At 37.5% G+C, this 144,179-nt stretch overlaps 1 protein-coding gene across 1 annotated transcript; it reads left to right on the forward strand.

Moving 5' to 3' along the window:
* Window positions 1-4,701: 4,701 nt before the first annotated feature.
* On the forward strand, window positions 4,702-115,337 carry CALY (calcyon neuron specific vesicular protein). Its single transcript, XM_003754943.2, has 5 exons — window positions 4,702-4,919; window positions 79,613-79,773; window positions 80,604-80,723; window positions 98,888-99,001; window positions 113,943-115,337. The coding sequence occupies exons 2-5, from the start codon at window positions 79,630-79,632 to the stop codon at window positions 114,144-114,146; spliced, it is 582 nt and encodes a 193-aa protein (XP_003754991.1). The 5' UTR covers window positions 4,702-4,919; window positions 79,613-79,629; the 3' UTR covers window positions 114,147-115,337.
* The last annotated feature ends 28,842 nt before the right edge of the window (window positions 115,338-144,179 follow it).

The raw sequence follows: 144,179 nt of genomic DNA on the forward strand, positions 1-144,179 counted from the left end.
CAAAGCAGGGGTTGAGCTCAGGTCCCCCAAGTCTTACTTTTAACACTTGTTTGCTTTATGATGTTCTCTAATTTTTTACTCACCAACAAATTCCTAAAGGCATTATTTTTTTTAGTCACTGATGAGTATTTGAAGAAAATCAATATGTGTTTCAGATGATCCAGGCAGGTTAGACAGCAGCAATTCCTCCAAGGAAAGGTGTCTTCTATGGGAAGAGTGGTAGAGGAAGTCACCCTCAAGCCAAGGACAGGGGAATTGGAAATCTCACTTCATTTATTTTCTGTAAGGGTTCAAAATGCCTTCTTCTATGAGGTTCTCTGGCAACAAGCTTCTATTTTTGCATGTCATTCACAAAACAGATGAGATGTTCAACATAATTTGTAGTTAATGGGGGCCTTGAAGGGCTCAGGAAGCTATGATCAATGGGCACTGTTTCCCCAGAGAGGGACTAGTGATTTGAGCCTTCTTTTCACTCAGCAACTTGCTTTTAATTCTTGCTTGCTGCCTGTTATAAACACCCCATGTGCCAATCACTTTCAAACACCACAATGTTCAACAGTACAAGCTGGAAATGGAGCACAACATGGATGACTCACTTCCCTCAGCCAGGGGGTGAGGGGGTGGATATGCTGAAGCTGAGGGGGAAATGATTACAGGAAAAAGAGGGCGGGTGAGAGGGTGCAGAGGAAAAGGTAGAGATTGGTCTAGTTGTTACTGTGTATGTGTGTTTGGAAGGACCTTTGTGTCTGTACTTGTATTTAACTTTGTGGGGATTGCTTCATATGGAATCTCTTTAATCATGCAAGTTAGAATTTCATCTGCCATTTACATTGTTAGAGAATTGCCAGAGGGTTTTGAGAGTTTAAGTAACTTACACATGGTCACTAATATGTACCAGAGGCTCAAGTGAACCTATTTCATATAAGACTGCACTGTGATAAGTGATAGGTAGACCTATGCTATGTCATAAGGCCGCTTGTGTGTGGACATGTGCATTTTCTTGGATATACAAAAGAGAAACCTTGAAAGAAAGTTCATGAATGGAGATTGGATATTATGACCTTTCATACATATATTTAAAACATTCAAATTCATGACAAAGTAACCCATAATGAGAATTCACTGTATAATAAATGTAATGTATAGTGGCAATGAGTCTTTGTCTCAGAGATTTAACGTCTCATTAGTCTCAAAGCTTTTGAGCAGTCAGAACCTTGGACAGAGACTGTTGACAATCTACCAACATCCTGACCTGCATTGTTACTCCCGACTCTATCTCTACTCTCCTTCTTACCTAGGAGGGTGATTCATTCTGTTCTTTCCTGCTCACAACTATTTATTAGTATTTCCTCAGAAAGTGCTTAGTATTTATTTTTAATATCTTTTGCTAGCACCTTTATCCCCATACCTAGTACATAGTAAGCTTAATAAATACATGGGTTAACTTTAATTTGACAGTTTATTCTACTAGCTACTCCTCATATACTCATCCCTAGGTTCTAGGTCTGAACATGAATCATTCTCAGTAAGCAGTTTGAAAATAAATGTGAGCAATAGATACATGCCTTTGATGATCAGAACTAGCATTACATGTAGTGTTTTAAGGTTCACAAATAATTTTACAAGTATTATCACATTTAATTCTCACTATATCTCTGAGATTTAGATACCATTATTCCCATTTTACAGATGAGGAAGCTGAGGCAGGTTGAAGTTAAGTGACTCACCCAGAGTCACATACCTAGTAATTATCTGAAGCCATATTTGACTTTAAATCTTCCTGATTCTGAGTCCAATACTCTAGGCTACTATTTAGGTGAATTCCCCATAGTCAATCTCTTAATAAACAGAGAGCCTTGTCCTCAAGGAACTCATAATCTAATGTATCCCTACAGAATAGAAAATGACTCTTGCTGGAAAAATGAAACAGAAAATTTAAGAGTTTGATACAAACCTCTTGGCTCACACTGGATATGTTGAGTAGTTCAGTCAATCACAATAGCCAACATTAGTTAAGAATTATAAGCCTTCTCCCTGGATCAAACAGCTAACTCCAAACCTTGTTGACTCTCTGTGCTATATACTCATTGGGTTAAATGGATATAACTTGCTTAATAGATCAGAATCACCACTGCTCACTTCAATCAGAATCTGCCTTCACTCAGCACTGTTGGTTTAGGACAGGGAATTTGTAGTTCATTCCAGACTCTAGGATAGAAATCATGACTCTCCCTCTCCATCATGCTTAGTCTCTGATCTTTACTTTCAAAGTTCCCCCAGTGATTCCCTAACTCCTTTGTAGATTCCTGGGAAATCACTTTCATAACTCACATACTTTTTTGCCTCAGTATCTTCTGGGAGATATGGTCTCTGGGGGAAAGCATGCAAGTCCCTAGACACAATTCTTTGCAAAAGTAAACTGTGAGTTGAAGGTTGACAGATTCTTGAATCTTAATTCTTTGTAAGCTGACTATCTCATCAATTTGTACCAGCAAACTTTTATATCTGACTAGTTCTAAATACATTCCTGTCACCCTATTTTTTCCTGTCTATTCACTTTTGATTGTTAGTCCTTTAAGACCCTTACCTTCTTCTTTCCTACAGTATTTAGAGAAGTGGGCTACACATAATGGTAATATCAACAAATATGAGACCATTGATAGGATTCAGCTTCTGTGTTTCATATCTCTGACTAGTCACTCAGCTTCCCATCTACAAAATGCAGAAACTACCACCTATGTCCCAGCATGAGAGATAGTGGTCCAGCTGCATCAGGCTCGGGTCCTTCTATCCAGAGAGATGTCCCTCAGAAAGACACAGACGAGCCAGACTTTGAGTTCTAACATTCGGAATTCATTAACAATGACCCAGAAGTGGAATCTGTTTGCCAAGAGAAGTAAATTCTTGCTTAAGCATAAAGTTAAAAGGGTAAAAAAAGAAATCTTGGAATGATAGATTTAGAGCTGAAGGAGACCCGAGAGGCCATCTGGCACAATCCCCTCATTTTATAGATAAGGAAATTACAGCAAGGTTCAGCGGGATTAAAAAAGTTCTCCCAGTCACCAGTATAGTAAATCACAGAGCTGGGGTTTGAACTCAGATTTTTTGCCTTCAAATCCCATGCTTTCCATTTGACCATGTTACCCTTCTTTGTTTCCTCTCACCTTCATAGACAAGGAGAAGAATATTCTGAGACAACAGCTTTTGACCCAAATGAACACAAATGGGTCATGAAAATGCAGTTGCTGCCAGAGAAGAGAGAAACCTGGAAAGCCATCTGCACAGTGAGATGCAAGGGGCCTGGGCTGGACAAGTATTGTCTGTTGAATTCAGAGAGATGAGGGAGCAAATCTCTGAGGGAAAGAAATAGCAGACAGCTATCTGATAGACTCCAAGAGGACAATGGCCAAGTCTCAGGAAGTAGAACTCATGGGAATTAGAGCAAATGTTGGGATACTGAATTTCTGAAGAACTGGGGCTGAGGAATGGCTTTTATTTTCTAAAGAAAGAAAAAGCATCTAATTTAACATTCATATAAATGGTCTTGTGAGAAAAAAAAAACCAAGAGTGATAAGGAAGATCAGGCAACAAAGACCCCATGCTTTGACACTTGAAGGATGAAAGTCAAGCTGCTATTGTGTCAGTTCTCTAAAATATATTTGGTCCCATTCATGTATTCATTTATAAAATATTTATTGGTAGCTGTGTACTTGTGAAGGTCTATGTTAAACATTGTAGGTGATGTGAATGTGGATTAGGCATGGTTCTTGCCTTCGAGGAAGCTCTCTTTTTGGTTCCAATCCACCTATTTAGATGTGCCTTAAAATTCATCCTATTCTCCATTCTGTGAGTGAATCTGAAACTCACAGTCTATAGTGAAGTAGCCCATTCTCCCCCTTTCTTTCTTTTTTCTTCCTTTTCTTTCTTTTTTTTTTCTTTCTTCCCATTTTCAAACTGTGTCAGGTAATCTGATGTCTAAGGATTCCCTATGAGGTGTCCACCTGGTTTTGGGGAGGGAAAGCTCATAGAATTCTAGATTGGCAACCACAGTGATCCTTATACTGAGCCAAGGAGACCAGAGGGAGTTGTGGTACTTTACCTTTCACTTGAGGTTTTTTCTGCCAGTTCCCTTTTGGGAGCCAAATGGAAATCCACAGGCTCTTTGTGGATAAGTGGAACTGAACCACAAGGATGTAACTAGATCTAAAGTTGGGGGAGATGCAAGACATTTGTCACCCCCAAAGACTTGAGGGGGGAGGAGAAGAAAAAGTCAGTGACACATGCAAAGACAGAGAAATACAAACGAGATAGACAAAAAGATGGTGACAGAATACCATCGAGATAGGGGGAAAAAAAGATGCCCAAACAGTTTTAGCCGGGGAGCACCAATTGAGATCTGACTCAGATTGTGACTGGGTGTGAGATAGTAGATAGCAGGGAGCTTTCTCTCAAATTAACTTTTGTTGCTGTTTGGTTTTTCCTATTCTTTCGAATTCTCTCAGGGAATTCAGAATTCCAGCCTGGAATGAGGGTTGGAGAAAAGCATTATTAAGGGATGTTTTCAGTTACTTTGAAACTAGGACCTGGGACTACACCACAGGGAGCATAAGCTTGGCAAAAAAGGGCAGTACCTTCACTGATGAACTAGGCGGGGAAACAAAACAAGCCCACTCTACTAAAAAATGCTTGTTGGTAAAGGCTTCAAATGCTCATGCATTGGATAAGGGAGCTGGCCAGCAGCCAGAGAGTGAGGAGCTGATATTTAAAGGGACAGGCCCTCCCTTTCGGTGAAGCTCTCTAATTCTTCACGCAGCGCTGGGAGCCATCACCTAGGTAACCAGTCTCAGCCTGGCCGCTCCTCCTCACACAGACACAGCATCTCCAGCCAGCATCTTTTCGAGAGCTGCCTTGGCGAGAGTGTAAGTGATTTCCACATTTCTCCTTCACAGAAATGTGGGATAGAGAGTGAATGTGGAAGATGGATAGAGAGGGCTGACTGGTTGGGTGAGGCATGAGGTTCCCTAGCCATTCTCCTATTTAGGAAACAGTAATGAATGGAAAAGGGGGGGCTTCTTGCAGCCTACCCTTTTGAGATCTTGGGTTCCCATCTGATTTTCCTGCAAATTCAGCGTCCTCTTTGCTCTCCATAGTGATATAGTGAGGGACGCCGAGAAGGTTAGGCAGGTCTGGAGCTTTGGAGTTTCTCTGGTGTGGTTTTCTTTGTCACTTGGCTCAGACTGTATCCTTGCAAGTCGGTTATAAGCAGTCAGTCACAGCTCCAGTGCATTGTGAAGAAAAGGCAATGCTCTTTCAGATTCTACAGCGCTTCTCCTTAGTGAGGCAAAGAGGAGGCAAGGGCTTGGGCAAAGAGTTTCAAATAATCCTAGGGAAAGAAAAATGTGCTTTTTAGGCAGCTCTCTTTCCCCATAGCAACTTTCAGATATATCGACTTAAGAAGAGAAGTAGCTAACTTCACTTGAGCGTGTGTGTGTGTGTATGTGTGTGCCTGAGCCTCCACCCATGCAGATCTCAGAGACAAAGAGTGGGGAAAATTCCAAGCTGGAAAAATGTTTTTGAATCAAAGTGGTATTTGTTGAAATGTTAGGTTTATGGTTATTCTGCCTGGTGGAAATTCATTTGGCTCTTTGATACTATACCAGTGATAAAAGGTTTTATTTTTCTATTGTAACTGTAGGCTGGAACATTCTCTTATCCCCTGACCTCTTCATTTAGAAATTTGGAATATATAAAAGCAGTGAGAAATGAAATGAGGTGTTGATTGTTCCTTCAGCGCATCTGGATGGACAACTGATTTGATTATTCATGCAATATTCAGAAATGCTTTAGGATTGTAATGTTAATGTATTTGTGAGCAAGAATTTGTTCTTTCTTTATTATTACTTGAAAGAAAATGAGACATATATAATGATTATGAAGATTTCAGTTATTTTCAATGATTAATGTTTTGCTCCTCCACCCATTGCCTACCCCTCTAACCTTTATATATTGTTATATATGTGAGAGGAAGTTCTAAATCAAAATGTTTAGTCTCAGGCCTTGAAGATGAGCAGCAGTGGTAAAGGTGGGGTGAGGGGAGGAAGAAGGAAATGAGCTCTTCTATAGGACTTGTACCTTGGGTACTGCTCATGTTCAAAGTTTGCTTAGGTCTAAAAAAAAAGTGGCTTCTTGGACAAATAGAAGGAAATACCCCCTTGCATCTTTGGTTGTTCTTTTCTATCAAAGAAGGAGAAATAAAGGTGATAGCAAGCTCCAGCAAACTCTTTCCTACAGTCACTCATCCAGTCAAGCACAAAATAGTGTTTTTGAAATATAATTTGTGTCCGGTTAAAAACTCCCAGTGGATTTTTTTTAAATGTAAGATGCTTTTTGTCAGTGATTCTTCCTATTGGTAATTCTGCTAATGTGTTAAGAGAAAGAGAAAGGTTTATTTTGTCCTGTTTGCTATAGAAGCCATCACAGAGAAACATATATACACATACACAAAAGCACTTTTCTGAGGACAGTTTTAATTAAACTGGATCTAAAATGCTTAGTGATATGCTCAATCTTTCCCAACTCTCTTCCATGACTCCATTATGTCTTCTGTCCTTGGGATCACAGTGTAATCATTTCTTACTTGTACTCACTTCCCCATAAATTTGACCACAGCTGATTTATGTTTTTACCATTACTTTTCATTACTGAGGTCTACATCCAAGCCCAAGGTGCTTTCATTTTAGAATCTTCATTTCAACCTGTGTTATCTACCTGAGTCAGTTTTTTTTAATGTACCATATAGAATCACCTAAATAGACATGGATAAGGAATTTTTAAAAATAAAAAATTTATTTTTTTTCTACACTGAGAAAGCTAAAATTCTTTATTTTTGAGCAATGGGGATGAACCTGGGGAGTTACATCAGACTGAGACCAGTGAGTAGGAAGATACCTTAAATTCCATATCTACTCCCAGTCATTCTTTATGCTTTACAAACTACCCCAATTCAGTTTCCTCCATCTCACTGATAGAAGAGCAGTATTAGAAAGCGCTTCCTAAAGTGGGAGGAGTTCATGGCAGAGCTCTAATCAGGCACTAGCCTTTGAAAGGCTTGAGGTTTAAAGCAGCTGACCTCTCCAAACATGTTCTACTAGAACAGGGAAAACTGCAATCTCAGGTGGAGAGACTATGAATAAAGATGCCTTTACAGAGCTGAAGTCATCCAACCACAGCCTAATCCAGGATACACTTCTCAGTGCCTAGGAAGTTGCTCCACTCCCAATGTGGACTCCCAAAGTGGATAGAAAGTAGATTTTCCATCCTGGAGTTAGTTAGTCAGTTTATTTCTGACCTACTGTCCTGCAGCAGCACAATAATTGATTTTAAAAAATGAACAGTGTCATGAATTGACATCTTCTGCTTGACTGACTATGTGCTTTTGAAGATCCTTGATCTCCAATGCAAATTTACTGCCTCTTGAATCTTCCTTAAAATCCATCAAGGATGAGGTCTGACCACTCAGAGCTTCTGCTGCATCTCAGACAATGATCTTTTATACATTAATAAAGGAGGGAAAGACTAGGGAAAGCATCCCTAATTTCCATGGAAAGGAAAAAAATGGGTCTTTATTTGTTATTATAGAAAATCTCACTTTATTAGAAGGTTTCTAAAACTGAATGAATGAATGAAAGCATGTCTATGATTTTCTTCTGATACATATGCCTGCCTCTGAAGTCCCAGAGATGGATTTTGTTCGGCAAGAAGTCAGACTTTATGTTTGCTTTCAAGAATGCTGGTTTAGCTCTCAGTTCTTTGTCTTTGGTTGTCTAGTTTGCAAAACCCAGAGTTCATCTCAGTAACACAATGCGGTTGAGATTTGAGTAATGAAATGTGTTCTGAGATATTGGAATGAAGTTTACAGAGATTTTCAAAGAATTGTACAGTCTTTCAATCTTAAGGCTCTGTCAAGCACTTTCTTTACAACAATCCTATGAGATTTACAGGTGGGTAAACTGAGGCATGAATCTAGGGTCATTATTGTACCAATTGTTAATCTTAACTTAATACTTGAAGAAGCTGAAACACAGAGTGTTGGAGTGGTTTGTCCATGAGTATGCAGATAGAGAAAGATTTGGGGCAGCTAGATGGTATAGTAGTTAAAGTACCAGCCCTGAAGTGAAGAGGACCTGAGTTCAAATCTGGCCTCAGACACTTAATACTTCCTAACTGTGTGACCCTGGGCAAGTCACTTAACCCCAATTGTTTCAGCAAAAAAGAAAAAAAAAAGATTCGAAGCAATAAATCCTAACTTCAAGTCTATTTTTCTTTTCTTCTCATCTAAATAATCCAAGTATATAAATCTGTATGAATGGGTATATATAACAGAAAATACAAGTTGGTGTGTGTGTGTGTGTGTGTGTCGTGTGTGTGTGTATGTGTGTGTGTATGTGTGTGTGTGTGTGAAGGGCATGGTGACCTACAGTACTCCAAACAGTAGGTATCTTCATTCACTTGGTTTATGGCTATCACTCTATCTTCTGATATGACACTGAAAAATGTCCTCTGATCTAGTGCATCCAAATTGGAGAACATTTCGGATTAGGTCACTTAAATCTAAGAGGCAAGGTGATTTAAGAAGCTTACATGGAATCATAGGCTCATAGAACACAGCTAGAAGAAACTTTAGAGTTCATTTAGTTCAGTTACAGATAAGGAAACTGAGGCTCAGAGAAGTTAATAATGTGTCCAGGATCATGCAGGTAGTAAGTGACAGAGCCAGCTTCTGAATCTAGCTCCTTTAAATTGCCCTTTGCATTATAACACATGACTCTTTCCATTAGAGTCAGGCATAAGATCATAGAGCAAGAAATCAACCTCAGAAGTCTTCTCAGCCTTCTTCTTCAAAAGCAAGAATCCTCTAAGCCACATGAGCAGGAAGCCTGGATATTATGGAAGAGAACTTTTATGACTCAGTCTGGTACCAGCCTTCATTACTCTGGGAAAGAGCCTTTATTCCTCTATTGGGAAGAGAATTTACTTCCCAATGTGAGAAAAAAAGTTGGTTAGTGGGAGAGATTTTTTAATACAGTTTTTTTACGGTATAAATTTACAGTTTTTTTAACTGCTCTATGGAAAAGAGCTTTTCTTGTTTTTCAGGAAGGCCTGTAAATCTGACCTGAGACATTTGCTAGTTCTGTGACCCTGGGAAAGTGTCAATCTCTGTCTGTTTTCTCAGCTATAAAATGGGGATAATAATAGCATCTACCTCCCAGAATCATTGTGGCCATCAAATGAGATATTTGCAAAGTGCTTAGCACAGTACTTGGCATATAAAATATGCTTAATACTTTCTTCCTCTTCCCTCGGTCCCTCCTTCTTTCCTCCCTTCCTTCCTTCCCTTCCTCCCTTCCTTCCTTCCTTCCTCCTTCCCTACCTTCCTTTCTCCTTTGTCTTTCTTTTACACTATAAGAACAATGGGAAAGAACATTTACTGCCAGTTGAGAAGACCTTTATTTTCCTGTGATGTGAGTGTGGGGTGGAGGAGATTATGTGCCTGTGCATGAACAGGCTGATTCTGCTGCTTGGAATATAATCCAAGTTGTAAAGTCTCCAGTCAGGAACCTGCAAATATTTCCTGATCATCTATCTTCTATACCTTTTTTTTTCCTAAACTTCTATAATTATATTATTATATGATAGCTTCAATTATTTTCTTTTATTTCTCATGTTTGCATCTTCCTTATTTATAGACTCCTTGGAAAAATTAACATTTTCCCTTTTATATTCACACTTCTACTCCCATCCCTGTGATATCTCCATAATGTTAAATATATGATTAGTCCTCAGACAATACTTGTACACTGATTGTATAGTAAGGGTTTTTCTTTGTCTGACCTTCTGCGGCTCTCGGATTCATGCAGAGGTGTTACCATTTCATAGAAATAGCCCCTACCATTAACTGATGAGCCCCATCACTGACAGGGAGATGAGCAGTGGTAAAGAGGATTAGACTCAATTGATAAAACATGTATGGCTGAATTTACCAAAGCATAAGAAGCCACCATGAATTTTTTTTTTCTTCTGCTTCTTCCAGCTTCATGAACTGTGATTCTTGACCCCATATGGAAGCTTAAAACTGAAGATGGGGGTAACAGAATTACAATTTATTGTTAATAAATGTTTGATTTGTGTAATTATTTTATATACTATATACCCAGGGTCATGTTGAAATTTCTCAGGCAAAAGGGCTGTGAATGGAAAAAGTTTAAAAACTCCTGCTCTAGCTAATATCTCCACACCCTTTCATTCCTTCATATCCAGAGACTCTGAGTGTATTTCCTAGGAAAGCATGCTTTAAAATTCACAAAGCGTTTTTACTCATAACCCCATGAGATTGGCAGAACAAGAATTATGATCTCCATTTCATAGTTAAAAAAACTAATATTCAATGAGATGAATTAATTTTAGCATGTATGAGTACTGCCCCCAGAAAACTGGATCTCCTTCTCCTGCCTAGAGATATCTTGCACAGAGCAGAGACAGTGGTCACTGTTGTTGCTGATCAAGTTTTCTTGAGAGTATTATTGTTCATAAAACAAGGCTATCTCCCATTTTAGTTCCATCTCAGAAAAGACTTCTGAAGCCTGCCTCTTATTCTTGACAAAACAAATTAAATTAATATTTCAAAATTCACCCTCTGATCTTAGTTCTTCACTCTAAGGACAAAAGGTAGCTGGGAACTATTCTACTTGTCTCCATTAAGTGCAATCAGAATGAGGGGAATAAAAGTATCAGAGAGATAGATTTTAGCTTAAAGTAATGGGAAGCTTCCTACAAGTGTTTGGTGTCCAAGAGTGGAATGGGCTTTTTTGAGAAGTATTAGATATTCCTCCACACTCTCAGCCCCCACTGCCCCACCCGTAGCAGAGCATTTTCTAGCAGAACCCAGATAACCAATTCCTAAAAATGTTATAGAGAGGATTTTATTCTAGCTTAAATTAAACTCAGTGGTTTCTTCTGCCCACTCCAACTAAGTTTCTATGATTCTGTGACTTGCCCAGGACCTCTCAGTCAGCTAGAAACAGGATTATAATTCAGTTCTTCTAACCCAATATCCAGTGATCTTTCTACTATACCTTACTTCCTGTGTGTTGAATATTAAGAGTTGGAAGAATCCTTGGAGATTGCTTAGCTCAACCACAGACCTTTATAAAACTGAGACCAATGGGAAAATCAAAACAGCAAAGAAGATAGAGTACTTCTCCATATTTTTTTGTGTACGTGTAATGGCCTAGAGTCAGAATGAATCTGTAGATAGAAAGTTTGGAGTCAGGCTTCAAATCCAGCTTCTTATTCTAGCTTCCTGAATGACCCTGAGCAAGACATTTAACCTTTGTCATAGCCCCAAGAAATTCTCTCTAAAACTATAAGTAGCAGAAAACTGCTAATCACCTTGGTATGCCTTTGACACTTAATAGTTATATGTCTTATATTTAATAAATGTTATTTGACTGATTGGTTGCTAGAGGGAGTTTTTTAAATGGAAGTTCCCTGCACTGAAAAAATTCCAAGTCCTGTTTTTTTTAAAACTTCTTATTGTTTGTTCTTTGTTCTCAGAGGGCCAATAACATCACAGAGTGATAGCTTGATTCCTGCATGAATTGGATTTAAGTGAGTCAGAGTTGCATAAAGTTGTCCAGTTCCTTCTCTTCTAGAGTCATCAAAGTCCAATGACAAGACAAAAGGAGTCTTGAGGGAGAAATTAGGAGAGATTCCCAGCTAGTCTTCTTGGATATTCTTTGGAAGACTGAGCAAGCCACTTTTCTCTGGAGCCTCAGTTTCCTATTCTGTAAAATGAGAGGATTAAAATAGCTGGACTTTAAACGCCCTATCCATTCTAATATTCTTTGATATTCATCCTTATTAGGTTGCCCTTATTATCATTATCAGTACCATTTTTACATGAATGTATATAAAAGAGGAAACTTGTTATAAATAATGGAATTTTGGATTTGTGAATGAGAGAAATCTGGACTCAAACTCCATATCAGACACGGTGTAAGCTAGGCAAATATTTAATCTTTCTCACACTCAGCATAGTCAACTTTCAAGTACGGATTCTAATGTCTTTCAAAGTTTTTTTATGAGTTTATTATGATAATAAAATGAAATAGTCTCTTGAAAGCTCTTTGCAAAATTTGGACTATGCAAATATTAGCTATTGTTGTTGTCACTATTGCTGTTATTACTAGACCCTCTGTACCAGCCAGTGACCCCATTACCCTTCTTGCTACTCTGAATAGACTGACCTCCTTAGCTAACGCTGAAATAAATGGTTTGCTTGATGACCTTGAACAGAATCAGCTAATCATATGTCTCCACCTGGAGGTGTGAAATCAGTCTGACACCAATCATGGATCCAGACTCCAGCTTCCACAGTGTACCAAATTGCTCCCCTTTCCCTAATGCTATAAAGAAAGGCATGGAGAGTGGGAATATAATCCTCTCTGAATAAGTGAAATATGTTAGTCATTCAATGAGCATTTGTTAAGTGCCTACAATGTGATAGGCATTGTGATAAAACACTGGAGATACCAAAAAAAAAAAAAGACAAAACCAGTTCTTGCTCTTAAGAAACTCACAGTCTAATGAGAGAGACAGAATGCAAATAGCTGTGTACAAACAAGCTAAAGACATGACAAATGAGAAGCAATCAAGAGAGGGAAGGCACTAGCCTGATTTTTAGCCTTCCTATAGAAGATGCTTCATTGTTAAATATATTATTTCATATCCTTTAGAGGTCAACATAAAACAAATTTCTTTGCAAATTTTACTGAAGAGTGATTTAAGACACTCAACAATCAAAGGTTTGATATATATAATGGCATAAGATGCATGATGTTGAGGAAAGATCCTTGGTTTGGGGATCAGAGGACTTGGGTTGGAATCCTTGTTCTATTTCTGATTCAATCCATTTTAATATAATCAAACGAATAAGAATTTTATTAATTATCTGATGTGCTAGATGGAAGAAACACAAAGGAAGAATAAAAGCAGTTCCTGCCCTAACAGGACTTACATTCAACTAGGGAGATTGTACATATAAATAGTGCAGGAATAAATGAGGAGAAAGCACTGACAAATAAGGGACCAGATATGTTTCCCATAGGAGATGACACATGAGCAGAAGAAAGAGATTTGCTATGTTCTAGGAACTCTGTGTTCTAAGACATGGCTCTGCTGCAGTAGCATCCCCTCAGGTTAAGAAGAAAAAGCTGATACTTATTATACCATTGGAGGTGAAGAGAAATAGGCATAAAATTTAACCATGTTAGAGAATATGTTTCAAGATAGAGGTAATCCAAAAATTCAAAGAATGGAGAGTTAATATTGAACTTTCAAAGGACATAATTCCTCAACCCAGAGCCAAACCAAGGCAGGTATGTGTGTTTGTTTGTGTGTGTGTGTGTGTGTGTGTGTGTGTGTATCTGTGCCCAAAGGGCACCAGCTCTAGGTTCAGAGGTCCTAGGTTCAAATCCTACTTCTGACATCACTCATTGGAATTAGGGTATACCTTCATTTCTCAGAGCTTCAGTTTCCTCCTCTACAAGAGAAAGAAGTTGGATTAAATGACTTCTGAGCTTTTTTCTAGCTCTATTCCCTATGTAATTCATTAAATTTCTGTTTGCCTCAGTTTCCTCATCAGTAGGATGAGATAATAATAGCACCTACCTTCCAGAGGGTTATTACAAGGACATTTGTAAAGTGCTTTGCAAATCTTAATGTATTACATAAATTTTAACTGCTACTGCTAATACTACTCTTCCTCCTCCTTTCCCCACTATCCTATCATCCCATTTTTTAAAAAATGAACTCCCTGTGTTTCCCTCCACACAAGGGAGGGTAAGAATATAATCTTCACTGTATGAGAGGAATAGAAGAAAAGAAAAGACAAAAGACAGTCCCCTGCCTCAACGAGCTCACAGTCTAATGGAGGAGGCAACTTGCAAATAACTATGTGTGAACAAGCCACAATCAGAACAAATTGGAAATAAACAACAGAGCGAAGACACTAGAATTAAAAAGATTTTAAAAAGCTTTTTGTAGGTGCTGAGACTGTATTGTAACATGTGACTTGATATGATACAATAGAAATACAACCAGGTCATGGACAATGGAGTCTTTTGGTCTGAAAAATATAAGTATTTTAAAAAATCCTCTCAAAGGTTTTTGTTTTTTTTCTCCCTTGGGCCTCACACTGGACTGCATACTTTGACCACTCTTAATGCTTATTCTGCTTTAAATCTTTGCCAGTACTATTCACTATGAGACATCAGAGTCATTTTAGTAAGCTATTGCATAATCATTATTTATATTGTGCTTTAAAGTTAAGCTTGCAAAGCAGTTTACAAATGATAACTCATTTGATCCTCACAGTAATCCTGGAAGGTAGGGACAGTTATTATCCCCCTTTTACAGATGAGAAAATTGAGACACAGAGAGGTTAAGTGACTTGTCCAGATAATAAAGCTAGTAAATGTCTGAGTAGGACTCAAACTCAGGTCTTCGTGACTCCATGTTTATACCCTCTCCACCACGTGACCTAGCTGCTCCCATGATGATCATGGAGTGGGAATGAGGGCTAGGATGGACAACCTCCCTGGAACCATGATTATAAAAGCTAATGTTGATGATGTGTTTTGGGATTTACAAAGCATTTTCTTTCCTCACAAGAATCCTGTGACATAAATAGTGGAAGTATTATTGTGAACCACAGAATTAATAATTGTTGGACTTCAGATTCAAACTAAATCTCTCTGGATTTTAAGTCCAATGCCCTTACTAATATATAACATTGTGTCTCCTGCTGACATTAATAGATTGCCTCCAAATTTAGCGTGTGATTTTGAATGAGCTTTGAGGTTTGGGTAGGTGAACAAAGTTGTCTTACCAAATAAGGGAAGAAAGAACTTAGTGAGATGGAAATAGAGATAGAGGCAGGATTCTGGTTCAAATTCCAATGTTTTCCCTGGATTTTTCTTCCAAACTTCTGTGAAATTGACACAGCACTTAGCTTCCTAAGCAAGTTAATCATAGGGTACCAATCAAAGTTCAAAGTCTTTTCCTTCTAGGTGAAGGTCATTGCTTTGAAACTTTTAGGATATGTCTAATACTTCTTTTTATATCCCATCCTAAAGATAAATGGCAAAGGTTGTTACTCCAGAGAAGAGCATTCTGGTCCAAGGTTTCAAGCTATTGACATTTGTTATTCTTAGAAGGCTGATGGCTGATTCTACAATTTCTGTCTCTCAGAAAAGCAAAAGTTCTTTGCCCTAAGCCTTATCTCCTTCTCCCAAACCTCAAAGAAAATCCCCTTTAACCAGATAACTCTCCATCCCTTTCACGGTCCAGTAATTAAGTATTGGATACTACCAAGACCGGTGGAGAAAGAGATTTGTTGTCTTTCAATTACAGGAAATTAAACACAAGACTAATTAGGTTGTCCGCAGCCTTCAGTATCATGGGGATAGATAAAGTATGCCTATTTATTCTGAGAAAGGTGTAAGTCTGCTTCAGGATCCGGACCAGCACAAAAACCCCATTCTATCAAACAGACAGAAGATAAATCACTTTCTGGCTTTGATGATGGCCTTGATGGCAGGATCAGGATACAGACACCCTGACAATAATGCTGTTGTTTTCGATTTTCCATCAGGCCTGTCATATTATTTCTGTCACTCTGTTATGGCTGGTGGGTTATTTATGTTTTTCTTGTCTAAAACAACTAGGTCAGAATCTTAGCTCTCAGAAATCTTGGCTCCAAATATTTTATTTCCTGATTTATCTGACTCTTCTAGAAAAGAACATTTCCCTTGGAGTTAGAAGAAAGCAAATTTTTTTTGGATAGAGACCTACCCAAATACAAGTCCTTAGGCTTTAGCTATGCAACAACACTGCATACCTAGATCCTTGTGTTTTAGCCATAAATTTATTTTTGTTTGTGACCCTGATTTCTTTTTTTAAGTTTTATCGATGCTTTTTTCCATTTAGATCATTATCACTTCCCAGTGACTCACCAGTAAAAGCATCATTTACAAAAAACATAATCAAGCAAAATAAATTAACCTAATGACCATGTCAGCTAAAAATGTTAGCTCCATTCTTCACCTGTTGTCTATCACCTATTTTCTAATAGGTAAAAAATATATTTTACCACCAAATCCTTAAAAGATCAAGTATGTCCAATTTTCCAGAAAGGTTTAGGGGAGCATAAAAGGGCACCACTATAAAGCAAGAGAAGGTTGTAAGGCTAGTGGGTAGATAATTCACTGACTTGATCTCAAGTCTTCCCCATCTTCCCCAGATGTCTGGGAGAAATGGCAAAGCCACGTTTTTATTTTCCATCCTCAGGTACAATAGCAAAGCTGAGATAAAACATAAGCTCTTTCAAGTATCTCTCAAAGAGGGAACCAAGGTGAGACAAGCTTAGCCAGAACAAAAGCAGGATTTTCAGTGTGATTAAGTGATCATAAGACCATAGATATAGAGCTGGAAAAAAATTTAAAGGCCATCTAGTCCAACACCTTTCATTTTATAGATGAGGAAACTAAAGTCAAGAAAGGTGAAGTCACTTGTACAAAATCACACAGGTAAGGAAAAAAGTGATATTTAAACACAGAGCCTCTGACTCCAAATCTGTGCTCTTTCCATCTTTTTGGTTTATGTTGGGCTGAAGGCAGAGGACTATTGATGAGTTAAGAAAAATAAGAGATCTTGGATTAGAAACCCTAGTTTCAATTCTGGTTCTGCTTGCCCTCTTTGAGACTCAGCCTTTTTTTTTTTTTAACCCAGAAGAGCTGGTAAACTAGATCTACTCTTTGGTCCCCTCTGGCTCTAAATGCTACAAATTATGAACAGGTTTTAAAATACCAACAGCACCTAGGACAGCACCCTTCACATAATAGATGCTCAATGGATGAGTGAGTAAATAATGAAAATCTCTCCATTATGTATGGTCATCCTGGATATTTAGTAAACAAGATGTCAACCCTGATATTTTTTATGTAAAGGGAAGTATTGGCATTTGTATTTGTAAGGGATCTTTGATTTATTTGTGCAACTGAACAAAAAGATAAAGAACAGCTTTGAGGGTAAGGCAGTGGTCATGGTGCTTTTTGTAGAAATTTAGATAAGTGGGAAAATGGAATAGATCCAAGGAGGAAATTCAGATTCAAAGAGCCATAGGTAAGAGATTTAGGGCTGAGAAAGGATTTGGACTTCATTGAGAGCATCCGGGACTCAGAAAGTCTTTTTTTTTTTTTAATTTAATAGCCTTTTATTTATAGGATATATACATGGGTAACTTTACAGCATTAACAATTGCCAAACCTCTTGTTCCAATTTTTCACCTCTTACCCCCCCCACCCCCTCCCCTAGAAGGCAGGATGACCAGTAGATGTTAAATATATTAAAATATAAATTAGATACACAATAAGTATACATGACCAAAACGTTATTTTGCTGTACAAAAAGAATCAGACTCTGAAATATTGTACAATTAGCTTGTGAAGGAAATCAAAAATGCAGGTGTGCATAAATATAGGGATTGGGAATTCAATGTAATGGTTTTTAGTCATCTCCCAGAGTTCTTTTTCTAGGCATAGCTGGTTCAGTTCATTACTGCTCCATTGGAAATGATTTGGTTGATCTTGTTGCTGAGGATGGCCTGGTCCATCAGAACTGGTCATCATATAGTATTGTTGTTGAAGTATATAATGATCTCCTGGTCCTGCTCGTTTCACTCAGCATCAGTTCGTGTAAGTCTCTCCAGGCCTTACTCAGAAAGTCTTAAAATACAATTTTTCTCCTAACCTAAATGCTCTGATAGTGTAACTTGCATGCCTGTATGGAATTTGTATGAGCTAGGTAGCATAGTGGATAGAGTACCAGGTTTGCAATCAAGAAGACTTTTCTTCCCAAGTTCAAATCCAACCTCAGATACTTGCTGGCTCTGTGACCATGGGCAAGTTCCTTAACCCTGCTTGCCTCAGTTTCCTCATCTGTAAAATGATTTGGAGAAGAAAATAACAAACCTTTTCAGTATCTTTGCCAAGAAAACCTCAAACAGGGTCACGAAGAATAGGACACACCTGAAGATGAGTAAATAAGGACTGAATTGGAATTAGTGTTGAAAATCTTGCCACCTATGAGTCTTTTTAAAAATCTTTTTAGTAATTGTTCTAGGATTTACTGAGCCTAATAAGAATCTTGAACTAAGTGATTTATAACATATTCATCTTTTTGTGGTTTCCTACACTACAACTCTCTTCTCTGGCTACAACTCCCCTAAAAGCATTGTTTTCTCTATTAGAATGTAAGCCTTTTTTATATGTAAGCTTCTCATTTTTATATTTGTAACTCCATCACTTAGCATGGTATTTAGGACACAATGAGTGCTAACTAAATACTCTTATATTCATTAGTTTATTCATTCATTCATTGAAAAGCCTTGCACTGTTAGCTTTTAACTGTAATCTATTCAGTGGAAAGTATTGCTTACTGCTGCTACTGAGATCTACTGAGGAAATTAGGGGAAAGGCCTGGCTACTGGCATGAGGTTGTGGTTTCTAATGGTAGCAAGAGACATGATGATGAAAGCCTTTCACATGACACTCTTACAAATTAGGAATCCTGTACCACTTGTAAAGAGACACAGGTGATCTCTGGAGACTCCTCATTCCAGAGAAGAATGGGAGAAATCCAGTTTTGTGCAGAAATAGATAGGATGTCTCGAAAGTCTTAATGAAGTTCCAAACTGTCACAGTTTAAAACTGCCCCAAGACTTCTGGGACACTCTATATCAGTCATAGGCTAAGCTAGAATTTTAGCATATGGGTTGCTTCCTTACTTCCAGCTTTAAACTGAATTAGTGAATTCTCTCTGGGTTTCAGTTTCTTGGGTCTCTGATGCCCCCTTTCCCGGAATACTTACTTGTCACAGATTAGAGAATGAGTCAGAGAAGGCAGGCTAACTTTTGTTGTTGTTTGAGAAAAGAGACCATGAAAAATCAGGGGCAATGTCATCACTATGAAGCATTATTAAAACAATGGGACTTTAAATGTCTTAATTCCAATTGGGCTGTTCTGCATATTTCTCAGATTAGAAACAACATTTCTCTGATAAGAATCCTGAAATGCTTGAGTATATAAATCCCTCCCAAGAAGTTTTATTGATGACATTACTGATTCTAATTGTACAAGGCAGTTTTCTTGGCTTTCATTCTATTAAAAGATACCATTGGTGATCCTGCTGCTGCCTTCTCACTAAAAACAATGGCTCCGGAAAGACTTCTCCCTAAGAAATATAACATATACTGGGGCTAAAGGGCCCAGTTCTTGATACTAAGTTAAGTGAGTAGAACCAAGAGAACATTGTGGACATCAACAACAAAATTATGTGACGATCAACTGTGATGGACTTGACCCTTTTCAATAATGAAGTAATTCAAGGTGATTCTAATAGACTTATGATGGAAAGAGTCATCTACATCCAGAGAGGGAACTATGGATACTGAATGTGGATAAAGCATAGTATTTTCAGCTTTTCTGTTGCTGTTATTGTTTTCTTGATTTTTTTCTTTCTTGTGTTTTTTTCTCCTTTTTGCTTTGATTTTTTTCATGCAGCATGACAAATGTGGAAATATGGTTAGAAGAACTGCCCACATTTAAACTATATTGGATTTTTTGTTTTCCAGGGGAGGGGGGAAAGAGAGCAGGAGAAAAGTTTGGAACACAAGATTCTGCAAGGGTGAATGTTGAAAACTATCTTTGCATGTATTTTGAGAAAAAAAAGCTATAATATTTTTGAAAAGGGTCCAGTTTTTTAAAAATTCATGAATTCTGAGGTATTTCAAAGAATAAAGGAGAATTTCACTTATTTATTTACTCTAAGCAAAAGCCTGGGCTTTGATGAAAATTATCTTTATCCTAAATAGTGACTGAACTTGAACCTGTCTGATCTAGCCTGGCCTCCTTTGGGTATAACAAGAATACTCCATTGTGTTGCTGATGATCAGCAAATGAGGCTGGGTACCAGCTGGTGGACTGAGGGGAAAAGTAGGAGTTGGGCTTACTTATAATGAAGAAATAGGAAGTAGGTCACCCCAAAAAATCCCAGAAGGTCAAATAGAAAATGAGCAGAATCAAGAGGACATTCTATGCAGTAACAGTAATATTGTTTTTAGAATAACTTTAAACAAATAATCATTTTGACTATTATAAGTATACCCAAATTAACAACAAAGGGCATCTGTATTCAGAGATAGAACTGATAAATATAAATATATATAAAATGATTTTACTCACACACATACACACAGACTTGTATCTGATTATAGTCATCTCTAGGTAGGTAGGGGGGAAAGGAAAAAATTATTTACATGAGAACATTATTATATATTTTTAAAAATAGCAAGTATATACAGTAGATTTGAAGTTTCATGTGCAATCATCTTTTTTATTGTATTATATTGAGGAAGTGTGTTCCATAAATTTAAATTTAAATAACTAATTTTTTAAAAAATTTAAATTATCTTAAATACATTTGCAAGATAGGAAGTGAAGCTAATAGAAAGAAGGGATCAAGAGGCAGCTAGATAGCACAATAAATAGAGCAGTGGTTAGGGGGATTTGAGTTCATATCCAGCATCAGTTTAACACTTACTAGCTATGTGACCCTGGAGAAGTCGCTTAACCTCAGTTTCCTTGGACACACACACACACACACAGAGAGAGAGAGAGAGAGAGAGAGAAAGAGAGAGAGAGAGAGAGACAGACAGACAGACAGACAGACACACAGACAGAGACAGACACACAGAGACTGAGAGACAGACTGAGAAAGAGAGAGACCGACAGACAGAGAGTGAGAGAGAGAGGAGAGAGGGGGGAGAGAGAGAAAGAGAGAAAAAGGGAGAGGGAGAGAAAGAGAAGAAGAAAGAGAGGGAGAAGGAGAGAGAGAAAATGAGAGAATGAGAGGGGTGGGGAAGAGAGGAACAGAGAAACAGAAAGAGACGAGACAAAGAGATAGCTAGAGAAAGAAAAACTGACATAAAAGAGACAGAGAGAGGGAAAAGAAGGAGACAAGAAACAGACAAAGATAGAGAGACACAGAGAGAGACAGGGAGGGAAGGAGGGAATGAGATGCAAATAAAATATACACATAATGAATAAGTGAATGTGATTCCCAATTACTTCTAGGGCAAAACATAATTATTTTGCTAGAAGAGTTTAGGAGATGAGTATCAAAATATTATTGCTTTCCGCTTAGACTTAAAGTCAGGGTTGTCTTTTCAAGATTCAAGAAAAGTCCCAGCAGAAGATTAAATGGTTATTGGAAAAGGGAAAGATTATTCACCCAAAAACACATCAGCTAGTGGATGGGATTCAATTAACACCCCTTTCAGTATTGCCTTGGAGCTATTTAGTCCTTGTTTATTTAGGCATTTTGTGTTGTAAATAATAGCTCAAGTCTTTCGCTGCCAATGGCTGTATGTTGTTGAGTTATCACCCTGGGGGCATGCCAGCATCCCTGGCTCCTGGCATCTAACTTTGCTAGAAGCTGAACTTTTGTGAGAATCATGGCGGTAGCCTGAGTCTGCAGCCATGATCCTCACACCAAGTCTCTCTGGAAGCTTTTTATACTGATCTCCCAACATTGCTCAGGCTACTTTATGTCACAAAATAGAGGTAAAAAAGCAACACCTAAATTCCAATTAACTGAGGTATGTCCTAAGTTAGTGGTAGTTTCCTTTTAAATTTCTTGAATCCAAGGATATTTCTTAACTTTAAAAAAAAATCATGGACCCCTATGGCAACCTGGTAAAGTCTTTGTGTTCCTCAGAATAATGTTTTTAAATATATAAAATGAAATACACAGGATAACAAAGAAAATCAATTATATTGCATTTATCTGACATCTACCTATTTAACCAAGTTGATGGATTCTAGTAATGAAGCCCTGTTCTGATCCAATCCAATTTAAAGCAATCCTAGTAAGCCTTGAGTCACTACCTCCTAGGTATAAGGCACTATGCTAAAAAGAAATTCTGCCTTCAGTGAAGTTACATTCTCTTGGAAGACACGATGCATAAAAAGAAAAATATATACACAATCACTTTGAAGAAAGAATCTAAGAGTAAAAAGGACAAGGAATGCTTTTCTATCAAGAGGCACAAAGGAACCGATATATAAAAAGTTCCTGGGATGCCCGATGTCTTCTAGACATTTTTTTTTTTGATCCAAAGTAGGAGGGTTTTCAAAGTCACAGTATTATTTTCTATACATTCAATGATTGGAATAATTCCTCAGACTCACTTCAGAGTTACGAGAGTAATGTCTCTTCTGAGTCCTTATCCCAAAAAGATCATGAAAAAGAAAAAAGGACCCACATTGCAAAATGATTTATAGCAGTCCTTTTTGTAGTGGCAAGGAACTGGAAACTGAGTGGATGCCCATCAGTTGGAGAATGGCTGAATAGGTTATGGTACATGAATGTAATGTCATATTATTATTCTGATTGTAATATTAATTGTTACTGATCAGCATTAATATTAATGATCAGCAGGATGGTTTCAGAAAGGCTTGGAGAGACACTTACATGAACTGATGCTAAGTGAAGTGAGGAGAACCAAAGAAAACATTGTACACAGCAACAACAAGATTATGCAGTGATCAATTCTGATGGATGTGATTCTTTTCAACAGCAAGGTGATTCAGGCCTATTCCAATGGTCATGTGATGGACAGAGCCATCTGCACCCAGAGAGAGGACTATGGGTACTGAGTGTGGATCACAACATAGTATTTTCTATTTTTGTTGTTATTTGTCTGCATTTTGTTTTCTTTCTCATTTTTTCCTTTTTGGCCTGATTTTTCTTGTGCAGCATGGTATTTGTGGAAATATGTATAGAAGAATTGCACATGTTTAACATAAAATGTTGGGAAAATGTATCTAAAATGTTTTTCAAATTAAAAAGAGTTATGTGACTAGCAGACTAGGGAACAGTGTAGATGTAGCATATAAATTTTAGCAAAATTTTTCACAGTCTCCTACTATACTTTCATAGTTTCAAGTAAATACTAAATGATCACTTGTCAGGTATCTTATAGAGAGGATTCAGATATAAACTCTTCTAGGGAGCTACTGATGTACCTTCTATGGCTAAAGTTTTGTAATTATGTGATTCTGGATAAAGGAGAAGATGGTGTCCTTGATAATAGATTATGAACTTGGAATTAATGGATGACTGGATACAGAAAAGCCATTAATTGATTGATGCTATCTTGAGGGAGGACTATATTGGAAGATGCCAAAAATCTGTCTTTGACCTCACACTATATTTTTATCATTTTTGTCACAGACTTGGAGAAATGAGTAAGTGGCATATTGATGATGAAAATGTCAAGTGACACAAAGCTGGGGGAAATGGCCAACTCTTTGTGACTTTGGAAAGCTCTCCATCTCATATAACCTCCTTAAAATCCTAGAATCCTTTCATAGTCAGATCAGTCATAACCTCTTATAGGATATCTTGCCTAATTTCTTTCAATTGTTATATCTTTCTCCAGAAGATTATTATTTTATTATCCAGATAATTATTTGATATCACTTGGGTATTTTGTATAGACTTGTTTATGAGCATATTGTTTTCCTTCTCCCCATCAATGGAATGCAAGCTTTTAGATGGCAGGGATTGTATGGTTTTTTATTTTGTAATTCTATCCCCTGTATTTAGAACAGTACATTGTATGCATTTCCATCCATGCATATTGAATGAATGGATGATAGAACCAGGACCCAAAAAATATTTTAATGAGGCTAGAATAATGGTATCAATTTAAGATAAAATTGATGATATTAAGAAAAACCAACTTCACAGGTACAAGATGGAGGAAGTAAGACTAGACAACTATTCATCTGAAAATGATTTGGGAATCTTAGTCCTTTGTAAGTCCAATACATGTGTATGCACATGGCTGGTAAGCAAAACTTTAATGCAGTCTTGGGCTTGAATCCATAGGTGTCCAGTGTATAGAATGAGCAAAGTTCTAATCTCTCTATTCCATACCTTGGTAATATCTCAGTTGGGTAGCTAGGTGGCATAGTGCACAGAGTGTCAAGCTGGAAGTCAGGAAAACTCATCTTTCTGAGTTCAAATATGGTCCCAGATACTTAATAGTTGTGTCACTCTGGACAAGTCCCTTAATCCCGTTTGCCTTAGTTTCCTCATCTGTAAAATGAAGGAAATGACAAATTATTCCAGTATCTCTGCCAAGAAAACCCCAAATGGGGGTCACAAAATCATTATTGAAAATGACTGAATCACCACCATCTCTACCACAATAAGGCTTTTCTGTTGGAATATAGCACTGAGTTCTGGGTCTTTTGTTTTAGGAAGCTCTTTTATAAATTTTGAAGTATCTAGAAAATGATGATCAGAATGACAAGAGTACTACAAACTATGTAAGAATCAGTTGGGGGAGAATAGAGATTTTTATGAAGAACAGACTTCAGGTAGACATAACATTTATTTTTGAATTTTGAAGAAGTGTATTTGAAAAAATAATGTTCTGCTTTACCCCAGAAGACAAAAATTGGATGTGTTGGGGGAAAGCTGTATAGGCTGATAGAATCACAAACTAAGGACAGATTTCCATATAGTTATATTACATCACTCTCAAATTGGAAAATTCTATGGCAGGAGGTAGAGAATCAGCAATGTTGCCGATATTGATACTAGATAAGTATGTTGCAAAAGGTTTCTTGGTCAGTTGTGAATTCTATAGATAATGTCTGAGATTTCACCCAACTCTCAGATTCTGTGGGATTGGGCACCAAAGAAAGAAGAATTCTGAGTCCTTGAGGTAACTATATCATCTTTGTTCTGGAAAAAATAACTCCGAAGATGAAATGCTGATCCTCAGCCAAGAACACAGTGCACTTCTTAAGGCTCCTGTCCCGCCAAGTATTATTGATTTGACCATTTTGATGATGAATGAGGAAAAGCAGGGGAAATCTCAAACACCACCAGCAGCAATAGCAACACTAACTGCCTGTGTTATGGTACCTCTAATCTGGCCTGATGGAAGTTTCATAAGTCTAGAGAATGGGAAAAGACTGCTAGACTGGCCAGAAGATCCCAGAGACAATGATATGCTCCCCCAGAACTATCTGCATCCCTCTGCTCTGTTCATTCCTACCCAGAGTTCACTCTTCCCAATATTAGCAATACCTTCCTTATTCATGCAAAGACTGAGCTAGGGACTGTAGGAAGAGTGGTACAGAGGCTAATAAAATATGGTCCCTTTCTAGAGGAATTTGGTTGGATAATTAATAATTAATAATCTGGAGATATTCATAATCACTGATTTACAGTATGTGAAAGTGTTTTATATACATTATCTCATTTGGTGATTATAACACTGACCCTTATAGGAAAGATAAGACAAGCACAGAAATAAGTATAATGTAAGACTGTATGTAATCAGTGCAAATAAGAGAACTCATGGATGTCCTCTGCTCAAATATCTTCAATGACTCCCTAGTTCCTTGTAAAGAAACCTTAAGTTATTGTGCCTATCATTTAACACCCTTCACAATTTGGTCCTATTCTATCTTTCCAGCCTTATCTCATACTCTTCTCTTCTTTACATTCCAAGTTCTTTCCAATCTGTTCTACTCTGTGTCCCTTGAACATTTATTGATATTCAATCTCTTTCTGTCAATGCCTTTGCTCAAGCAGTGTTTTATATCTCTTCATTCGCCTGAATTTCTATTGATTCTTTAAAACACAACTAAAATGTTCTCTCTTCCAGGAAGCCTTCCCTGATCCCTCTCTTAGGTAATAATCCCTCCCCTCCCCACCACAGATGCCATCTAGACCTTTGTTTTTGTACTTTGTAAGTGTGGATTGAATCAGATGGTCATTGAGGTCCCTTCCACTCTGAAGTTCTGATATTTGAGGTAAAATGAGGGATATGAACTTGTATCTTCAGGTGAATATGAATTTTTTAATGACTATACCTAAACATGTCATTGATTACCTATATTGTAATAATGTGAATGGTAGCTCTTTGTGCCTGGGTTTTCTTCCTCTGCTATACAGGACACTATACAGGAATAATATGTCATATGAACTTTGTTCTTCTCCAAGACTAGTGTAGTGCTCTGTACACAGTAGGCTCTTATTAAGTGCCTATTCATTTGATGATTTATATATAAAGAGTCACAGGATTTCAGAGGAGGGAAGAGATCATGAAATGAAAAATCAAGTGATATATGAGTATGGGATGAGGAGGATGGTATTCTATGCAGAATTAAAAATCAGGCCCAAGGTTAAAAAGACAAGGGAGAAGCCTTTGAGGCCATCAGATCCAAATCTCTCACTTTGCAGATGAGGAAACCAAGTCCCAAAGAGGCTGATTTATCCAAGGTCATGGAGATAGTAAGTGACAGAGACAAGATTTAAGCTCCGGTCCATTGATTCTTCTTGGGAAACAGAGAGGCTGCCATTTTGTCTGAAATAAAGGATGATCTAGTAAATGTAGGAGGGTACAAGTGGACAGGTGAGAGAGCAAAAGGAAAAGCAGATTGGAAAGATAGACAGGGGTTGTTAATGAGGCATCTCTTCCCACTCACACACACATATCCATCAGACCCCCATTGAGGAAGACAATTAAAATAAAGTGTCATTTTCCCTGGTCAATATGTGTTTTTATTGTCAGTCATATCATACAAGGGCCCTCTCCAGCTGGAGGAGTTGGGGGTGCTATTTCTCCCTTATTAAGTTCCTGGCTTGATGTGGTAGACAAATGGAAATTTGTCAGCTGGAGTAACTGTCTAGGTAAGAACTATGAATCACTCCATGTCTCCTGTTAGAAAAGAGACCTATTCCTAAATGGATTACTTTATAGAGAAGATAGAAATCTTGTTCCACTCCCCTCCCCTCCCAACGGCACTCCCTTCCCCCACTGCCCAGTATATCCAAAATGGAAAAATTGAAATCTAAACAGAAACTTGGCCCTTCTGGGAATGAAAGGGTCAGGCTCCCTGGCTTTGTCTTATGCCTGACTTTTCTCTAGGATTATTAGGACAGGACACTATTGGACTGATGTGCCTTTCTTCCCAATAGAAGCCATTGACAGAGGGGCAGGATTGTTGGCTGGGAGCCTCCAGTTATTGAGCCTGAGAGACAGCTTTGTGCTTTCTAGATGCCAACAGAGTCTCAAGTTCAAATCCTGAGGGTCTCCTGTTCTTCCAAGATAAATAGGTTATCTGTCTCAACTGACACTCCAAGCAATAGGTTTCATTTGTTATTTCTCAAATTCATCCTGTTTGTTCTTTTTCTTCATGGCCCATTCACTTCCTCTGCCTAATATGCTTCCTCAGCCCTTAGATCTGTCAAATTACTGACCATCTTTCAAGCTTCAGCTATTATTTATTTTCTTGTCTGTAAAATGATGATAATAATAACACTCCTTCCAGGATTATGCTAAGGCAAAAGAGATAATATTTCTTTTCATTTTTATTATTTTATTAAAGCTTTTTGATTTTCTTTTTTTATTATAGCTTTTTATTAACAAAACATATGCATGGGTAATTATTCAACATTGACTCTTGTAAAAAACTTCTGTTCCAACTTTTTCCCTCCTTCCCTCCACCCCCTCCCCTAGATGGCAGGCAGTCCCATACATGTTAAAAAATGTTAAAGTATATATTAAATACAATATATGTATGCATATTTATACAGTTGTCTTGCTACATAAAAAAAATTGGATTTAGAAAGTAGGTAAAAATAACTTGGGAAGAAAAATAAAACTGCAAGCAAACAATAACAGAAAGAGTATAAATGTTATGTTGTGGTCCACATTCATTTCCCAGTGTTCTTTCACTGGATATAAAGCTTTTTAATTTTCAAAAGATATGCATGGCCAATTTTCAACATTAATCCTTGTAAAATCTTGTGTTCCAATTTCTCCCTCTTCTTCCTACCCTCTCCCCTAGATAACAAATAATCCAATATAGGTTGAACATGGTAAAATATATGCTAAATCCAATATATGCATACATACATATATATATATATATATTATATAGATACACAATTATCTTGCTGCACAAGAAAAATCAAATCAAAATACAATACATTCTGGAAAGCAATTTGTAGTGGCAAAAAGGGCTGCCATAAACATTTTTGTATATATGGGTTCTTTCCCCTTTTTATGATATCTTTGCAATATAGAGCCAGTAGAAAGGTTATGTACAGTTTGATAGCCTTTTGCATATAGTTCCAAATTGCTCTCCAGAATGGTTGGATCACTTCATAACTCCACCAAAAATGTATTAGTGTCCCAGTTTTCCTACATCCCCTCCAACATTCATCCTTGTCTTTTCCTGTATCTCAGAGTTGTCTTAATTTGAATTTTTCTGATCAATAGTGATTTAGAACACTGTTTCATATAACTAGAAATAGTTTTAATTTCTTTATCTGTTAATTGTCTGTTCATATCCTTTGATCATTTATCAATTGGGGAATGGCTTGGATTTTTATAAATTTGAGTCAATTCTCTACCTATTTTAGAAATGAGGCCTTTATCAGAACCTTTGAATGTAAAAATGTTTCCTTAGTTTATTGCTTCCCTTCTAATTTTGTCTGCATTAGTTTTGTTTGTACAAAAACTTTTTAACTTAATATAATCAAAATTACCTAATTTTTTTGTTTAATAAGGATTTCCAGTTTTTCTTTGGCCATATATTCCTTCCTTCTCCACAGATCTGAGAGGTAAACTATCCTAGATTCCTCTAATTTGTTTATAATATCACACTTTATGGCTAAATCATGAACTCATTTCGACCTTATCTTGGTATAGGGTGTTAGGTATGGGTCAGTGCCTAGTGTTTGCCATACTAGTTTTCAATTTTCCCAGCATTTTTGGTCAAATAGGGAGCTTTTATCCCCAAAGCTGGAGTTTGGGAGTTTGTCAAACACTAGATTACTATAATCATTGACTATTTTGTCTTATGAATTTAACCTATTCCATTGATTGATTAATTCTATTTCTTAGTCAGTACCAGATGGTACTCATGACCTCAGTCAGAATTAGGAAGAGCCTTGGATTTGGAGACATTCAGCATTTTATCCTCATTCTATGGCTTCTGGACTTAAACTAGAAAATTAAATCACTCTAGAACTTGGCTTCCTCATGTTTGTTTTTTGAAGCAATCAGAGTTATTTGTCCAGATTCACAGAGCAACTAAGTACCTCAGACCGGATTTGAACTCAGGTCCTCCTGGGTTCTATCCAATGCTCCATCTAGCTGCCTCTATTGTTTTTAGTGTATATGTATATGTATGTTCCAAGGACCCTTCTAGTTTAGATATATAAAAATCTATGAAGTACCTCCTCTCATGTATACTGGGTATTATTAGATTATTAGGCTTTGTCAGACATATTTAGATTCAAATCCCCCTTTAGACACTAGCTGTGTGAATTACTCATTTGTATTTATTGTTCACTAAGGTCTCTCCCAGTCCTAAATTGATGACCCTATAGGTGATCTATATATCTTCGTAGCAATTTGTTTTTTAAATACTGGATCTAGGAAAAAAGAGGCAGAGGCAAGGGAAGGCACTGATCTCATTCAGCTTCATTTATTGGACTCAATCTGAAAGATAGTTTTATGCACTCAAAACAGAGAATGAAACTGATGCTAATAGGGATGGAATGGCTTGGTCCCCAAGGTTGCAGTCAGTGGTAGCTAAAGCAAACTCAACTCTCCAGTCTTGAGGCTATGCTGAGGGGTCTTTGCTGACACTTTCCTCCCACAGGAGATCATCCAGAAGGAAGAATACAAGGTCAAGATTGCAAGTACTTTTGAAAGACTGAAATAATTGGGCTGTGATGCAGGAAATTTAGTCATCTGGTTATTTTGTTTAGTTATTTTTCAGCCCTGTCTGACTTTTTGTGACCCAATTTGGGATTTTCCTGGCACAGATACCAGAGTGGTTTTCCATTTCCTTCTCCAGCACATGTAAAGCTAAGGAAACTGAGGCAAATTGCTTTTTTTCTCACAACAGATTGGAATGTAGGAGAGGATTCTTCCTGACTCCAAGAGCTGGCACTCTAACCACGGCACCACCTCGTTGCCCCATCTAGTTATTCAAGTCATCTTAGTCTAAGTCATCTAAGTCATCTCTCCAGACTTGACAATACTGACTAACTCCATCACTTACTTATTGGAATATGACTTAGGGCAAATTATTGACCCCTCTGGACTGTAGTTTCTTTCTTTAAAATATATATAGTCATTCTTTTTCTATCTATTTCACAAGACTGACGTGAGGAAATGTCTTAACCTCAAAATGTTTTAGAAATCATGAATCATTATTCTTTTTCTTTCTCAATTAAGTCTTTGTATTAAAGGCTGTAGTCAGCCCCTGAGTTTTAAAATCCTGAGTACCTGTGGCCCAGTCACCTTTCTAACTTCGTTTTCATCACCTGTGAAATGGAGTTGGCCCAGAGAGACGTCCAGCCTCTAAATCTGTGACTCTAAGATCCCAAAGTAATTTCTCCATCTCTATTCATCAGCTGTCCTGAATGCCCAGGTTCCTAATGGAGAGAACACTTCTCTCCCTAGGTGAACTCTGGTCAGCAAGGGTAATGGAAGAGCCCAAAGAAACCATGCTGCTCCAGAGTCAGTTGTGAGAAGCATCTTGGCTTGGTTAGCTCCAGTTAATTGAAAGTCATTTTCACGGAGGGCTTCCTCCCTCTCTCAGCTGTTTCTCACTAGTCCATTTCCTAACTAGACGGTGTATTTAGAACAGACCTGGCTCCTTCTGCCTTTTGATGGGAAGGAGCCCCAGGAGGTCAAGGGAGAGAGGCAATGTGCAGACTATTACTCGGGCCAAGATCCTGATTAGGCTCCAGGCTGTTCCTACCTGGGGAAGTGCATGGAAGAAAAACCTGCCAGCCCTCGTTCCCCTTTATTGCTTTACTTCTTGTAATTCAATTTCACCCTTAAACCAATTCCTTTCCCTTATCGGCTACCTCCTCCTGGGGCCAGGAATAAGCAAACTCTCCATCCATGGCTGCTGCTTGCCCACCCCTCGGTGTGACCCTCTCACACAGAGCTAAGTTTAACTTACAGTGATTCAGCTGAATTAAATTTATAACAGAGCCCAGAGGGAGGCATACCAAGCAAGATGGGAGCAGCCAAATACCAGCCTTGGACGGAGACGGATTTTTCTAGGCTAGACTGCATGGGGTGGAAGGCTACAGAAGGCAGACCCCTAGCCCTCGGGGGGTTGAAAACTGGACCCATTCAAATAAACAGATATTTATTAAGAGCCTTCAAAGCCTTTTACTAAAGCTTCCTCCTATCGTTCTTCTGAGCATGGAGGTAACACAGGCCTCTGGAAAAATAAACTCTGGTAAACCCCAGAAAGCTGTCAAGGATTTGAGAATAGTCTATGTCTGTGGCCTGTGGACCAACTAACCTCAAGTAGATTCAATTCAATATGCATTTATTACGTATTTACGGTATAAAATGTGTAAGGTATTGTGTTGAACTCTGGGGGCACAAAATCAAAAAGAAAACTGAGGTCTCTAGTGATCCTGCATACTACTTAGGGCAGGGGCTCTTAATTTAGGGAACTAATAAACACATATGCGTGTGTGTGTGTGTGTATAGATAGATAGATAGATATATGTACACATACATATGTATGGATATGCTAGCTAGATAGATAACTATATTGCAGAATCATTGGGGTTTTTTGTAATCTTTCATATTTTATTTAATGTATTTGAAAACATGATTCCAAGAAGGGGCCCTGGGCTTTACCATAACTGCTCAAGATCTCTGAAACCAAAAAGGCTAAGGACCCTTGTACCAAGTAAGTCAATACAAATCATCCTTGGATATATGACACAGTGGGAAGTACTTCAGGCCTGGATTCAGGAAAACCTGATACCCAATTATCTGGCCTCAGATATTTATTATCCATATTACTCTGATCAGATCACTTAACCCTGTTTGCTTTAGTTTTCTCATCTATAAAATGGGCTACAGAGGAAAACCACTCCACCAGTATCTGCCAAGAAAACCCCAAATGGAGCCACAAAGAGTTGGATATTGTTGAACAATTGGAATACTCCCCCTTATTAAATGTGGTATTGAATTAGATGATCTCTAAGGTTCTAGTTCTACAATCCTGTGGCCCTTACTCCAAACCTTCTGCCTAATATACTAACTCCTTTCATAAATAAAATGTAAATTAATATAATCAGCATAGTAAAAATTTTGACCACAGCAACTTTCAAAGACTACCCATCTCATTTGAAAGAGCCTATAATAGGCATGGTGCAGGTTGTATCTATACCAAGGATGGTCTTGAAGCACTGAAGGCACTATGCTAGAAGCTTGGTGGTGAAACAAAGATGAAATTGAGCTCCCATCCCTCAGTGAACATTTCTTAAGGGTGCACTGTATGTGAGAGGCATTGTTCTAAATTCTACAATTGCTTACTGTGTGCTGCTCACTATGCTAAGCTTTAGGGATGCAAAAAAAAAGGAAAAATGTACAAAATACTTGGGTGTCTATCTTTCAAGATGCACAAAAGAATTATATACATTTAACTACAGAGTACTTTTTATAGAAATAAATACGAGTAGAAAAAGTCTATAAAAATAAAAAATATCTTAATTAATTTTCTTATTTAATGCCATGTTAATCAAAATATTACTTTATAGAACTAGAATTTTTTTTAAAAAATTCATATGATTTTCTATTTGTTTTAAATTTTAAAATTTTAATTAAAAAATTCATATGAAGAAAAAATATAAAGAATAGCAAAAGAAATAATGAAAACAAATGGGAACAAAGGAGCCATAATAGTAGCAGATCTCAAACTATACAAAGTAGGCCTTAAATAAATTGTTTAAAATAATTTGATATTGTATATTTAAAAAAAGATCCATCACATATCCAGTTATGACTTGTATTGACTTACTATATACAATTTCCCATAAGTTAGGGGTTCTTAACTTTTTTTTTTATTTCATGGACCCCTTAGGCAGTGTGCCAGAATCTAGGGGCCCTTTTTGGAATTATATTTCTAAATACATAAAATAAAATGAGAAAGTTTACAAAGAAAGCCAATGATTCTGCACTATAGTCATATAAACATATACATACACATTAATGATACAATACATAGAAGCCAATAAATCTAATACTGTCCCAGTATTCAATAAACTCAAAGACCCCAGGTATTGGAAAAATTTGGTATCTGACAAAAAGTGCTAGGAAAATTGAACAGCTATATTGTAAGAAATCAGATTTAGATAATGCTTCACACCTCATATAAGATAAGCTCCAAAAGTGTATGTGACCTAAATACAAAGGGTCACACCATAAATAAATTAGACAAACACAAAAAAAATTCCTATCAGATCTATGGATAGAAGCAAAGTTCATCACCAAACAATAGAGATCACAGAACAAAAAAAATCATTTTTATTGCATAAAACTAAAAATGTTTTGCATAAGCAAATTCAATAAAGTTAAGATTAAAAAGGAAATTAACTAGACACAAAGTCTTCATAGCAAGTGTTTCTGATAAAAGTTTCATTTATTATATCTTTAAGGAAATGATTCTGTTGTTCTCAACAGAACCAAATGACATCACTATGTTAGAGTCAAATTACACTGTGTGGGACTGAGACTGTGCAGACCAACATGAGCTCGGATGCTCAGACATAGGTTGGGCACAAATAATCCATATGAACATTTGGGGTTGATCCTCTAAATTTGCACATTTTGCATTTTTTTAAGGTAATTCAATTCTCCTTTGATCATACAGCATACCTTCTCTGATAGGGCACTCCATGCTGGTGGTCTGTGCCAGTGTTTCGCATCTTGCAAATCAATTCCATATATTAAGAGGAAATGATTCACATTTGTAAGAATAAGTCATCCCCAATTGATAAATGGCCCAAAGATATGAACAGACAGTTCTCAAAGGAAGAAACTTAGGCTATCTATAGCCATGTGAAGAAATGCTCCAAATCACTACTAATTAGAGAAATGTAAATTTGAGCAATTCTGAGAGTCTACTTCTCACCTATCAGAGTGGCAAAGATGACCAAAAAAAAGAAAATGATGAATGTTGGAAAGTCTGTAGAAAAACCGGTTCATGATATACTAGTGATGAACCTATGAATGGTTTCAACTATTCTGAAAAGCGATTTGGAAATTAAAAAAATAAACATTTATTAAGTGACTATTGTGTTCCTGGCCTTGTGCCAATTATATTCATATTTTACACAAAAAATTCATAAGCAGTACAAGCCTTTTGATGCAGATATGCCTCTATGAGACCTTACCCAAAAGTGATCAAAGAGAAAAAGATCTTTTACATACAAACATATTTATAACAGCCCTTTCTTTGTAGTGACAAAAAAACTAGAAACTAAATAAAGAGATGTCCATCATGTGAGAACGGCTGAATAAGTTGTGACATAAGAATATGGGGGAGTATTCCTGATGTTGAAAAAAGGGGAAATGATTTCAAAGGAACTTAGGCATGTGAACACATGCACAATAAATTCAGTCAGTCAATAAGCATTTATTAGGTAAACAGAACTGGGGGAAGATCTTATACTACATCAGTATCCTAAAAAGTAACAATTTGAGGAATTTTGCAAAATGATAAAGAAGGAAATTGATTGAATCCAGAGAACAATTTATATAATAACAACATTGGAAAACTACCTCTGAAAGTTCTAAGACCTATGGTCAATACTCATTCCTGACTCCAGGAGGATGAATGATACCCAGAAGACTGATGATAAAACATGGTCTCCAGACAGAGAGGTGAAGGATCTAAATTGCAGAATAAAGTATATTTTTGTATACAACCCCATGAGTGTATTTGTTTTGCTGGAGTAAATATATTTGTTACAAAGAATTTGTTTTCTTTTTGTCTTTTTCCCAAATGGTTTGTGGATTGTGAGGAAGAAAAAATTGATTTCTGTTAATTAAAAAAATTAAAAATAGAGAGGTGGGGACATGCTACAGTGATGAAATATTGTATAAACTTTCAGATTAGGTCACCATATTATTCAGTTGTTTCAAACTCTTTGTGATACCATTTGGGTTTTTCTTGGCAAAGATACTGGAATGGTTTGTTTCCCCGCCCCCCCTCCGGCTCATTTTACAGATGAGGAAACTGAATCAGCACAAGGATTAAGTGATTTTCCCAAGATCACACAGCTAGTGTCTGAGATCTGATTTGAACTCAGGTCCTCCTCATTCCAAATTGTCCATGATGTCATCCAATTGAGTTGCAGCAATTTGATGGAGTACATTGAACTTGAAGGCAGAGGTCTTGATGTCAAATACTAACTTTGCTACTTATGCTGCTTTTTTGAACAAGTCACAATCTCCTCTGATCTCAGTGTCCTCACCTGTAACATGAGGGCTCTGGACTAGGTGAGGTTACTCTGAATCAACGACACACATGATTTATAATCTTGGTGTGTGTGGGTTAGTGGGAAGGAGGTTGAGCAGGGAGGGAGCAATCAGAATTGGAAGTGGGTGACAGTGAGAGTAACTCAGGTCAGGTTACTCAGGGTGAATCCATAACAAAATCATGTGTTTATTCCCGGTAGCAGGGACTAGCTTGAAACCTTGTGCCTTGTGCAGTGCTGGAGGGGAATTGAGGCAAAAGCAAGCCAGGTGGCAAAGCCCTATGGCACAGGGGAAATTTAGGAACACAGTTAGGATTCGAATCCTCAATCCCTCAATCTCTCATTTTGCTGAATCACAGAATTTCTTAGTTGAAAGAAACCTGGGTACCCATCTTTCACAATCTAACACCCCCCAAAAAAAATCCTCACTACAAAATACCTGACAAATGGTCATTCAGTGTTTTTCTGAAGACCTCCAGGGAGGAAGAACTGAATATCTCTGAAGGAAGTTTATTCTACCTTGGGACAGCTCCAATGGTTAGGAAGTTTTGTTTTATATAAAGTTTAACTTTGTCTCTTTGTAACTTCCACCAATGGCTCCTGTTCTGCCCTCAGAGGCCAAGCAGAACAATGCTCATGCTTCTTCAGAAAAAACTACCGCCTTTCTGCATTCTGGAGCCAAGGAGAGTTCCCCCCACACGGCCTCCAATCACCACCCATGGTTTTGTTTCCAATGCTGATGTGAGATCTATTTGGTTTTCAGATTGGAGAAATTGGATTGTTCCACAGGGAGGGTCCCCAGCTGTGCCCAAGTCTTTTTGTATTGTAATTATCCAATTAGATCAATGTTCTGCCATATTGACAGAACCATCTTTCATAGCAAAAGAAACCGCATTGGAGCATAGGGCTAGTCTGGCAAGCCAGACCCCTAAAAAAGGACCAAACTCTAGCAGATTATATGACTCTCCTTGCCAACTTCAAGTGCACTACATTAGCCATGGAGAGCCAGAATGCAAACAGGCTGAATTAGTTCATTTTTTCCTTCATAGCCTGCGGGTCTAGACCTGCAAGGTCAAGGTAATATGTTTGCTATGATTCGGCTGCATTCCCTTGTGGTATATTTGATGAAGTTCTGGTCTTCATTTCCATAAAATATAAAAGGCTAAAATTGTATTGAAGTAATTGACTAATGAGATCAATATCTCTTCCCCCCTCCCCTTGATATATCACTGCTGTTTAGTAAAGGGTTTCACTTAAAGAACATCTGGAATTTACTTTGGAATGGAGGAGATGGGGAGCAGAGTGTACCAGTGGAGGGAGATCCAGAATTTCTCCAGTGAGAAAATCTTTGTACATTGATTTTATAGGAATGCTCTGATTTATTTTAAACTTGTCTTTCCCCATAGATTATAGTGCTGTAAATAGGGGAGGGTGTGTGTGTGTGTGTGCATTTAGTTATAAATAATCTTGCTCTCCACTAAGAACAATCTATATCAAAAGTCTTGTAGGGGATTACTAATGAGGTAATGCCGGGAGCAATTAAAACACAGCCCATGTTTCTTCAATCTCTGCTTAATTATTTAAAATTCAGCTTTTTAAACTGAATGCCAGAGTGTTATATTTTCAAATGGTTCTCATTTTATAATGCCTTTCAGTTATTCTTTAGAAGATTGGCCTATTTATCCTCATTTCCGAGAGGCTTGTCAAGTCCTTCTGATGGAGGAAGCAGGAAGTAAGCAGCAAATAGACCAGCTGCTTTGGCCCAGGGGCCTTAGGGGAGACAAAGCTCCCTTTGGGGAGGGATCAGAACCATTGGACTATCTCCAGGGAGTCTTATATCTGGGGTAGAAGAAGCCAGTGAAGTATCTTTCCTGCTACTTTATCTGTTTTTTGTTTTGTTTTGTTTTTTGGTGCTTTCTGATTAAAGAAAAAACTTTGTTCTCATGCATAGTTGGTTAAGACAAAAATGTAGAAAGCCCAAGGTGCACTGGGTCATTGCCAGTCATGTTGGTTTCCTTCTTGCCACAGACTTTCACAGATTATAGAAGAGAGAATGAGGCTGATTGCAGGTCTGCTTCTCTTAAATCCAATGTATGAGCATCCCCCTGATGCCATTGGTGTTCTTTAAAAACAAAGCATGAGCAACAACAAAGGATTTTAAATAGTATTTATTTTTTTTCCAATTTCATGTAAAAAACAATCTTTTTGTTCTGCTGAGCCAACTGGGGGTGTGATTTACCCAGGATCATACAGCTCCAAAGTGTTAGGTGTCGGAAGCCATATTTGAACTCAGGTCCTCCTGACTGCAGGACTATCCACTGTGCCAACTGGTTGCCTCTAACGACAATCTTTAACGTTCATTTTAAAAATAAGATTTTGAGTTCCAAATTTACTCTCCCATTTTCCTAAGATGGCAAGTGATTTGATATAGGCTATATATGTGCAATCATGTAAAACATTTCTATATTAGTCATGTTATGAAAGAAAAAGGAGTAAAAGAAAAAACACACAAAAATAAAGTGAAAATTAGATGCTTTGATCTGTATTCAGACTCCATCAACTCTTTCTCTGGATGTGGATAGTGTTTTTCAACATGAGTCTTGAAATTGTCTTGGATCATTGTATTGCTAAGAACTAAGTCAATCATAATGATCTTTGTATAATGTTGCTGTTACTATGTATAATGTTCTGGTTCTGATCATTTCACTTTGTAGCCGTTCATATAAGTCTTTCCAGGTTTCTCTGAAATTCAGCCATTCATCATTTCTTAAAACACAATAATAGTTCGTTACAATAACATACCACAACTTGTCCAGTCATTTTTCCACCTAATGGATATCCACTCAATTTCCCACCACTAAAAGAGCTCCTATAAATATTTTTGTACATAGAGTTCCTTTCCTCTTTTTTATGATCTCTTTGGGTTATAGATCTAGTAGTGATACTGCAGGATCAAAGGGTATATATACTTTGCCCTTTGGACATAGTTTCAAATTCTCTCAAGAATGGTTGGATCAATTCACAATTCCACCAACAGTGCATTAGTGTCCTTACATCTTCTCCAACATTTATCATCTTCCTTTTTTGTCATATTAACCAATTTGATACATATAAGGTGGTACCTTTTAATTTGCATTTTTTAATTAACAGTGATTTAGAGCATTCTTCCCTGTGACTATAGATAGCTTTGGTTTCATTTGAAAACTGTCTGGTTATATCATTTATTTATTAATTGGGAAATGACTTGTATTCTCATAAATTTTACTCAGATATATATATATATATATATATATATATATATATGAAATGAGACCTTTATTAGCGATACTTACCATGAAAATTCTTTCCCAATTTTCCTTCTAATTTTGGTTACATTGGTTTGGTTTATGCAAACAGTTTTTAATTTAATATAATTAAAACCATCCATTTTATATCTTTTAAATCTTTCTCTCTCCTCTTTGGTCATAAATTCTTCCTTTCTCCATAGATTTGACAGGTGAACTATTTCTTACTCTTCTCATTTGCTTATGGTATCATTTTTTATGCCTAAATCATGTAACCATTTTGACCATACCTTGGTATATTATGCAAAATGTTGCTCTATACCTATTTTCTGCCATACTGTTTTCTAGTTTTCCTAGAAGTTTTGATCAAATAGAGAATTCTTATCCCAGATACTGAAGTCTTTGGGTTTATCAAACACTAAGTATACTATGGTCATTTACTATTGTTTCTTGTGTACCTAATCTATTCCACTTTCTTAGCTGTTATCACACAATTTTGATGGTTGCTACTTTATAATATAATATTCTTTGAATTAAGTTATATACATTGTTTTTTAGACAATACTATTGCACACTTAATAGATGGCTACTGTACAATGTAAACACAAATTTTATATGCATTAGGAAACCAAGAAATTCAGGGACTCACTCTATTAAGATATTGATTTTATTGTGGTGATTTAGAACTGACCTCATAATACAAACAAATCAAGCAATAGGACATCAGCGATTGTAAATCTCCATTCTCCTGTGTGTCTGGAGAATATCCGTATAAATTCAAATCAATAAGTCTTTATCAGGTTTTCATTAGGTATCAGGCACTATACAAAGTGTTGGTTTAGTAATGATCTGCACCTTCCATGGACAGCTACAAAATTCTCTCCCATCTCATTCTCAAGTTCTTTTATCCAGTGATCTGGATATATTTGTACCTTTCTGGGAACAAACAAAGGGGATTATCAGATAACTAAAAGAAAAAAATACATATACTCCAGGAAATCTTGTACAGGAAACTGATGCTCATGAAGTGAAAGGGTTCCTCAGCCCATTCGAGGCATATGGATTTTTCAGCAGCAAAAATACTGTGATTTAGCTTGCCTTTATTTGCTGCTGATTTTGAATTCTTTCCAGAAAATTTTCCCTTGTCTATTCATATCCTTATAGATATCCTCTCTAAAAACATACCTCCCTCCCCCAAATTTCATTCTCTCCTTCTAGTACATCTTCTCTCAGTCCTGAAGAGGTCAGAGAGGTTCCCTTGGAGTTTTCCATTTGACTTCCCTACCATAGAGAGATTCTATGAGTCTCTTGCAATAAAGCTTGTAATGAAGCCCTTAGATGAAAACAAACATCTTTTGAGGGGCATTTGTGTCCTATTCAATGAACCCTCCTTAATATAAGAAGTTACCTATAAGAAGTTACCAGATTCTGCTTTTAGTTATTCAGGTTGCCTTCAAATGTTTTAACAAGCCCACACTCCTACTCTCCAAATGTATAGTTATAGCATCCTGAGTGGAGATGCCATTACATTTGTTGGAAGTGATGTATGAGCTAGATAAACTCTCCCTCTCTATACAAAGCTCTATATCTTTTTCTACATCCACACTGTTAAAGGCATGGGATCATAAATTTAGAGCTGGACAAAACCTTGAAAGTTGTACATATTTGTTCTCACTCTTTGTCTTCTCACACTGGCCCAGTTAAGATCACGCAATCACAGGATCATAGATTTGGAAATGGATAGTGTCTAAGAGATCAATCAATCCCCTTACTCTATAGATGAAGGAAACTAAGGCATGGGAATGTTAAGAAACTTTTTAAAAGTTACACAAGAAGCAATAGAGTCAAAGTCAAAGCTCAGTTCCCCTAACTTTAAATCCATGATAAATCCAATGTTTTTCCTCACCCAATCTTTAGACTTTTCCCAGGAGAAGAATCTGTAACCCTCTATCCTTTTCACCCTTTCCTGTCCTCCACTAATACTTCATTCCCTCCAGTCAAGCATGAACTCCTTGCCCCCTCCAATCTCTTTCAGCTCTCACTGAGTCTCAAATCCTAGACAAGTGTTGCCACAGCTCATGTATGAAATTTCTTTTCCCTTATTCTCCAAACTGAATCCTTCCTACACTCCAGTCTGTCTTTGTTATTCCAGGATCCTCAGGGCAAATGTGTATAATGTCCCACCTCCACTTCCCCATATCTATGTACAGAGATTCTTTGGGGGGTTTGCTTATTTTGTCATTTGTATCATTAACTGCCTCAGCAGGAGACCTGGCTTTCTTCCTGTTATAGTTCTACCTTGTACCAGATTCAGGATTGACCACCTATTGGGGATCAGTGCATAATAATCCACAATGACACAGGTACTTCCTTCTCTTCACAAACTGTATCTTTTCTTTTTCCCTCCTTCCACACTCCTTCCATCTCTTTTCAGTCCATCAATAGATATTCAGCACTTACGAGGCACATGAATTAGGGGGAATACTTTACCCAAATGCATTGGCAATCCCATCAGTAGTTCCTCCAAGAAACAGGAAACACTCTATCCAAGGCTACCCATCCTGTATGATTCTTGTTCATGTCCTCTCATGAGTTTGCCATGGGTTGAGTGCAATCAAAGATGCTGGCAACCTTCTCCAATTTCTCCTACCATCATTAGTATTCCATTGAAGCATTTGGGATGTCCATTGATTATTTCCCATTCTTACTTCTTCTCACTGTTCATCTTTTCCCATCATACTTTAAAAAATAATTAACAGCATCCTCTACCTGAGTTTGTAGATCCTTATTTTTCTTAATTTTGTACCTTAAGGTATTGTATCTGCTTACATTCACCAAATACTTTTTCACTGATATTTGGACAACATTCATTTTTAGTTTTTTAGATTCTGTATTAAGCATCTATTATATATGTCCAGCATTATACTGAGCAGTGGAAGCAAAAAGATTAAAAAACCAATTAAATAGTCTCTGCCCTAAAGATGCTTACATTGTACTGTTTGGTTTTAAGGAGAAAAATCTTTTTAACATTAGAGTTATATAGAAGTGAAATGAACTGCCTCTGGAGGGAATGAGCTTCCCATTTCTGGATGATTGTCAAGGCAACCACAGAGGGAAATTCCTGACTGAATATGACCTGAGATATATTCTGGGTATGTCCTGGAATCATCCAAGATGATTTTTTAGAATCTCACAGTGGTAAGGGAGCTATGATTTCTTAGATCTGTCAACCTCTTAACAACAGCTGTTGTTAAGGACAGCAGTTGGAGCTATCCATCTAAAGACAGTATAGAAGGGACTAGAGAGCAGGTCATTTTATTCCTGTATAATGGGGCACATCTTGTAGTACATAGCCACAAAAAGATGAGGACAGCTCATTGAGGAAATAAGATAATTGCTGTTATCTTAATGCTATATCATTGAGATCTCAGATCCCTCTGAATTCTGTTCTTCCTCCTGGGACTGACTTCATTTTCTTCTGGGGGCATTGCCTCTTTCCTCTTGACTCACTGTGAATCTCAGTTACTGATTATATCCCCTAACCTTTTTGGAGCTTGAAATTCTTGTCCCTCGATGGAGAGACTTCTTTCTGGGCCATGTGATTTGCTCAGGCTCTCCCCCTCCATGACAGATTCTGCTTCCTCCAGGTAAATTGTGCCTTTTTGGATTAATGGAAAACTGAGGGAATAGGACAAGAAGGAAACACTGAATATATTTGGGCATTGAGAATACCCATGATCAGGTGGTGGAAAGACCTCTCACATTCCCTCATCTGGGGACCATCTTAGACTCCATCTAATGTGACTGGGGTGCCAGACACCTGGGGGTGACTTTGTGCCTTCTCTTCCCTCCTTCACTTGGGTTACTTAATTGCTCATATAACTTGGATGAGATGGGAAACCAAAACTCTATTTCTTCATTCACATGGAGTACCACCAGATCTTTATTCTTTGCCTTCTTTATGCTTCTTTTTCTTGCCACCCTAGGACTGTCATCTTACTTATTTATGTAACCTAACAAACTCTGGGTCTTGCCATCCACTCTCCTACAGCAATTCTAGGAATTGTAGGTCTTTCTATCTGACCTGCACCTGAACTATTAAAATTGTGTTTTCCTCCCCAGGTAAAGCATGAGCATCTTGAGAGCAAGGTCTATCTCCCTCATTTCTTTTGGATTGCCTCTTAGTACATTGCTTGATACATCCTAAGTGCTTAATAAATGCTCTCATTTATTCTTTTTTTCTGGGCACTTTTTTAACTTCTCTAAGCAGGAAGGAAGTATGTCATAGTGGCAAAGCTGCAATTTGAACCTGGCTCATTTTACACCAAACCTGGGGCTCTTTCCACTAAGGACCCATGTGCCCCAGATGCTATTTCACTAGTTAGGACCTCACTTTCCTTCTCCAGAATGAGGACACTTGACTAGAAGATTTCTAATTAGTCTTCTAGCTCCAAATGGGGTGGTTTCTGAACTCGAGCTAATTCCCAGGAAAGCCCTCATCATCCTCCACTTTGTCTTCTTCAAGTCAGTAAATGGGATCAGGAATGCCTCCTCTCCAAAAGGTACCTGAATGACTGCTAATTGGCAGTGGGGATGCTGATTTATGCAGTCCTGCAGATAGATGCTACAAACTGTGCCAGCCAGGAAGGAAGAGGAGGGAGAGAGATCCCTTCCCCCAGAGAGCTTCTCTGCATCGAGCTCATCACTGTCAGGGCTTAAAATAAGACAATGCCAATAGGCAGGGAGGATTAAAATAAAGGGAGAGTGACTGAGAGGTGTGATTAACTTGGCATGCAAATGATTCCATTTCGAGGTGCAAAATCTCTTTCTCCACCCCCTCCCTTCCTTTCTCCCTCTCTCCCTCCTTCTTTCCTTCCCTCTCTTCCTTTCTCTCTCTGTCTCTCTGTGTTTCTGTCTGTCTGTCTCCTTTCTCTCTGTCTCTCTCTCTTTGTCTCTCTCTCTCTCTTTCTTTCTCTCTCTCTCTCTCTCTCTCTCTCTCTCTCTCTCTCTCTCTCTCTCATCTTTAATACACTAAAGAAGAGAAAGAACATTGTTTTTAAAAATCTCACAGCTAGTCTCAGTAGTGTCGCACTGGCTGCTGCCAAGCCTGGATCTACCTCCAGGCACAAAAAAACTGTGAGCACACACTCACACACACATATTCTCTCTCTCTTCTTTTTCCTTTCCTCTCCCTCTCTCCCTTTCTTTCTCTCTCTTTCTTCTTCTTTTTCTTCTTTTCTTTGTCTCTGTCTGTCTGTCTCTCTCTGTGTCTCTCTCTTTCTCTAACACACACACACACACACACACACACACACACACACACTTTTGCCTAGTCTCCTCTCTCATTTGATGAGCTTCACTGCTGATTGCTTCATCCAGATGTGGCATGCCATCTTGTGTCTGCCTCCAGCATAAAGGAGACTGCTTGATCTTGGGGAAAATACAAGAGGTTATATAAGCCAAAAGGAATGGATTTGGCATTAAATGGCCAGTCCCTTGAGAGGCCTTGGGCAGATAGGTGGTACCATGCATAAAGCACCAGTCCTGAAGTAAGGGGGAACTCATCTTCCTGAGTCCCTGAACTTCAATCTGGTCTCAGACACTTGCTGTGTGATTTTAGGCAAGTGTCTTAATCCTGCTGCCTCAGTGTCCTTAACTGTAAAATGAGCTGAAGAAAGAAAAGGCAATCTATTCCAGCTTCTTTGCTAAGAAAACCCCAAATGGAGTTGTGAACAGTCAGACTGAAAGGATTCAACGATAAAATTTGACATTTCAGGTTAGCCTTTGACTAATTGCAGGATATTTAGATGAGCCTCAGTTCTCCTGTCTGGAAGAATGGAAAAATAGTCTGTGTTTCTAACTCTGCTGACAGATCTAACAATTTCTTTGTGCTTAATGGTTGATTTAGTAATGAGCTAAATCCTCCTGTGTGAGGAGGCCATAACCATGAGTGGGTTTGCTAACAGCCCATGGTGTAGTCAGAAATGAACTTGGTATTGAGGGCAACACAGAGGAAGCCTCCTTATGAACTTCAGTGAGATTTCATTTGTTATTTGGAGAAATGCCACATCAATCAGCTATCAAGCATTTATTAAATGTCTACTGTATGCCACAAAGTATGCTAGCTGATAGGAAGGTGATGACTGAAATAAGATAGTGCCTGCCCTCAAGGAGCTACATAATGTAGTCATTGTTGGTGGCCCAACAGATAGAGTTCAAATTTGTCCTCAGACACTTACTTTGTACAGTAAATCATTTAACCTTTGTGTACCTCAGTTTCTTCTATTGTAAAATGGGAATAACAGCACCCAGCTCCTAGGTTGTTGTGAGGCTTATTTGTTGTTCACTTAGCACAGTATGTGATATATAATTGAAGTTATATAAATGCTTATTCTCTTTCCTTGAGAGGGGATGTAAATTTTGCTATGGACAAATGAGAGCTGAGATCATAGAGACTAGAAAGCTAGACTTTTAATTCATCAAATACCTGGATTCAAATCTTAACTTCAGAAACTTAAGAGCTGTATGACCCTCAGGAAGTCACTTAATTACTCTCTGCCTCTATTTCATCTTTTCTAAAATATAGATAATAATAGAAGCTCCATCACAGAGTTTTTGAGGATCAAATGAGACAATGTATAAGTGATTTGCAAAAATAAATATTCTAGATAAATGTTCACCATTATTGTAAAAAAAAACTGTATGTTTTGGTGATTTCAATTCATCAAATCATTGTTGGAGCTTAGATATCCTACAAAAATATTAACTACAATGAATGGTTTGAATTAAGTAAATTCAGATTCCACAAGCATTTATTGACCACCTTCTGTATGCAAGTCCCTGTGGTACCATGCTGGTCATATAGCAGAGGGTGTATATAAAGGGGAAGGGAATAAACTAAATTATAATGTACAAAAAGGGGGTGGGGTGATAGAGCAAGAGTGAAATTCAAGTTACATACTTTGAGAATATATGTTCAATTGGGAAGATGAGGGGAGGATTCACAGAAGATGCAGTGCCTGAGAGGAGCATTGAGAAAAGTAAAGGAAGAAAAGGGAGTATATCCAGTAAGGACCAACAATCTACACAAATGCATGAAAGGGAGAAATGATAAGGGAACAGCTAGAAGTCTGGTTTGACTGGATTGTAGAGGATAGAAGGTAATAATGTGTGACAAATCTGGGAAAATAATTGGGGGGGGTGGGTCAGGGGATGCTGATTATGAAGGGTTTTAAGTATCAGGAGAATTTGCCTTTGATCTTAAAGGTAAAAGAGAGTCACTGGGGTTTATTGAGCAGGAGTGTGACAGGGTAAAATTGTTGCTTCAAGGATATCACTTTGACAGGTATGTGGAGATTAGATTAGGATTAGAGAGGACAGATGACAGGGAGTCATTGAGAGACTCTTGTAATATGAGACAAGCAAGAGATAATAAAAGTCTGAATGAGAATGGTGGGGTCATATGTATGTGTACATATATATATGTGCACATGTCTGTATGTTGTATGTGGGGGTAGAAAGACAGAGACATGGAGACAGAGAGTCTCAGAGAAACAGAGACAAAGACAAAAACAGAGAGAGAGACATAGAAAGAGGCAGAAAAAGACACACACAGAGACATCTACACAGGGACATAGAGAGTTATACGCAGAGAGACATTTTGAGATATTTAGGATTGAACACCTCAGTGACTGCAGAGTGTGATGATACCTTCAACAGAAACAGAGAAGCTTGAATGACAGATAGATTTAGAAAGGAAGATGATTTCTGTTTTGGACATTTTAGGTTTGATAAAGTATTGTGATAGCTACATGAAAATGTCCATTAAGCAGTTGGCAATGTAGAGCTGGAGCTCAGAAGAAAGATTAGGTCTAGACATAATGTCATCCGTGAAGGAGCAATACTAATCGAACTTCTGGGAGCTGATGAGATCATTAAGGGAAAGAACATGGAGAGATAAGACAAAGGGAACCAGGACACGGTCTTAGAGGCATCCCCTGCTTACAGATTGTGAAATGATGATAATTCAGCTATGGGGATGGAGAAGGTTGGTCAGATGAGTAGAAAGAAAACTCTCAGAGGCATAACACTCCATAGAGCTAACACCTCCTTTGAGAACCCTTCCCTGACCTTCCCATTCATCATGTATGTTCTCAGAGAACACTGTTTAGGTTTCTCTTTATCACTTTGTTTTGTAAGATAACAACTGCGTATCTACCTTACTCCCCTTCCCTTCATACACACCCCATCAGAAACTAAGAGTGGAGGGACTATGTGAGCGTAGGAGGCAGTGAACAGTGTCGAAAGCTGCAGAAAGAGCAAGAAAGAGGAGAAATGAGAAAAAACCATGAGTTAGTAATTTAGCAAGCTTGCAGGTTATTCACAAAAAGCCTAGGGTGTAACACATGCAGATGGCATGAAAAGAACAATAAATTTGTAATCTGGAAGCTAAGTTGAAATCCTGCTTCTGAAACCCTGCTGCTCTCGGGATGTCACTTCACATCCCTGAATTTCATTTTCCTCAATGTAAAAGCAAAGGGTTGGACTAGATGGTCTCTAAAATTATTTTCATTTCTAAATCTACAGTCTCATGAGCCTCTAACGCACCTCAGTTTTCTTATTTGTAAAATAATCAAGGTCTGTGTGTGTGTGTGTGTGTTTTCCTTTTGTTGTTACTGTTTGTTTTTGTGAGAAAATTTGTTTACACAACCAGTAAATGTCAAGTATCTGAAGTTGGATTTGAACACAGTCTCCTAACTCCAGAGCTCATTATCTATCCACAGCAACACCTACCTTCCCGGAGTGAATAGTTTCCCAAGACTTCTATGGCGCTGCTTCCAGCATACAAATTGGATATCTTGGAAGCGTTCTACTCCAAGCAGAAGGTGCCCCATACCCCGACTACTTAACATTTTTGTTTTGCTTGTAATTACTTTCTGGTCCTTTTTATTACCAAATTCCACCAGAAAGTCCTTTTCTATATACACAATTATTCATTTATAACTGAAACTCAATCCCCTTTCCCCCTTTCCCCTGCCCCAGGATAAATGGATTGAAGGAATCTTTCTCTATCTTTAATTACACACAGAAAATTATTCTTTGACTAAGGCTTCAATAAAACATTTAACAATGGAGGAGTTGGTCAGATTGATTATTAATTCAGTTCCTTAAAAATTCTATTCACTGTAGTAATTAAGGTCTTAGTTTTCCTCCCAGCTCCCACTTCTTTTCAGTATTCTAGTTCTTAATGACAGGCCAAGGTCTCTTGGGGATATCCTAGACTTTCCCACTATTTCTCACTCCCACTCTATGTTTAACCATGACATGTATGGTACTAAGATTTAAACTCTTAAAATGTCAGCTATGGAAAGACTTTAAATGGTCAAGTTCAATGATCTCATTTTATAGAAAAGAAAATCGAGGCTTGAAGTGATTGTAATTTATTCAAGGTCACCAAGTTGGTGAATGGCAAAGATAGGACTAAGCCCCAAGTCTCCAGACTTAACACATAATTTTTCCCCTCCATTCACCCTGCATGACTTTCACAGAATCACAGAATACAGCTGGAATGGATAGAAAAACTATCCACAAGGAGGTTTTTAATCTGGCATATATGAACCCAATTTTTAATATATCAATGTGATTAATATACTTTATTTGATGACCTTTCAGATGACCACAAAATTACTCTGCCATAAAGTTTTTATTTATTTATATTAAACTTAAATTCTAAAACTGGGAAAAGAAAAAATATTTCAATGTACATAGCAAAATATAAGGGAGGATTCAAAATGTAAAGAATTATAAAGGGCTGAAACTCTTGAGTTAATCCACTGAGGTCAGACAACCAAGCACTTAAGGCGAATTACCAATTGGACAATACTCTAGAAGCATATACTTGGAAAATGGCCCTTCCCACCATCCTGTGCTGGCTCGATAATTGGTGTTTACAGTGAATTGTAGGAGGGACTAGGGGGTAGAGTAAGATTAGCCAGGGTTACTTCTGGGTGGGAGATGAAAAGGAGAGGTCCTGGAGATTCTGCATCCATCCAATTCACTCCTACCTCTAAAGACCAAGAATAAAGACCAAGGACTTTTGCTTATCCTGACTCCGGCTGATTCTGGGTATCCAGGGTGCTAACTCAGTCTTCACAAAGAATAAATTTCCATTTTTAAAAAGCCTATATAATAAATGACACATTGTATTCAGTGCTGACATGAATCCATTTAAAAAAAATTTTTTTCAATTCTGTTTTATTTTTCCAAATACACAAAAAGATAATTTTCAACATTCATCTTTGTAAGATTTTGTGTTCTGAATTATTCTCCCTCCTTCCCTCAGCTCCCCCTTCTCCAAGGCAGCAAGCAAAGAAAATCGATATAGGTTAATATGCTATTCTTTCCATACTTGTTATGTTGTACAAGAGAAAAAGAGACAAAAAGAGAAAAAACACAAGAAAGAAAAACGTAAACAAATGATAACAGCAAAAGGTGAAAATACTATCCTTTGATCCACATTCAGTCTCCATGATTCTGTCCCTGGATGTGGATGGTATTTTCTATCCAAGTCTTTTGGAATTGCTTTGAATCACCACATTGTTGAGAAGAGCCAATTCCACCACAGTTGATCAGCACATAATCCTGTTGTTACTTGGTACAATGTTCCCTTGCATGAAATCATTTTAAAAAAAAAACATTTTTATAACTATTTCAATATAATTGATTCATTTGTACTCCTGTGTGTTTGCTTTTATGCATTTAAAAACATTATTCTGAAGCGTCCCTTTGCTTTACTAGACTGCTATGATATACAAAAGGTTAAGAATCCTAAATCAGTGCCATCTCTTATATTCACAGAGGAATTAGATACCATTGGAGTTCAGAAGGGCTGAGAAAGAGATCCTCCAGTTGAAGTAATCAAGGAAAACTTTATAAAGCATGGGTAAGCAGATAAAGGGCAAAGGAAGAAGGAATTTCAAAGATCCATCTGTCAATCAAGGAATATTTTTAGCACCTACTATGTGCCAGGTGCTGTACTAGGTGAAGCTACAAAGACAAAAAAGAAACAGTCCCTGTCCTCAAAGAGCTTACAGGAGATGATACAATTAACATAAAAATATATAATAAATGGAAGAGATAAGTCTGGGGGTATTTGAATATATACAGGGACTGAGATACGACTGGAAGTTCAGGGACAGTGAGGAGATCAGCCTGATTGGGACAGAGCATCCTGATAGGGCTGTACTGGGTGAAAAGAATAGAGGTTATCGCCTTGAGATAGTGGGGACTAATGGCAAGAGTGGGAAACTTGGAAAGTCATCAGAGACCCTTTTGAAGGATCCTACTTCTGACACTACTTATATGATCATAAGAAAACACTTCATCTCATTATCCTCTATTTCTTATTTGTACAATGAAGAGCTGACCTCTGAGCATCCTTCCCACTTTAAATCTATGATTATATTATGTGTGCATTCATCTACATATATTTGGAGCAAATGTGCTCTAGTTCATTAATCTTAGAGAGAGGACTGCCATATCTCTCTCAGAAATCTAGGAGTATCCTGGGGAGCATGGGGGGAGCAGGAAGAGGTTGAATTTTCTTTAAGGTCATCAGCTTGTGGCAATATTGGTCTCTTCAGTTCCATGTCCAATTCAGCGACAATTGCTGAATGATTCTTGTCTCAGCTACTGCTGAGCTAAGGTCCTGAAGGTCATTTCCAAAGGTCTCTTTTTGTTCCTTGGGACACTGGGGCTGGCTACAAACATGCCATTATCCTGGTCTTTGGAAACTGGACTCTGTAACCCTGCCACCTAAAACATAAAGGAACAAATTCCAAGGCAGGAAAAGAGCACAGACTTCTATTCCCAGCCCAAATGTTGGCTTTGGTGGGGAAAACGCAAGGCCTTTCTTCTCACCTCTCACTGAGTGCCATCAGTCATATATATATATGACAGAAAAAGAGTTTGTGTTGATAATTAACCTTGTAATCAGGAAGTCCCGAATTCCAATCCTACATAACTTATTAATATAGGATTTGTTACTAGAATCCAATTCTCCTGATTCTCAGTCAGATACACCATACCAAACTTTTATACCCTAACCTCTCTTACTTCAGCACTTTCAGAGTCTGTGAATTATATCCATGTGTCATTCATTCCATCCTCATATACCCATAACCTTCTAAGACTTGACAGATGATCTTCAAGAATTGTCATTATAGTAAGGGCAATCATCACCTCACTGCCTATCTGGAGATGGGTTTCTTCAAATTTAACTAGTCTGGTTCTCAATCAAAAGTATACATCTTATCATTGGACTTTAACAGAATCTTTTTTTTATCTTGGTAGGATTTCCAGAGAAATCCTAGAAATCCAGAGAAAAGAATTCTAAGGACATAACCTCTGAGAACCCAAGCTCATCTTCAAGCCATGATGACAGAGAAGGACTCTGACTAAAGTCTTAATCTTAGATCTGGGAATTTACAGAGCAACAACTCACACTTCATAGTTTGTTTACAGAGAAATATCAGGAGCTACCATGGAAAGCAAATTTCCTCTTCACTTGACATTGGAAACCACACATGTCTCAGTCAGTTTGGGGTATCTCATCACCTTCTCTTAGTCCAATGCCTGATATATCATCAGTGCTTAATAAACGTGTTTTGCTAACTGACTGACCCTGTCTTATGACCCCATCCTAGAAGACCATTAACAATAGCAAGTGGCAACATTATGACATCAGAAATATTATTTTCTCGTCTTGGGTATTGTTCTCAATTTACCTCCTACAAACCAAGTGAAATTGCTTATTGATCACAATACTGTCAGAGCAGAAAGCCTTACCAGAGCTAGGTGGACACAGATGAGGTGGCTGACACCCACAGGCTTACTTTCAGCCTTTCACTAGCTTTTATAATCAATACTTTCAAGTTAGTTCCAAGGAAAACACTCTCTTATATTCATAGAAAATGAGAAGCGGTAGAGATCTCAATGATCCAGCTCCTTCATCTCTTTTATTTATTTTTTATTGATGACTTGTCTTTATCATGTTTACTTCCAAATATACTCCATCTTACCTACCACATAATGAGCCTTCTCTTGTACCATTTATCAAAAATCAGTTCAATATTCACTACAACTAAAGCATATGGAACCTTCAAAGGATATAGTCTCCCACAATGCCAGAGAAAGGAAGGAAATATTGCTCATTAATTACTTCTTTGGTCTGTTCAACTTTCAACTTTCAAATAAGCAAATTGAAGTGAAAAGAGGGGAAATGATGAGCTCTATGACATATGTTCAGTCATGTCTGACTTCTTGAGATCCTATATGGGGTCTTGATGCAGAGAGTGATGTACTTTGTCATTTTTTTCTCCAGTGGATTAAAGTAAACAAAGGTTAAATGACTTATTCAGGATCATAAAGCTAGAGAATATCTGAATCCTAATTGGAACTCAGGTCTTCCCGACTCTATCTACTAAGTCAATTAACTGCTTCCAATGATTCCACATTACAAAAGCAAAATGTGATTGATTTGTTACATGAAAGAATTGGCATTAGTGTCTCACTTGAAGATTTGTGTGTCCCTTCTTTTTTTTCTATGTGGGTTTTTGTTTCGTAAATATATTCTGTAATATTTGAATAATTTAAAAAATATGTATTTTAAAATGCATTTAACAAATGAATTTAAAATTTAGATAAAGGTATGGATGTCATAATTTTCAAATTTAGATTACAGAAGGATGGGGGCATCTTAGAGAAAATGACCAGGTTTAATAAAATAAATTTTAGTAGGCATAAATGAAAAGCCTTTGAGTTGGGTTCAAAAAATCAACTTCAAAGTTGCCAGATGGGAGAAATGTGGCTAGACAAAAGTTTCTGAAATGGAGTTCACTCCACTATCCTAGTTTCCTATTAGACTGTCAGTGCATACATAACATGACCTGTCTCATTTTCTATTGAAAAGAATGTTCCTCGCCAAGGAGTCAGAAATGGAAAGAGTTGTTGTTTCTGTCTGATTACAGAAGAATATTAAAGATGGCAACAAACTTGTCAGAAGGAAGAAGGGACTGGATCCTCTGTAGGGCAGTTTCTAACTATAACACTCCGTAAGAAGGAAACTTTGGGGGCATAAGAAAGGAAATAACAAGCAAAGCCTGCAATTTCATCTGGGTGGGAACTCCCTTTACAACACAAATTACTTTAGTTGGAAAGTGCTAAGTGGTTGCCCAAGGCATATCAAGGTTAAGTGATACGACCCAGTCATACAATAAATATCAGAAATGAAGTTTAAATGGAGGCCCTTCTGGTCCTAATCCCCAGTATTCAATCTAGTAGGCCACAGGAAGAAGAAGTTCCTCTCTATATCTCAGTTTGCACATCTGTCAAATGAGGGGTTAACAGAGTAGTCACCTAGATCTAAATCTGTGATCCTTTGAACTACTAGGGCAGCTAAATGACATGGGACCTAGAGAACCTTGCCTGGCTCTTCAGAAAGACTCATCCCCCTAAGTCCAAATCTAATAGCTATGTGAGCCTTTGCAAATCACTTAATTCTATTTGCCTCAGTTTCCTCATCTGTAAAATGAGCTGGAGAAGGAAACAGCAAACTGCTCCAGTATCTCTGCTAAGAAAACCCCAAGTGGAGTCTTGGAGAGTCAGACAAGACTAAACAACAAAATGAATGACTGATCCTAGGAGGAGTGGGAAGATGACACCTGAAATCAATATAAAGCTTTAAAGTTTACAAAGACATGTTTTCTATGGCTCACAATAACTCTGTGAAATAGGTATTGCAATTATCCCTTTTTTATCGTGTTTGTGGAATGGTTTCCCTGGGTTAAACTCACCCAGATAGCTCCTGCTGACATTCACATGTGTGCGCCTGTGGGTAGAGATAAGGGTAGCAGCACAATATGGTGAGGTGGTTGAAAGTTTGAATTCCTTTTCAAAGGGATTGTCTTCCCTTTCTTGAATCAGATGAATAGAAAAGATGTGGCTGTCAAAAATTATTATAACACAATTCCAAGCCTCCCCCTTACCCATTTTACTAACATCATTTCTGAAATGTGTAATTGAAATGGAATCTGGGAGCAGATTGGTACCAAATTACTGTTTTAGTTCATGCAAATGTATTTCCATATTTCTTTTTCGTTGTCATGGAGACACAAAGGATGTGTAAGAGACAAAGTCAACAGCAGCATTCAGGGATGGGCATCCGATTTGAAAGTTTAAACCCTGGAAATGCATTAAACTGAAAATAGGGAATCCAGGTGTTATCCTTTAAGGGGAGAGATGTTCATCAATAATAAAGATGTCATTAATGGTATGGTACAGGAAGAAGTCATTAGAATCTGGTTCATAGTCAAATTCTTCCTAACTGTTTTGGTAGCTGGTGGATGGGAGCTAGTAATTTAACTTCTCTGAATTGGGAGCCTGCTGGGGAAAGGAAAAATTGGGGAATTACTTTCTTATAAGCAATGGTGATGATGAGTCTTTAGGTAAAGACTTTTGTGGCCCAAAAGAAATTGAGAGCAAGAAAGGAAAAATACAAGTTATTTCATGAGTAGCTTCCTCTGTAAAATAAGAGGATTGGGTTAGATAATCTCTAGGTCCCTTTTGAACCCTGCTGTGATCATTGTAATTAATAATAATAAAATGATCATGATAAAAATAATAGTTGCCAATTATAAAGCTGCTTTAAGGGGCATCTGGTCCAACTCTCTCATTCTACAGATGATGCTCCACTATGTTAATTAACTCACTTGCCCAGGGTCTCACTGATAGAAAGTGTTAGCAACTGCATGAAAACATTGGGTTTTTGAATGTAAATCAAGGGCATTATATACTATGCCAAACTGCCTCTCAGATTTATTGGATTTTAGAACTGGAAGGGACCTTACATATCATCCAAGTAATGGAAAGTGTACAAGTCTGAAGTCAGCACATCTTGGTTCAAGACACATTTCCACTATTTCCACTTTTTAAACAATGATTAGCAATTCCTATGTACAGTGGTCGGCAGGAGAATTGTCATCAATAGAGAGTCAAGGAATTTTTTTGTTGTTCGGTTATTTCATTCATGCCTGACTCTTTGTGATCTTATTTGAGGTTTTATTGTCAAAGATACTGGAGAGGTTTGCCGTTTTCTTCTCCAGCTCAGTGGGAAAATTGAGACAAAGAGGATGAAGTAATTTGTCCAGGATCACACAACTAGTATCTGAAGCTAGATTTGAACTCAGGAAGATGAGACTTCCTGAGTTAGAGTCTGACACTCTAGCCACTGTGTCACCTAGCTGCTCCTGGAGCCAGGGAGACCTGAATTCAAATCCTGCCTCTGACAAATATGACTCTCAACAAGTCATTTAATCTCTTAATTACCTAGAGACTAATTTGTAGAGAAGTTCTTTTTGCATTAGTAAAAGGAGTTTCCTTCTCTGGGAGTTCCCAATATAGTAAAGTCACCAGTCTAGTTCTAATCTCTATTCTTACTAGCTACAAACTTCAATCTTAGAATTTAGGGCTGTGAGGATGAAAGATAATTACAAGCACTACCCTGAAGAATACAGATTAAGGGAAGGGGGAGAGGAACATAGGATTAAGAACCAGACACCCAAAAGGAGGCTCCAAAATATAATATAATATAGAAGGACAAAAAGACAACTTTCAGAGGGGAAAGATCCTCTCCTGCTTTCGTGATTCACAAAGGCATCTGGGAAGAGTTGGACTTTGGAGGGAGAAAGAAATTTCAAAAAGAGATTATATTCTAAGGTTAGAATATAATTGTCATCAATGCATGGAGATAGGACTGTCTCTGAACCAGCTTTTTAGAGAGTGTAGAGATAGATTCAGGCAGGATTTGAAAGATGGATGTTTTGGACTGGAATAAAAGGCATATTTAAAGAGCTGAAGGAGTGATAAAATGTTTAACACTGCACTAATACCTGGGGATAGAAATACAAGAAAGCATAATAGTTCTTAACCTCAAGGACCTTACATTCTAATCAGGAATATAATACACAAAGATTAGCCAAGAAGTCAACAGATGTCCATTAGAGGCAGCATGGTTTAGAATCAGTGGTCCAGAAGTCACCTAGAGGTCTTGTTCTGGGCAAAATGCATAACTAGTAAAAAGAGAGCTGAACCAATGGTCAAGAGGTTCGATTTCCAGTTCTACTTATGTTGCCAACCAAAGGCATACCACAACCTCTCTGAGCCTTCCTTGTTCATTTGCAAAATGCATGTAACATTAATGCTTCCTTTCTCATAGAATAATTGTGCACCACTAATAATGTGATAAGTCTAGCATCTTTCTGGTCCTCAGTTTACTTACCTGCAGAATGAAGCTGGGGCTCATGATAAATGAACTTCAAATTCCATGATCTTGTCCTCCTTTCCAGCATCATCTCTCAATAATAATTTCACTTATCATATACCCAGGAAAACTATTGTTATTGTTCTCTGAATTCAACTTGCCCTCTCTGTGCTTTTATTTAGCTTATTCCCAATATTTGAAATAAACTACTTTTTTCTATCTATCGAATCCTTTTCATCCTTCAGGAGACCAGATCAAGGACCACCTCCTCCATCAAGTCTTCCTGACTCTCTAAATAATACTCACCACATTCAAACTCCACCCCCATCTCTCCATAAAAATAATCTCTCTCTCTCTTATGATATTTACAGTGATGACTATCTAGACCCTTCCCTTTCATTTATCATATTCTAAGTTGTGGTAGGGTTATTTTTATGGATGCCTTATCTGCCCCACTAGACTACCTGCTACTCAGTGGCAGACACCGTATCTCATTCATCCTTGTAACTGTCACAGAACTAGAATAGGAGGTTGCACAAAGAAAACTCATTTTTTAAAAATGATCAAGTTTGTTGGGCCAGAAAATCTCTTTAAAGCATGCTAGATAAATCTCCATCCTCCTAAACTGGGATTTTATATTTCCTGGGGGAATGAGGGACAGGATATTGGGAAGATACAAAAATGCAAGTTAGGTCCCAAGCATTAGGCAAGTGCCTGATTGCCTCAGGTAAGAAGGTGGGGAGGGAGGGAGGCAGGCGCTCAATCCAGGAGATATGTGCCAGGACTGTCTCCAAGGCATTGATTTCTGTTCCATGTCGCACTTGATGGAGGCATCAACCTAAGTGAATAAGAAGCTTATCTGACAATATAATGAAATAATTTCTTTGGACATTTGGACATTTGACTTAATTATATCCTCAACCAAAGGTCACAAGATTAAAATGAAGGAGGCTCAGGGACACTCTGTCTTAACAGTTTAATTGCACCCAGGTTGGAGTAATTAATATCTATTTTAAGGCATGGCCTGATAGAAACACTGAAAGGCAAGGACCAGGTCACTTAGACCAGAAGATGCTGAACTGTAAGAAGCCAGAGGCAGCTTATTCTCTGCTTGCTTCTTCCTGTCACTTTTAATGACATAGAGTCACATTGAGAACCAGAAGGAACTTTATGGGCCATCAAGTTTAATCCTTAATTTTACAGAAGAGGAAATTAAGGTTCTGAGAAGATAAATGGTTTGCCCCAAGTCACACACACACACACACACACACACACACGTGTGTGTGTGTGTGTAGGTATATATTCATAGAGAGAGACAGAGACACAGATAGAGAGAAAAAGAGAAAGAGAGAGAGACAAAGAGAAGGGAGAGAGAGAGAGAGAGAGAGAGAGAGAGAGAGAGAGAGAGAGAGAGAAAGAGAGAGAGAAATGGGGAGAGAGAGAGAGAAAGACAGAAATAGAGACAGAGACAGAGAGACAGAGAGAGAAGGAGGGAGAGAGAAAGAAACAGAGACAGAGACAGAGAGACAGAGAGAGACAGAGGGGGAGAAAGAGAGAGAAAGAAAGAGGTAAGTATTTGAATCCTGGTCCTCAGATACCAAGCCCAGAGCCCTTCACTTGCAAAGACTTAGTTTCTGTATTTAAAGGTTAGCCAAGGATAGTTCCCATATAGTCGACTTCTAACTCAGTTTCCCCTTTTCTGGCAGGATATGTCTCTCTCCTTTATGAAGTTTTTACTTATTTCCATAGACTGAGAACTTCAGAATCTCATTCTCCAACATGAGACCAATCCTAGACTTTAAGCTACTCTCAGTGCCCAGACCAGCTTTAACCAATTCTCTGAACAACAGAAAGAAACTGTTTATTGGGAGTCTCACCAATGGTTCCCACACTCCTCTCAGTTTGATTCCTATGGCATTGATAGAGGGAGACACCCGACTTCTGCCAGGAGAACCAGATTCACAGAGCATCTGGGGCTACAGGCAGTGGGGATCACTGAGGTACCAGCAGAGAACGCCTCTCCCTTGGGCTCATTATATCTCAGGAGGCTTTGATGTCTCAGAAGATTGTGGAAGGGAGGATCACATCTCTAGCATCCTCATCAGCCTGGCCATGATCAAGACCTCACTGGACTGTTTTGGGATAGGACTCATAGCTAAGTCCTGTCATGTCTCAGGTAGGAAATTCTGATCTGAGGGTAGCTGCTCTTTGGGGGTCTAGCTAAAGCCAAATCCTGCCCTGACTGGGCTCTTCTATCCCAGGGCCCCCATTATCATTCCAGCCAGCCCAGCCTTCTCCCTGTTCCTTACATATGACATCATTATGTTTTGAGCAAGCTCTCAGGTACAGAAGGCTCTCTGGGTAACTTTCCACCCTCAGTGCTCCAGAAATCAGGATTCTCTTCACCAAATTAGCATCCCTTCTCTTTTGATATTCTTTCTCTTCTGTGTTTGCTGCAGAAGAGGTAGGCTTGCGAAGGTTTAACAACCAACTCCAGTTTTGTCCTGCATACAAGGCTTCCAAGTGGCTCACACTTTAATTAAAGTGTAGAAAAATCACAAAAGCATAATAAGTTCAGAACTTTACAGTGATTTCTAGTTTCTCTTTCCAAGTTCCCTTCTACTTCTGTCAACTGACCAAGGAATAACAGAACTCCAGACCTTAGAACTGTTGCTTCTGGAGCTCAAATCCCTTAGTGGTTCTTGGGGCAAGTATTGCCCTTCATTCCAGGTTCCTGGATCCTCCCTTTAGATGACACCCAAGATGACACTGCTTCTACTGAAGTTGCACAACCTTTCCCTCTATGTTTGTCTTGAATTCTACTTACAAATTTTTCTTGAATGGAATTTTCCCTTTTGGGTGACAGAGTTCCCAAGTCAGTTCCAGTCTCAGAGCTTTCTCAACTGATGTCTCCATGATCAGCATTAACCATAAAAATTCCATAGTTCTCCCATCTTTCCAAGACCCCTAAATCCCTGTTGGATACAGAGTTCAGGCCACTATTTCTAGCTTTCATTGTCATCTCAATCAAACATGAACACATCTAGAATCCAATGATATTGTTCAGTTATTCTGGCTTTAAGTGAGTGCTTTTCAATCAATGCAAGCCTTCTTTTGTTTGCTCTCCAAAAGGAACAAACTTTTAAATTTAATCTGAATTTTTAACGTTTTTCACTTTCTGAACTCTAGACAAAGAGCAAAACAATATATCAAACCCTGATTTGTAGCATTTGTCCAATTCTGAGATGTCAACACTCTCACAGAATGTTTAAAAATCAGTTCTAGTGAGTAGGTTTGAGTTGGCTCTAGAACACCATGATCTGTCATAGGTTTTCCTTTCTTATTACCTTAATCTCTACTGCTCTCTCTTCATCTCCTCTTTCTCCTTCCTTCTTCTTCTCTGCTTCTGACTATTTTCTGCCTTTTCCTCCTCCTCATATTTCTATATGAGCTGAATTCCCATCATCCTCTTCACTTCTTCCTGGAATCCTTCCAACCTGTCCAAAATATTAATAATAACGATTATAGTAATTAACTCTTTAAGGTTTACTTCATAGCAAACCTACAAGGTAGGTGCTATTATTTTAATTTTTACTAATGAGGAAACTGAGTTCTAGAAAAGGTAATCAATTTATCAAAATTTATATACTGTTTTGAGGCAGGAACTTAGGTCTTCCTGATTCTATGTATATGATCACTTTTCATGCACCTAATAGTCCATCATATTGGCTTTCCTACTTTTCCCCCTTCATGACCCTGCCTTTACTCATCCATGTGCCCCCACCTAGAATGCATTCCCTTCTTATCTCTACTTTTAATCTCCTAGTTTCAGCTCAAGCATAACCTGCTGCAAATTCTTCCCCCAACTACTGGGACACATTGTTTTCCCCAATAGAATTGTAAACTCTTTGAGGGCAGGGACAGTTTTGTCTTGTATTTTCAGCAGCTAGTGTGTGCCTTTCACTTAGTAGGTGCTTAGTAAACATTTGTTGATTGATTGGTTATGGATATTTAAGTTACAAGGGCACTTAGGACCATCTAAGCTAATCACTTCTTCTACAAATAAGAAAACTGAGGCTCATGGAGATAGTCACTGATTCAAGGTCATACTAAGGATTTAGAGGCAGAAAACAGTCCAGAATTCCTTTGACTCACTTCCCAATCTAATGCTCTTTTCCCAAAACCGTACTTTTCTAGAATCTAACTTATTCCTCAATTCTCCTTTCCTTTCTTCTTCATCATCACCATTATCACCACATTTTCTCATTTTCCTCTTTCCCTAAAAAGGGACACAAGGTTTGTGGAATTAAGCTTATTATAGTGGATCTACAGAACACCACATGTTGTTTCAGCAAAAATAGAGAATGACAATCCAGGGATTCCTGCAAAAGGCAGTAACATATGGCAGATACTTAAAGCTTAATGTTTAAAACTCACAGGCAGATATGGTGCCAGGTGATCTGGGTGGTATAATGACACAAATGAGATTGATCAGTTGAAATGGAGTTACAGCTCTTAAAAGACACACACACACACACAAACTTGTACAGAGAGAAGAAATGGAAAGAAGGGTGTTCAGAAATTACCCTAAATAGTACATTCATCAATCAAATGAGAAGGCCAGATTGACTGGTCTCTCAGGATCTTTCCCACTCTGATACTTGATGACAACATGATCATTAGAATATGCCATATTCATAAGCCACAATTTTTGCTTCAATGCAGAGAGATTCCTCTATGTTTCATGAAATGGTACTCATCGGCAGAAAGCTAAACACATCTGTTCACCGGATGAATTAGATAAAATAATGTTACTTCTCTGGGGTGATTTTAACCTAGAAAATAAGATAGTTGAAGTATCTGATCTCTAAAGCCCATTGCAATTTTAATAATTTAAGATTCTAAGAAAATATGAAGAGGCCACTGGATAGTGCAGGTAAATTCAATCAACCAATCAACAAAAGCCTACTATGTGTCAGGCACTATGTTAGGTGTTGGTCAGAAAGCAAAAGAGCCCAAATCTTGCTCTCTCCCTAGTGAAAGCTTCTATTCTGAGGTGACACAAGAAAGGTTTTCTTTAGAAGTCCCTTTTGTTCACCTTCTTGGCAAGGCTGACTTTCCCAACAAACTTCTCTCAAAGTCATCTATCTACTTCATCTCCCATTACTTTTCTCTCTCCATCAACCCTCCTACTCCACCCTTTTCTTGACCCTTAGTAATGACATGCTATGTTCTTAAACTGTCAGTCCTTTGTGGCAAGTAGGAAACCTATTCAACTTACGTATTTCCTCCTAAGGCAGTTAAAGTTATTGTTGTTGTTGTAGTCATTTCAGTCAATATGATTCTTCTTGATCCCATTGGGGGTTTTCTTATCAAAGACAATGGAATCATTTGCCATTTCTTCCTAAATCCCATTTTATAGATGAGGAAACTAAGGCAAACAGGGTAAAGTGGATTGCCAAGGGTCACCTAGATAGTAACTATCTGAGATCAGATTTGAATTTAGCTGGCCACCAAAAGCCCAATCTTTATGAACACAAGCAGCATATTATGTCTGAGGTGATTCTTTCTTCATGAGAACTTTGGAGTACCCACAGGTAGTCTATGATTGTTTCCTGTATACAATGTAAAAATATCAGCGTGATGTAGACTTAATTACTCTGGATGAATGTTACATTTCAGGGGATGCTGCCTCTGAGGATGTCGGTAGGAAATCTGTGATTGTTTAGCCTTCCTAAGGCCTCCCTGAGGCAGGTAGCCTTTCCCATTTATGTATTTATTTATTTTGGGCAATCAGCCCTCTGTCTCTAAAACAGCCTCCATGAGTTTATTGCTTAGGGTCAAAGACACGCTCATAGCTTTCCCAAGTTACTCAGCGTGGCTGTCAGCTGCAGAGCCAGGTTCTGCTTGGATGTGGATGATGTGTTATGTTCTCATCACTATCTGGTCCAGAGAGGCCATAAGCTCCTCATTAGTGATCATTTTGCTGATTATGGAGAGAATGATGGGCAGACTCAGCTGGAACATATCAGACAATGCTTCCATATTAATGGAGTCATAAACATTAATGTAGGCAAAAAAAAAAATAGGTGCACAATGACTCTTCCTGGATCTTTCTAACTAGACTAGTACAAAAAAATATTGGGGTTTGCAAACAAGAGGTCCATCGATTCATTGATTCAATCTAAGCACATCTGCCACTCTGATTATTCTGATTATAAATTTCTCGAGGGGAGGGATCATCTTATTTTTGTCTTTGGGATTATAGCGTGGGATGCAGAAGGCCTTTGATAAATTACTTTTGAATTAAATTCAGCAGAGTTCTTTGAGTCTTTGAGGTCTATCATCATTCTTTGCCATACAAGTGACATCATTCCTTTCACTCTCACCCCAACACGCGCAGAACACCAACCTCAATGTCAGCAGTGGAGTTCCAGCGGTCTTTCTGTCATTCAAAGGCCTGTTTCTTAGCATTTGACCTCTGGATGGAAATTAATTAGCTGGGTGTCATTGTGCGTGATGGGAACCAGAGAGCAAATGGTTTTATTTCTAGCTAAGGAAATGGCTCTGGATGTTTAGCTGTTCACTGTAGTTGACTGAAGGAAAATATCTTCTAGGATATCAGTGATATCTTTCTTTTTTGTAAAGGTTCCAGTGCATTTTATGTTTGATCAGCGAATATCAGCATTATCTTGCAAAGTAAATTAGGGGAAAGGAATAATCATTTATTTGATGAACAGTATTGCATAGGAATTGGGTACCCAAAATCCAATCCCAAAGAGACCTAATGTCTGGCTTGCCCTAAACTTTAATGGGCCAAGTATTGCCATGTTGCTTAAGAATGATAACACTGGGCACTGGGTCAAAGAGGAAAACAAATATTTCCAGAGTAGGTGGGATGGCCAGTGCAGGTCAAGTAAGATCTCCATGAAACTGGATGGACTTGTTCCAATACTTCCAGTGGGTTCTGAAATACAGGGTAGCACATTAGACAGAGAACTACCTAGACTTGGAATCAGGAAGACCTGGTTCAAATCCATTTCTCTTTAGTCTCTTGCTTTACATTGTTAGCTATACTCCTCTCACCTCTCTTCACTCCATCTAAGCCCTCCTCCTGTGATCCATTCTGAAGACTTGTATTTTTAGACATAGCCTATGCAGAAATTTGTCTTGCTTGACTGTGCATATTTATTGCAAGGGATGTGTTTTTCTTTTTCCAAAAGAAAGGGAGAGAAAATAGATTTTTGTTAATTGAAAAAATTGAAAAGATAATCAATTAAGATGACTCTTGAAACAAAATAAAGGTGAAAAAAAGCCAAATTTCAGTAAGACCTTTCAGCATCTTCAATTTGGAACCTCAGAATCCTTCAAGATTGAAGAATACATAGCTAATGGTGAGATTCCCAGCTCATTGTGAAAGGTGGTTAGATACTTATCTACTTGTTGCTGACTTGCTAGGTCAGCATTGGATTTCCCCTTTAATTTCACAGGAACTAAGAAAAGAAGTCATTGTCATTTTAGAATGTGTGGTTCCATTGCTTCTTTCTGTCTTGATTTGATTATAAAATATCTCAGTTCTTTGTCTAATACTATCCTCAATTCCAGAAACCTTCAAAAATGATTTGCATTGGATGATTTTTTCCCTCTTCACCCTCTTGCTTCTAACTATAAAACAAGAAAGAAATATTGCTCTTTTTTTCAGATCAAAGACAGAATTGGGCTGCCAGCATGTTTAAAATCACTTTTGCATGAACCCATGGAAAAGCCATTTGTGCAAAGTGCTAGAGGATCAGGATTTTCATAAAGATTTACAAAATGACAGCTTTTTCTGGGATAAATCACATCTCATCCTCTCCTGGTTCCCAGAGGAGCGAGATTGATACCACTTCTCTCTCCTGTTCCCATCAATTGTGTCAGATCACTCCTTAAAAGCTTCCTGGCTTCTTTTAAGTTTATAATGCTCACAATATCACAGAATTGCCAAATTGAAAAGAATCTCAGAAGTCATCAGAATCTATCCCTACCTATATCAAGAATTCCTTATGACATCTCTGTAAGTGATCATGAAGGGATCATCCAACATTTGTTTAAAGACATCTCGTGACAAGAGAATGTATGTGTGTGTGTTTGTGTACATACATGGATAGATATAGTTGTATCTATCTATCAATATATCTATCTATATAGATATCTATCTATAGATAGATATCTATCTATATAGATATATCAATATATCTATCTATCAATATATATTGAGAGATATAGATATCTACACATACATTTATATACCTTATATATGTTTATATATAAATAAATGCATGTATATATACATATATATGTGCGTACATATACATGTACATATGTATGATAATTCAGTTGATAGAGTGCTAGACCTAAAGTCAGGAATTCTTGCATCAAACACTAATTAGCTCTGGATACTTCTGGGCAAGTTACTGAACCTTTCTCTCAGTCTTGATTTTTTCATCTGAAAAATGGAGATAGCATGTCACATGTGAGAAAAAAATGAATTAACATTTGTAAAGAGCTTTAAAAACCCTAAAATCCTATATAAATGTTGGCTATTATATATCTGTGTGTTGTATGTAATATACATGTGTGTTTAAATGTATATATTTGGAGTGCAGTAATTCTAAGAATGTTTTTCCTTTTGCCAAGGCAAAATTTGTATCCTCTTAATTTCTACTCATTAATCCTAAATCTGCTAATCTGGGATTTGCAGAACAAATCAAATTTTTTAGGCAGCGTAGCCAGAAAAAACATTGGTTTTGAAATCATTACACTCAAATCCTAATTTTGCCATATAGTAGTAGTTTAAATTAAGCAAGTCACTTTAACCTCTTTGGGCCTCAGTTTCCTTGTCTATACAACTAAAAGGCTAGAATAGATGATCAACAAAATATCTGGAAACTCTAAATCTATGCCCCTTGGATCTCTCCTCACCTTCAACCTTGTTTCCATTTCCTATTCCCTCTACCCCATGAGGGAATCTTGAGTCAGATTATCTCCTTTGCAATTCCCTCCCTGAAGAAAATAATGCATTTCCATTATTTATCTATTAGATATCTAGTGTTTTATCTATTAGAATGAAAACTTCTTCATGGCAGGGTTTATTTTTGATTCTTTGTAAACTTAATGCTTTACTGAGTGCACATAGTAAGTGCTTAATAAATAATAATAAATGTTTATTGATTGGATGGGACTTTCAAAGTAAACCTGCATATTTTCTTGAAAGTCCTACAAAAATCACACTCTTTAGCTTCAAGGTGTATAGATATTAATATCAATATGGAAACCCAGAGGCCAACCAACCCTTCATGTAATAATAGAGGAAACTGAGAACTGGGGAAGCTACGTGACTTGCCCTAGATAGTGCAGGTCTGAGGTAGCCTTTTTACCCAGGTCTTTTTAGAGCCAGAGTTTTTCCTAAGGACTGCAGGCTCCAGGACTCAGGCTGACATAAAGGGCCAAACTTTCTGAGAGAAACTTAGTTCCAGAACAGCCTTGGATTTTTTCTGTCTGATTGTTTTCATACAGTTTTGGTTTTGAGTATACAAAATCCCAAGAGTCTCAGTGTCTGCATTTAACTTCTTTGTATGAGGAGAACCTGCCTAATTTTGTCTGCCACTGATACTGAGAAGGGTAACAAAAGTTACCCTTCAGCAGGGTCTTCATCTTGGCATCATTAGCCAGCTAATCCTAGCTAAGGTGTTAACTGATAAGGGTTTAATACTTCCCCAAGGTTTTTGCATTTTAATAGCCTACTAACAGGCCCAGTTGGTCCCCACTTCAATCCATTCTCCATCCCTAGTGCCAGATTAATCTTTCTAATGTGATTTGTCTGATCACATCCTCCCACAGCTTAAATCTCTTCAATTGTTCCCTATTGCCTACTAGAGACCAAACTTCTAACTCTTTCAGGCCCCACGGTCTGCCATCCCCTGTCCTCCCACCTTTACACCCAATCTGATAATGTCCCCCCCTCTCTGTCTCTCTTGTCTCTCTGTGTATATGTCTCTCTGTGTTTCTGTCTCTGTCTCTCTCTCTATCTGTCTCTATCTTTCTCTCTCTGTCTCTGTGTCTGTCTCTCTCTTTCCATTCATCATATATCTCAACTATAAAACCATTTCTGCATTTAGTCATGAATTTATTCAGCACCTCTCTTACACTTAAAATTACAAATCAGTTGCCAGTTGGTCCAAGATTAATGTTTTATTGATTTTTTTTGTTTTTACACCTCTATGATTTCCTCCCAAAATAATCTTTCCTTGTAATAAAATACAGATGAGCAAAACAAATAGACATATTGAGTAGTTAGACAATGTTATCCCTCATTCTCTTCCCATAGTCCAGCACCTTACTTTCAAGAGGCTTTGATATCAGTTATATAAGTCAATATTGATCAGTGTGTTCAATTGATTCCTGATGTTTCATAGTGATGCCTTCCTTTATAATTATTATGTTCATTAAATTTACTGTCCCCGTAGTTCTTCTTCCTTCACTCTGAAACAGTTCAAATAAGTCTTACTAAGCTTTCTGTTAGGCTTCCTGACTCCAGTTCCATTAGTACCACCTTTGTTTCTATAGTATCCCTCCAAAGAAGATACAAGAGATCTTTAAATGAGAAGGAATTAGCAGCTGAAGAGACCAGGAAAAGCTTCCTGGAAACTGTGGGATTTCAGCTGAGTCTTGAAGGAAACTAGAGACCCCAAAGGATGGAGGTGAGGAGGGGAAACATTCTAGACATGTGAGACAGACAGGGCAAAGGCACAGATATAGAAAGTGAGATATTGTGTGTGAAAACCAGCAAGTAGATCAAAATGAGAGTCATTTGTAAGAAGATTGAAGAAGTAGGGAAGAGGGCAGTTTGCAAAGAAATTAAAATGCTAATCATTAATAATTAATGCTAATTAATTAATGGGATTTATTGATTTGGGAAGCGAGAAGATCAGGTCTACCTTTTGAAAAAACTCCTCTTGGTGGCTATGGAGATGGATTAGAAAAGGGAGAGAAGCAGCAAAACTACTTAAGAGGGCATTATAATAGTCCAGATGAGTGGAGAAAAGGACATGTCTGGCTGAGATATGGAGATAAACCCCTCAAGAGCGAACAACTCAGTGGGTGAATTGAGGTGAGGATGATTATGGTATTAAGACTTATAGGAAGGTTGTGAATGGTTGATAAGGAAAAGCTTGGACATAGGATTGTAGCTTCCTAGATTTAGAGCTGAAGGAGTTCATCTAGTCCAATCCCTCATCTTGTAGATGAAAAATAAAGAGAAATAAAATAATTTCCCCAGAGTCACATAGCTAATAAGTGAAAGGATCTGGATATGAATCCAGTTCAAATCCTCTGACTCTAATCCTTTGGGATTTTCCTCCCACTGTACCATGCAACCTCTTGATATAAAAGAGAAGATTTTGTGGAGAAAGACAATGAGTTTTGCTTGAGATTTGACGAGTTTTAGATACTTCATTATATCCAGTCTGAAATATTCAATAGGTAGTTAGTTGGCTATGGAGGACTGGAGCTCAGATGAGAAACTAGAATTGGATATTTAAATCTGGGAAGCAGCTGTACAGAGTTAGTTATTAAACTCCTAAGAGCAAATGAGCTCACCTTCTACAATATCCCCCTTCCACAATTTGTTCAGCTGCTCCCCAAATCATGTTTACCCACATTCTCTGTTTGTTCCCACCACAAAAAGTGTTGCTGTGACTCTGTAGGCACATGTAGGACCTTCATTTCTGCCTTGGCTTCTTATGCTCATCAGAAGGATGGCTGAGTGACAGATAACAGCTCAATGACTTACTTCCCATAATTTCAGATTGTTTTCCAGATCAGTTGGGACCCATTCATAGCACAGTATGTCAGTGTGCATATCTTCCCACAGGTCTATTAACAGCAACTGCTTCCAATTTTTATTATCTTTGTCGATTTGAAACCCCATTATACCTTTCCTTTTATGTCATTTTTTATTGATTTGTTTTTTTAAATCCTCTTCATTTCAAATATATCCCTCCTTGTTCCCTACTGAGCTATCTAACCTTATAATAAAGATTGAAAAAAGTGAGGGAGGGAAGTCTAGCAAAGCCAACCAGTGTCATCAAACTATATCTTATAGCACGTCATATTTTACACCCTTAGTCCTTCACCTCTGAAAAGGGAAGAGAAAACATCTCTACATTTTCTACCTTATCCCTTCTTACTTCCTCTTAAATCCACTCACCTGGGATGGAATTGACCATCCCTCACCCTCACCCCCAAGCTAAAAGTGATTTCTCCTCCATTTGATCTCACTCCCTTTATTTTATTTTATTTTCTAATTTGTCTTGTATTTATTTTTAATGTATCTTCTTTTCTTCTCACTCTTCATAGATTTAGAGACTTATATATTGCTAGAGATGGGGGGCTTTTTAATGATCATATGCCAGAGGTTCTTAATCTGGGCTCCATGGAAAGATTTCAGGGGTCAGTGAATTTCCATAGAGGAAAAATTATCTTTATTTTCTTTGTAATTTGTTTCCTTCATAATCTCATGAATGTAGTTTATTTTATACCTTTAAAAACATCAGAGATCCATCTCACATATGTCAAGAGCCATCATCTGGACTATTTCAATCCCCCTTGATGATAAATTCTTTGAGGGCAAGAACAGTATCATATTTTTAGTGTTTTGTCTTAGGCTTGCACAAAGTAGATAATTGATAAATTCTTGTTCAATGAAGGAATGATCTTTGTCAGTTGGATGTAATTTATTAACCCTCTCTCCACATTTTCTTTTTGAGCCCAGGTTCCACAATATCCCAGAACAAAAACAAATGAGATCATCATCCTCTATCACTTGCCTGACATCCATTATTACCCATGCTGGGCAAGCTGATGAGTGGTGATAGAATTTGAATTCCCAGGAAGTTTATCCCAGGATAACTTCCCCCTCTCCACCTCTGCCTCATAATGCATATGTGGACATAGTTCTTAGATGAAAGAGAGAGGAAGAAAAAGAAAGAGAGAGACAGGAAGAGAAAGAGAAAGAGAAAGAAAGGAAGAGAGGCACAGAGAACAAGTGAAAAAGAAAGAGAAAAAAAGAAAGAGACAGAGAGAATATGATTGGAATAGGTGATATCTAAATAACTTTGGACCAAATTTTCACAAACTTTATACCATATATCCAGCAGGGCTGACAAAATGTTAAAACACAACTCATATAATTTTTTTAACTTCAAATCAAACCCAGATTTAAACTTCCAATAGACTTCAGTATTACCAGAATAAACAAGTTCACAATTGCAGCATGCACTAGTTAGTAGTAATTATCTCATAAAATTTCAGGATCAGAATTCCAATTTAAACACACACAGCCCCAAAATTCAAAGTGGCAAAAAACTACTCTTTCAAGTACATTTACAAGGGAGGGAAATATGCAGCAAGGGCTGTAAGAAACTGGTGGATTTTAGGACCCTAGGAGAGGGTTGGGGAAAATTGGATGCAGGTATCCAGCTGCAGGTTTGTGGCCCAGTGATTAGCTCTACCTGCTATTCCAGAAATGAAGGGAGGACCAGGTCAAAGATGCTGGGTTACCAGCCCAAACCACAGAAAAAGCCAGGCCATCGAGGGACGGAAGCCTAGTCAGCACATATTCTATAAGCCTCTCCAAAGGAGAAAAGCTTAGAAGATCCCAGAGAGGGCAAATTAATCCTCTATTTTTCACTAGCCTACTTCCATTTTTATTTTCTCTGAGTATCTCTCTTTGGGAATTTACCCGATCAAAGTGGTAATTCTGGAGCCAAGTCCAAGGACCACCAGAGAATTCTCCAGAGGGTGTCTGCCCAAGGATTCAGTATGGGATAGATCCTTCATGAACAGGAAATATCCTGGACGAGCCCCCAAAACCGTGTGAGACAATAATCCTTACTTAAATTAAAATCAGAGACTTAAAGGTAAAAGGCAAAAAATGATTTATTACAATCTCATGATAAAGGGCAACTCCCAACAGACAAGATATCATTAAAGCAGTGCAAAGTGCAATATTATATAGACACATTATTATATAATATTATATAAACACAATATTATATAGGCCTTATCCAGAATCCCTCCTACTCCTTTCTGGCCTTTTCTCCCATAGACTGGGAAATTCTAATTTACCCAGAGCCAAGAAACAAAGATTATTAGTTAATGACACACTCTTTACTGTATTACTGTATACTGTATATAAATGCTAATGAAAAGGTGTGTGTGAGGGAGAACAGGAGGGAAATGTTGGTTTATCTAAAATAATCACTTGCAGCTCTTAGCTATAGCTCAACTTGTTATTACAAAATCTCAAATCACATTTAGGGAACAGGTCAAGGTCACATTCTCATGAGAGTTCTTCACTCAGTTTATCCCATTCAATGCTAAATCTAATCTGTTTTCTATAGGCAATCCTTCAAATAACTGAAGGCATCTATCATGTCCTCCCTAAGTTTTTCTTTTCTAGGCTAAAAGTATCCAAGTTAACTGACATAATCTTAATAATAATAATTGCCAATAATATTTCAATAACAATTTGAAGTTTACAAACACTTTATTAATCTGTCCTCTGATCAGAGCGTTATACTTTTTGGCCCCAGCTGATTGGTCCAAAATGTTTTGCTGCCATCTTCCTCTCCTACTAGTCCATAATGAATTTTCCCAGCAATTGCCCTGTGTAACTATCTGGGTGACTTCATACCAATCATTTGATTTAACATCATCTGTAAAATGAAGTTATTGAATGACCACCTATGATTCCACATAACCATTGATAATGCTTATTATCTACTTCCTGATAGGCTATCGATTCAGGATAAAGGATGAGACAAATATTTTTTGACATAACCAGTACAGGAATTTGTTTTGACTCTGTACGTTTGTTTCAAGAGTTTTCTTTTTGTTTTCATTTTTTCCCAATGGGAAAGTGGACAGGAAAGAAAGAAAACAGATTTTTGTTCAATTAAAATTTTTAAATTAATTTTACAAATAAAATTAAATTGTTGGACGAGACTATAATATGATCATATATGAAGAACTGGAAGTAACCTGAAGGGTCATTCCTTCCAACCTGCTCGTTTTACAGATGTATAAGTATATAATAGTTCACATCTATATAGTTTTTTAAGGTTTATAATGATGGTCTGTTGAGATCTCTTAGTACTAAAATCCTATGTCCCATTTACAGTCAGGGTCATCACTGAGCAGGAACTTGATACTAAACTGGGGAGAGATGGAGCATAAGGAGGAGAGCAATGAATTGTGAGAGCTTGAACTGACTATCTTTTGGCTTTGCTGGGGCAATTCATTTTTTTCAAGGGCAAGGATGTTCTTTATTTCTTGTATGTGTCCTAACCATAATGTTCAGTAGATTTCCCCACAAGCTGCTGAGCCTTGATTATCACTGTGGACTGACTTGATGCTTGGTCATTTTTAGCTGGTATACAAGGTTTAGTTGAGAGAATTATTTTTCCCCAGCTTCATTCTGTACATTTGGGCAATTATACCCTATAACCTTGAGCAGAGATAACCTTAAAACTGCTTCCAATTTTGAAGACCTCATGATGTATCAGGATTCAAAACACTGAATTGGGATGAATATTGGGGTTCTGGATGGGCAGCTGTGGCCAGAAATTTGCCCCAAGGAAAGAGGATGATAATCCATTTGGGAATTCCATCACAAACAGGCTCCTGCCTGAACATAGGGTCACCCAAATATTAACCTCATCTTCCTTCGAAAGTCACTTACCTTTCAGTTAGTCTTTTATTTCCTTAACTATAAAATGAGGGAGTTGGATTGAAGGCTGCTGTGATGTTTTCAAGTTAAATATTTGGGATTTTAAGGACACAGAAGCACCTATCCACACATATACTAAATTTTGAAACCTTTCATCAGAAAGGAGTGCTTCTGATAAGAAGCCCATGAAATACCTACCTACTTTAAGAAATGAACCTTTGAGCTCATTATGTTTCCTCTTCTTCCAGACCTAACAAAGAATGCAACATCCTGCCCTCACACTCTCACAGCAGGGCTGTCTTGTTGAAAAGCAGATTATAGCAGAGATTACTAGGGTTCCTGCCTCTCCTAGAGCTCCAATTACTTATCTCTCATTTCTCAGGCAATCCCTGAAATATCAAAAGCATGCATTTTCCCCCTCTCTCTGCTTTAAGTCAACAAGGACCATGATGGTGAAAACTAGGAACAATGAAACACCCATCTTTCTAAAAACTAATCACCACAAAGACTAATGAACATTACTATGCTTGAAGTTGTCGCAAAAAATTAATCTGAATGGGGAAAACTCACGGGATTTCTGGCCAAAACAGAAACAATTGCTAGTTATAATCACTCAGCCATCAGTGTCCAAATCATGACCAAATAAGACTTGGGCTGGGACTTATCGTTGACTGATCAATGAGAGCCAGAATGATTTGAGTTTGAGGCCTGGTCCTTAAGAAAGAAATCTAGCCCCCAAACTTTAACACATCATGCAGGGTTTCAGGATTGAAATTTTACATTCTTTTGCATGGATCAGTCACAAGTAAGGGTATGATTTACTATGTGGACAAAGAGAGGAGGGAGGGAGAAATAAAAAGAGGGAAGAAAGGAAGGAAGGAAGCGATGAAGGAAGGAAGGAAGCAAGGAAGGAAGGAAGGGAAGGAGGGATGGGGGGAAGGAGGAGGGAAAGATGTGTTGTCCAGTTTAAGCTAAACAGAATAATGTTAATCTGTCTTTCATATAGCAGCCCTTCAGTTAGGAGAAGACAAGGACTATGTACTTCTTAAGACTTCTTTCTAGGGATGCAATACTTTCTTTAAGTAAGCCAGCAATTTATTTTCTAAAAAGAAATCCTTCTGGAGGAAGAATGTATCTTTGTACTCTTACTAACTGTGAGGTTCTCCTTTTAGGATGACTTTAGCCAGGATCAATCCTGAAAATAGTTCACATCATAGATCATATGTTATGAAATCTTAGAGCAAAGATCTCAGAAGTCACAGAGTTAAATTCTTCCCCTTGCCTATGTCTCAGACAAGTGGCTATCATTTCTTTTTTCAAGTTTTCTAGTGATAGAGAGGTTATCTGAGGGTTGGAAGAGATGGCCATCTGATCCAAGTTATACCTGAATGGGTATTTCTTCTATGACACAATTGGCAAATAGTCAGCTGTCTTCCTGCTTGAGAAGACAGAACAGCCCTCTCTCCATTTTATTCCACCTCCAGTGGGGTCCAGACTGGCTTGTCTGGAAGAGTTAGCCTCCTGGCACTTAAGTTTTCTTAGGATAAAGATATGGATCAGTCAAGTAAAACCAATCCTGTTTTTCCTCCAGTTAAAAGGGGTAAAATGGCCAGAAGATGACTGAAGTGATTTTTGAAAGGAAAAGTAGGAGTTGATTTTTACAGATCATATATTTGGAGGTGAAAGGAGCCTTAAATATCTGCCAGTCTAGGGGTCCTTTTTTCAGTATCTCTTTTAAATTCATTCATACATTTTCTAATTTTTAAAATTTATTTTGAAAGTATTTTATTTTTTCCAAAAAACATGCAAAGATAGTTTTCAACATCCACTTTTACAAAACCTTGTGTTGCAAATTTTTCTTCCTCTAAGACATCAAGCAATCTGATATAGGTTAAATATGTGGAATTCTAAACATATTTCTATATTTTCAAGAATATACACAAGAAAAATCAGATAAAAAGTGAAAAAAAAATAAGCAAATGAGTATCAACAACCACAAAAAGGTGAAAATACAATGATTTTATCCACATTCAGACTCGATAATTCTGTCTGGATGCAGATGGCACTTTCTATCACAAGTCTATTGCAATTGCCTGGAATCATTTCATTGTTGAAAAGAGCCAAATCTATCACATGGATCATCACATAATCTTGTTGTTGCTGTGTTCAATGTTCTCTTAGTTCTGTTTACTTCACTCAGCATCTGTTCATGGTAAAGTCTTTCCAGGCTTTTCTGAAATCAGCCTGCTTATCATTTCTTATAGAACAATAATATTTTATTCCATTCATATACCATAATTTATTCAGCCATTTCCCAACTGCTGAGCATCCATTCATTTTTTAGTCTCTTGCCACTACAAAAACAAGTGTGAAACAAACATTTTTTTGAACATGTGGATTCTTTTCCTGCTTTTATGATCTCTTTGGGATACAGGCCCAGTAGAGATGCTGCTGGATCAAAGGATATGCACAGTTTTATAACCCTTTGGGCATAGTTCCAAAGTTGGATTATTTCACAACTCCACCAACAATGCTTTTGTTTTACAATCCATTGTAATCCAACATTTATCATTATCTTTTCCTCTCATTTTAGATAATCTGAGAGGTGTGAAGTCAGTCTAGAAATCTATAAACTGAAGTTTAAGGAGTCAGCCCTCTCACAAAGAGATATAAGGGTGGGAGCCAAGGGAAACGAAGATAAAACTAAGAGAGGGAGAGTCATTGCCTTCCCAGTTAAAGGAGAGTGTGTTACTTAGGAGTGACATGGTGTCCCTGGCTACATATTTAGCAACTTCTGTCTGATAATATCTTTTGAAAATGAAGAAAAAAGGAATGGGATTTATTTCTTTTTTATAAACTATAAGCTACTTCTCTTAAAAAAAATAGTTTGTGTGGAGAACAAGGAAAGTAATGGATATCAAGGGGAATGTTACTAGTAAGGGAAAAGAAAGATATCTTTTCTCAAGAAAGATGTAAACTTTCATATTTTTCTCTGCGTATTCAAAGGACCTAACCATGGATATGGGTAAAACCATGGATTGGAGATGCTGGTTGGGAAAGAACTGTAAATTTTGATTAGAAAAAAAAAGTTGGCTGGGAGAATAAATAAATCTAGTTTTATACGAATAGGTTGTGATGGATTTAATGGGGGAAAAGAATTAGGCTATGAACCAGATGTCCTGAGTTCTCAATTTATTTTGTTGAGATCTTTCTGTGCACCTTTCTGTGATGGTCACTGAATTTCTTTGGGACTAAGTTGCCCCAATTATTAAATGGGAGAGGCTAGGCTGGATTATCTCACAAGCCTTCTCAAATCTTGTTCCTAAGATTCTAAGGCCATCACTTAAATGATTTTATGATTGACTCCTCTCTATCTCAGTTTCTTCATCTGTGAAATGGGGTGATTAAACCAGTTGATCTCTAAGGTTCATTTCAGATTCTTTGAGGAGATTTCGGGAAGCCTGGCTAGCAAGGCCCATTCCACTAACATCTCTCCCACTACTTTAATGATGTTTACAATCCTGCCTCTTTAGACTTTTTCCTTTCAGCTTAAGGCTTTCTCTCTCTTTTTCAAATACAAATGCTATTGGGAAAATGTTTTAAGATAAATTTCAGCTTCATTCTATTCCAAGGGCCTTTCTCTGTCTCTAAAGTTCTGCACATTCCCCAGAGCAAGTTTTGAAAAAAATAAGAGTTGCTAAATTTTTAAAATATGCCATTAAGAAGTAGGGAAAAGATATTAAAGGGGAGGGGGAACTTCAAAATAAAGCTAGTCTTCTTTATTATTTTGTAACAGACCTGCCTTGGACAAAGACAAGATGGCTGCAGTAGCAGAGTTATAAACGTGAGCCTAAGAGCCTCTGAAGCTTACAGTCTGTGTATCTACGGGCAAATAATTGGCCTCCCTAGGTCATGGTTTATTAAACTATAAGAAAAAGAGATGGAACTAGAGGGCCTCTGATATGTTTACAACTCTGTCTCTATGACCATAGGATTTCTGGATGACTGAGATCATTGTTATCAATAATCAAACAATAAGCATCTATTCATTATCAACTATGGGAATACAAAGACAAATAAGGAAGAATCTTTGACCTCAAGGACCTAATAATCTATCTGGGAAATCAACATGGGTGTGTAAAATGTATACAAAAGATTATAAACCAAATATAAATTAATTCTCATTGGGATGAGGCATTAATGACTGATGGAAGCCAAAAAGGTCTCATGGAAGAGATAATATAATCTTTGGAGGAAACTATTTCTAGAGATCTAGGGAAGGCCAAGGATAATTCTATGGGAGCCAGAAGCTTTGAGAGAGAAGAGATTCCTGTTGAATGAATGGTGATAAAATTAATGAATAGTGTCTTAAACATTTTCAAACACTTCTCTGTGGGCAAAGTTCTTCAATCCTGGCCTACAGTCTCACCAAGCAGGTAGGGAAGGTATGTCCATTTACAAGGATTGTGATTTCTTACTTTCCTCACCTGGAAAACTGGGGGGTGAGCTAAGTGATCACTCAAAGCCCTCACAGCTATGACATACTAGGAATCCTCTTCTTCCCCTGTCCCCACCATATTTTGTACTTTTAGTCATTCCTCCCTGTCTTTATATCCTTTGAACCCTGAATTCTGATGAGAGAGATATGAACATTTATAATTACACAGTTAATCAAGGATAATTTTGGGAAGGAGTGTTGTAATGGTTGAGATGGGATTTGAACCCAGGACTTTGGCCCAAGTACTGAATATTATTCCTTCAACTATGCTGCCTCTTAGGTTTCTTGAATTGTTTTTTGGCTGGGATGAATGTCAAAATCCCATCCTTAAAGGGTAGGGATGCCTATAGCTGACACCAGGAAGAAGAATCTTTTTAATATCTTCTCTAGGGTTCAAGTAGTAAAGCTGTGGCAGGCAATTGTTCTCTCTTCTTCCTGACTTCACTGCCAGATCTCACCTCATCTTTAGTGTCCTGTGCCTCTCTGGTGGGAGTCCCTGGGCTATTACTTTTCACATTTTCTGACTCCTCTGCCACATTGGATTGATTTCAGGGTCAACCGCTTTCTGTCTTCATGAGTAAAGATCTTCTAAGTTGCATTTTTCCTGTCTCAGCGCCTCTGTCTTATTTGATTTCCATTCTCTCTCAGTTGCTATTGGCAAAATATGCCTAGCTCTCTCTTGCCACATGATCATGTGCACAGTGAGTTAAAGCAAAAATCTATTAAACAATAAACCCTATTTCTCCCCAGGACCACTCTTATTTAACATAAGATTGGAACTATCCAGTCAGAAGAAGAAACTGGAGCCCATAGAAATTATATTAGTTGCCCAAGGTTTGGGCAACTGATTGGGAGAACAAGTTGTCTAGAACCTAGGTATCCTAACATCCAGGTCTATTTGAATTTTTGTGATGCTGGAGGTGGTAGCAGGTAGATAAGTGGATAGAGCTCTGGGCCTAGAGTCAGGAATACTTGAGGTCAAACCTGCCTCAGATACTCACTAGCTGTGTGCCCCTGCAAGTAACTTAACTTCTGTTTACTGTAAGCCACTGGAGAAGTAAATGACAAATCACTCCAGCATCTTCGCCCAAAAAAATCCATTGACAATATTGGTGTGCTATTGGGTCACAAAGAGTTGGACATGACTGAACAATGACAACAGCAATAGAGATGATGCTTTTGATGACCAAACCTAAATAGTTAGATTCCCAAGGGATTGTGGGTCATATATTTTGTCAACCTAAAAGAGCACTTGAAATTTATGCAAAGCATCCTACTGAGCACTGGAGTTGTAGATAGAAAAAATATAGATAATCCTTGTTCTCAATGAGCTCCCATTGTAATGGGTCACACAATACATTTAGGAAGTTTTGTCTGGAGGTTACATGGGAAAGTCCCATGGCCCAAAGGGTGAAGCAGTAAAACAGATGGCAATACTTCATCTTAAGTGTAATTTCCAGTAATAAAATCATAACTGTTTCTTCTCAAATGAGCTCATGTGTATAAAAGACTTTGCAAACCATAAGGCATTCTATCAATGTAAGCTATTGTTGATGATGATGATGATAATGATGATGATGATGATGATGATGGTCTTCCACCACAAGGACAGAGAAGAAAATTCATCTGGCTTCTGCAATTTGGTTTTGTGGTCTGCCTGAATACATTGGGAATTCATTTATTTACTCTGTGGCAGTAAATTGCTTATATAATGTGCCTCTGGGAGCTGGCTGAATCCCTTTCATTAACACTAATAGCAAGATTGTCCACCTTACCAAATGTGTTTACGCCTTTGATGAGCTTGCTCAAGATCTTTGGGGAATAAGAATTCTGTTCCCTTGATTAGTCATGCTGTTGAGTGACTTTGGTTTTTGTGTTATTGGGTTTTTTGTTTGTTTTTTATAGCACTCATTACATTGCAATATGGACAAAGTTTTGGATCATGGTTAGTTGTGATTTTGGTCAGAGAATTGGTGATGTGGCAGAGCAGGCAGCCCACGGGATTCTTGAATGCTGCCCAAACCAGATGAAAATGTGGCGACTGTCTGACTTTAATGTGTTGATGTATTAATAAAAAAGAAATATATAAATACATGATTTTAAAAGTCAATATGGGAATCCTCATGAGTGGTTTCATCTTCTGTCTCTATTTGAATTTTTATACTATTGTGGTAGAGCACCTTCGAGCCAGGAAACCTGGATTCAAAACCTGACTTTGGAACTGGCAAAACAAAGAACAACAATAAAAAGTCAATTAACTTTACATTATCTTTCTTTTTGTGAATAGTTTGTCATAGGTTCTTCTACATTGCATGATTCCTTTGTCTATCTATCTATCTATCTATCTATCTATATGTCTATCCATATATACCTATTTATTCATATCACCCAACCTATCCATCAATCTATATATAACCACCTATTTATCCATATCCAGTGCTTTTCTATCCATTTTTCCAACTTTATCCCTCTCTCTCCATTTATTCACTTATCCATATTTATCTATATCTACCTGTCTATCCAACTTTCCATATCTTCTTACCTATCCATACATCTATACACAGCCACCTATCTATCCATATCTATCTGCTTTTCTATTAATCATTCAATATCTATCTATCCATCTATCCATATCTTACCAAAATACAAAGTATAACTATTTTAAGAATCCATGTTGTGTAAAGGGAATCACTATAATCTGTCCTCCTCTATAGTCTTTTTGTGGCCAGGTCCTTATACAAAAGATGTGATAGGACGCCTAGATTTGTTTATAATAGGGAAGATACTTAGGTTACCTTGAATTAATGGTGAGTTTTTGGCAGTGATGAGATGACGGGAAAGGACTGGAATTGGTGATCAAACTAAATAAAAGTCTTTGAAAAAGAACTAAAAGATACCAAACAATATAATCTTCCTTTTGGAGGAAGCCTTCACTTAACCCTCATACTCTAAAATATGTGATTTTCTATGACATAACCGAAGCATGAGTTTTCAGCCATAAAATTTTCCTTCTACAAGAACCCCCTGTTGTGTTTTCTGCTGTTTAAATTATCATACACTTAGCCAACCTGGAGAAGTATAAGATAGAATTAGCTATAAGACAAAATGCCTAATTTCTTATTCAGGAGCTGGCACAGATGACAGTGCCCTGGATCAAAAGGAGCATTTGGGGAGACCAGATTGGAGTGCAGGGAAACTGATCATCCGTCTCTCTTCTCCAGGACAATTCTGGACCACCATGGTGAAGCTGGGGAGTAACCTGTCAGAGAAGCCAGAGAAGGAGCAGGGCAGTGGAGGTGGTGGAGGGGAAGATGGCTTTGACAATATTCCTTTGATTACCCCACTGGATGTCAACCAGCTCCAACAGCCATTCCCAGACAAGGTAATGTGAGCAGAGCCCACAAGGGCCACAGCATCTATGTGTGTGCCCTTGGGGGCTAGAATAAAATGGAGTACAAGAATTGAGCTTTGACCAGAATTAGGGATTACAAGAGGTAAAAGGGAAGGCTGATGCTTGCCCTTGCTTCCCTTTGACAATGATGATTCTCTGCTTTCCCAATAACTATAACTTAAACTTGTACAATTGTTAAGTATCCAAAGAAGTATGTTCATTCATGTCTTTATGTTCCCTTCATAACTGGAGAAATATCCTTTAAAAAACCTTTATCAATATCTTTTTGTTTTTATTATCAGTCATTTTCAGATATAGCTCCTTCATCCCCATTCCAGTGAATCTTATCAATATCAAAAAAGAAATAAACCATTAAAGAAAACCAATAAATACATTGACCAAAATTGATGGTATGTGGAATATTAAATATCTATTACCTTTCCCATACAAACTACACTCTCCCTTCCCGAAAAAGGAAGGGAGATTCATTTCTTCATTTCTTAGGGCCTTTGTAGAAGTTCGCTATTGCCCCTTCATGTAGAAAATTATATAGTAAACAAAAGTTCGAGAAAGTTAAGGTTTTGACCTTACATTTGATTTAACAAACCTTTACAAAGGTTTGAACTGTGAATTAGCAACAGCAATGGTACTAAAAGTCCAGGCCACTTGACTCTGAGCCTTCATACTTAACAGGGCTCTTTTCTCCATTTCTAGATGGCTAGCCATTTCCACTGGAGAGTTCTTGGTGGGGTAGAGGAAGGTGTATATACCTGGTGAGGAACTTAAGGGATCTCCATTATTAAATCATTTTTCCCCCACAGGTGATCGTCAAGACCCGAACAGAATACCAGCTTCAGACGAAGAAAAAGAGAAAGTTACATGTTCCTGGAATCAAGAGGCTGAATGTCAATCTGTATGATGAAGTATCAGAAAAGGTCAAGGTAAGAATAATCCTCACTCACAGGGTCCCTTTGCTAATTTCTCCTGATGATTCAGGAAGGAAAAATGTGAAAGTCTTCAAAAAGTCTCTGTTGAAGAAAGGAAGTTGGTTGGAACATTGTCAATCTCGGCTAAGGTTGGGGTTGTCTCACTGAGAAAGGAAAAGATTACCCAGGATACATTAGTAACCTGGACACATAAGCAAATCCAGCCAAAGGCCTGCCAGAGGAGCACTATTTTGGATACATTAGTAACCTGGACACATAAGCACTATCCAGCCAAATAGAATAGCAAGGTAGCTAGGATCATCTTTTAAGGTCCAACTGGAAATACTATCAGAAGTTGGGTGCCTAGGGGTGGGTAAAGAATTAGTCCAGGAGCTACTTCTTCTGGATAAAGGAGTTTTAATAAAAACCTCTTGGTATATATAGTGTCTTAAGGTTACTTACCAGCTATGAAGGGGCACAGGTAGAACAAAATTGGCATCGTTTCATCCTATTAGAAAGATAAATATTTTTAAAAAGGGGGAGCACCCAAGTGACTCTTGCTGACAAAGAAGATCAACAGAATGCTGACGTTTACTTTTTCTGGACCAGTCCCATTGGAGGAAACATTAATTTGGTGGTATTAACAGGCAAGACATTGGGAAATGAATTGAAAAGAACAGAAGGAGACAACAATACAGCCATGCCCATTATCTTTCACTCTGAACTATGTAGTACCTGAGGAAGAAGGGAAGTATTTCTACACAGAAAACCCTTAAGAAAAGCTAGGTAGAGTATAGAGAGGTATAGAACAACTTGGAGTGAGAAAGACCTGAACTTAAAAAATTCACCTCAGACACTTATTGACTGTATGACCCTAGACAAATCAAAAAATTTCCCACTACCTCAGTTTCCTTATCTGAAAAATGAGGATAGTAATAACACCTGCCTCTCAGAGGGGTTGTAATGATCAAAAGTGAGAATATGTATGTGTATATATGTGTTATGTTATTAATATAAATATATATGTATATATACATATAATATAGGTTGTATTGTAAAAGCCCTTTGCAAGTTTCAAAGTACTATAAAATTTTTGTTAGGACTAAGATCAAAATCCATTATTGAAAGGTCAGATTAATGGAAATGACTTGTGAGTACTCAAAATCTATTTAATCTACCTCAGTGTCTCCCAGTTAGTTCTAGGTTGAAACACAAAGCCTTCTATTGGGTATTTAAAGTCCTTTCTAGCTTTTCAGGGATTTTTTTTGAGTAACTATTTTCCTCCTCACATTCTAAAATCCAGCAATACTATTTTCCTTCCTATTTTTCTAATATAATACTCCAATCTCCAAAATGGACCTTTTTCTAAGACTTTTCCTTGGCTATTCCTTATGGCTCAAATGTTCTCTCTCATTTCTGCCTTAATTTCCCTGACTTCCTTCAAGACAAAGAGCAACCTAACTTTTTCCAAATTGCAGTGTCTTCCCTTTGAGATTGCCTTCCATCCACTCTGTATATATCTTGCATATACAGAGTTAATTATGTCTTTTCCCATTGAGAACATAAGCTTCTTGAGGGCAAGAACTGTTTTTGACTTTCTTGGAATCCCTAGCATTTGTCATAATGTCTGGCACATAGTGAGCACTTTAAATCTTTCTTGACTGATAAATCTTTGGGAGCAGAGTTAATTCCTACTCAAACTGTCCTTTAGAAATACTTCTTGGTATTTGGGGGGGATATAGTGGAATAGATGGGACCAAAATCACACATCCTTTAATTAGGGAAAGATCCCTAGATACGACTTGTGATCATTTCAAAGTGGTTTTATTCGTATCTTTGTCTCTCTCCTTTCCAACTGAAGCTGATTAGAGATGTGAATCCTTACCACATTCATGCATTTCTTCACCTAGAATAGCAGGTTTTGGTAAATGGATGTCTCCTCTGGTGAAGAACTGGTCATCCTTGAATGGAGTTCTGGATCAGGGCTTTGATAAAGAAGAGGATTTGATCCAAATATCATCCGCTCCCATTATCTGAGTAACATAAAGCTATCAATATCTAAAGGATAGCAACATCTCTACCAGTTCTCAGGCTTATCTACTAGGCCCATCCCTTAGATTTATTGTCTTTTCAGCCAATTACAGGTTGGGACTGAAATCTCTGAGGTAAATCCATCTATTTACTTCATCAAAAATTTATTAAGCACCTGACGACAGTACTGGCATATGGTAGGTGCTATATAAATGCTTATTTTCTGCCTCATCCTTTCCTAAAGACTGGGAATATAAAAATTAAACATACCCTGCCTTCAGGGAGCTTATGTTTCACTCGGGTGGCCCATGGGATTTAACATGCATAGAGATAAAAAAGCAAAAGATAATTTGGGGAAGGGGAGAGTACTAACAATCAGATGGGGGGTAAAGAGTGAAGACCAGAGAATTTAGAAGAGTTAGCATCTGAATTGAGTATTGCAGAACATAAAGAATTCTGACAGGCAAAGATAAGGAATGGTATATTCAAGGTGGGGATGCATCTTTCATGAATGCATAAGTGGTGAGAGATGGGCATGTTGAATCTGGGCAACAGCTGGTAGTCCAGCTTTATTGGAGCTTAGAGTAGGTAAGAGGAAATAAATGTGAAATAAGGCTAGAAAGGCAGATCACAGCCAGATTGTGGAGCTCTTTAAACGACAGGCCGAGGAATATTTTTTCTTTTGTGTGTGTTTTATCCTAGAGGCAATAGGTCATCTCTCAGGATTTCTGATCAGGGAAATGATACAATTTTCTCTCCAGGTGATCTGTTTTATATTTTCATGGCAATCTTGTTTCTCCATTTCCCTCTCAATTGTTCTGCATTCAAATTATGCTTTCCTTTCTTATTCCTAAATCTAATTACAGCACTATATCTTTTTTAATATGAAACATTATTAAATTGTTTTTATATATCTGTTTAAATGCAGTACCCATCCACTCTCTAAGAGCAAGTTCTGTGTGGCCCCTTTTAGTCTTTATATCTCTAGTACCTAACCCTGAATATAGGTATTTAATAAATACACAAGTAGTTGAATTAGTGAGTAGCTTATATTTGTCTAGATTCTAGAGGACAGATGAAAACAATTCATTTTTTCCAGGAAATGTCCACTGAGTACGCTGTCTCAACTAGCAGGTCTTAAAACACTAAATTTATGAACCTCTAAGAGGTGTCTTGAATGACAGTTATGCAGATTGGAACAAAGGAAAATTCATAGTTAAGTATTTAATGTGGGTTTTTTCCTATCCCTCCATATTGAGAAAATATAGATTTTAAAGATATGTATAGAAGATGGAGGCAAGGTGTGTATATATATATATATATATATATACACACACACACACACACACATACATATGTATAGATATATAAAGGATATTCCTACACATATATACATATACATGCATTTATATATGTGTGTGTATATGTCTTATAAGAAGATATTGTGAACAGTAAAAACTCAGAATAAAGTGAAACTGACAAGGTCGAATGTGTGGGAGTTATATCTAGAGAAGAACAAAGAAAAAGATTAGACAGGACTATTTTCTGGGCTAGATAGGATAATGATCGGTAACAGAAAGAAGAGAAAACCATTCTATTTCAGTTTACTTTGCTTTCCTCCTCCTCTCCTGCCCCTCCTCCGCCCCTCAACCAAACAGTATTTATTGAGCATCTCTGATAATGTGCCAAGCACTGTACTAGATGCCGGGAATATGAATACAAAAAAATGAAGCAATCTCCACTTACAAAAAAACTAACATTCTAATGAAGAAACATTAAGTGCATATAAAAATATGTGTCAAAGAGAATGAGCCTTGCTCCAGAAAAGGAAGAGCAAAAATGGCAAATGGGTGACAGAGGTTAGGAAGATTTCTTCCTGAGTTCAAATGCAACTTCAAATAATAGCTGTTTGAGCAAGTCGGTTGACTCTGTTTGCCTCAGTTTCCTCATCTGTAAAGTGAGCAAGAGAAGGAAATGACAAATCACTCCAATATCTTTCCCCCGAAACCCCAAAATTCCAAAGTGGGTCATGAAGAGTCAGATAGGACTTAAATTGTAATTCCATAGAAACTGAGGCAAGACAGAGATGAGGATTTTTAATATTTTAATAATGGAGAATTTGGATTAGCAAAGCCATACTAGCCAGCTGCATGGGACTCTTGTCTCAAAGCAATACAGCAGCCAGCAAGTGATCCCAGAGACCTTTATAGGGCTCCAGTTTTCAGGGGAAACAATGGCAGGGGGGCAGAGCACTGGGTTAGTGGAAATTCCAGGAAAAAAACATAACGTTTTAATTCTGATAGGTTGGGAGTCAAGAAGATGGTCAAGCAGGAGACAGCAAGTCTGAGACCAGGAGATAGCCAAGTATTTGAGATAAGCCATCTGGAGCTTTATGACTCCTTGGAATGTGAGACTAGCCAGAGGCCCTTATTATCTCAGTCCCAATGGGGCAAGGAAGGGGGTGTGTGTGACAAACTAAGACTGAACAATTCAGGGAAACTGAAGCAGACAATTCAGGGAAAATGACCCAAAGAGAACTAGTAAGCTAGTAATATGATGCCAGATTTGAACTTGGGGCTTCCTGACTCTAGGTAATCCACTGTGGAATGTACCTGGGTCATTAAGGCATGAGGCCATATAGCCTCCAATGCTCAGTGGCCCCATATTGTGTTTATAATATTAGCCTTTGCTTTTTCAATTCTTTTTTCTCTTTGCTCTATTAATGTTTTTATTGTTATGTTCCTGTCCCACATATCCTGATGCTTCAAATCTGCTGTCTTATTTTATTCTCCACTTAGGGCCTGAGGGTAGTTCCATTTTATAGAATTTGAGTAGGATAAAAACTGGTCCTGTAACTTCAATGATACAAGCAAAGGAACTCCCTCAACCAATGCAAATTAATACCTTCTTTGTAACTTAATCTTAAAGAAATTTCTAGTTCTGTTACTTGCCAGGGTTATAGAGCTACTACGTTAAAAGTAGGATTTGAATCCAGGTTTTCTTGGTATTGAGGCTATTTTTCTTCCACCAAGGTGACTCAAGAGATGATATTTATATGATGCTTTAAGCAAGCAACATTAGTGGTCATGTAGTCTCACTCATACCTGAAAAAAAATCCCTTTTATAACATACCCAACAAGTGTATGTTATCCATCTATTAATAGCTTACAGCCCCTTAATAAAGATTGATATGCTACATTTTAAGCCTTAATGGAAACCATTCCACTTTTGGATAGTTCTAATTGTTGGAAAATCTTTTCTTGCATCAAGTTCAAATTTACCTTGCCAGTTCCCACATGTTGCTCTTATCCTGTCCCACAGTGCCAAATGAAAAACAAGCCCAATCATTTTTTCACTCAATACCTTCCTGAGGTCATAGATCCTCTCTGAGAATTAAGTTAGAATACAAAAATCCCTTTAAATATTTCACGAACAGGTGCTTTCACGGGCAGCTAAATGGAGTGGTAGATAGAGTGTATTGCCTGAAGTTAGGAAGATTCATTTTCATAAGTTCAAATCCAGCCTCAGACACTTAATAGCCATATGGTCCTAGATAAGTACTTAACACTGTCTGCCTCAATTCTTCATGTAAAGTGATCTGGAGAAGGAAATGACAAACCAGTATCCCTCCCAAGGAAATTATAAATGAGGTCATGAAGAGCAGACATGGCTAACCAACAGGTAACTCAGTGGATAGAGCACAGGGCTTGGATTCAAAGACCATTATTTAAACTTGAACTGGGACACTTTCTAGATGTGTGATCTTTGGAAAATCACTTAATGTCCATTTGCCTCAGTTTCCTCATCAGCAAAATAGGGATAATAATAGCACCTACCTCATAAAGTCTTGTGAGGATCAAATGAAGTAATAATCCTAAAGTGCTTAACACATGGTGAGCTCTACATGAATGCATGTTTGAGGACAATGATCACATCCTAATGCTCTTCTTCCCCCAGGATTCTCTTTTCTAGGCTAAACATTGACTTCCTTAAATTGATCCTCATAGACAGGAACTTTTGACCTTTACCAATGTGTCTGGCCCTCCTCCAGATGTTCTCATTTCTTCCTGAATAAAGAACGGGGATCTAACTGACAATTCCAGCCTCCCCAGAGACTCTTCCCTTCTGGCTGTGCTATGCCATGGGTGGTGGAAGTCTGCCTGCCAAACAAAAGATTGATCACTGCTATTTGCAAGTTCTTGACAACGGTTGTTTTTAAATTATTATTATTCCTTGTCCTATTTCTTGTCAGTGAACACCATTATTTATTCCCTTTTAAGATTTTTTTAAGCATCTTTCTCACAGGGTTGTGGGGAAGATCAATGAGATAACAAGTAATGTGCTTTGCAAACCTTAAGGTGTTAAATAAATACTAGCAATGATAACAAATTTATGGGTTTTTTTTTTAACATAAAAGATGGGTGGCCTTTATTGGGGAGTCACAGAGTAAGGCTCTGAGTCAGACAAGCCTGGATTCAAAACTTATTATCTTTTATATAAGCTTAAACAAGATACTTGATCTTTAGTGTTCTTAGCTGTTAAATGGGCATAACAACAGCATCTGCCTTACAGGCCAGATGGGAGGCTCAAATTGGATGATGTTTATAAACATAAGAGAAAATGTCACCACTTTCCCTTACAGTTCTGTATAAAACATCTGTTATTAATAGCAGGTGAAGACTTGGAGTTGAGAGGATTCTAAAAATAAGTAAATTGGGCCATATGGGTCCCTTGGAAGCCTTAAGGTTATACTTTCCTAAGGATGTATTTGGAGTAAACTGGGAGTTTGATATAGAAATGTGAACTTAGAAATCAGATTTTATCAAGATCTTTGAAAAAGGTACGTTCCCCTCTATTTTTCTCTTTCTTTGTCTTTCTAAGAATCTTCCTGTCTCCACACTGAATAAGGTCAGTTTGGGCTGGACATGATGACACAATGTTTGTTTATTTATGAATTAGGATGTGGGGTTCTTCGTTAGAAGATCAGCCCCTCACCACCCAATCTAATGATAATCTTGAGCAATTGATAGAAGCCTCTTGCAGAAAAGTAGGTAGATATTCTAGATTGTGAAGGATCTGTTTTCTTCTGCCAATTTTATACTGTTTGCCTTTTTCACAGCTCTCAGAAAGAAGCCATATGTTTCTGTTGAGTTCTTCCAGCTTAATTTTCCTTGTGAGTCCTACCCTTGGATTCATGGAATCCAGTCAGAACTGAGAAGGTCCTTCAAGGTCATCCAGCAAAACCTGCTCATTTTACAGAGGAGCAAACTGAAGTGATTCAAGCTAAAACTTGAATGTGACTGTCTCCTAAATGTCTGAAATCATTTTTTAAAAATCTATCTATTACCAGGTTTAGTGAGTCTTGGCAAGTAACTTAACCTCTCAATGGCCCCAAGGCAACTCTAACACTACAAGCTGCCCAGAAGGTATTTATCTGCATCAGTGGAGAGGAGTCTCCTTATCTGGGAATTCTAGAGATCAGTGAAGCCATGGGCTCATTCCCTATCCCATATATTAAAGCTTTTAATTTTTATTTTTGACTTTGCAGTAGGTTCTGATGTTACCAGTCCACTAATATCACCACAGAACTCTCTCTCTCTCTCTCTCTCTAAAGAAAAACAATGTCAGAAAAAAGGACAAACCAAGTAAATTGGGCCCTTGGAAGTCTTAAAGGTTACATTTTCCTAAGGATGTATTTGGAGTAAACTGGGAGTCTGATATAGAAATGTGAACTTAGAAATCAAATTTTATCAAGATCTTTGACAGTATGTCTTCCTCACCCCATTCCTCTGCCCCTTCTCGTCTAGATTGGTCATTGCCCCTTAATCTGTGTTCAGCTAACTAAGGGCCTTATGCTATTCATCATGGATATTTTCTCTAGTGATGGCCCTTTCCACTACAGACTAGAGCTTAACTTTATTTGATGGGTTTTGATACCTCTGATGTACCCACTGGTTTTCTCTATGTATCCACTGTTCCCTCGGATTTGTTGCTTAGAACCCTACAGGGGCTACTCTTTGCAATAATTAATCCATGATTCTTCATTGGAGAGACAAGTTTTTGTCTCTTTTTGTATCCCCAGTGCTTAGCATAGACCCTGGCACATGATAGTCATTTAACAAATGCTGGCTGACTGACTGATTATCCAATAAAAATCATCATCCTGGCATTCAAGGTTCTTCCTGAAATCTGCCTCTAAACTTACTTTTCAAAAGCCTTGTTTTAATGGTCCAAGAGAGCTTGGATATATTGTTCATTTAGGCATTCTTTCCATTAGTATCTATTGTAACCTATTCTTGCCTGCCCACAGTCTTTACATAGATCATAACAGGGACTGAATCCAACATCCTGGGGACTTTCCTCCCCAGGTCAATGGCACGTGTGTTACTCTCTGTTACTTATACCTACCTCCCTGTTACCCTGTGACAGCCCATTTTTTCTCACTCATATTGTTCTTTGATATCCTTTACACAAAGTCTTTTCTATTCTTCTTTGCTTATAATGCATTAGGTTACTCACACCCACTACCCCTGTTGCCTTTATATAATTTTGTCCTTAGAGATCTAAAATTCAGTTCGTATGATATTATAGTTTTCTTAGAGCCACACAATAATACTGGAAGAACACTTGATAAATAAAGCTTGTATTAAAAGTTTTTTAGGTAGGAGGTAAGAGAAGAATACAAATTGAAAATACAAGCCAGTAAGATTAATACAAGACAATAAGGCTCCTCAAGGAGAGCTCTGTAACCCTCAAGGAGGTTAGTCTAATGGGAGGGAAAGGAATATGGAAAAGTAACACAGATAAAGAGAGAAAAAAATAAGCATTTGTATAGTGCCTACTACGTGCCAGGAACTGTGTCAATTTATTATTGTCATCATTTCATTAGGACACCATTTACACTTAGAACTGGCCTAACTGCAGAGCTATGCAGATGAACCTTTTCATCACATTCTAATGTCCAAAAATGAAATAAACTCAGCCCTTTGGAAATCACTGAAAGGAACAGGAACTTTGCAGCCATTGTATATGCTTTGCTTTCCACAATGAGAATCACTTTGTATATAATCTAGCATTTTATTTTAGTATTATATCATATTATATATTTTATCATATTGTATTATATTACATTAGATCACATCATATTATATTATATTATCCTCAAATGAACCCTGTGAAGTAAGTACTATTATTATCTCCATTAGACAATTGAGGAAACAGAAGTTAAATGAGTAGCCCAGAAACATACAGCTAAGTGTCTGAAGCTAGATTGAAATTTGAATTGCAATATCTTTAAAGCAGTCTCTCCATTTAGTTACTCACTCTTTCACACAATACAACTGGAAATGATTGCTGAATTCACAAGAAAGGATGACAAGAAACCCAAGAATTGTACCTGCCCAGGTATACTTTCTTTGGGCTTACTCAATATTATTGCACTCAGAGTATATTGTTTTATTCCCAGATTATTGCATTTGTGGAGAGAATGCTTGACTAGCCTGCACATAAGAACACAGTGGAGGAAGGGATGGCAGCAATGGGGCCATTTGCCTGAGGATACAGTCATGTGCAGGATGTAGCGCCCTAACAGATCAGGTTTCCCAGGTTCCAATTCCACAGTTTAGTGGAAAAGCAAAAAAAAAGGAGGAGGGGAGAAGAAAAAAATCAACTCCTAAATGAGCTTTAAACTTACTCGGGAACAAAAAAAATTATCCATTGCCTTCTTAGCACCATCTGGCTTCTGAATTCTACCTGTGCCTATGGAAAAACCCAAGATCATTAGCCAAGATTAGAAACTGGGTCGGTTGTATTACAGAGGAGGATGCATAGCCTCCATATTTCTTTGATATCAAAATAAGTGGTTAGATAATTTCTCTGCTCATGATTGATGTCTTTCCCTCAAATGAGTAACCATCCTGGAACACACATCCTCCATTTCAGCCAAATTAGATTACTCAATCTCTCCTTCTCCCCCACATAAAAGATCTATACTCCTTCCTTCTCTGTCTTTGCTTATTTATTCCTTGCTCTGAGGTTTACCTTCTCTTGCCACCAGCCAAATATTTAATCTCTGTCTATTAATATCCTGTACACTTTCAAGGCCCAGTTTAAAAGATATCAGTGAAAAGTGAAACTTTCACTGATTTTTTTTTCTATCAAAAAGAATTTTAGGATCATAGAATCATTAATTTAAAATTTAAGAGACTTTTTATTAGGAAATAGGAACAGAGAGATTAAGTGACTTGTTTAGTCTCTTAGCTTCTAAGTGTCTATCAAATCCAGAGTCGTTCAATGTCCAGCAAGCTAGGCAAGAGTGCCACCTGATAGTTTTGTATTCTTATGTACTCGCCGTATTTTATTTTCATCTGTGTATCTGTCTCAGCGCTCCATTCTCCTCCAGTATGGTTCTCAGCCTTTGGAAGACATAGATCATGACTTGTTCCTCTTATATCTCTCCCATCCTCCTAGTAGAACATACTCTTCAAGCAGGGATTTAATCAATGGGGATTTTATGATGAGTGACAGAATGATGAACCATTGTCTGGGGGTGAAAAGCTGGTCCAAGAAATCCTCAGAAGCGCTTTCTCCTCACTGCCTACCCATGAGAAACTTTACACATGAGTTTCTGTGGACCCATTCAGGCTTTTTTCTCTAGCCAAATTTCTCTCAGGGAGATTTAGGGCTATGAGATTCATCTTGGCAACAAAGAGAGCTTCTCAGGAAGCAAAAACTGTGTGGAGTTCTTTGAGGGGCAGACTTGCAAAGGCCAAAGCAGTATTTCCCCAGCTCTACTGCTATCCATCCCCTTCCCTGCCTTCCAAAGTCCAACTGTCCTTTCATTTCTTTCATATTGAAATACTTCCTCTCTTTGGAGAAGGCATCTGGTCTCCTACCTTTGGAGGGTTGCGATGAAGAGTTTATTACTTAGATCTTTTCCAAAAGCTCCCAGACAGTCATAAAACTCGCTATACTTTGTATGTCCCTTTTTGTCTTTCCCCTTTGAGGAGGAAGCTGTATTTGCCTACCAATTCCATGAAACTCTACATATGTAGCGTTAGATTATGTCAGAATCATACTGAGTAAGAAGGGATCTCACAGACTTTTTAACTACTTGTCACCTAGACAAAAATCATCCCTATGTCACACTTGGCAAGGAGTTATGTTATCTTTGGGTGATACAAATAAAGGGGAAACTAACTACTGAGACAGTCCATTTCACTTTGGGATCACTTTACGGAAAGGGGGTAGTATTTATACAGTACCTTAAATTTTTCAAAGTGCTTCAAAATTACTATCCCATTTGACCTGAACAAGGTGCAAGTATTTTCCAGATTTTCCAGATAAGAATATTGAGTCAGTTTAATGACTTGCCAAGGATCACACAGCCAATAGGTGTCCCAGGCAGGATTTGAACTTTTTTTCATCTTGAGATTTCCCTACCTGAAGTACCGCCTTAATTTTAGAGTCTATCCATTAGGATACATTTTTATTTCTTTATTTGCCTTCTCGGGTACTGTCTCCTTAGGAAAAGACATATTTGATCAATTCTTTACTATTCACTGCTGTTGGGCACCTTAAGTAGTTCAGTGGATTAAAACACCATGCCTGGAGTCAGGAAGACTTACTCTACTGAGTTCAAATCCAGCCTTAGACATTTATTAGCTTTGTGACCCTGGTCAAGTCACTTTATCCTTTTTGCTTCAGTTCCCCCCATCTATAAAATGGACTGGAAAAGTAGATGGCAAACACTTCTAGTATCTTTACCAAGAAAACCTAAATACAATCATAAAGAAGCAGACACAACTGAAAATGACTGAAAGATAGCAACCAAATTACCATTCTCTTATATCATCAGGGAGACTTGCAGCATATTCTGAAGACAATCTTGAAGCTTCTTCCTGAGTCAAAGTCAAGTGGGCTACATTGCATAGACATCCCGTTGAGATTAGGATTAATTTTGCCTTCATCATAAATCTAGGGGACCAGGTTCACCATAATGAAAAAATGAGAATAGTGAAAAATCATGGACCTGAATAAGTTCAGTATGGCCACATTCTGGAATACTAAAATCTCCGACAACTTCTTTGTAATTTATTCCTTTTTTTTTTTTTTTTTTTGCTGAGGCATTTGGGGTTAAGTGACTTGCCCAGGGTCAAGTGTCTGAGGCCAGATTTGAACTCATATCCTTCTGACTTCAGGGATGGTGCTCTATCCACTGTGCCACCTAGCTACCCCATTTATTCCTCATCTTACCCTGTTCCCTATTCCTGATACTTTACCCAAGATCCTGCTTCTCTTAATCTTTCATCTCAAATTTTGAGGGACCAATTATACTGCAAAGCTAAGTGATCTGATTCCTAACTATATAGTGGATCATGGATCTGTAGCTATAAGGGACCTCATAAATCACGTCATCCAACCTCCTCAATTTACAGATGAAGAAAGTGAGGTCCAGAAAAGTTGAGAAATTTGGGTAGAAAGTATCAGAGGTGGGGCTTGAGCTCAGATCTTTGACCCCATAGTCGATGGTTTTTCCACTATGTGGTGATCATAGAGCAGACAAACCCCTGATGCATCATTGGACTTGAATTGAGAAACGATGAGATACTTTTTCATCATTAAACTCAACATCCTATTAGAGTTTTGTTCGTCAGACTTCTGCAGAATAACTGAAAGCAAATGTGCATGAAATGGCCTCAATGGCACTCTAGGGTATAAAATAGGAGTTCAAGGCTGCCAAGAGGAGTTTCTTAATCAAGTCTGAAGATTAGCTTTGGAATTCCAACTGGGCTACAAGGGAGTAGATAATACAACTTTTTTTTTTTTTAAATCATCATCATTTTAATAGGACATCATTAACTTTTAGAACTGAGCCTAGGGTTATTGGCCTAAGTGCAAAGCTATGCAAATGAATCTTTCCATCATATTTCTAATGACCAAAAATGAAATAGGCTCAGTCCTTTGGAAAAGATTGAGAGGAACTAACTTGGAACCTTGCAGTCTTTGTATGGGCTTTGCCCTCCAGGTTAAGAATTAGTCTGTATCAAATCTGGAATCAGAAAGTAGAGAATTCTTAGTATTGTAAGTTGTCACCTGTATCAACCCATTTCCCTTCTGGATCTCAGTTTCCTTATCTGTGAAATAAAAGGCTTTAACTTGATGTGCCTCAATTTTCTCATTTATAAACAGAGGCTAGCTAACATGGATATATACCATGGATCATTCCAGTTTGAAGGTCCAATCCCTAAGTCTAATGCTCTTCCCACATGCCCTGCTCACCCCAGGAGAGTGTCTATGGTCATATTTCATCTACCTCTTCACTTAAGCTTCATATGCTCTCTGATTTTTATAGGATTGAAAGAAAATAAATTTAGAGATGGAAAGTGCCTTAGATGCCATAGTGTCTAACTTCCTCATTTTATAGAGGAGGAAGAAATTACTCACTTAGGGTCATACATAAATCTGAATTCCTACTTTTTGACAGTATGAGAATTGTGAGAAAAACTTTAAGCGCCCACTTTGTTTTGAATTAGGATCAGGAATATCAATCTACAGATTGACGTCATGCTAGATGGAGTCTGTCATTCTTTCCTCTTCTTGGAGCAGTAGAAACATGGAAGTTTAGACTTAGAAAAAGAAGAAACCTTAAAGACCCATTGAGTCCAATCTCTCCCTTTTACAGTTATGGAAACTAAAGCAGAGAGAGAGATGAAGGGACTGGCCCAAGTTTATAAGGTAATGACAGAATGTGGGATTTGAGTCCAAATTCTCTGAGTTGATACTTCAGAAGCTTTACCATGTTAAATCTGAACACATTACTGCGTCTTGCTCCAGGAGCAAGAATCCAACATGGCACAGCCTTTCCCAGTTTAGGCCCTTTCCTGATACCACCCACAAATGAATAAGCAGATCAAAGTTCTGGCCTCAGAAGAGGCTACTAACATTTTCCTTTTTAAGAACTGATGTACTTTAGATTGAAGCAGACTTTTTTCACTTTCTTTTTCTTCTTTTTCTTTTTTTGCAACATGGTTGATGTAAATCCTGTTTTGCATGACTGCACATGTCTAATTGATAACAAATTGCTTGCTTTCTCAATGGGTGGAGGAGGAACTAGAGAGGAAGAGAATTTAGAACCCAATTAAAAAAATAAAGTTAGACATAAATAAATGGAACAAATTAAACATAAAATTTTTTTCTCCTCAAATAAGTTCTGTATTACATAGAAAATCCTTTTACTATTGAGAAAACAAAGCTGTTTTAACCTGAAGCTTCCATTCTCAGTTAAATCTCTTTATTCACATGGAGAACTAAGTGTTAGCAGAACACTTAATTTTAGCCAGAGAATGTCAACTAGAAGGGAGTTTAAAAGGGACGAGGGATCAGATGTTTAATAGGTGTCAACTCTGTACCAGGCTTCATCTCATTTTATCCTCACAGTAACTCTGGGATTATCTCCATTTTACAGTTAAGGAAACTGAGGAAGGCAGAAGTTAACTAACTTATCCAGGATCACATAATTAGATCACACACTCATATCTTCTTGAGATATAGAGCAGAGGGGTTGAATTTGAATATAAATGGTTCCCTGTCACTTATCAACTTAGAAAACCACAAATATTATTCATGGTACTTTTATTTCTTTTGTCAGATTTCTTGCTTACATTTCATTCTTGTTCTGACCACACTCGAGTGTGTTGGGGGGCTACATTCAAGAGCAGACAGTGATTTTGCTACTTTTGCTTTTGTTATTATTCAGTTATGGTATTCAGGGGTTTTCTTGGCAAAGATACTGAAGTGGTTTGCCATTTCCTTCTCCAGCTCATTTTATAGAGGAGGAAACTGAGGCAAACAGAATGAAGCGAGTTACCCAAGATCATCATCCCTAGTGTCTGAAGCCAGATTTGAACTCAAGATGAGTCTTCCTGCCTCCAGGACACTTCCTGACACTCTATCCACTTTACTACCTAGTTGCTCAACCTCTAGTTTAGAAATCTCTATTCTTTCCAAACTCTTCATTGTACAGAAGTGGGAGGAGCTGTCCAGAGGGAAGTGACTTCCTCAAGGTCACACAGCTAGCTAATGGAGATGGAATTCAGGGTTCCAGAAATCCCAATCCAATGATTTCCCCCCATGACATCCTGATAGCCTAATTTGAAAACAAAAACAAGACAAAGTGGCCCCTCAAATGTCTTTGAACCATAGGACTTTATAATTGCTGAACCTTATGAAGAGTTGTTTGCCTTATTAATCTTGTTTACACATCAAAGTTTGCCTTTGTAGGATAGATCTCCAGAACGGATGGCAAATAGATGCTGTAAGGTAAAGAACTTACACTGATAGTTGTGTTTGAAGAATAACCTATGTTTGAAGCAATTAATTGGGAGCATAGCACTTCTGAAATAGAGAGAAATTTGGCTGGTTATTTAATTCAATCTCTGTCTGCATAGAAATGCCCACTGCACCAGCTTTGAGGGGTCATGATGCAGCCTCCCCATGTGGTGGCAAACTCCCTAGCTTATGAAGTAATTTATTCTATTTTAAGTTGCTTAATAAATTTTTAATTGAGAAGGATTAAAAAATCAAACCAATTGAATGTCATCTGTATAAAAATAATTGTATTTCTTACTGGCATATCTTATAATGAATCTCCATTTTTTTCTTTTTAAAGCATCCAGACATAATAGACAGCTTTCCTCAGTGTCACAAAGATTCAGCTTCAAGTCCAATCTCTGACACATTCTGGCTGTGGGACCCTGAGTAACTCACTCATTTAAATGTCCCTGAAAACTTTTCCAAACAAGGTGCCCACCAAAGAAATCAGAGTTCTGGTTTTTTAAAAAAAAACACATTAGATTAGATCTTTTGACTATCAAACTGGAAAAGCTTTTAAGGATTCAACACCTTATCACATAGATGAGAAAAGTATCATCTGGAAAGAGTAAATGGCCTCTGTCAAGTCATACAATTAGATGTCTTAACTTAATACTAGCCTCTTCATTATCATATGCCAGCAAACAAGGACTCTTTCATGAAAAACAGTCCTCCAAACCAGAAGGCAGAGGCACTTGGGCCAGATTCGGGTGAGTCTCCATCATCTCTAGGATCCAGGATCTAGAAAGTCCTCTGGCATTTAAAGCCTCTTCCTGCCTTCCCAATCTTTTTGTAACTTATAATCCAGCTACACTGGCTTCCTTGCTGTTCCTTAGATGTGAGCTTCCATTTCCCAACTCTTTAATTTGTCACTAGCTGGTCCCCATACATGGAATGGTCTGTCCCTTTATTTCTGCTTCTCAATTTTCCTGGCTTCCTCCAAGGCTCAGTTCAGATCCTACCTTCTCCTGGTCCCTGTTCTTTTCGGAATATCTTCTTTTACTTTTTCTATATCTCCTAAATGACTAGTTGCTTATACTTTTATCTCCTTTATTAGAATGTGGACTGCTTGAAAACAAAGAGTTTTGCAGTTTTATTTTTTGCCTTTCTTTGTCATCATTGCTTAACACAGTGCCAGACAGTCAGTAAACCTTTCTTAAATGCTTGTTGACTCACTCCTTGTTTATTTTTTTAGAATTTCTCTGTCTAGAAGTCTAGTCCAAAAGCTGCAATAGGGTAGAATGTTCCAAACTATTGGCTTAAAAAAAACAACAAAACTAGGTTCCTAAACTCTAGGGAGCAAAGACTTAACAATCATTTAATCAAATCCTCCATACTCTCAATCCATTTTACAAGCAAGGAAACTGAGAAACAGAGACAATAAGTGATTTGCTCAAGGTTATGTAGCTAATAAGTGACAGTTGGCTTCTAATTTCATTTTTGGGTTCTAACCCCAGTGTTGTCACAATCTCTTCATTATGCTGATTCCACTACAGGAGTGATGCTTTCATATTTATGTAACATATTTGTGTAACATTCTGAGGTAAGTATTCCATCTTTCATACTGATCAATTGGGTTCCAGGAGTTCAGCTTAAAAGATACTTCTGATGATTCATTTTTTTCCAAGTACTATAGCCCACAAGCCTCCACCAGTATGCTTCCTAACATAATTATTAGTCAAGATTCCTAACCAGACTCAAGTCACTTGAGAAAGGGGCATTCAAAATATAAATAAAAAAACAAAGTGCCATTCATTAAGTACCAGGATCACCCCACAGGATCTGAACTGAGTCTTAGAGGAAACCAAGGGAACTAAGAAGTAGAGGAAAGGGGATAGACTATTCCTGGAATGGGGAATAGCCAATAGGAAGTCAGAGACTTGGGAGATAGAGGACCATAACCAAGGGAGAGCAAGAAAACCAGTATGTGGCTCAAACCATCTCCTTTCCTCAAAGTCTGTGAAAGATTTTCCAACAAATACAGAGTCCAGAAGAAAGTGAGCTCAAAATTAGAAAGAATATGTTTCCAGTTAGCTAGGTGGTGCAGTAGATAGAGCACCAGCCCTGAAGTCAGGAGGACCTGAGTTAAAATCTGGTCTCAGACACTTAATACTTCCTAACTGTATGACTCTGGACAAGTCACTTAACCCCAATTGCCTCAGCAAAAAAAAAAAAAAAGAAAGAAAGAAAAGAAAGAAAGGGTTCAAACGGGTTAACTTGTCCTCATTGCTGCAAGTTCTTTTCTCCTATTCATGGACTTCTTAGGAAATGCCCCCTTAGAAATGTTATTGCATTTTCACCTGGATTTTTGTAAAACTGAATTCACATTCCATCTCTCCTTGGCTCCCAAGACAGATTCAGCTGTTAGCTATTTTCAAGACACTACTAGGATGGCAGTGGGAAAATGGGAAGCTCTGGAAATCCTTCAAAAACCCCAAGGTTCTCCTCTGGCCCAGGAAGAACAAAGCCAAAGCCAAAGTGCTCCTCTTCCCACCCCCACTCCAGCTTAGCTGGAGTCTTTTCATTTGCCACTTGCAGGAATCTTGGCAGATGCTCATTTAAACCTGAATTTATCTTCTATTTTATAGATGACTCAAAAGGCATGACTAATTTTCCTCAGCCAATCTGAAAACTTTTCCTGTCAATCTCACTTCAGCTTGTCTGAAATCATTCTGCACTAAATCTTTATCTGTTTTGTTGTGCTATTTTGATTTATTAAATTGGACTCACTTATTTTCTTTTCTCTCTCCTCCCTTTCCCCCTCTTTCTCTTTCTAGTTGACAGGGCTCATCCTCATCACGATGGCGTTCCTGGCCTGTCTCCTCATGCTGGTCATGTACAAGGCTCTCTGGTATGACCAGTTAAGCTGCCCAGAAGGTTTTGTGTTTAAGGTATGGTGATAACACTATATTGCTTACACTTTGAAAGCACCTCCCATAGGAAGGGAGTTATGCTTTATGTCTCCTAGAGAACAATTTACTTCAAAAAAATTGTTCATAAATGTTGAAAGGGGATCAAGATTCTTTGCTATTGATGATCAGCTATTGAATGGAGCCAACTGCAATACATTCTATAGACAGAAGAGTCAACAATTTTAAGCAACATTGATATTTCCATGGACTTATCTCCCAAATGAAGTCATGTATATAAAAGTACCATATAAATGTCAATAGCTGAACCTGAGTTCATATCTGACCTCAGGCTCTCACTAGCTGTGTGACCCTGAGCAAGGCACTTAACCCTGTTTGCCTAAACAAGGTTTTCTCTATATCTTTATGACTGCTTAAAAATAAAAGTTAGAGAGTTGATCTTGAGTATCTTTGGTCCTTCTGCTTTCTCTGCTGTGGTAAAGAAAACATCTGAAAAATGAAATTGGGAAAGCTGAAGTTAAATTCTGGCTCTAATCCTAGCTTTGTGACTCTGGGTCAGTCACCAATCTCTCTTAACCTCAGATTCCTCATTTGCAAAATGGGGATAAAAACACTTTTGCTCCATGCCTTCCAATGATTTTGACACAAATATGCTTTGTAAACATTAAGTTCTTTGTAAATGTGAACTATTCTAATTGAAAGGCAATTGAAAGAAGTACAGCTTGTTATTGATGAGTCATTCAGTCAAGTTCTACTCTCAGTGACTCCATGGAGTACACCATGCCCTTCTAACTCCCTGTCTATCCAAGCTCAAGTTCATTGCTTCTATGACACTATCTATTCATCTCTTCGTCTGCCACCTTTCCCTTTTACCTTCAGTCTTTCCCAACATCAATCCCATCTTCACATTATGTGGCCAAAGTTTTACACTTCAGCTTATGTATTTGACCTCCCAAGAAATATAATTTTGTTATGTATTGACTGATTTGATCTCCTTGTTTTCCAAAGAACTCTCAAAAATCTTCTCAAGCACCACAATTTAAAATCATGGATTCTGTAGTGCTCAGTTTTCCTTATATTCCAAGATTCACAGTCTTGGAACCTTAACTTTGAGGATATGAACCTTTATCAGCAAGGTGATGTCTCTGCTTATTAGTATGCTGTCCAGATTTTGTCATAGCTTTCCTTCCAAGGAGCAATTGTCTTTTAAATTCATGGCTACAGTTGCCAACTACAGTGATCTTTAAGCCCAAGTATATAAAATCTGACACCACTTTCATGTCTTCTCCCTTTGTTTGCCAGGAAGTGATGGGACCGGTTGCCAAGATCTTAGGATTTGGGGTGGGGTGGGGAGGTTGTTTTTATGTTAAACTTCAAGCTAACTTTTACAATTTTTTCTTTAAACTTCATGAAGAGATTTGACTGTTCTTGTACAGTTTCACAGAAGACAAATAAGATTATCTAGTACTTCCATCATTTTGAGGACTTAGCACATTTTGTTGTGACTCATAAGTACAACTTTGGAGAAGTTTAAATGCTTCTATCTCACCTTCCTTTTCTACAGCATTTAGCTTTGTATATAGAAGGTGCTCAAAAATGTTTGTCTCAAACACTAGGAAGTTTCATGTTGAAGTATAAGAAGACATGGAAGACTTGATTCCCTTCACTTCTTGGTATTTTAACCTTTTGGAAAACTCAAGAAGCTTTGTAACAGGTAATTGGAAAGGAATGTGTTTTATCACACTTCCGTCTTCATTAACTCTATATCTTGAGTAAAATACTTGAGTTTAATTGAATTTCAGAAGGACCAATGTCTAGTGTTTGGGCAAATTCCTATACCCTCTGGTTTAGCAATTTGGGCCTAAACTCCCCTCTTCTTGTTCAGAGAATCTCCTTCGGGAACAGTAACTTCACATCTTTCTCTTTATTTGCAAGTAGTTCCCTGTGCTTTAAAATGTTCTCAATAGTTCTGCTACAAACAGATGTCTGCTTTACAGACAGAAAAACTGAAGTTAAAAAAACACCTTTCTAAGTCTGTTTTTTCTTTGCAATTTCCAAAGACATTATGGGACATAGTAGAAGGAGCCTTAGAAGAGCATCAGAGAGATCATAGGATCATAAGCTTATAGTCAGAAAAATTTCTAGAGGTCATGTAGTTCACCTCTCTCACTTTTCCATATGAGAATGCTGAAGTAGAAAGAGGATAAATGGAGGTGAAAAATTGGAACAAGAGGTTTGGCAATTGTTAATGCTGTAAAGTTACCCATGCATATATCCTGTAAATAAAAGGCTATTAAATAAAAATTAAAAAAAAAAAAAGAAAGAGGATAAATGGTATGTCCTGAATAACACAGGTTAGTTGAAGAGCCTGGATTTGACTCCAAAACTAATTCTCTTTCCACTGTGTAATGTTGTTGTTCAGTCAATCAATCATGTTTGACTCTTCGTGACCCCTTTATGGGGCTTTCTTGGCAAAGCTACTGCACTGGTTTTCCATTTCTTTCTCCAGTGGATTAAGGCACAATAAGGTGAAGTGATTGCTCAGGATCACACAGCTAATAATTGTCTGAGACCACATTTGAACTCAAATCTCCCTTATTGCAAACCCAGCTCTCTAACCACCGAGTTACCCGGCTTCCTGTGAATTGTACAACAGTTGTATCACTTGTATGGTTATAGTCAATTAATTTAATTATTCTATGTCAAAGTTTTTTAATCTTGAAAATGGGCATAATTTCTGAACTACATAAATTGTGATTAAGAGGTACTGATAATGCTGGAGATGGCTGACCTGATAATGCTGGAGATGTCTGAAAAGGTTCATTAAGTCTCTACTGGAATTGATGGTTCAGTCAAGAACATCTTGGCAAATCTCTTTCCTGCCACTTAAAGGTGGGAGGAATAAAAACCTAAGGCAGAAACAGAGCAAATACAATTCAAGAATTCCTGTTACAACCAATGGCTGCTGAAAGTGGGGAAGTAATATGATTAAAAGTGGTCCTTTTAAATTTTAGGTTTGTTTTCAGATGTACTTATACCTCTTCCCCCACAATTAATTTCCTTCTCTCCCTTTAATCCCTGCTCCATCTATTTCCTCTCTTATTCCAAAGCAGATTCCACATATTGCTATCTGTCAAATATCCAGAGGAAAAGGAGAAATTCTTTAGTCTAATAACATATCTAATACAATGAAATAAAATTCAGAGTATTCTGGGATACACTATCTGGAGACTTTATTGATGATGGAGACTGGTGTCCCAAGTGAGGTGTTGGAAGTCGTCTCCCTTGGCTTATTTAAAAATAAACTGGGCAAAATCATTAGAGGTATAGACTTCCCATATGGGATCGTGGAGGAGACAGACAGTGAAACTCTACTGGTTGGGAAAGAAGACATTACCCTTTCAAATTCCTCATCTTCTCTTCCATTAATGCACTGAGATCACAAGGACCTTCCTGACTTTTTGAAGGCTGAAGATTTATATGTTGACACATCAAGCTGATTATCCCAAGCTAGAGAGAGCCTTGTTTTCCCTAGTTAAATGTTTCCTCTGGCCCTTCCCTTTTTTCCTGCCCCCCTTCTCTGCTCCCAGTTTTGATATGTTTCTATACTCTCCATTAGCTTTTGTTAATCAAGTTTCTGCAATAAATGGAGATAAAGCAAGAATGAAGTTGCAAATTGAACGACTTCAACAGCTCTAATGGTCCAAAGCAGAGATTTTGGAGAGTTCTGGGGGCCTTGAAAGTGCCTTGCATGTTAAATGTGCCATATTAAAACAAAAAAAGTAAAGTTTCAGTGAATGTCCCCCCCCCTTTAAGGTCATGGAATCACAAAATATTGGAGCTAGAGCCTTAGAGATTAGACATCAATTCCTTCACATTATAGATGAGAAACACAAGCATCAAATAGGAGAAATGGCTTGTCCAAATTTATATAGGGATCCAGTGGCAGAATTAGGGTAGAGATCCTAAGCCCTCCTCCTGCCTAGGTCAGTTACTCTTTCTACTATTTGCCCCTATCTATAGCAGACAGGAATATGACAGTGACTACTGGCTACTTCATAATTGTCAACTTCATGTACTTCCAATCCCCCAATGCAGAAATAGGCCATTTTGGTGTGGGGAATGTTGTATTCCTGCAGAGTCCATGAAGAAATTTGCCTTACACTTAAAAAAAAAAGTAGACTAGCTCTGGAGTTATTGGAGGGGTGGGAAAGAAGGAATAACTTAAGACCTGGGCTGTGCTTTATTCTGACACTATTGACCTTGTGACACTTTGGACCTTAATTTCCTCATTTGTACAATGAAATAATGAGACTTGTGATTTCTCCGATTTCTTCTTAGATTTAGTCTTCTGTGATTCTATTTAGGTGAGTGGGAGTGAGGAGTGGGGAAGGTAGTCACACTTCATTAAACTATTTCAGCAGACTGGTTAAATTAAACTGAAGGAAACTGAGGGGTCTCAAACCCATTAGTGAGTTAGGTAAGCATATGAAGATTGCCTCTGGTGGTATGGGAGGATGAGAATAATTTGTTCCAACAACCATGAAGGCCACAGTCATCCACTGCCTCATGAGCCATCACCAGTTGTCTTGACTCTGTCCTGCCATTGGACTGTGAGGATTCTAAAAGAAATAATGATATCTACTATTTATGCAATTCTTCCTCGCTTAAATCCAATTTATGCACAAATCAAAAGACATCATCCATACCATTTTACCATTTCTACCTATCTCATGGCAATAGGCAAGTGATGCAGTTGCAATCTGTGCACAAGTGGCCATTTTTTCACTGAAAGTAGCAATGGGATCCTGCAACCCCTGAGTATCTGAGAGTCATTTTAAGGACTAAACTGCTCCCCTTCTGATATGAGGAAGAGGCTAAAAATTGTTTGCTCAACCAAACTTGACTTGATTACTGTGGCAAGTGGGGATCCCACCCTGTGGTTGAAATACAAAAAAAAAAAAAAAAAAATGTACAAAAATTTCTGCAAAAACGACTCCACTCACCAAAGGTACATGAAATATGCATACATTTATAAGCAATACAAAATTCTTTAGACTTGAAAGACAAAAGAGTTCTTGTTGCAAGAGAACTTAGCAGATATAACAGCCCTGAGTGAAACAAAGTTGGCAAAAGAAGTCTAGTTTACCGAAATTGGAGCAGAATACACGGTTTTCTAGAGTAGCTGCAGTTCAGCACAACCCCATGAAGCTGGAATAGGTTTTGCAATCAAAATTAATCTATTCAAACTACCAAAGGGAATGACAGGCTCATGACAATGTGATTGCCACTTGAAGGAAAGCACCATGTTACCATCAAAAGTGTCTATGCTCCCACCTTGACAAATCTTGATGAGGTCAAAGAAAAATTTTATAAAGACCTGCAGACTCTTATTGCCAAAAGAGGACAAGCTTATAATTCTGAGTGGCTTTAATGAGAGAATAAGCTAGACCACCAGTTGTGGCAGGGAGTCCTTGAGAGGAATGGATTTTACTATTGAAGATTTGTGCATCTCATGATCACCATACTGTTTTCCATTTACCTAAATGCAATAAAACTTCATGAACATACCCTCTCAGCAAACATTGGTAATTCATAGACTATGTGTTTATAAAAAGAAAAAACACACAGACTGTGACAGTAAGAAAGGCAATGTGTGGTACAGAGTCTTAGACTGATCATAGATTTACTCTCTCTAACCTAAGTATTCACAGTCTACAAAAGCAATGGCCCCAAGGCAAAATGACTATTGAGAGATAATGTCAACAGATTAGAGCACTTCTTTGAAGGGTAAATTTGTTGCTAACTTGGAGCGAAAGTAGAGCCAACACATTGTTGCAATAGTGGAGCAGAAAAAGAGCAGGCAGCCTGCAAAGATTTGGTGTACAGCAGCACTACATTTGCTCACCTGGGTCAGAACACAAAACATCAAGACTGATTTGATGAAAATGATGGGGCAAGTCAGAAGCTGCTAAATCAAATTTGAGAATCCACAGGGTTTATCAGCAGAATGGTTCGTCTATCTTTAAGAAAGCAACATTTAACCTCATCAAAAACTTAAAGAAATGTAGGATTCTTGGATCCTACAGATAGAAGATAGGTGAAATTCAGTTTTATGCTGATAGTTACAATCCAAAGTGCCTTATGATTCTCTAAAAACTATTTATAGGCCAAAGACCTATGGTGCATCTCAATAAATTGGTGCTGATGGAGCCACATTGATAAGTGATAAGCATATGATCTTGGAGAGATGGGTTTCTCAATAAAACATCATTAATCAATGCTGAAACCATCGACTATTTGTCTCAGGTTGAAGTCAGTCCCTCTCTAGACAAATTGCAATTGAAGAAGAGGTTTAGAACGCCATTAGGTTCCTCTTTTGTGGCAAAGCACCTGATGTTGATTCTATTCCATCTGAGCCTTACGAGGTGGAGAGTTCACTGCTCATACAAAATCTAACTGAAATTTTCTGGGTTATATGGGAAGAGGAGATTATTCCTCAGAACTTCAAGGATGCCTCCATTTTCCATTGTTATAAAGATAAAGGAAATAGATTGTCCTGTGATAATCACAAGGAAATCTCTCTTTTTTGGCAATTTTTTAATACATTTTAATTTATTTCATTAAATATTTATAAATTACATGTAAAATATTATTTTTTATTATAGCCTTTTATTTACAAGATATATGCATGGGTAATTTTTCAGCAATGACCCTTGCAAAACCTTCTGTTCCAACTTTTCCCCTCCTTCCTCTACCCCCTCTCCCAGATGGCAGGTAGACCAATACATGTTAAACATGTTAAAGTATATGTTAAATACAATCTATGTATACATATCCATACAGTTATTTTGCTGCACAAGAAGAATCAGACTTTGAAATAAGGTAACATTAACCTGAGAAGGAAATCAAAAATTCAAGTGGATAAAAACAGAGGGATTGGAAATGCTATGTAGTGGTTCACACTCATTTCCCAGAGTTCTTTTGCTGGATGTAGCTGGTTCTCTTCATTATTGAACAAATGGGACTATTTGGTTCATCTCATTGTTAAAGAGTCACATTCATCAGAATTGATCATCATATAGTATTGTTGTTGAAGTAAATAATGATCTCCTGGTCCTGCTCATTTCACTCAGCATCAGTTCATGTAAGTCTCTCCAGGCCTTTCTGAAATCCTCCTGCAGGTCAGGAAATCTCTCTTAATCACTACTGGTAAGATTCTTGCTAAATTCATCTACTAAGAGCCAGTGTGGCTTCAGAAAAAAAGTGAGGAATGGTCAATATGGTGTTTGCTCTCTGACAACTTTAGGATTAATACCAAGAGCAGAACAGAGAACTCTACAAAATGGATATAGATCTGATCAAGGCCTTTGATACTGTCACTCATGAGAGTTTAGGGAAAATCATGTCAAAATTTGGCTAAACAGAGAAGTTCATCAACATTGTGCATCAGTTTCACAATGGTATACTTGTTCAGGGTCTGGATAAAGGATGCTCTTATTTTTCCAATCACTAGAGGAGTGAGGCAGGATTGTTATGCTTACTCCCATGCTTTTTAGCATGATGTTTTCAGCCATATTGTTAAATGCCTTCAATTAGGACAAACATGGCATCAAGGTCAGCTACCATACTACAGATAAATTCTTCAACTAGAAAAAGATTACCAAAGACTAAATTAGTAATGGGAGTGTTGTGCATAATTTTATATTTGCAGAAGATTGTATTCAATGTAGCCTCTGAATCTGAGATGCAACAAAGTATGGATCAATTCTCTGCTGCTTGTGCTAATTTTGGCCTGAGAATTAACACCATGAAAACACAGGTGCTCCATCAGCCAGCGCCACACCATCCATATGTGGAACCATCAGTTATAGCAAATGGGGAAGCTTTGAATCCTGTGGATAAGTTCTCTTACCTTGGCAGGATACTTCAGGATGTACATATTGATAAGGAGATTGATACACATTGCCAGAGCTACCTCAGTGTTTCAGAGGCTCCAAAGGAACATATGGGAGAGAAGAGGTATTATTACTGACTACCAAATTGAAGGTCTACAGATGCTGACCTCATTGTTGTATGCTTGCGAAACCCAGACAGTGTACCAGTGCCATGCCAGGAAACTGAATCACTTCGATTTGAATTGTTTTAGGAAGATTCTGAAGCTCACCTGGCAAAATAAGCTACCAGACACTGAGATCCTTTCTTGAACTAAACTGCCAAGCCTTCCAGCTCTACTTCAGAGAGCATAATTCTGATAGGCTGGACACATTGCTCAAATATCAAACATATGTATATTTAAAAGACTACTCTATGGAGAACTCATACAGGGCAAATAATCACAGGGTGGTCAGGGAAAAAATGATACAAGGACTTTCTCAAGATCTCTCTTAGGAACTTAGGGATTGATTGCATTTCATGGGAGACTTTGGCACAAAACCACCCAGCATGGCATGCCTTCATCAGAAAAGGTGCCATGCTCTATGTGCAAAACGGCATTAAATTATCTGAGAAGAAACATAAGATGAGCAAAGTTTGAGAAGCTCCCCCCTCCCCCAGATGTTTTCAGGGACAATTTGTGTCCAACTGTGGCAGAGCATTACAAGCTCATATTGATCTGATCACCCACAGTCAGACATATTAACTGGACACAAACATAGTGAAATCATTTTCATCCTCTTCGATAATGGACACCCATATACTCAGAAAATTCTTGAGGGAGGTAATTCCTTCTATCAATGACCTAAGAAGGTCACTGCCTTCTTTATAACTTATTCTTCAATGAATACCTATAGCATTAAGTTCACATTGCTGGTACATGTCACAGTTAAGACTTGAACCGAGGTCTATCTTTGAAGGACAGAACTCTGTCTTATCACTTTAATATGTACATAAGCACATAGAGCCTTTAACATATGGGCATATGCATACATACCTAAGTGCTTCAAAAAAATTGAAAAAAATATGTAAAATGACACAAAATGAATACAAAGGTAAATCAGGAGGTAATGACAAAGTTGTTAGTGGTGGCATAAAAGGGCAGAGAGAACTACAGAGCCCAGCATGGAGAAGTATGTTAGAAAATCGGTAATTATTGGAAATAAATAGGAAGCTGGGATTCCATCGACAAAATTGTAGCTTACAAGCATCCATTTCAGAAATACTCCTAATTGCAGCTGCAAAGGCAGATGTCCTCTGTTGTGAGAGGAGCATAAAGTTCTAAATAGCACAGAAAAGAACCCTGCTTATAAAAAGGGAGACATTCCCCCACTCTGTGTATTAACTATTTCATTTGGGACCATTGCTCCGAGAATTCTTAACAGGCTATATGTTGTTTTGTGCTTTGTGGGTGGTTTTTGGTTGTTGTTCTATAATATAACTGGCAGATTCAGGTTTTCATAGTAAATGAATCATAAATAATAGACTGTCAAAACTAAAAGGGATCAATGAGTGAAAATTGAGAGGATCAGAGGATATGAGATCAATGACCAAGAAAATAACAAAGATCACCCCAAGTCCTCTCACTCTCTCATCAAAACCCTCATTTTTAAAATGATAAAACTGAAGTCCAAAAAGAAGTGAGGAAACCATTGGAGTTTATAGCCAAGCTGAGATGCAATCTGGTGTCCTCTGGCTCCAGCTCCAGTCCGGTTGCCTACACGGTAGCTGTTGATCACTGATTGGCTGTAATTACGTTTACAAAACCTAGAATTATAACTGAATCAAATGTTTCTAACTAGGACTGTCACATTCAAAGTGAAGCTGATACAGCCCAGGATCCTTCTTCTCTTGGGCAGCTGGGTGACTGGGTGCAGAGAGTGCTGGGCCTGGAGTCTAGAAGACCTGAATTCAGATGTGACCTCACACACTTACTAACTTGTATAACCCTGGGCAAGTCAAATGAGCCCAGTTTGCCTGTTTTTCCACTGTAAAATGGGGATGATAATATCTACCTTGTATGATAGTTGTAAGGATCAAATGAAATATTTGTAAAGTACATAGCAGGCACTTAATAAATGTTAATCCCCTTCTCTTTCCTTCAGAATCACCTACTTCAGTACTCACTATTTATCTGTGTCTTGTGTCCACATAAGAAAATAAAGCCCACTGTGTTGGATCAATTTTACTTGGGGAGATGTTTGAAAAGGCAATATCTGAAATTTGTTACTATAATGTCAGCACTGATCTTCCTGTTGCTTTCCTTGACCTTTGTATTTTCCTTCCTCCTCTTAAGATTGGGTGGAATCAAAGCTTTAATAAGGGGAAGGGAATTTTTTTTTTTGAGGAGAAGCAATCAGGATTAAGTGCCCAGGATCACAGTTAGCAAGTATCTGAGACTGGATTTGAATTCAGGTTCTTCTGAATTCACAATGGGTGCTCTATCTACAATGTACCAACTTGCCTTATAAAGGGCATTTTTAATGTGTGATTTAAAAGCAGCAAGCTATATTGGGTAAGGGTATCTCTAACCATAACTCAGACTTCTTACTCATATAAAGCAATGTTTCAGAATTTCAAGGCCAAATTTCCTCAAATGATGAATCACAGTCCCTCTTTCCTAAGACAAACCACTAGTGCATGGAAATCCCTTCTCCATTATCTTAGCTAATCATTGCTTTTCTGTTGTTGTTTTTTATCTCCACATCTCCAGATTATTCTAACCAGTCTCTTCTTAGAATCATACATTAATAATTTTTTATTAATGCTATATATTTTATAAAAATACATATTTCTTATATAGTATAAAAATCTTAAGGGACCTAATAGTTTGTTAGTTAGATTAATTTAATTTATATGTTATTAGTTTTTTTGTAAAAAGGTTAAATATATGACATGTAGATTTGGAGTAGTTTTTTTTTTAATAGATATGATCCAAATGTCCAAAAATGTTGTTAGATTTATACTATAGGCAATCCAAGTATTAATCTACAGTTGAAGATTAGCTTCTGAGGTACAACCCTCATGGCATTATTACACTTCTTGGTATAAATCACAATAGGCCTCTCAATATTGTGGGTGATGGATTGTCTCATTGCTAAAAGAGACCCTAGAGACCATCCTAGCCAAATCCACATCTTTAATGTGCTTGTCTATAGGAAAACTCTACTTCGGAGTTCCACTGATGCTTCAATTGCAACCATTCAAAAATTTAATTTATTATCGTTTCCTCTAAATCAAGAGTCCTTAATCTGGGTCTATGAATTTAAAAAAAATAGACTACTGTATTTTAATAAAATTTATTTTTCTATGTATTTTATTTTTTTCATTTAAAAACAATATTCTGAGAAAGATCAGAGATTTCACCAGGCTGCCACAATGATCTATAGCACCAAAAAAAAAAAAAAAAAAAAACCCTCCAAAAAAAAACCAGCTCAAGAACCGCTAGTCTAAACTTTTCTTTCCTCTGATTTTATGCTTTCTGCCATTCAGTACTGAATGCTTGCATTGAACCTTCCATCTCCATTACTGTCTTTATTTAGACAGTTACCAATCCTTGTTCATTCTACTTCATTCTACGTTTCTCACATTCATTTTATCGTCTCTTTTCCAACATATCTGTCACCACTCTGTACAGTGCCTTATTATTACCTGGTGCTAGATAATTACCTTGTTCATTAATTGATCTTCCCACTGCTAGATTATTACTCCCACTCTTAAACCATCCTTCACCCTGCCAGAATCTTCTTTAAGTACAGATTTAAGCTCTTCAACTCTATATTAAAAAAAACTTTCAATAGCTTCTAATTAAAGTTCAGCCTTCTTGGTCTGGTCTTGAGATGTTACCTTACCATCATGTACTACCTCCTACCTTTTCAGCATTAGTCCATATTGCTCTATTTTATAGGCACTGGACTACTCTGTCCTAAGCACTCCTTTGGCCTTTTTATTTCTTGTCATTATATTCTTTTATATTGACCAAACAACAAGAATTTATGACACTTACTAGATGCCAGGCACAAGAGATTTAAATCGAATATAAAATGTCCAATAGGTAACTAGTAATCCTTGACTAAAGAGCAACTGAGAACCTAGGACTGTATATATAGATCTGAAAGTCATATGCCTGGAGAGGACAGTTAAAAATAAGAGAGTCGATGAAGAAAGGGGGAGAGAGAGACAGACAGATAGAGACAAAGGAAATAGGAGGGGGAAGAGAAGGAAAGGGAGAAAAGGGATGAAGGAAGAGAGAGGGAGGGGAGGAAGAGAGAAAGACAGAGACAGAGAGAAAGAGGAAAGGGAGAAGGGAAGGGAGTAGGAGGGGTAAAGAAGACAGACAGAGTCAGAGCCAGAAATAGAAACAGAAACAGAGACAGACAATGAGACAGAGAAAAAGAGACACTGAGAGAGAGAGATTAAAGAGAGAAGAAAAGACCTTAGTTAGGGAACCCCAATGTGAATGATACAACAAAGAGACCTGAGAAAGAACAATTATACAGGTAAGAGGCAAACAAACCCAAGACATGAGGGTTCTTCCAAAGGCGAAGTTGGTCGATAATGGCAAATGGAACTGCTCAGTGGAGAAGGCTTAGACTTGAAAAAAAAACAAAAACATACTTGACAACTAAGAGATCACTGAAGCTGTGGATTCAGAAGACCTGGGTTCAAGTTCTGGTAAGATTTAGTAAATCTGTTATTTTAGGTTAGTTTGAGTCTGTAAATCTCAGAATTATCTCTCCATAAGAATAATAATTATGATAACCCTACAAGGAAGACCCAATGAGATTATGCAATCTGTAAAGCATTATCCAAACAGGAGTTCTTCTTAAACTTTCTATTAATAATCATTCCAGACTAGACCCACTTACCCCCAGACTCCAATCCCCCTACTTTGGTTTAGGTGCTCTGCCATGAAGGTTGACCCATAGGTTTGCTATTTATCGGTCTCTTTTTCCTGCCTGTGCAAACTCTGCTTGTTGTTGGAGGCTGAGAGGCTAGCTTTGCCACTGAAGTAAATTGACCATGTCAGTTTTCCTAAAAAATTTCAGTCAGCAGAGACCTTTTGTTACTATGTTGGAATAATGTGATAGTTAACTTCAGAGTTGGTCATTTTTATGTAGACTTTAGACAACAAAGCCAAAGGAAAGGATGGTTTGAAAGGGTGAATTTCAATCATACTAGGGAATTCAGTGAGTTCCATCTTGAATCAAAGGCTGACAAGAAGGGGGAGCCCGAGTTTACAACCAATCCATGCTGCTTTTTTTTAATGTTTTAAGAGAGATGGAATCCCCATGAAATTGAGTTTTAGACCTTTTTCATTTTTTTAAACTTCCTAAGTCAGACTTGGAGGTGAGACTGAAATGTATCAGATAATTTACAATTAAGTTAAGTGGCTAGAAACCTGTCCTTCCAAAGTAGGACATTATCTAAGTAGACTCACTCAGAAAAAAAAAAAAAAAAAGTGTCACTTTTTCTCTGAAGAAAAGTAATGGTTTATAGTCCATACTACTTTTGTGGATAGAGGGAGTCAGGAAGGACCAAGGATGTCTGCTAAGAAGATAGGAAAACAATGGATCAAAAGGAACACAAATTATCCAGCTTACAAAAATGTCTTATTAATCTACCCTTTTCTTAGTAGATACACAAGGAGTAAAAATAAATGAGGCCAGTAAATTGTTTTTAAATTACCTGGTCTCATCTCACTATGAACCAGAGTTAAATATCTGTTAATAAGAGCCCTTCAAAGGACCAAAGGAATGACTAAATATATTTTTTCCAGGGACTAAATCTGGGTAAGTTGAATACCAATCCTTTGATAGAAGTATCACTAGGGACATGTTCTAAAGAAATCAGAGCCATTCATATTACTCTTATCTCATCAGTAAAGAGAAGTCTCTAGGTTCTGTTGTCTAAGTTCTGAATCTTTATTTTGCAGTGGTTGCAGGTTTATATTCACTGGATTAAGTCCAATTTTACACTTTTTTCCCAGTGACTAGGATCAAGAAAATGGATCTATAATCTAGAAGGATGGAATGTAATGGGGATCAATATAAAGTCCTAACCTGGATTAAAAAAAACTGTACAATTATTAGACAAGACAATGGCTAGATAATGGTTCATAAGAAAAAGACTTAGAGGATTTTAATGAAGTACCAATTCACTGTGAGTCAAAAGTATGCCATAGCAGTCAGAGGAGCTAATGTGTTCTTGGACTGTTTAATACAGGACTGTTTAATACAAGTATAGTTTTTCAGTACAAGGAAAGCAGATTTATATATACAGTCCTAGGTTCTCAATTGCTCTTTAGTTTCTGCTCCTATTGAGCCACCATCTAGAATGTTGTATTTCATTCTTGGTAACAAGTTTTGGGGAAAATATTGACACGTTGAAATACTATAAGAAAAGAGCAACTATTATGGCAAAGGAATTAGAGGTTCTTAGACAAGAGAAAACATAGAGGTGATAATACTGCTAGTTTTTAAACATCTGAAGGGCTGACATTAGAGATATTAGGCTTGCTGTTTGAGCTCTAACAATGAGAGCTGCTAAACATGGAATGGGCTTCCTCTGAAGGTAATGAGTTCTCCATCTCTGGAGGTTTTAGATCAGAAACTGAATCACTATTTGTCACAGTTATTACAGTGAATATTTTTGTTCAGGTCTGGATTGAACTAATGATCTCTGAAACCCTTTCTAGCTCCAAGATTGCTTTTACTTCTAGCTTGCTTTTTTCTCCATGAGTTGACAACTAATCTCTCTCCTCTCTCTTTCTCTGTCTCTCTTTCTGTCCCTCTCTGTGTCTGTGTATGTCTCTCTGTCTCTTTTTCTCTGTCTTTTTTTCTCTCTCTTTCTCTCTTTGCCTCTCTCTCTCTCTCTCTCTCTCTCTCTCTCTCTCTCTCTCTCTCTCTATATATATATATATATATATATATATATATATGTATATATACATATATATATAATATATATATTTCTTTGTATGTGTGTGTGTGTCTCTTTCTCTCCTTACTCTCTCTTTTTTTCTCAGCACAAGCACTGTACTCCTGCAGCTCTAGAGATGTATTATTCTGAGCAGGAAGCAGGACCCCGAGGAAGTCTCTACACGGCTATTAACCACTTAACTCAAGCCAAGAAAACCATCCCTGAACTGCCTTCACCGTGGTTACCAGTAATTAATGCCTTGAAGGAAGCAGAGAAAGCTAAGGATGAGCCGCCCATTTCTCAGCAATAAGAGACCCAGGGCAGAAAGCAGATACAAGAGAATTGTAATTTTTAGGATAGATGTAATCATTTAAAGTATTAAGAGCATTGTACAAGCCCTCCCCCCCCCCCACTTTTTAGTCAACTCCAATGGTTTTTGAGTGAAACCAGGAAGAAATGTCTTGTTCAAGGACTTTACTTCCTCTCTTCCCTCCCTACCCCGACATACAAAGAAAGAGAAAGATACTGAGGGGATATCTCATGCATTCCAGATAAGAACTCTTCTTCTCCATCCCTCCTGTTTGAACCAACATGAAAGTGGGTCTCTTCCTTCTTTATTTGAAGAGCACCTACTGGATTTTCTACATCTGGAGAGCTCAGTATCAGGGAAGTAAAGGCTAAGCTGAGGCTAGAATTAACCCATTCCTATCTTCCTTCCCAAGCTGGGCTGAGTGAAGTCCCTTGATTCCTTTCTCCAAATACCATACACAATTTGGGGATGTTTCTCTGAGAAATCTTAGCTGGCTGGATTTAGAGCTTCTTTTCCTTACCACTGCTCACCCAACTAGGAGTATTGTTTTGTTTTTTCTCTTGACAAGATTTCTGGAGGCCAGAGTCTACAGGATTGCCCATTACCTTGTTTTTAGAGTCAAGGACAAAGTAGCAGACGTTGTTCAGGCAGATCCATAAAGTGGCAACCCCAGGGTGCTGAGGCTTTTTTGTTGCCATTTGGAAATAAACATTGGGAAGCTCTTTCACATTTATTAGAGCAAAGCTTCTCTATGTAATGTATGCTCTGGCTTTTCTGGGTTTGCAATTTGATTGCTAATTACAAGGCTAAATTTGAAACCCATTTAATTACAGCACTTCTGACTTAGGGGTGCTAGGAGATTTTTCCTCCTTTTTTCCCCTCCCTTTTGCCTGACCTTTGTCTGTATTCTGGACCTGGTGTGAATCCTTGTGCTACTCTTCCTGTCTCCACTAGGTGTTTGTGCTTCCACACGGACCTTTAGTTTTGTTTAAATAATTATTATTAATTATTATTCTCATTGTTTTTGCTGTGAAGATTCCCCACACCCTCACACTCTGTATGGTTTTCTAGGAATTGTGAATTGTTACATTTGTAAAAACTATTGGTTGTCTGCTCGCAAGTGCCAAAATGGATGTGGTGATTGGCAGCATTTTTCCCCAAGTAAAAATAAATGTTCATCCTTAGCTCCTCCTCTGAGTCATTTCTTTCCTCCCTTAACCTATCTGCATTTGTTTAATTGATAAAGTTCTTTCTGTTGCCTCTTATTTGTAGAAAGAATATTTGGGACCCAGAGCAAATAGCACTTTGTGAAGTGAGGTCAGAAATACTTCTCTCCAGGGGAAAGGCACCCTCCATAGATGGAGGGTATTCAAGACCACAACCATCCCAACAGGACCATCTATGCAAAGGGATATCCTCTCTGCTGTTTGGGGTAAAAATGTAAAACAATGGGGAAAAAAACAGTTCCTCAAACCTGAGTTCTGATTCAGATGTTGGCTTCCTGTGAGATTTTGGGAGCATTACCCTGCCTAAACCTCATTTCCCTTATCTGCAAAATGAGAGTTGCATTAGATGGCCTCTGAGGTCCCATCATCCCACTCTTGATCCTTTGCCCTACCTCCCTCTTTCCCCATCAGACCATGCTCTATATTGCTGTCTCTGCCTGCCCCCCATTTAAATCTTTCCCAGATATAGCTTCAGAGAGTTATGGCTTTGAGGGTATTAGTTTGGAAGATGGACCATGTACTGGGAAATTTACCAGCTGGGTGATCATGGGCAGGAACTGTTCCTCTCAGAGCTTTAGTTCATCCATCTGTATAATGGAGGTGATAAAGTGATTTCCCCTAATAACCTCACAAGACTGTCTTGATGAAAGTTCTTTGTAAACCTTAAAGCTCTGCAGAAAGGTGAGTTATTATCTGCTCATATAGCATGTAGGCATTTGCCAAAGTCTTTCACAGACCACAAGAGTAAATCACTCCCTTTGCCACTTTGCTCTTCCCATTAAATTCTAGAACAAACTGAAAAATACTGGATTTAGGAATTTGTAATTAAGAGACTTAGTTCTATTTTATTAATAATAAAAGGTATTCCCATAGTTTATTAAGACCCAGAAAGTGCTTCCTGCAATTCTCATTTAAACCTTTCAACACATCTGGAGAGGTGATAGTACAAGTCATAAAACAATAGATTTTGATCTGAGATGATCTAGTTAAACTTGATTTTACAGTTTGTAATTAGTTAGTCAAGTATTTATTAAGCACCTACTATGTTCCTGGGAATCCAGGCAAAAGATAGTTTCTGCAGAAGACAACATGCAAACAACCATGTGCTAATAAGTTAGAGAGGACTTGAAATGGACATAATCTTAAAGGGAAGGTTCAGACATTAGTGGGTCATTGCCAAGGATCAGGGATACTTCTTTGTCATACAGAATTGAAACTTTTCACCATTATCAGCAAGTCCACCATGGTTGAGACACATCTATATTCCTCCTATGTTCTTTTTCCTTTCTCAACGCCCCTAGCTTAAATCCTACTGTTATCCCAACTCTGCCATCACTGAAAGTCCTGGCTCACATGGAAATTTCCACTCAACATTTGTAATCTTGTCCAATTAACAAAATGCCCTATTAAATGCGGACATTCTGCTGCCTTGGGGTTTTCTGGTGGGGGAAACATCACTAAGGGAATTTTGCTGTTTTCTTTAGCCTACCCCTATTCATTCTTGCTAGAGAAGAATATTCTTTTAAGGACACTACTTGAAGTTCTGGAGCCTCAAAGGCTTTTGGAAGCCAAGAGAATTTTTTTTTACAAGTCCTCTGGTCCATAAAAATTTACATGGGAATGAGCACAAACCCACTCTATTCTTGAGTTCAGAAATGCTTCTGTCCCCAGGACAGGTGGTATCTTGGACCTTTACAGAAATATTAAAAAGCAGCCACAATTCACTTTATTCTTTAGTAACCTTTTCCCCTGAGAGCTAGGTCTTGGATGTTGGGAGTACAGTTAAGACGGTGATACAGAGAAATGCATCCTAGACACTTTAAGCAATATTTCAGCAAGATATGGCCCTACCTTAGGAGGAGCACTCCCAGTCTTAGCTTTGGTCTTCAGGTTTGTGACTTCTGATAGGATTTTTCCATTCAAGGAGGGAGGCAATGAAGCTCTAAAGATAGTAGTAACTGATGACAAACTAAATAAATACACAACAAGATCTGAGGGCTAAATTAAAATACCAATTTATTGATTTACACTGATAAATAAATAAAAGTGCTAAATAATTAATCCTAAAGTCATTGAATCATGAATTTTTCCCCCTAGTAGAAGGATCTACTTTGAGAAATCAGAAATTTCATCGGATCTTAACATTAGAGTCAAAAGGAAATTTTGGAAGTCAATGAGTTCAATGCCCTTTATTTACTAAGAAGGAAATTAAAACATAAAACATAGAGACCCAGAGTTGATTAGCATTAAACATGTCAGCTATCATTTATTTAGGGTTTAGTATGTGCCAAGAATTGTATTCAGCCTTAGGATATGAAGAAAGGGGAGAAAACAGTCCCTGCTGCCAAAGAGCTCATAAGCTAACATATCTAAAGTGGGATTTGAACTCAGGTTTTCCTGCCTCCAATTCTGGGAACAAATCTCTAAGCCACAACAATTTTATGACTATATGAGAGCAAAAGGACTCCAGGCATTTCTTTTTAAGCCACAACATCCTGGTGCCTCCTCCACCTGCCACATGTTGAACGATACTTATCTTGGTCAGTCCAGCCAATCTCTTTGCCTGATAATGTTAGACAAATGCTGACAAGTACTCAGTGTCTGAGATAAGGAAAGTTCCTAAGACTATGAAGAATGCCAGCTTTCTATTATGACAAAAAGGTCTTTGATACCATTTTAGAAGCTATTGTAGTCTCATTAACAGCAGTTTACAAATCATCACTGAATAGGCTACATTTGTGTTAGTGAATCTTGTACAGTAAGATCAAAAGATTCTGCCTATGGGAACAGAGAAGATTGACATATTCTGCTTGACCCCAGAAAGCATAACTAGAACCAAAGATTATGAAGGATATAGGGAGTCAGATTTTTAATATAATGTGAATGAAAAATTCTTATCCCCAACAATAATTCAGCAATGGAATAAGCTGTCTCTATGGTAAAAAGAAGCAGAAGGAACAGGATAGTGAGCTAACTCCCTAAAATTGATGGCATTCTAGTGGCAACTGATTGACAACTTGCCCAAAATAATGGAGAAGGGCATTTTAGTTCAGGTTGGACTAGATAGCTATGGCTCTCTCCCTCCCTCCTCTCCTCCTCCTCCTCTTTCTCCTCCTCTTCTTCCTCTTTCTCCTCTTTCTCCTTTTCCTCCTCCTTCTTCCTCTTCTTCTCCTCCTCCTCCTCCTCCTCCTTCTTCTTTCTCTCTGTCTCTCTCTCTCTGTCTCTCTCTCTCTTTCTCTCTCTCTCTCTCTCTCTCATTGTATCCTATTATTTTGTGAGGTAGGTTTGACATCAATGGAAGAAAAGGTTTCTCTTATGCAAAACACATTGTTAACAATCTTGCCCTTAGCTGAAACAACACTTCCCATCCTGGCAGATCTCACAGAATTAGAATGGGAGGCTCAGCATCTCTGAAGGATTGTAGGAGTGTCCTGAAATAGATTTCAAGTACTGCATGATTCAAAAGGTGGTAGCAACCCCCTCCCAAAGAAAAGGGAAAATGCTTTGAAAATATTAGTTTTCTATTTTAGCTGAGACTGAATATTTGATCAGTTTATCATTGATACTGAAAGACCTCAGTTATCTTTGGAAGAAAAGGAGACGTGGGTATCCTGTCAAAAATGGGATCATATATAGGTTTTGAGTCCCTTCAACTATGATCCCTTCATTTTCCTGATAAAGAAGGGGAAGTATCTGATTCAAGATCATTAATCTTTACTTCCCTCTTTCTTTCTTTCCTATAACCCTTCTTCCTAGGAAAGATAATGCCTTTGTTCTGGGTTTTGCAGCTAAAAGCTTGCTCACAGGAGTTTTAATGAATAGAGATATGGTAAACTTGGCCTTCCAGGTTTCTGGGCTACAGCTCCAGGACTAATACATATTTCTCTGTATCTAATCCAATAAGCATTTATTAAGTAACTTTTGTTTTTCAGGATACTAAAATAGGAGCTAGGGAAACACAGACAAGTGTTTGACCTTGAAGATTTCATGTTTTACTGGGGTCCTACCAAAAAACAGGGCTAGCCTGCCCCCTGGTGCTAAATTCTCTACCAGACATTTCTTTTCCCATGAATTTTCATTGAAGCCAGAAGCTATTTATTTCTTATTAAAAAGAAAAATGGAATCTGCCATCTTCTTCAGTTTAAAATGCAGAAATTTAATTTTCTTGTGTTACATACTAGTACAACAAATAGGGAAAAACCCTTAGCTATTTTTCCTTCATTAGGGAAGAAATTTATAGGGTAATAGGTCTAAAGCTAAAAGGGATGTTAGAATCTCTTCTTAAGCCCCATCCTACACATGAGGAAACTGAGGCCTACAGGGGTTAAAAAATACTTTCCCAAAGTTTAGAAGATAATAAATGGCAGAATCAGGATTTAAATTAATCTAATAACTCCAAGTTTGGCACTTATAAATTTAGCATTTTTCCCATTGTACTAAATCAATTACCTGTGTGGGATCTTTTTTGTTCTCCAAAACTATTCTTCCCTCTAGCAGCCAAGATTCTTGGAACACAGAATAGGCATTCAACTTATTAGAGCTCATTAAAGGTAATTTGATTTTTAAACCATTATGTCTTGTGTTGAACTGCAGTCTACTGTCCCAGACAGCCATCTGATTTAAGGTAAGAAAACATTTGTCCTTCCCAATAAAGACTTTATGAAGTCCTATGATTTCAGAAACCATATTTTATGTAGTAGTGGACACTGTCAAAGAAACAAACACAAGAGTTGTAGAATCTCAGGACCCTTGTTACTTTTTTTTCTCCCCGTGCTCCAAGAGCCTTTGATTTCTCATGAAAATGAAAGAGAGGGATAAAGGTAAGAACAAAAATTCATTTCAAATTCCTGTCTTTATACATCTTAACAAGCCTCTTTCTGGACTTATGACAAATGCCTACAATCCCCGATCTGGAGAGGCTAAGGTTGATGAATCAGGAGTTCTATTGTGATCAAATCCAGCACCAATGTGGTAAGCCCCCAGAAGCATTTATCAAATACAGTTGCATGCTAGGTACTGGGAATATGATGACAAAAATGAAATGATCTCTGCCCTCCAGGAGTTTACATTCTATCAGAGAGATGGGAACACAATATAAGCAAGACAAAGAGGATTGAATGGAGAAATTCTTGGGAACTGATAGGTTGAGAATTAAAAAAGAAAATAAGTGGGAACAAGCTATGGAGGGCCTTAGATTTTGAATAAGAAAGGAATGTGAACTTTATACTGGGGTAAGCTCTTAGGAGATAATCTGAAAACAAACCATTAGTCATAAGAATTGAAGAAGATCCAGGAGTTTGGTTAGAAGCCTAGAATGGATAGCAAAAGTAAGAGTAGAAACTTAGAGAGAAAAGGAAAGGAAATTTGCCATGTGTACATTTGGTTAGATTAGACTCTGTATGAGAATGAATGAGAGCCTTGATAGCACCCATTGCTACCTGCCCCCAATGCTGTCAGAATTTGAAAATATATTGATACCTTCTTTTGAAAACCGCTTTTCTTGCTGTTTTGTATAAAAAGGTCACTGCTTGATAAATATGGGGATTTCTTTTTAATTTAATATAGTACAGTTTAACTGTTGTATTATAAAATCAAATGGGGGTTCAGTGATTTGATGTACATCACAGGACTCTAATTTTCCCTGTCATTCTCAGAGCTGCTGGGACAAAGCAAACTACAGTCCAGAGGGAAAATTGGTCATTTTTCTAATCTATCCCATGCCAAGCCCACGTGGTTTTTTTATAATGAACTAGGAGAACAAGAAGTATTCTAGATATTCTCTCTTCTAGGGCCATATTTAATAGAATATAGAAAATACAGATGTCTATGATCATTATAAACATGAATCCAGAAAGAAGAATTAAATGAGATCCCAAAGGAAGCAGAATTCTGAGCCTCTATTTCTAATAACAGGGTTGGAGCATTTCCTCTCCATATAATTCACCAAGGGACAAATGCCACCTAACCTGAATAGATCATAGAATCACAGATTTAAAAAAGGAAAAGACCTCAGAGGTCATTGAGTCCAACCTCCTCATGTCACAGATGAGGTCAAGGGGGATTAGATGGGTTGCCCACGGTCACTTAAGTACCAAACATCAAAAGTGTTGGTCATTTTTGGGAAGGAACTAAAAAGAAGGGTCTCTTTCCCCCTTAAACCTCATCTTGGTCTAGAATTTACAAAGGGCAAGAAGACCTTGTTTGGAGTCACAAGATTTAAAATTATGAAATGTAAGAACTGAAAGGACCTTAAAAAACAATCTGGTTTAATGTTTTTTTTTTTTTTTTAAGAGAAAGACCTGAGATCTAGGCTCATAAATAAAAACAAATAGAAAGCTGCTTTACCCAAGTAAATCTTTAAAGAAAAAGATTATGCCCACACTTATTTTGGGTGTATTTTAATTGGATAAAATATTTTCGTCTGTTCACAATGAGGCAGCATAATTCTAAAGTGAAGTTGCCTTCATATTTCTGCATTTTAATTTACTAATTTATTAGATTCCCTGAAGAGCTTTTTTTAAGTTTATTCGTTAAATAATTTAAGTTGTAGAAAGGCGACAAAAATTAATAACCAAAAATAAGAGAAGAAATTACCCGAAAAACAAAAAAATAAAACTAAGGATGAATGTCTTAAATTTCCATAATGAGTTACGAAATGAAATTTTAAAATATATTTCCTACTAGCAACCCATTTTCATGCCAAAACACATAAATAACCTTTACAGTGACTTCTTAGTTATTGTATAACTTCAAAGTAAATCAAGATCAATGATATCAAATAAAGCTGAATTAAAGTCCTAAACTACAAAAAAAAAAAAATTAGACAAGGGTTTTATATGATGGTAAATGGAACAGCTTTTCAATGGATCTGTTAATATCCTGAGCATTATATTACCTTTATGAAAATCTCAACTCAACCATATCTCAATAAAGTTATATTGATGTTTTAAAAGATGGGTTTTGTGTCTGTCATTACCTTGGAATAATTACTGTACAATTTTCATGAGTTCTGTAAGATCAAGGAACAAAATTCTATACAATTTTCATAAATGTTTTATAGCCCATCTTCCTATTCAATCCTTTATCTAGGTCCTAGCATGATGACTACAAAAGCAGAGAAGTCAGTGGAAGAGAAAGTGATCTGGGACTAATCATCTTTGATCAGGGGACATTTTATAGATTATCTGCATTATGGAATTTCGGAACCTTAGAGATCATTTAATCTGTGAAATTTCTCTACAATATCACAAGAAGTGATCATCTTGAGCCCACATAGTGGGCACTTAATAAATATTTATTAATTGACTATTGACTTTACTTGAATGTTTTTAGTGATGTGGAACTCTGTAGCTGGGACTCAAGCCAAGAATTGGGGAAGAGGTTTCTCTAAATATCAACAGATGTGAGTTTCAAGATGATGGGGTTTCCATATTTAGATTCTGGTCCTCAGAAAAAGAGGAACGGAAACAGAGGAATGAATTTGTGTGTTTCTCCTTTCAACACTCATGCCATGCTGTTGATATAGAAAAATATGGGTGTTTGGGGTTCTATTTATTGGCTATTCCTAAGACATATAACACGACTGAAGTGATCTTTGACATACCCAGATTCTGGATGTCCTCGTGTGCTATTGGTATTTAACTATGGGGATTTGAGATCAATTTACTAATAATTTATTTACTGATAATTAACTGATATTATTTCTGATATTTACTTCTTTTATCTGTTATCATTTACTTCTTACTTTGCAGTTACATGATAATATCTATATCTTTTGGTATGAATTGGGTTTCCTGTGTATTTAGATCAACTTAAAATTTTCATTTTGTAACTTTTTCAAAGGATAATTCAGATGTATTACCTTACCTGGGTATTCCCTTTACAACCAGGACATGACCTAAAAGGCTGTAGGTAGATAAATATCACTGCCTTTGAAAAGAAACTAATCCTATCCTTATGTGGGTCATGATCTTAGATTTTGTTAAGTATTTTGTAGCTTATATAAACTCAAAGGATCCTATTCCTGATTCCCATTGTCAGAAAGAAATAGTAGGTCCTAGACCAAGGTTCTGTTGCTCTGTGTCTTTATCTCTCTGTCTGTCTCTCTCTCTTTCTCTCTCTCTCTCTCTCTCTCTCTCTCTCTCTCTCTCTCTCTGTCTCTCTCTGTCTCTCTCTCCCTTGCTATCTGTCTCCCTCTTTGTTCTAGGATATACCTGAGGGGTTGGGGTGATTCTCTAATGCTATCAGTTTGAGCCCCTATCATTATTCCTCTACCCTAAAGATTTTCAGCTAAGAAATATTTTAGTCATCAGTTTTTAGTAGCTTTTAAGGAAGAGAGATGGTATCTATGAAGATGGTATAGTAAGAACAACCCTGAAATAACCCTGAAAATAACCCTGAAAAGTTCATGACCACCCTTTCTCACAAACATTGCAGGATTCAGGGAAAATGGACTCAGTTTTATGTGTCAAAGAGATAATTCATAGATCCTTTTTTTGTGAAGTCCTTTTTTCTCATTAGTGAGTCACTCAAGAAGTTCCGCTTTAGAGCTAGTATTTTTCTATTTCTTTTGTCTTTGTTTTTTTTTCCTTAGTTCTTTATGAAGTCTTGAATCTTTGTCCAGTCTTTCCTTGTCTCTCAATGCAAACACTGCTATTAACTCATAAAAGAATATCACCAGGACACTAATAGAAGAATGGGAAGTCCACAGCAACCAGACTCCTTGAAGTTCAAAAGATCTTCATAAACTAAGATATGAGGATGAGCAGTGAGAAAGATACCTAGACCAAAGTGAAAGTTAAGGTCTCTCCTTCTCACTCACAAACTCCCAGTTCCCAAGATTTCTTTCTCAAGGGTTTTCCAAAAAATCTTCCTATCTCTTGGCTGGCTACTCATTGAAACTCCTTGATTGCAACTAACTAGATGTTTTTATATGGCATTCAATGAATGGGATGCGATTCCTCCGCCAACTGGAACCGATTTCCCAGATGACATTATTTCACTGTCTTACAAAAACAGTCTCAAGTCTGTGACTAAGAGCAAATGATTGAGCATCTTATTACTTTAAGGGAAATGGAATAACATTTACTACATTTTACTACAATTTACTACACTGACTTACCCTTATACTTTTGTGAACTTCAGCAATCGCTGAACCTCTATTTCTCCATCTACATACTAAGGTGTTTGGACTAAATCCCAGCTTCTTATACTGTGGTTTATGACCCCAGATGGGGTCTCATAACTGAATGTGGGGATCACAGAATTATGGTTCATTATTAGTAAATGTTTGATTTGTATACCTATTTAATACTTATATAGCTAGGGTCATATAAAAATTTCTCAATTGAAAAGGAGGTAATGAGTAAAAAATGTTTAAGAAGCTCTCTTCTAGATCTAAATGTATTAACTTGTGGCCAGTAGTACCCATTCAAGAAAAAGATATATAGGAGTAATGCATATTTAACAAATTTAACTTGGAGATATACTAAACAATTTGACAAATTTGAGATTCATACAATCAGTAGGATGATTTTAGAGAGGCCTGGAGAGACTTACATGAACTGAGGCTCAATGAAACGAACAGAACCAGGTAATCACCATACACAGCAACAAGACTATATAATGATCAATTCTAATGAATGTGGCTCTTTGCAACAATGAGATGATTGAGGCCAGTTCCAATGATATTGTGACTAAGAGAGCCATCTAGATCCAGAGAGAGAACTGTGGGAACTGAGTATGGGTCACAACATAGCATTTTTATTCTTTTTGTTGTTTGCTTGCATTTTGCTTTTTTTCTCATTTTTTTTTCCTTTTTGATCTGATTTTTCTTGTTCAACAAGATAATTATATAAATATATACATATATTGCATTCAATATATATTTTAACATGTTTAACATAAATTGGACTATTTGCCATGGGGGAGAGGGGGAGAGGAAAATTTGGAACACAAGGTTTTGCAAGAGTCAATGATGAAAAATTATCCATCCATATGTTTTGAAAATAAGAAGCTTTAATAATTCATAATTAAGATTTATAATAACACAAAGAGAAATAGACAAAATGTATTGAGGAGAAGGGGGGGGGGATGAGGTTTCAACACTCCATTATCAACAGATAACATATTTAGTTTAAAAAAGAATAGCACAGAAATTATTCATTTGAACTTTTAAGTAAACCATAAATAACAGCTATGGGGAGATACCTAAATAGGAAAAAACAGGAAAAAAATTTTGTGTGTATGTGACTAAAAGTCTTATCTTCACAAAATGATCATTAGTGTCATCTTCTCAATAAGATATCTCTGAATTTCTATAAACATTAGTATTCTCTATCCTTATTCTATATGATGTGAGTGTTTTTTCACTGTTTTCTCCAAGAGAACATAAGCTCTTTGAGGGCAGCTAGAATCATATTTTTGTTTTTTGGAATATAACTTAACAAGTCAAAGACCATTTACAAAGACTCTTCTTGCTAGTGGACACTTATTCAAGGCTTCATGACTGCATGAGGTGCATTATTGTTGAGAAAGATTTGGATCTTCTGACTTCCATCTTCAAGAGATGACATAGTATTCCAGATTTTACCCAAAATGAAATTCTCAGAAATTCCTAGTGTACTAAGCTGGAAATAGGGCACAATTAAAATGTTGGCTCCTTTACATATTGGCATCTTTTCATAGTCAGTCTTTCCCTTTAGGGACCTGAAAAGACTCTGTTTTTATAAAACTGGAAGTCTAAAGATTAAAATTTCTCTTCTCCCAAGCTTTTACCAATTCTGCACTTCACAGAAGCATAGCATATTGATTAATCAATCTCTACAAAGAAGGAATCTTATGAAAATTGCCTTCTGAGTTATGGGTTATCATCATGTTAGTGCTTTGTTATAGTAAATCTTATTTTTAAAACACTAAATTGAATATGATAGATTTTCTCAATAGACAAGTCTTTGCTAAATTTTTAAAAAGTAGAAATTATTCATGCCACTTATTCTAGACTTCCAACTGCAGTTAAATCTGAAGTAAACTATAACTTGAGTAAATCACACGAGATTGGAAATCAACAATAATCTGTTAAAAAGTAATGAAGTTAAATAAGAAATAAAATTATGAAGATAAAAATAAACCATACTGCATCTCAAAGCCAAAGCAGTTCTTATGAATGCCCAGTGTTACAAATTTGTCACTATCAAGAGAGAAAAGGGGGAACAAAATGATTTGTACCTAAAGATTTCTGGATCATATAGCCAATAAGAAGGAGGAATATATATTTTCTCTGATTCCCCACAAAATTTAATATTTCTCCAAAGCAGAATGTATGTGCCAAAGATAAAGGATGCTGTCTCCATAATCTTGAATCCAAAAAAGTTTTTAAAAAACCCAAAAATTTATTAACTAATGTTTACTGACCCTGAGGTTACCCAGCACCCCTTCCCTACTCTTGTGGTTCCATCAGTAAGCCTGAAATAGCAGATTCAAGGACATGATACAGGTTTATAACAAAATCTACCGGTATACCTTGGGTCCCCCCATTCTTGCCTTCTTTCCAGTGGTGTGAAGTCTCTAGCTCCTTGATTAGAATAGTCAACAGGGTAATCATCTCTCCTTAGCAACAAAAACTTGAAAGGGGCTAAAACCTTTAATACCATCCAGTGTGACCCTATTTTATAGATGAGAAACTGAGACAAATAGAGAGTAAGTGACTTGAGAGTGTCCAAATTTGTCTAAACTCAGGTTTCCCTAACTTGAAGAAATAGAGCCCAAGGTTCTATCTATTGCATTATTTAAGACCATCTACCAATATGATAAATCATCTTTATTTTGATCATCTGAGATGTTGTTGGTACAAGAGATAATAGCTAATATTTATATAGTTATTTCATGTTCACAAAATATGTTTTACATATTAATTCATGTTATTTTCACAACTGTGATAATAGCACTCTTGATATCAATCTATTTTATAACCTCTTTGAGAGGTTGTGACTTTTTCACTGTCACACAGCTCATGTTGTCAGAGTCAGGGTATGAACCCTAGTCTCTCATGCACTTGAGGAATAGCATTCTTTCTGCTTCCAAATTGGTAATTCTCTCCATTGACACAAATCACAGCTCCTCTTTGACTTGGTGATCTATCTTTGAGAATTGTTGAAGCCCCCAAATTTATTACCTCACAACCAACCTGTTGTTGAACTTCTGAATATGATATGATGCTCATGTCAACACTAATCTTATGCAATCATATCAATAAATGTCGAGAAAGCTTCAGACAGAACCTAAGAATTATTCATGGTTAGATTTTTTAAAGACAAGGAAGAGATGAAATTTACTTTAAAATAATAAAAATCATACTCTGGAAGCCAAGAGCCTAAATTATATCTAGCAGAGAAAGATTTGAAGCTCTTTACTATGAGCAAATGAAAAACAAAGGTCCTCATTGCCAACATTTTTGACTTGAAAGTATTTCTACTGTCTTATGATTATTGTCATGGGAAGATAACTGGAACATTCAAATGTATCAATGAACTGACATAGCACATTAAATTCCTCAAGGCTACAGAAAATAAAATCACAAAAATGATTTGCATTTTCATCCATATGTTGTGCCTAACTCTTCATGACTCCATTTGGGGTTTTCTTGTCAAAGATACTAAAATGATTTGTCATTTCTTTTTTCAGCTCATTTTATAAGTGAGGAAACTGAGGCAAACACGGTTAAGTGACTTGCCTAGGGTCATATAGCTAGTACATATCTGAGGCTGAATTTGAACTCAGATCTTCCTGTCTTCAGGCCCCACTCTCTATCTACTTGCCACCTAGTTGCCCATATGCCAACCAAAAAAAAAAAAAACTAAAGGGCCCTATTTAACAAGAACACTATTCACTTGTTTTTTATGTAGTAGACATTCTGTGGCTACTCAATTGCTCAGTTTGAACTCATATGATGAGTTTTCCGGACTAGGACAGAAGTTTTCTTCAAGATAGTCTATTGATCCACACTCCTAAAACTACAGCTCTTAAACTCCCAGAAGCAAGTTTATGTAATATTCTTCTCTAAAATTTAGTGTTCTCTGGCCTTCTGGAGGCAACCTTAGTTTCAGTTCAGTGTAATCACCCCAAATGCAGCCAGGAGTTAAAGTCCAAATCCTTTATTGTTTCTGTCAAAATCTTATCTCCTTCACTTGGGGTTCGGCTAGTTTTCTGGAGGCCTTCCTGATCTTGCCTCTAGTCCTTTGCCTCTGCCAGCTTCTGCCTCTAGCTCCCTCCGAATGTCTCTGAATCCAAAGGTTTGTATTTCAGCCTCCAGCCAGCACAAAGCTGGAAAATGGAATGAATCTGTCTCTGCCTCCGAGAATGGGCTTGTGCTTTAGTGAGCTTGACCTCTCTGACTTCTGAATGTCCTGGACTGCATCCTGGTTGAGGCTCCTAGCTTATATATGCTCTCTTAAAGGTATGAATCTTGTAGAACTCTAATTATTAAAGTACATTAGTGAACTAGAGAACTGTTAAGTACCATGCAAAATTTATCATTAATATTCAATCAAGAAACACAGCTCAAAGAAAAGCCATTTACTGAAAAACAAAGAGGTACCTCCTTGGCTCATACACATGACCAAGGGAACCAATAACCACTTTTTCAGTAAATCAAATAATTCTAAGAGCCCCTGATGTGTATCTAGCACTATGCTAAACATAAATGGAATACAGAAGGAATGTAACCCCCAATTCTCACCCTCAAGGATATTATAATCTCATATGAACGAGCAAATGAACAAAGAACATAACTGAAGAGTGATCTCCTTTCTAGGAAAATGCCACTGATTTTTTTGAACTCCCCTATTTTCATAATGATGATGTTGACATTGGGCTAGTGAAAGAGAAACCCTTCTCACACAGATGCAAAAGAGATCTGAATGCCAAAGATTAACTATGGGACTCTTGGTCTATGTTCACAGAAGTCCATATAAACTCTAACCTAATGCAACGTAGGGATTTCTCTTGGTCTTCACTAATCTGTCTATTCCTCTCTATCAGAATCTCAGGGCACTACTTACCATTTACCCTTTGGATACAACCTTTTGGTTACAACCTTTAGATGAGGGGGCATCTGTAGTTCTCATATCTGTCATCAGACTAAAGGTGTAATTATGAATTTTCATCAATCTGATCTCTTACAATTCATTGTCCCCACCCACTAGCAACTCCTATCCACCAGAGGGCATGATATCTCATTAAGTTAATTTCCCAGATCTGCATAAAGTATTTGATTGAATTCGCTAAAAGATAATAAAATCAGAAACATTATTTGAATGTAACATAAACCACACATTCCATTCTATATCTGGATCCAGCCCATACCAAAGGAAGGAACTTATTCTAGGCTAAAATCTGTCTTTTCTCCAAAGCTCAGCTCATATGCCTTCTGAAGCCTTTACCTGATTCCCATCCCAACTCCAGCTATTAGTTCTCCCTTCCTCTCATATTTTGCATATATCTTCTATTATTATATGGTATTTCCCCCCAACAGAATTTAAGCTCCTTTATGGCAGAACTTGTTTGATTTTTTTGACTTTGTATTCCCAGTGCCTTATGTCCAGTCTGATTAAGAAATGTTTGTTGGTTGACTGATTTCTCTTAGCCTGAGGATGAGAACTAATCAGGAAATTCAGTTCTTACTTGCTCCCAATTGGAACCGAACAAAAATAAATCTATTGTCTTAGTTGGAGGCAAAGAAAAGGGACTTCTCAGGCACTCTTACTTAACACAAGCTATAGGGATGCCAGAATTCCCAGTCATTGCTTTAAGGACTGCAGGATTTTCAATCTTACCTCAGAATCCAGCCCTGCCCAGATATAAAGCTAGAAGTGACTCTTAGGAGGCATTTAGTATAATCCCCTCATTCTATAGACTTGCCCAGTCACATGGATAATGAATAGCAGAGCTTGGATCTATGCTATAGTTCTCTGACTAGAAAGCATTCTTTTGCACTGCACCAAACTGTCTGACTATAGGTTTTATTGATAGCATAACAATCACTGGCATGGATCATATAAAAACAATAAAAAAAAATCCTCTCTGCCTCCTCATCATCCCAAGAGACAAATTTTGTCCTGGTTTGGGGAAAAAAAGCCATGTACATATGCAGCTGGATCCCAAGAACTTCTAAATGATCTGTGAATGTTGGGAGCTCTGAAGTTTTGTAGTGAAAAAGATGAAGGGAAATGAAGCCTCCATTCTAAATGAACAAATCTCACATGTTTGTATACTGCAATCACAAATTGATGAGATAAGGAAAACCACAGGGTTGGTAGGATTCCTTCTGACTCAGTGCATCTAATCATAGCTATACATCAATCACTTTAGATACCATCCATTAGGTCCAGTGGGAGCAATTCCTATGAGAATTCCCTCTCTTCCTCTTCCTCTTTCCCTTACCTGACAGAGAGGGCCATTCACACTACTTATATAAGCAGAAACTTACACACTACAATCCTTATCATGAGAGATCAACCAGACTTTATGGACTTCTCCTGGCATTGCATCCTAAGGTTCAGGGGGCTTTTTCAACTGATCTGTGTCTAAGTCCTCTTCTGGTTCATCTATCCCAATTAGAATGTGAGTTTCTTTAGAGCAAAAAAATGCCAATCTTTTATTTATTTCCCCAGTGTATATTGTGAGTGCTTAATGAATGTTTTTGTTCTCATGCATCCATTCATTCTAGCTTTTTATCAGCATGCTATGGAATGATAGTTGTAGAGCTAGAAAGCTATCCAGAAGCCATCTAGTCCAATCTCCTAACTGTATAGATAAGACCCAGAGAAGTTACATGGTTTGTCCAAGGTTATACAGTCAATAACATCAGAAGCAGGATTTGAATCCAAGTCTTGTGAATCCAAAGCAGAAAACTTCTCCCAGTTTCATGTTGTCTCTCTTCTTCTGGGTGAAAGAGCTACTCTAACTCATATCTATCAGTCAAAAATTTCTTCTTACTGCTAGCTCTAAGGAATGAAGCATGAGGTTTAAATGCAAAAGCAAGGTTTCTGCAGAAAATGCTTTTCTACTTTGTTCCCTTAGACATTGTGTTTTAATCTGCTCTGTTACAGAGAATGGCTAGCCTACCCAACCAGCTTATTGGGTCTTTGAATACAGTTAAAGTGGTCCCCTGTGAACCAGTAAATTCCCTGAAGGTGAGAGTCATGTTTAGATTGGATCCCTTCCAGCTATGGGTTCACCTATGATCATTAAGACAGAGATAGCTAGAGTGAAGAAATAAATGAGAAAGTGTTTATCTACGATTCTTTGCATGTTTTGCAGAAAATAGCACCGTGTTCTGAAGGTAGTTAATGCTTAATTTCAAACAAATGGTTTCTGCACATTCATTTTTCTCTTTTCCCCCCAGAAAAATGGTTGCAAAGTAGAAAAAGCATTGGATGGACAATCAGTTGCCTAAGGTTTTCATCCTGGCTCTGCCAATAAAGTGCTGTGTGACTTGGACGATAAATATGCTTTCTGAGGTTCAGTCTTCTAATGTACAAAATTAGGTTTAAAATATCTACATTCCCTAGCTCATGGGATTATGGTGAGAAAAGCACTTTGTAACTCTTAAAGCATTTTTAAAATATTTTTATTTTTAATGGACAAGCATTCAATTTTTTTCTCCTCACTCTCAAACTTCACTGGAAAAATAAACAAACCCTTGTAGAAAATATGTATAATCAAGCCAGACAAATTCTTTCATTGGTCATGTCCAAAAAAGTACCTTTTGCTTTTCATCTTGAATCTGTCACTTCTTAGTCAGAAATTGTTTTCTCATTGGTCCCTGAGACCCTAATTTATCACTGAGCTGTTAGAGTTCTAAAGTCTTTCAAAGATGTGTGTCTCTTTATCATATTGTTGTTATAGCATAAATGGTTTCTCTGATCCTGTTCACTTCACTCTGAACCAATTCATATATATCCTCCCAGATTTCTCTGAAACAATCTTTCATTCTAGCCATATAATATAATTTGTTCATCCTTCTCAAATTAATTGGCACCTCCCCAACACACCCTTAGCTTACAGATCATTGCTTCTATAAAAAAGATCTGCTGTTACAAATATTTTTGGTGCATGTGGGTCCTATTCCATTTTCCATCACACACATTCCAAGTCAAGAGGACCTGAGTTCAAATCCTACCTCAGACACTTAACACTTACTATCTGTGTGACTGGGCAAATCCCTTAACTCCATCACCAAGTTTAGCTAAATCCAAACTTTAGGTTTCCTGATGTTGTTACTATGATTCTGTCCTGCTCATTTATATTCTTCATATTTCCTTTCCTAACTCCTTTTTCCACCCAGATAAGATTTTATTATGTCAAAAGCAGACCTTGAACCCAAGTTTTTCTGACTCCAAGGCCAGTTCTTTATTTACTACACTATGCTGCTTTTCTCCATCATTTCTCTATATATCTAGATATCTTCAATTTAGGAGATGTATATTTATATACATATATATATAAATAAATTTAAGAGATATAGAAATATATGATAGTTATATATTGATATAGAACAGAATAATTAATACAACATAAATTAAATAGTAAAATACATTAATAATTATATATTCTATATCTCCTAAATTTAAGTTGGTTATTGAGTTCCCTATGCATATTTACTAAACTCTTCAGACAATTCTCCCTTTTCTTATCTATGTAGCATCAGACTATTTTGTTATCTCCTTTTATTATGAACCTTTTGAAAATCCAAGCTCATTGATGAATTTCCTGAGCATTTGAACAGTCTCTTTGGAACACTCTTCTTTTTCTTCTTCATGAGTGTCAAAGCATTTAGGTGTTATAGTGGATAAAGTATAGGGCTCAGAGTCGGGAAGATCTGAACTGAAATTCACCCTCTGATAATTACTAGCTGTATGACTAGACAAATCAGTTAACCTCAGTTTCCTAATTGTAAAAGAGTATCTTTGCAAGGTTTTCATAAGAATCAAATGAGATAATATTCATAAAGTACTTAGCACATAGTAGGACCTGTGCTAATGCTAATTCTTTCCATAGTATTTGCTTCTTCATAATCTAATTCTTAAAAGCATTTGTCTTTCCAGAACTGATTTTCCTTGTAGGATTTTAAGCCATGGGATTTTGGTTCCCCTCTGAATCTTTTGAAAATCTGTTCTTCAAAAATTTAGGGCACATGCTGTAATATTCTCAATTAACCAAACAGGGACTTGGAGTTCACTTCAAATATGACAAAGGGTTTCCTTAGGGGGCAAGAGAAAATGTAGTAGAAGAAATAGTACTGAACCTAGGGTTAAATATCACCTCTGCTGCTTATTATTTTGTGATCTTGGTGAAGTCATTTAATATCTAATTTCCTCTAATATAAATGGGTGGGATGAACCAGATTAATTTTAAGGCTATTTTTTTTCTGCTATAAATCTGACTCAGAGGTGACAAATACATGGAACTATAACATTTTCAAATGCTGCCCAAAGTAGATAAAAGTAAAATTGGGAAATACCTTACAAAATAAATAAAAATACAATAAAACATAGATAATGTTAGTATATGATTTTTAAAATCAATATGAACCCATAGGGATCCTTAGGTATAATTAGTGACTCTTGGTTCTATTTTTGACACTATTGCTACATAGTCTGTGAGATGTAGAATAATTGTAGGGAAGTATATCTTTAGCTTTTATTTTTTCTTTTGTTGAGTTAAGTTATGAACTACTAAAATGCAGGAATTGTTTAAAGTCTATTCTGTTTTTAACATAATGTCATTCTCAACTGCTTTATCAAAGATTGCCGCTGCTTCTGAAGATTTCTATCCCATAACTGGAAATTAAATATCTTCCCACATCACCATGGAGCTTTGCCTTGAGCTGATCCAACTCATTCTGGGAGAACAGAAAGAAAGAAGGAGAAATGTGACATACTTCTGGCCAACCATAAACTGAAGATGGAGAAAATAAGGGATCAAAGACACAAAATGAAGATTGAGACTAGTGAATTTCTCTCTTGCTCCCTTCCATCTTGCTCCACTAGAGATGAAATAGTCATTGCCAGACATTGGCAGATGTCTCAAACATCAGTAGAACACTGGACATTTATTAAGCAACTACTATGCGCTGGTACTGTGCTAAGCACTTGGAATACAAAATAGGTTAAAAAAAATAATCCCTGATGTTAAGGAGCTCATGGGAGATACGACATGAAAACAATTCTCTTTCTCTCTCTCTCTCTCTCTCTCTCTCTCTCTCTCTCTCTCTCTCTCTCCATACACACACACATACACACATATTGGAGTTAATGACTGAAGGAAGTACTAATATTAAGTAAGATTGGAAAGGCATCTTGTAGGAGGTAGAATTTTATCTGGGACTCAGGGAAGCCAGGAAGAGAATTCCAGTCATGGAGGACAGCTAGTAAAAAAATGCCCTAAGTCAAGAGATACTTGTACGAAGAACAGGAAGGAGGTAAGTGTCCCCCCATCACAGAATATATGGAAGGGAGTAAGATATAGAAGATTGGGAAGATAGGAATGGACTGAATCATGAACAGTTATTAAAAGGAAAACAGAAGATCTGATATTTGGTCCTGCATGTAAACAAGGAGCTACTGAAACTTATTGAATAGGGAGTAGTGTTAAAACATGCTTTAAGAAGACTACTTTGACAGATGAATGGAGAATGGACTAGAGTGGTAGGTAGGCTATTGCAATAGTCCAGAAATGAGGCACAATGAGCCTATCATGGCATGGTGACGATGTCAGAGGGCAGGGAGAGACAGGAATGAGAGATGGCACAAAGTAGAATAAAGGGTCATAAAAGCCATATTTATAGGCACAGAGAAAACTAAACCTGACACCCAGAGTTCCTGAATCTTTCATCTAATAACACATTCCACTGGATGCCATGAATGTACTTACCTATTACCTTGAGGTAGCCAGAGTTTAGGAGAAACTGTAAACATAATAGTGTTATAAAGATTTATTATAATTTTAATGTTTTAAAAGCATACAGCACTGGGTATGATATCCAAGCATTACTGTTTTTCACATTAAAGGTGCCAGTTTTTTCCCCCTCAGGGAGTGAAGAGGAGGTTCAAGGCTTGTTCTTTTAATCAGTTAAATTCACACAAACCACATCCTTTTGGTTAACCAGACTAACATCTGGAAATAGAGACCAAAAAATAGATGGTCACCTGCTCTGTGATAAGAGTAGAGAGAGAGCTTAGCACTTCCTACATCAGCATTTGAATGTGGGGCTTTGTAGGGTCTGGAATAGGATTAGGTTAGTGTCTAGCAATGCCATCTAGTGGGCAAAGGTAAAAATGCCCTTCAGCACCAGAACAAAGGTGGATAAGCTCTTTTTTATTTAATCAGAGGGAACTCTACAAGTCAAGTACTCCAGCTCTTTACTTGCTGATAAGTAAAATGAGACACAGGAATCTGATCTGATTTATTCAAGGTCATATTATAATAAGTCCATTGGAGATTGGACAGCAACCAGCCTCTCTTAAATTCCAGGCGAATGCTGTTGGTTGGTTTGCGTATTTGATCTGGTTTTGTTTGTTTCTTTTGTTTTATTTTGGGGGATGGGGAGGTGGCTTGGTTGTTTTTGTTTGTGTTGTTTATTTTTTCCCATAACACCGCACTACAATCTGACCTGGAAACCTGGTCAGTCTTGTGTCCAAGCCTTTATTTCCTAAGTGGATGGCTACGAGTCATTTGTTGTCACAGCCATTTTGAAAGGCCACCCAGAAGCAAAAACCAGGTCTTGGTTGGGCTAGTCAGATGGAATGCATTATTCTGTGCCTTTCAGTTAGCATTAGCTGCCAGCTCTCTTCCTAATGCAATTCTGAATATTGGATTGAATTGTTAAAGTCTTGGATGATTCAGGTACTTGGCTATTTGGGAACTGGCCTTCTCCATCCCTGACCCCATGGCAATTAAAGTCATCTGGGGCTTTCCTGCTTCTTGGACCCAAGTCCCAAAATCCCATAGTCCAAAGTTCTCACATTCATATACCAGGCAATTGAAAGCATGGAAAACAGGAATTGGTGAGTGATGGCAAGGAGAAGATAACAGGGAAATAAAGTAAATCCTGGAAGAGGTAGCCACAGTGAGCAGGCCACAAAAGAAGAATGGATATATTTTATAGACTTAGTTATATGTCATCCTTGATTAGAATGTAAGCTCTTTGAGGGCAGTGATCAAATTTGTGAATTTCTCTTCCTCTTAGAAAGTGCCCAGCAAAAAGTAGGTGCTTAATAAATAAATAGAATTTATAAATTAATAAAATTAATAAATAAAATTTATTAAGGATATGGTTTGTATGAATTTAACCAATTAAAAGAAAAATAAATACTGCTTAACCAATAAACTGATTGGTTTCCATACCACTGAAAAGTTGCTGCCTTAAGAAGTCGATTAATTCTTCCCCAAATCTAGACACAAACAATTGGGAAGGCAGAATAAGACATTCTTCTCTCCTTTGTCTCCATTTCCCTCAGTTTAAAGCAAAAAAAAAAAAAAAAAAAAAAAAACCAGATATGAATACTGATTATTACATATTTGAATGTAAGCTCCTTGAGGATAAGAACTATTTTGTTTTTACCTTTGTACCCTAGTCATTCAATTGATGAACATTTGTTAAGTGTCATCTAGGTAAAGAGTAAGTAGTTGGTACAGTATATAAAGCACTGGAAGATCTGAGTTCAAATCTAACTCAGACACTTGATACTTACTAGCCATGGAACCTTAGGAATTTAGTTAATGCTGATTTCCTCATCTCCAAAAAACATCATCTAGGTGCCAGTCACTGTGTTAACTGAAGAGGATATAAAGCAAGAGTAAATTAGTTCCTATCCTCAAGGAGTTTACATTCCATCCAGGGAAAAGAAGGAGACAAATATACACACATATACAAAATAGATTCAAGATAATTTAAGCAAAAGGCTTTAACAATGTGGGGGTAAGGAAAGGCATATGGAAGTGGAGACTGAAAGTAAGCTTTAAAGGAAACAGAATATTCTAAGAGATGAAGAAAAGATGGGAATACCCTCCTAAGTAATGGGGCATAGATAGGCAAATCAAGTGCCATAAATGGGGACCGTTTGGGAGCCACTTTGGGTGGTCACAAGAATACATGAGGTAAATTAGATTCAATAATCTAGCATTGTAGTTGCTCTCCCAGTAAGGAAATAATGAGAACTTGGTCAACTCAAAGAATGAGCCATCAGTACTGACATCAGATTGTTAGCTCCATAACAAGCATGACACATGTTCTTCATTTCTTTTCCATTTTCATTAGAAGAAAGCCTGTCCTATTATATTTTATGAGAAAAAATAACATCTTGTACTTCTTAGTCACCTAGATAAAGGAGTTGGAACAGGAAATCTAACTGGTGTATTGGCCAGTATTAAAAGCTTTACTGTATAACTTCCCTAGACTTAAAAGCTACTGGGTGAACTAATAAAATCACTCACCTAATAAGACCCAATAAAATAGTATTTGTGCACCTTTATTTCAGGATGTTCACAACTTGCTGTGAATTTTAAAAGCACCCACCCATATGCTCATGTTCTCAAAGCCCTTCCTCTCAACAATCATTTTTGGGTTAGCAACCCATAATCCCACATGCTGAAAAGAGGTAATCCTTTTTTGTCCCTCATGTTCATCTTGATTACATTAAGTCCAAAACACTGGAACTAACTTTTTCCAGTTTCCTCTCCGAGAGTCAGTTTCTCATTGATCTGATGGAAGGCTCATGGGTTGTACTGAGTTGTTTGATTTTGTAATTTTGAAATGGTGAGAGTAGGCAGACTGTAAAGCAAACCATTGGGGTTCATCTCCGAGGATCAATCAGGTTTTCCTGGGGTTCTTTTGTGTCTTTTGGTCAACAAACCACAGGGGAGCCGACCAGGAAGAAGTTAATAAAAAGAATAATGACATTCAGAGATGGCTCCCTCCTTCCACTCCAGTGAGCCTTGTCCCTGGAAAAAAAATGGCATCTTCTATTCCCCAAACAACTGCCACTTTTTCTTGATTTGCTGATCGCCTGTAACGAATGTGACGAATGATGTTGAATAGCTGAAGGGGGCATAGACTATTAGGGTGAAATTCTCCTCTCAGATTGATTCAGATATTCGGCGCTCCCAGCCAGCTTTCCCATCTATCACTGGGTGGGAGAACAGAGATTGCATTCTATATCTCAGAGAGACCCAGTGCTTAATAGCCCTAATGGCCATGGTACAGCCATTACCAAGATTCAAATCCATCCTAAAAACAAAAAACACACCTTGGTGAAAGAGCAGCTCATCGTTGATTACTGGGCTTAGCTCAGCTGCATGACCCAGGAGGGCATCATTTTCCGACTTGTGTGAGGCTGGTGAATGAGAAATGAATTCTGAAATGAAACCTCCTGTTCCCAGATGAAGCCCCACACTCCACTTCCTTCCATGACTGCTGAAACATCACCTTAAAGATTTGCTCTTTCTCCAGTAATAACAAAAAATGACTGATTTGCTTCACTTACAGGGGAAAAAAAAGTCTATAATTTGTATTAGTACTTTTGCTGATTAGGACAAACTGAGTTCCCTTAAAATGCTCTAGCAGTGGTACATTTGCTGTAGCTGGGGTTACATGATACTGATTCAGAATGAAAAGTGGAAAATTCATTCAATGGTCCAAAATGTTGGCTGCTCAACTTTTAGATGCTAGGATACTTGGAAAAAGAGAGATGACTGATTCATAATGTATTGAGTTAGCTTTTCATCAATGAGCTCCACCTTAAATAAGTACAGCCCAAAACAAATTGAAAGGGTTAGATCAAAAATGATTGTTTCTTAGTATAATAAATTGCTGGACCAATAGGAGTTAAGATTTTCAGAAGATTTCAGAGACCTTCAAACTCAGAAGGTTGCAATCTTATTATTACAATCTTATTCTTGTGATTGGACAAGAAGTTTGAAATAGTCTCAGAAAGCATGCAGCATCCTTTATGGTCCATGGCATGCCTCTAATTGGATTTCACTTTTCTTTTGTAATATTATGTTTTAAATGTTTATTGAGACCTTTTATTTTCACATTATCCATTTCTAGACAAACTGTTCTCTCCCAACTATTTTGTAAGGGTTCATATTTTGAAGCCCAGTTCCCCAGAGCTTTCAGGAACTACATGTTCTAATTTCACTGATTTTATTGTTTAAGTGTTTATCCCACTGATGAAGCTTCCTATGTATGTGTAAAAAACAATTAAACAAAAAGAACTAGTATAGAGATTTCATCTGCAAGTGTATGCCACATTTTGCACCCATAGTTATCTGATCCTCTGAAGAAAAGATGGGACTAAGATTGGTCATCACAATTTGCACTTTTACTTGCCTTTCAGCATGGTTATTGTTAACATTATAATCATTGTGTAAATCGTTCTCTTTTTTGCCCTCACTATTAGTTCTTACAAATGTTCCCAAGTTTTTCTGAATTCCACATATTCTTTTCATCTGATAACACTAATATTTCCTTACATTTTTATGTTCCAATTTGTTTGGCCATTCTCCAATTGGCATCCACTTTGTTTTCAGTTTTTCACTACCAAAAAAAAAAGATGCTATGGCTAGTTTGGCACGTATGGGATTTGATCCCTTCTTTATCCAAGATTTGGAGTTGGGTATTGCCATCAGATTGACGGCAATGGAATTCCTCCAGCTGCAAGAGCATAGGGGACTCCATGTCTCCTCCTCTGTCCTCCCTTTATCCTGGACTCTCTGTACCCTGGCTGGCCCGTCAGCAAACTGGGGTTGGGCTTTTGTCATCCTTTCGACTTGCCTGCCATTCAGAGGCTGGCTTTGTTCTCCTTTTCATTGCCTTGCTCTGGCTTTGATCTTTTCAATTCTGTCTGTTCCTTCCCACTACTCCCTCCCTTTCTTTAGCCTCCCTCTCCCGCCTTCCCATGTTTCTTACCGTGATCACACATTCAATCTACCTCTCTGCTGACCTTCATGTTTCGGCAAGCTTACCCAGGGCCTCCTTCCCTTCTCTGGAATCAACCTTCCCTTACTGAACTAAGAGTCAGAAGCCAAATAAAAGCCTTTAGGGAGGGATAACGAGGGCACGCTTATACTGGGCTCGGCTTTTCTCAGTCTGTCTGCAGAGTGTTTGGTGAGCTGCTCAAATATTCAGTTCTCTGTTTGCCTGGCACTCTTGGGAATGGAAGGCCTTGAATGCTAATCCCATGGGGACATAGTCTGGCTGGGGAGACTTGGATAAATTAACTAAACTTAATCATGGGGCCTTCTCTGCCTGTAATGGGGTTTGGAGAAAGTGGAAGCTTGAAAAGTCTTGCATTGTTGTAAAATATCTTTCAGCTTCTTAGCCTAGTCAGGGATTTGATTTTCTGGTATCTAGTTTTTATGTGGAATTTTGTCTTTAAGTTAGAAGTAAGAGCTCACAAAAGAAATCCCTCTATGGTTGAGGTTCTTGGTGTGTGTATGTGTGTGTGTGTGTGTGTGTGTGTGTGTGTGTGTGTGTAACAGATTTCTGATGAAGCTTTTGGACTCTTCTTAAAATAATGTTTTAAAATAATTGAAGAAAATAATAAAATGCATTCAGAGGTTAATGAAAATAAAGATATATATTTTTCCTATTTAAGTTCCCAGACCCTTTGAATTCTATCCATTGACTCCCAGATTAAGAACCCCTGCTCTGAGTTTTGTTCTCATTTTTTGAGATTGTCTTTTGATTTTCTTCCTTGTGATTTCAATAAATGAAAAGTACTCTCTGATGACTTAAAGTACAATGCCTTACATATGGTAGATGCTTAATAATAAATGTTAATTGACTGCTTCAAAAGCTTCCATCTCTTTAATATTAGTGTTCTCCAGTGTGGTGATAATAGGTAACAGTGATTTGTGCACACCTTGATCTCAGAAGATTTAGGATAGTAACACAAGCAGTCACATGCTATGTAAAATTACACAGACCACCATCAGCATCTTTTTCCCAAACAGCATTACTACTCTGCTAAAGCCAAGCTATGCATTAGAGTGGGAGCATCACCCTCAGTGATGGAGGACACTCTGAAGACTGCCATCTTATTCAATTCATATATGAACAAGAATCTTATCTACAGCATCACCAACTAATGATCACACAATCATTTCTTGAGAATGTCTGGTAAAGAAGAAACACTTCTTCCTGGGACAGTCCATTCCACTTTTAGATAACTAATTAAGTGATAGATATTTCCTTTCCACACCATATCAAACATTATCCTGTCTACAACCTCAACTCAATGCTTTTGGTTCTGTCTTCTCAGTTTAAGCAGAGCAAGACTAGTCTCTTTTCTAAATGATGGTCCTTGAAGACAGTTATATTTTCTTCTCTAGCTTAAATATCTTCTATTTCCTTCAACTGATCCTCATGGAACATGAACTTGAGACCCTTGTCCAGGGCCAGGCTTGAAGTCACATAGAAAAGTCTCCCTGATTCTACAACCAGTTATCTAACCATTGAGCCATCTAGGTTTAGGTAAATCTACATTTGAAAGTCTATCAATCTGGCAAAGGATTTCCCTAAGCAACATGATTCTCAGAAAAAGACAACAATTGCACACTTTGCTTCAGGAAGAGGTATAGCAGTGGCTATGACCTAAAAGTCAGTGTTATTGGGTTACAGGGTCACAGAGTCACAGAGTATATGGGTCACAGAGAATGTGGAGGGAAATAAAATTTAAGGAGTCTGAAAAGGCAGGAAGGGACTAGGTTTTAAACCACTTTTGAAATCAGAGGAGTTTGCAGATTAAAACAACTATGAGATACCACTACACACCTCTCAGATTGGCTAAGATGACAAGAAAAAATAATGATGGATATTGGAGGGGATGTGGGAAAACTGGGACCCTAATACATTGTTGGTGGAATTGCAAACAGATACAGCCATTCTGGAGAGCAATTTGGAACTATGCTCAAAAGGTTATCAAACTGTATACCTTTGGATCCAGCAACATTTCTACTGGGCTTATATCCCAAAGAGATCTTAAAGGAAGGAAAGGAACCCACACGTGCAAAAATGTTTGTGGCAGCCCTTTTAGTAGTGGCTAGAAACTGGAAATTGAGTGGATGCTCATCATTTGGGGAATGGCTGAATAAATTATGGTGTGTGAATGCCATGGAATATTATTGTTCTATAAGAAACAATTTGCAGAATGATTTAAGAGAGGTCTGGAGAGACTTACATGAACTGATGCTAAGTGAAATGAACAGAACTAGCATTGCATTGTACAATTTCATTGTACAACATCAATATTATGTGATGAGCAATTCTGATAGATGTGGCTCTTCTTGACAATGAGATGATTCAGGTCAGTTCCAATAATCTTGTGATGATGAGAGCTATCTATCTACACCCAGAGAGAGGACTGTGGGAACCAAGTGTGGATCACAGCAGCATTTTTACTTCTTTTGTTGTTGTTTGCTTGAATTTTATTTTATTTCTCATTTTTTCCTTTTTGATCTGATTCTTCTTGTGTAGCAAGATAATTGTATAAATATGTATGCCTACATTGGATTTATATATATATATATATATATATATATATATATATATATATATATATTACCATGTTTAGCATATATTGGATTACTTGTCATATAGAAGAGTGGGTGGGGGAAAATGGAGAAATTGGAACAGAAGGTTTTGCAAGGGTCAATGGTGAAAAATTATGCTTGCGTATGTTTATTTTTTCTTATTATAATAACTTTTTATTGACAGAACCCATGCCAGGGTAATTTTTTACAACATTATCTCTTGCACTCACTTCTGTTCCAATTTTTCCCCTCTCTCCCTCCACCCCCTCCCCCAGATGGCAAGCAGTCCTATATATGTTGAATATGTCACAGTATATCCTAGATACAATATATGTGTTGCATATGTTTTGAAAATAAGAAAACTTCAATAAAAAAATAAAATCAAAGGATTTTATAGTTGGCTCTGAATATAATAGAGAAGCATTGTAGTCTATTACTCAGACAAGATCACATCTGTGATTTAAGGAGATCATTTTGGCAGCTGGATGGAGGCCAATAATGAGGTTACTGAATTTATCAGCCATCTTCCATTTGAGGACTTCCATCCACTCTACTGCAGATATTTCCATTAGGACATTTTCCTCACACCAAAATAAAATCTATCTCTCTGTAACTCCTACTCCATTGCTCATAATTCTAGCTTCCAAGTCAAGTGGAACAATCCTAAAACCCACCTCTGTATTTCACTTACTGTCCTTCAAGAATTTCTCAGCAGAGACAGAAGCATGGAGACAGAAAGAAATGAGAGAGAGAGAGAGAGAGAGAGAGAGAGAGAGAGAGAGAGAGAGAGAGAGAGATCCAGTAAGTGCCTGGATAGTTGAAAAACTACCTCCTAACTTATTATTTCTCCATGTCAGGCTTATGATGCTTCCTTAATTCATCATCCATATTTTTCCTTCTAAGTGTTTTGTTTTTCTCCCACAATTTCCCTCTTGATTCTCTTCACTGAGTCTCACTCCAGAATTCTCTATCACACTTTCACGTCTGGTTTATGAGTTTCCTAAGATGAGTATGTACTCTTAATGAATAATGCTATTTCTCTTTGATACATTCCTTATGGATAAGATGAATCTTTTTCTATTTATAGTCTAGTCATTGGTTCCATTTCATTGAATTTCACTGATGTCTGGGAACTATAATTCATATTCTTGCTTTACTTATTTACTATCCTTATTTATTTACTATCCTTGTTTACCTTCTTATCATTTATTAG

The sequence above is a fragment of the Sarcophilus harrisii genome, chromosome 2 (genome assembly GCF_902635505.1).
Source record: "Sarcophilus harrisii chromosome 2, mSarHar1.11, whole genome shotgun sequence".
NCBI classification, from domain to species: Eukaryota; Metazoa; Chordata; class Mammalia; order Dasyuromorphia; family Dasyuridae; genus Sarcophilus; species Sarcophilus harrisii.

What these genes read in the sequence shown, in the direction of transcription:
- CALY (XM_003754943.2), top strand. Translation starts at nt 79,630, where the DNA reads ATGGTGAAGCTGGGGAGTAACCTGTCAGAGAAGCCAGAGAAGGAGCAG. An exon ending in AAGTATCAGAAAAGGTCAAG is followed by an intron (nt 80,724 to 98,887) that starts GTAAGAATAATC and finishes TTCTCTTTCTAG; the next exon opens with TTGACAGGGCTCATCCTCAT. An exon ending in CAGAAGGTTTTGTGTTTAAG is followed by an intron (nt 99,002 to 113,942) that starts GTATGGTGATAA and finishes TTTTTTTCTCAG; the next exon opens with CACAAGCACTGTACTCCTGC.